The 128,133-nt window shown below is 46.0% G+C and overlaps 1 protein-coding gene and 1 pseudogene across 1 annotated transcript; one reads left to right on the top strand and one right to left on the bottom strand.

Moving 5' to 3' along the window:
* Positions 1 to 51,384: 51,384 nt before the first annotated feature.
* LOC115183983 (programmed cell death protein 10) lies at positions 51,385 to 76,137 on the bottom strand. Its single transcript, XM_029744968.1, has 8 exons — positions 75,954 to 76,137; positions 68,355 to 68,557; positions 67,870 to 67,923; positions 63,974 to 64,091; positions 59,304 to 59,430; positions 55,745 to 55,823; positions 55,488 to 55,570; positions 51,385 to 52,405 (listed from the first exon to the last, which is right to left on the bottom strand). The coding sequence occupies exons 2-8, from the start codon at positions 68,442 to 68,444 to the stop codon at positions 52,324 to 52,326; spliced, it is 633 nt and encodes a 210-aa protein (XP_029600828.1). The 5' UTR covers positions 68,445 to 68,557; positions 75,954 to 76,137; the 3' UTR covers positions 51,385 to 52,323.
* A 273-nt stretch (positions 76,138 to 76,410) lies between these two features.
* On the top strand, positions 76,411 to 117,194 carry LOC115183982 (neuroserpin-like; annotated as a pseudogene).
* Positions 117,195 to 128,133: the final 10,939 nt, after the last annotated feature.

Here is a 128,133-nt window from a genome sequence, read left to right as displayed (position 1 = left end):
CAGACGCTCCTCGTTGCATCGTTCCTCAGAACAGCCCTTAGCCGTGATATATTGGCCATATACCACACCCCCTCAGGCCCGGTAAGTGTGTTCGAGTTAGACCCACCTGGAACCTTCTGCTGACCCTCCTGAGAGTTCTACCCACTCAGTTTGGAGCAGTTATCAGTGGCTACCACCAAGACTTCCTCTACCTGCCTATAGCTGAGGCTGGACCCGAGCTCTTTCAGTTTTGGGAGAGGGAGAGAGCGAGAAAGAGAAAGGGAGAGAATATGGAGGGATGAAGAGAGAGGGAGATAAAGGGGGAAATAAAGAGAGAGGGGGGATGAAGAGAGAAAAACAGAGACAGCTAGGGCTGTCTTCAAATGAAGGACGACATTCTCTCTCTCACCTCTGACACATCTAAACACTTGGCAGCCATCTTCCCCCATCACTTTGTTGGTTTCCTTTTCAACACTTCAATAATCATTGTCACTAAGGATCATAAATGATTTGAGTTTCAGTTAAGGTCATTTAAAGGCGAGGGAAAAAATTGCAAACCTTGACAACCGAAATTCTCATCTCGTTTGGTCGTTGTGGTAACAGGTGCGCTCCAAAGCAGCACCAGCACGAGCTCAAATTATAATCAAACCCTCCCGATTGACTCTGTAATTGCTTTCTGCCCCGTGTGTGGTGTGTGTGTGTGTGTGTGCATGTGGTCTCTGTGTGTGTCCTCAAAGGAAGAAAGTTCCCAACTTTAACGGACATCTTCAATGGTGTGCGATGCGAGAGAGAGAGGAGAGGAGAGAGGGAGAGAGAGGGAGAGGGAGGGAGAGGGAGAGAGAGAGAGAGAGAGAGGAGAGAGGGAGAGAGAGGGAGAGAGAGAGGAGGGGGGGGGGAGAGAGGCGGGGAGGGGGAGGGAGAGAGAGAGAGGAGAGAGGGGGAGAGAGGAGAGAGGAGGGGAGAGAGGGAGAGGAGAGGGGAGGAGAGGAGAAGGGGGGGGAGAGAAGAGAGGGAGAGGTGAGAGGAGAGGAGGAGGGGGGGAGAGGGAGAGGGAGGGAGGGAGAGAGAGGAGAGAGAGAGGGAGAGAGAGAGGGAGGAGGAGAGAGAGAGAGAAGGGAGAGAGAGGGAGAGGGAGAGAGAGGGGGGGAGAGGAGAGAGAGAGGAGAGAGGAGGAGAGAGAGAGGGAGAGAGAGGAGAAGAGGAGAGAGAGAGAGAAAAAAGTTCTTAACTTTAGCCGACATCTTCAATGGTGTGCAATGTGAAAGAGAGAGTTTGTGTGTGTGTGTGTGTGGTGTGGGTGTGTGTGTGTGTGTGTGTGTGTGTGTGTGTGTGTGTGTGTGTGTGTGCGTGCGTGCGTGAAGCTAAGAAGCGGCCCTCATTCCTCCTGCAGTTATTTAAGCACTCGGAGTCGTCGGGGAGATTAGACCAAATGCCCAAACTCATCAATAATTGTCTTCCCTCTGCAGAACACACACACACAAACAAACCACATACACACACAAACAAACACCACACAACTGGCAGCAGTGCTGATAGAACGAATGGAACAGACCTGATGCTCTCATTCTCAGCAGAAACACTGTCCTGATGGAGATAGTCTTTCTCATCACGTCATCACTGCCTGGTTCGCACACACACACACACACACACACCACACACACACACACACAACACACACACCACACACACACACACACACCACACACACACACACACACACACACACACACACAATTGCCTGTGATGGAGTGGGCCATTCCTCGGCCGCTGTCTGCCCACAAGACAGCTGCCAATTGCCTCTTTCTCCCCAAGGCAGTACTGAGGACATTTTTATGTTGAGTACTACAATTAACACACACCACAGACACACTACACACCACACACACACCACAGCCACACACAGACACACTACACACCACACACACACCACAGACACAACCACAGACACACTAACACCACACACATACCACACACACACCACACACCACACACACACACCACACCACCACACACACCCACACACAACACCACTGACTCACCAAGACACACCACAGACACCACTGGACACACCACACACCCTTCATGCGGGCAGGACAAGTACATTACCTCCTGCCCTGTGCCAGTAAGTTCCTGACCCATTAGCAGTGACCATAGTATGCCACCACCAATTAAATAACATAGGTTACGACCTCAGAATAAGCTAAAGAAAACCTGTACCCAGTCTGCACTGCAATGCCATTACTTTCATAGTATTGCCTACTGAGAGAGAATCAATAGAGAGAGCTTTCATTCCCATTAGAAAGAGCCATAGTCCTTATCTGTCTGTACGCATATGTCCCCCAGGGCTAGCTGACTCTGGCCTCAGTGCTGGAACACAACTAGAACAGAGATTGAGCACAGGCCCACTCCCCACAGGTTTCAGCTACCAAGGATCCTGTCAGGTTAGGGGAAGGGTTAAGGTGGGAACCACAGGCCCACTCCACAGGTTTCAGCTACCAAGGATCCTGTCAGGTTAGGGGAAGGGTTAGGTGGAGCACAGGCCCACTCCACAGGTTTCAGCCACAAGGATCCTGTCAGGTTAGGGGAAGTGTTAATGTGGAACACAGACCCACTCCACAGGTTTCAGCTACCAAGGATCCTGTCAGCGGTTAGGGGAAGGATTAAGGTGGAGCACAGACCCACTCTACAGGTTTCAGCTACCAAGGATCCTGTCAGGTTAGGGGAAGGGTTTAAAGTGGAGCACAGGCCCACCTGCACAGGTTTCAGCCACCAAGGATCCTGTCAGGTTAGGGGAAGGGTTAAGGTGGAACACAGGCCCACTCTACAGGTTTCAGCTACCAAGGATCCTGTCAGGTTAGGGGAAGGGGAAGGGTTAAGGTGGAACACAGGCCCACTCTACAGGCTTGCAACCACCAAGGTATTCCTGTCAGGTTAGGGGAAGGATTAAGGTGGAACACAGGCCCACTCTACAGGTTTTCAGCTACCGAGGATCCTGTTAGGTTAGGGGAAGGGTTTAAGGTTAGGGTTCTTTGTTTAGGTTAGCCGTTTAAGATAAGATGGCCTACAAACCTAATAAGAGGCAGTGCCCTCTCCTCCCCCCCTTTCTCTCCTCTCCCCCCCTTTCTCTCCTCTCTCCCCATCCCCCTGTCTCTCCTCTCTCCCCTCCTTCTCCTCTCTCTCCCCCTCTCTCGCCTCTCTCTCTCCCCATCTCTCCCTCTCCCTCCTACCCCCGCTCTCTCTCTCTCTTGCGCTCTCTCTCTCTCTCTCCCCCTCCCTCTCTCCTCTCTCTCCCCCTTCTCTTGCTCTCTCTCTCCCATCTCTCTCTCCCCCTCTCTCTCTATCCCCTCTCTCTATCCCCCCTCTCTCTCTCCCCTCTATCTCTCCCTCCCTCTACTTCTCTCTCTACTCTCTCTCTCTCTGGGTCTCATGGGCAGACCAATAGCTCTGTTTGTCGTAACACCTGCTACCCATCAACTGTCTTGCCAACCCCAGATGGAGCCAGACGAATACACAGAGGAACACACACACACACACACACACACCACACACCACACACACACACCCACACACACACACACACACACACCACACACACACCAACACACACACCACACACACCACACAGACAGAGCGAGAGAGATTAGAGGAAAGAGAGAGAGAGAGAGAGAGAGAGAGAGAGAGAGAGAGAGAGGGAGGGAGACTCATGAAAAAGTACTAGTGAATTACTGCACAAAACCTATTTGTCCAGTAGTGACTATGTAGAGACTTGTAGGGATTGTGTAGTTAATGTGTAGTTTATGCCTTACTCAAGATACACACGTAGAGTTGTGAAGTGTTCAGTAGGAAAAGAGCACTGTTTCCAGTAGTAATCAGTTAGAGATTTTAGTACTTGAAGTTGGCAGTAAATAAGTAGCCACAACACTACAGCCAGTCTACACCGGCTTTTCGCGACCGCATAAGAAGACAAAACAGGAAGCAGTTGGTTGTTGTTACATAGCTACTGTTTTTGTCAATCTCGAATGTAATGATAGTCCATCATTCGTCATTAATGTCTTTCATAGCCCTTATGCCGGCTCCATCTGGAACGTTCCTTTCTGTTTTATGAATATACTTTCATGTCGTTGTTTAGCCGTTTGTATATGTATTTTTTTACCACATCAACAAGACGTGGTAGCCAAAACAGTCTGGTGTTTAATCAAATCAAATCAAATGTATTTATATAGCCCTTCGTACATCAGCTGAAATCTCAAAGTGCTGTACAGAAACCCAGCCTAAAACCCCAAACAGCAAGCAATGCATGTGAAAGAAGCACGGTGGCTAGGAAAAACTCCCTAGGAAAAATTCCCTAGAAAGGCCAAAAACCTAGGAAGAAACCTAGAGAGGAACAAGGCTATGAGGGGTGGCCAGTCCTCTTCTGGCTGTGCCGGGTGGATATTATAACAGAACATGGTCAAGATGTTAAAATGTTCATAAATGACCAGCATGGTCAAATAATAATAATCATTGTAGTTGTCGAGGGTGCAACAAGCACGTCCGATGAACAGGTCAGGGTTCCGTAGCCGCAGGCAGAACAGTTGAAACTGGAGCAGCAGCATGGCCAGGTGGACTGGGGACAGCAAGGAGTCATCATGCCAGGTAGTCCTGAGGCATGGTCCTAGGGCTCAGGTCCTCCGAGAGAAAGAAAGAAAGAGAGAAAGAGAGAATTAGAGAGAGCATACTTAAATTCACACAGGACACCGGATAAGACAAGAGAAATACTCCAGATGTAACAGACTGACCCTAGCCCCCCGACACATAAACTACTGCAGCATAAATACTGGAGGCTGAGACAGGAGGGATCAGAAGACACTGTGGCCCCATCCGATGATACCCCCGGACAGGGCCAAACAGGCAGGATATAACCCGACTCACTTTGCCAAAGCACAGCCCCCACACCACTAGAGGGATTTCTACAACCACCAACTTACCATCCTGAGACAAGGCCGAGTATAGCCCACAAAAATCTCCGCCATGGCACAACCCAAGGGGGGGGGGGCGCCAACCCAGACAGGAAGACCACGTCAGTGACTCAACCCACTCAAGTGACGCACCCCTCCCATGGACGGCATGGAAGAACACCAGTAAGTCAGTGACTCAGCCCCTGTAATAGGGTTAGAGGCAGAGAATCCCAGTGGAAAGAGGGGAACCGGCAAGGCAGAGACAGCAAGGGCGGTTCGTTGCTCCAGCCTTTCTGTTCACCTTCACACTCCTGGGCCAGACTATACTTAATCATAGGACCTACTGAAGATATAAGTCTTCAGTAAAGACTTAAAGGTTGAGATTGAGTCTGCGTCTCTCACATGGGTAGGCAGACCATTCCATAAAAATGGAGCTCTACAGGAGAAAGCCCTACCTCCAGCCGTTTGCTTAGAAATTCTAGGGACAATTAGGAAGCCTGCGTCTTGTGCCCGTAGCGTACGTGTAGGTATGTACGGCAGGACCAAATCGGAAAGATAGGTAGGAGCAAGCCCATGTAATGCTTTGTAGGTTAGCAGTAAAACCTTGAAATCAGCCCTTGCCTTAACAGGAAGCCAGTGTAGGGAGGCTAGCACTGGAGTAATATGATCAAATTTTATGGTTCTAGTCAGGATTCTAGCAGCCGTATTTAGCACTAACTGAAGTTTGTTTAGTGCTTTATCCGGGTAGCCGGAAAGTAGAGCATTGCAGTAGTCCAACCTAGAAGTAACAAAAGCATGGATTAATTTTTCTGCGTCATTTTTGGACAGAAAGTTTCTGATTAGCCTAGCTGTTTGCCAGTCCCATTGAAATGTAGCCTCTGTTTACGTCATGCTAGCTAATAAGTGCGCCGCCTTATGTGTTTTGTATGCAAATGTAAAGTATGTTCATATTGGTATACTTACCCATTTTACATACCTCTTTTGACCTGTTGCTAAGGAGGCCCTCGACATAAAAATACCGGAGGCAAATGTCGGTAAGATTAAGATTGTTTATCAAATGTTTTTCTGTGTTGTTTTTCTGTGACCTCTGTTTACAGATGATTGATAATGGCTTATAATTGGTTGTCTCTTGTGCTTATCTTTATTTTCTAAAAGTTTACATGGTGTAAAAATGTGGCTGCAACAAGGAAGAGGATCTGAAGGTAGCTGTCACGTCCTGACCATAGTAAGTTCTTATTTTCTATGGTAGAGTAGGTCAGGGCGTGACGGGGGTGTTTGTCTGTTTTTGTATTTCTATGTTCAGTTTCTATTTTTGTATTTCTATGTTAGTTTTTGTTTGGCATGACCTCCAATTAGAGGCAGCCGGTTGTCGTTGTCTCTAATTGGAGGTCATATTTAAGTTGATGTTTGTCCCACCTGTTTTTGTGGGTGATTATATTTTGTGAGTAGTGTTTGTTTCTCCTGCGTCACGGTTTGTTGTTTTGTCCTTCAGTTAATTTTTTATTGCATTAAGTTTCACAGTCTAAATAAATATGTGGAAATATGAACACGCTGCGTTTTGGTCCGATCCTTTAAACAGCCGTTAAGTCATTAAGTCAAAGCTGAATGAAGACAAGGCCTCAAAGGGATTCACAATTAACAACTAACAATTAACAAGTGTAAATTATAATTTAATATGTAATTTAATATGTAATTAAATTAATAAAAACGTCCACAATAACGTTTGTATAAGCTTATCATTTCTTGTTTGATTTAAACAGTTAGAAACTTGAAGAAACTTTAAGAAATAACATGTGCACTAGTCTAGCAGTGACAAGAGCAGTGGAACAAGAAGATGTCAGTAGTGATACTGAACAGACAACCAGTAGCTAATGTGTCCGTTTTCAATAGTCATTCAACAGGGGTGAAAAAAGATCAGGAGCAATTCAGTATTGAACACTACTGACACAACACTACACACGTAAACGGCAGCGGTAATTCAATAGAGATTCAGTAGGCTTACAGTACTAATGTGTAGACATTGAGTAGTAATTATATTGTGAACATGTAGGAATTTAGTAGGAAATATGTAGTGTTCACAAGTAGTTAAATGTCCCAATTTATCACTCATTACTACTTGAATCACTACTGGTTTACGGCACGTCTCAATGGCAAGTAATAAAACCAGTAGGTTTGGTGTAGTATTGATGAGTAGTAAAACAGTAGGCTTTGTGTAGTATTGATGAGTAGTAAAACCAGTAGGTTTTGTGTAGTATTGATGAGTAGTAAAACCAGTAGGTTTTGTGTAGTATTGATGAGTAGTAAAACCAGTAGGTTTGGTGTAGTATTGATGAGCAGTAAAACAGTAGGTTTTGTGTAGTATTGATGAGCAGTAAAAGCAGTAGGTTTTGTGTAGTATTGATGAGTAGTAAAACAGTAGGTTTTGTGTAGTATTGATGAGCAGTAAAACCAGTAGGTTTTGTGTAGTATTGATGAGCAGTAAAACCAGTAGGCTTTGTGTAGTATTGATGAGCAGTAAAACAGTAGTAGTTTTTCAGGAGGGGAAGCAGAGAGACATAAACACAAACTGGTTATGTCAAAAGGACATTTATATTACACTCTTGTCATTAGTCACACACAGAAAAATGCTAGACCTATAAAAATGCACCTAATTTAAAAACCTGATTTTCTGGTATGAACTCTAGTTTAACAACATGTAATAAACATGACGTTAGTGACACTGACAGAATAGATCACACACTGTGAACACACATTTTGTCACGCTTGTCGTAAAGATGGGACCAAGGCGCAGCGGGAATGTGTATGCTCATCTTCTTTATTATGAAGAAAAACAAAACAAACACTTAATCAAAAAACAGCGACGAAAAAACAGTCCTGTGAGGCACACAGCTACACACGGAACACCCACAAAAACCCATGAAAAAACACCCCTATTAAATAGGACCTTCAATTAGAGGCAACGAGGAACAGCTGCCCCCAATTGAAGGTCAACACAATAAACTAAGCATAGAAACAGAATAACTAGACACACACATAGAAATGGACTAACATAGAACATTACAACAACAAAAAACAAAACACATAAAACAAACACCCCCTGCCACGTCCTGACCAAACTACAATAACAAACACCCCCTGCCACGTCCTGACCAAACTACAATAACAAACACCCCCTGCCACGTCCTGACCAAACTACAATAACAAACACCCCCTGCCACGTCCTGACCAAACTACAATAACAAAACACCCCCTGCCACGTCCTGACCAAACTACAATAACAAACACCCCCTGCCACGTCCTGACCAAACTACAATAACAAACACCCCCTGCCACGTCCTGACCAAACTACAATAACAAACACCCCCTGCCACGTCCTGACCAAACTACAATAACAAACACCCCCTGCCACGTCCTGACCAAACTACAATAACAAACACCCCCTGCCATGTCCTGACCAAACTACAATAACAAATACCCCCCTGCCACGTCCTGACCAAACTACAATAACAAACACCCCTTTTACTGGTCAGGACGTGACACATTTTAACAGAGTTTTCATGGCTACATGATCTTAAAAATGGCTTGATTGTTCAGAATACATTTTACTCTCATATAAAAGTCATATTAAAGTCATATTAAAATGTCATAAAGTAGATAACAATATAAATGGTGTCTTCACTTCAAGAGAATGTTCCAGCGAATGTTCTAGAGAAACTGCCCTTTGTTTTTCTATAGAGAAAAAAATGACGATTGATGAATTCAAATCTGTCCTGCTGTGTCACATCTCTGCTCTGACACCTGTCAGTCTCTCCCACCTGTCCTTCCTTCCATGCCCCCTGCCGTTTCTCCGGTTCTTCCTGCAGCCCTGGCTCCATGGCTGGGCCTGTATTCCCCATCCAGGAGCTTTTTAAGGAACATAGTTACACAGAGACTAAGTTAAGTAGCTGTATGGTATGGGGCAGAGTGTGCTGTAGACAGCCTCAGGCTAACTGAATTGAGGCAACGCCCTGCAGACAGCCTCAGGCTAACTTAACACCATTTTACAAACACACTTCTAAAGAGAGTTAATCCTCTGATTCATTAACCACACACCTCCCACAAACACAGTCAGAGTGATAATCACTTCCTACCAGAGTGGTCTACCTGAGTGATAATCACTTCCTACCAGAGTAATGTCTACCTGAGTGATAATCACTTCCTGCCAGAGTGATGTCTACCTGAGTGATAATCACTTCCTGCCAGAGTGATGTCTACCTGAGTGATAATCACTTCCTACCAGAGTGTATGTCTACCTGAGTGATAATCACTTCCTACCACAGCGATGTCTACCTGATTGATAATCACTTCCTACCAGAGTGTATGTCTACCTGAGTGATAATCACTTCCTGCCAGAGTGATGTCGACCAGAGTGAAATTCACTTCCTACCAGAGTGTATGCCTACCTGAGTGATAATCGTGATGGAGTAGATCTGTGATATTCCATCATGATGGAGTAGAGCTGTGATATTCCATCCTATCCATCATGATGGAGTAGAGCGGTGATATTCCATCCTATCCATCATGATGGAGTAGAGCTGTGATATTCCTTCCTATCCATCATGATGGAGTAGAGCGGTGATATTCCATCCTATCCATCATGATGGAGTAGAGCGGTGATAGTCCTTCCTATCCATCATGATGGAGTAGAGCGGTGATATTCCATCCTATCCATCATGATGGAGTAGAGCGGTGATATTCCATCCTACCCATCATGATGGAGTAGAGCGGTGATATTCCATCCTATCCATCATGATGGAGTAGAGCGGTGATATTCCATCCTATCCATCATGATGGAGTAGAGCGGTGATATTCCATCCTACCCATCATGATGGAGTAGAGCGGTGATATTCCACCCTATCCATCATGATGGAGTAGAGCGGTGATAGTCCTTCCTATCCATCATGATGGAGTAGAGCGGTGATATTCCATCCAATCCATCAGGATGGAGTAGAGCGGTGATATTCCATCCTATCCATCATGATGGAGTAGAGCGGTGATATTCCATCCTATCCATCATGATGGAGTAGAGCAGTGATATTCCATCCAATCCATCATGATGGAGTAGAGCGGTGATATTCCATCATGATGGAGTAGAGCGGTGATATTCCATCCTATCCATCATGATGGAGTAGAGCGGTGATATTCCATCCAATCCATCATGATGGAGTAAAGCGGTGATATTCCATCCTATCCACCATGATGGAGTACAGCGGTGATATTCCTTCCTATCCATCATGATGGAGTAGAGCAGTGATATTCCATCCAATCCATCATGATGGAGTAGAGCGGTGATATTCCATCCTATCCATCATGATGGAGTAGAGCTGTGATATTCCATCCTATCCATCATGATGGAGTAGAGCGGTGATATTCCATCCTATCCATCACGATGGAGTAGAGCGGTGATATTCCATCCTATCCATCATGATGGAGTAGAGCGGTGATATTCCATCCTATCCATCATGATGGAGTAGAGCGGTGATATTCCTTCCTATCCATCATGATGGAGTAGAGCAGTGATATTCCATCCAATCCATCATGATGGAGTAGAGCGGTGATATTCCATCCTATCCATCATGATGGAGTAGAGCTGTGATATTCCATCATGATGGAGTAGAGCGGTGATATTCCATCCTACCCATCATGATGGAGTAGAGCGGTGATATTCCATCCTATCCATCATGATGGAGTAGAGCGGTGATATTCCATCCAATCCATCATGATGGAGTAGAGCGGTGATATTCCATCCTATCCATCATGATGGAGTAGAGCGGTGATATTCCATCCTATCCATCATGATGGAGTAGAGCGGTGATATTCCATCCTATCCATCATGATGGAGTAGAGCGGTGATATTCCATCCAATCCATCATGATGGAGTAGAGCGGTGATATTCCATCCTATCCATCATGATGGAGTAGAGCGGTGATATTCCATCCAATCCATCATGATGGAGTAGAGCGGTGATATTCCATCCTATCCATCATGATGGAGTAGAGCGGTGATATTCCTTCCTATCCATCATGATGGAGTAGAGCGGTGATATTCCTTCCTATCCATCATGATGGAGTAGAGCGGTGATATTCCATCCTACCCATCATGATGGAGTAGAGCAGTGATATTCCATCCAATCCATCATGATGGAGTAGAGCGGTGATATTCCATCATGATGGAGTAGAGCGGTGATATTCCATCCTATCCATCATGATGGAGTAGAGCATTAATATTCCATCCAATCCATCATCATGGAGTAGAGCGGTGATATTCCACCCTATCCATCATGATGGAGTAGAGCGGTGATATTCCATCCTATCCATCATGATGGAGTAGAGCGGTGATATTCCACCCTATCCATCATGATGGAGTAGAGCGGTGATATTCCATCCTATCCATCATGATGGAGTAGAGCGGTGATATTCCACCCTATCCATCATGATGGAGTAGAGCGGTGATAGTCCTTCCTATCCATCATGATGGAGTAGAGCGGTGATATTCCATCCTATCCATCATGATGGAGTTAGAGCGGTGATATTCCACCCTATCCATCATGATGGAGTAGAGCGGTGATATTCCATCCTATCCATCATGATGGAGTAGAGCGGTGATATTCCTTCCTATCCATCATGATGGAGTAGAGCGGTGATATTCCATCCTACCCATCATGATGGAGTAGAGCGGTGATATTCCATCCAATCCATCATGATGGAGTAGAGCGGTGATATTCCATCCTATCCATCATGATGGAGTAGAGCGGTGATATTCCATCCTATCCATCATGATGGAGTAGAGCTGTGATATTCCTTCCTATCCATCATGATGGAGTAGAGCGGTGATATTCCATCCAATCCATCATGATGGAGTAGAGCGGTGATATTCCATCCTACCCATCATGATGGAGTAGAGCGGTGATATTCCATCCTATCCATCATGATGGAGTAGAGCGGTGATATTCCATCCTATCCATCATGATGGAGTAGAGCGGTGATATTCCTTCCTATCCATCATGATGGAGTAGAGCAGTGATATTCCATCCAATCCATCATGATGGAGTAGAGCGGTGATATTCCATCCTATCCATCATGATGGAGTAGAGCAGTGATATTCCTTCCTATCCATCATGATGGAGTAGAGCGGTGATATTCCATCCTACCCATCATGATGGAGTAGAGCGGTGATATTCCATCCAATCCATCATCATGGAGTAGAGCGGTGATATTCCATCCAATCCATCATGATGGAGTAGAGCGGTGATATTCCATCCAATCCATCATGATGGAGTAGAGCAGTGATATTCCTTCCTATCCATCATGATGGAGTAGAGCGGTGATATTCCTTCCTATCCATCATGATGGAGTAGAGCGGTGATATTCCATCCTACCCATCATGATGGAGTAGAGCTGTGATATTCCATCATGATGGAGTAGAGCGGTGATATTCCATCCTATCCATCATGATGGAGTAGAGCGGTGATATTCCATCCTATCCATCATGATGGAGTAGAGCGGTGATATTCCATCCTATCCATCATGATGGAGTAGTGCGGTGATATTCCATCCAATCCATCATGATGGAGTAGAGCGGTGATATTCCATCCAATCCATCATGATGGAGTAGAGCGGTGATATTCCATCCAATCCATCATGATGGAGTAGAGCGGTGATATTCCATCCTATCCATCATGATGGAGTAGAGCGGTGATATTCCTTCCTATCCATCATGATGGAGTAGAGCGGTGATATTCCATCCTATCCATCATGATGGAGTAGAGCTGTGATATTCCATCCTATCCATCATGATTGAGTAGAGCGGTGATATTCCATCCTATCCATCATGATGGAGTAGTGCGGTGATATTCCATCCAATCCATCATGATGGAGTAGAGCGGTGATATAAATGTGGATGATTGACAGACGGCCTTGTCCGCCTTCATCCATCAGCTGCTTGTGCTCTTAAGGACAGACGAGGGGAATTACACTGGCTGCCATATTTATTACCTGCAACGTCCTGAACAGGTACGGGAAAGCTGCTCTTTATCAACCAGCTCTTTCACAGCGCAACAGCAACCCTCTTCAACTTCAAGAGGCTGAAGAAATTTGGCTTGTCATCCAAAACCCTGACAAACTTTTACAGATGCACAATCGAGAACATCCTGTCGGGCTGTATCACAGCCTGGTAAGGCAACTGCACCACCCTCAACCGCAAGGCTCTCCAGAGGGAAGCGAGGTCTTCACAACACATCACCGGGGGCAAACTACCTGCCCTCCAGGACACCTACACCACTCGATGTCACAGGAAGGCCAAAAATATCATCAAGGACAACAACCACCCGAGCCACTGCCTGTTCACCCCGCTATCATCCAGAAGGCGAGGTCAGTACAGATGAATCAAAGCTGGGATCGAGATACTGAAAAACAGCTTCTATCTCATTGAGACCCAATCACTGGACGCTTTAATAAATGGATCACTAGTCACTTTAAACAATGCCACTTTAAATAATGTTTACATACCTTACATTACTTATATCACATGTATATACTGTATTTTATACCATCTATTGCACCTTGCCTATGCCGCTCGGTCATCGCTCATCCATATACTTACATGTACATATTCTCATTCACCCCTTTAGATTGTGTGTACTAGGTAGTTGTTGGGGAATTGTTAGATTACTTGTTAGATATTACTGCACTGTTGGAGCTAGAAGCACAAGCATTTCACTACACCCGCAATAACATCTGCTAAATGTGTGTATGTGACCAATGACATTTGATTTGATTTGATATGAGAGAGAAGGAGGGAGAGAGAGAAACTGAGCTGCACTTCCTAACCTCCTGCCAAATTTATGCCCATATTAGAGACACGTATCTCCCTCAGATTACACAGATCCACAAAGAATTCGAAAAACAAACCCAATTTTGATAAACTCACATATCTATTGGGTGAAATACCACAGTGTACAATCACAGCAGCAAGATGTGTGACCTGTTGCCACAAGAAAAGGACAACCAGTGAAGAACAAACACCATTGTAAATACAACCCATTTTTAGGTTTATTTATTTTCCCTTTTGTACTTGTTACAACACTGTATCTATACATTTGAAGTCGGAAGTTTACATACACCTTAGCCAAGTACATTGAAACTCAGTTTTCACAATTCCTGACATTTAATCCTAGTAAAAATTCCCTGTCTTAGGTCACTTAGGATCAACACTTTATTTTAAAAATGTGAAATGTCAGAATAATAATAGAGAGAATTATTTATTTCAGCTTTTAGTTCTTTCATCACATTCCCAGTGGGTCAGAAGTTTACATACACTCAATTAGTATTTGGTAGCATTGCCTTTAAATTGGTTAACTTGGGTCAAATGTTTCGGGTAGCCTTCCACAAACTTCCCACAATAAGTTTTGTGGATATAGATACTGTCATGACGTTGGCCTGTGGGTAAGGTTTATGACCCCCCCCCATAAATACCTTTCTCCCTTCCCCTCTCTTACTGACCCTACTGAAGGACTGCTGTCCTGTTAAATATAGAGAGTCTGGGAACATCAAACAAATGGGGAAAGGAACCATCTTTTGATAATAAAACCAGTTGGAAATATGCTTGATAACGTAATGAGTATGTATGTCAGTTCATTGTTATCTGAGACATTATGATTGATGACAGGACGACATAAACTGTACCTGAGAAAGTATACACCCTCTAGTTATCAGAGTCACATGGAATTGTTATGCAATTGAAATGTTTGATATTGAAATTGTTTGTTAGGAGATTAAATGTAATTTTAGCTTCCAAATGAGAGAATTGGGTTTTCATAAGGAAAGTGCCCTGCTCGATCAGTGGCCAACCCTGTGAAGAGACGGGTTATAAACGATGAAACACCTCCTTCCCTCCTCTCCACTATATAAGCCTTTGACGAAAAGACATTCCCATGTTCCAGTACGGGAGGTCTGCAGCCTCTACGTTAGAAGGACACATGACATGAGAACTAAGCCAACCTCGGCGTGAGCTATGGTATGAACTGGTATGAACTTTGAGCTTATTCACTACAGAAGTGATACTTCCTAGCCGTTGAGTTAGCCGCTGCTAACGTGGGCTAGGAAAGGACGGACGACAGATCCAGTCTAACAACCAGACGAAGATACCACCACGTATCCAATTTACCACCATTGACATTCTTCCACTACAGGAAGATCTGTTGGCCAACCCGGCCAGCATCTACGACCAATCTACCGAAGCGCAGCTCAGAGTAAATATTTATTGCATTTTCCTTTTCCAAATGGGCGGTAATTTAGAATGCATAAGATAATGTATTTACGATAGCATAGCTGCTGTTTCTTTGTTCCTAAATCTTCCCGCTCTTTCATTCAAGCCCAACCCACTTTCCTTTGTGTAACCAGCCATGATACAGGCTCCGTTCACCAGGGGTGAATTCTGTATGACATCATTGTATTCTGTGTATTTGTAATTCTGTGTGATTAGTTTAGGTATTTAGTAAATAAATAATTAAACCCAATTTTGTATTGCTGATTCAACTTGTTAGCCAGGGTTCGTGAAGATAACCAAGAATTTACAACTTTCATGATGAGACTGAAAATAAGATAAGGGTTAATATTGACTGCTATCGATGTAAAATATGACTAAGTATTTTAAGAGTTTATTCGGAAGATAACAGCTCTATAAATGTTCTTCTGTGGTGCCCCGACTTTCTAGTTAATTACATTTACATGATTAGCTTAATCAGGTAATATTAATTACAGAGAAATAATTTTATAAGTTAGCATGTCATATCACTTAATCCGGCATAGCCAAAGACACGACAATACTTTTGTACCTGTTTCCTCCAGCATCTTCACAAAGTCCTTTGCTGTTGTTCTGGGATTGATTTGTACTTTTCGCACCAAAGTACGTTCATCTCCTGAGCGGTATGACGGCTGCGTGATCCCATGGTGTTTATACTTGTGTACTATTGTTTGTACAGATGAATGTGGTACCTTCAGGCGTTTGTGAATTGCTCCCAAGGATGAACCAGACTTGTGGAGGTCTACAATTTATTTTCTGAGGTCTTGGCTGATTTCTTTTGATTTTCCCATGATGTCAAGCAAAGAGGCACTGAGTTGGAAGGTAGGCCTTGAAATACATCCACAGGTACACCTCCAATTGACTCAAATGACCCACTGGAATTGTGATACAGTGAATTGTAAGTGAAATAATCTGTCTGTAAACAATTGTTGGAAAAATTATTGTGTCATGCACAAAGTAGATGTCCTAACCGACTTGCCAAAACTATAGTTTGTTAACAAGAAATGTGTGGAGTGTTTGTAAAACAAGTTTTAATGACTCCAACCTAAGTGTATGTAAACTTCTGACTTCAACTGTATATAATATGACATTTGAAATGTCTTTGTTCTTTTGGAACTTCTGTGAGTGTAATGTTTACTGTTCATTTTTATTGTTTATTTCACTTTTGTATATTATCTACTTCACTTGCTTTGGCAATGTTAACATATGTTTCCCATGCCAATAAAGACCATTGCATTGAGAGAAGGAGCAGGAGGAGGAGGGAGAGAGAAGGAGCAGGAGGAGGCGGGAGAGAGAAGGAGCAGGAGGAGGAGGGAGAGAGAAGGAGCAGTAGGGGGAGAGAGAAGGAGCAGAAGGTGGGAGAGAGAAGGAGCAGGAGGAGGAGGGAGAGAGAAGGAGCAGTAGGGGGAGGGAGAGAGAAGGAGCAGGAGGAGGAGGGAGAGAGAAGGAGGATGAGGAGGAGGGAGAGAGAAGGAGCAGGAGGAGGAGGGAGAGAGAAGGAGCAGTAGGGGGAGGGAGAGAGAAGGAGCAGGAGGAGGAGGGAGAGAGAAGGAGCAGGAGGAGGAGGGAGAGAGAAGGAGCAGGAGGAGGAGGGAGAGAGAAGGAGCAGGAGGAGGAGGGAGAGAGAAGGAGCAGTAGGGGGAGGGAGAGAGAAGGAGCAGGAGGAGGAGGGAGAGAGAAGGAGCAGGAGGAGGAGGGAGAGAGAAGGAGCAGTAGGGGGAGGGAGAGAGAAGGAGCAGGAGGAGGAGGGAGAGAGAAGGAGCAGGAGGAGGAGGGAGAGAGAAGGAGCAGTAGGGGGAGGGAGAGAGAAGGAGCAGGAGGAGGAGGGAGAGAGAAGGAGGATGAGGAGTGTGAGAACAGTTGGAGAAGGTTTGTGTGATCCCCATTCAGGGAGCTCATTGCATTATTCATGCTGCCCAGGGGCTATATCCACTAGCTGTTATCACTGCCTCTCTCTCCTCACTACATCTACACAGCAACCATGATAATACTTTTTCTCTCCCCCACTTCTCTCTCTCGGTCTCTCTCCCAGTCTCCTGCAGTGTGCACAGACAGACTCCCAGGAGGCTCACAGCGTGGGAATGGGAAGAAGAGGAGAGAAGTGAAGGAGGGGAGATACAGATACAGAGAGAAAGAGGCTCTGCTTCACAGGCTAGAGAGAGAGAGAGAGAGAGAGAGAGAGAAAGAGAGAGAAAGAAAGAGAGAGAAAGAAAGAGAGAGAGAAAGAAAGAAAGAGAGAGAGAGAGAAAGAGAGAGAGAGAGAGAGAGAGAGAGAGAGAGAGAGAGAGAGAGAGAGAGAGAGAGGAGAGAGAGGGACCAGAGGCTAGAGGAATACCCCATGCAGTCATAATGACATTACTCACCCACACTGTGCTGTGATCTAGCATGTGTCCAGGATACATGACATCACTGTGACCTTATGCCCCATGTCCATCACATTTACAGGCCTACAGCAGAACTAGTCAAACAGACAGAACTAGTCGAACAGCCAAAACTAGTCAAACAGACAGAACTAGTCAAACAGACAGAACTAGTCAAACAGAAAGAACTAGTCAAACAGACAGAACTAGTCAAACAGACAGAACAGGTCAAACATATAGAGAACAAAACACCACTACCTTGTAACACAAAACAACATGGAGGTTTATGCCTTACTTTTCCAGGCTGGTCTTATTATGTAGATTATTATTATTATGTAGAGGGAAACGTTTACGTTTAAGAAGCTTTAATTACCCTGACTTCTTATGTCCCAAACCTCTTTTAGGTAAATGTCTGAGATGATGAGGTGAATAGGGAAGAAAGGATGAAGAAACGAGAGATCCTGCTTGTGGGGTGAAATAAGGGGTGAGAAGTGAAGGAGGAGGGAGAATAACTTGCTGTGCCTGCTGTGTCAGGCCGTGAGTGTCGGAGCGTGAGGAGCGGCCAAGCAAAGCGCTGCACAGAGTTTGAATATTGATGAGGTGAGTACAATCCCCAAACAGCCAAATGTTCTCCTGCATTCTGATTCTCATGCACACATACCCAAAGACCCATACACACACACACACTCATACACAGACATATGCGCATACAAGTGAGCACACGCACAAGAGTACACACACACAAACACACTCCCTACTTCAGGCCTGAGATGAAGACTACTGAGATCCATTTCCCTCTCTGTCACACAGGGAGAGCTAATAAACATAATTGAATTTGGGAATTAGGATAATCCAGGGAGAGAGAGAGGGGGTGTGGAGGGAAGGAGGGGGAGAGGGGGGGGTGGAGGGAAGGAGGGGGAGAGGGGGGGTGGAGGGAAGGAGTGACAGAGAGAGCGAGGGGGTGTGGAGGGAAGGAGGGGGAGAGGGGGGGTGGAGGGAAGGAGGGGGAGAGGGGGGGTGGAGAGAAGGAGGGGGAAAGGGGGGGGGTGGAGGGAAGGAGGGGAGAGGGGGGGTGGAGGGAAGGAGGGGGAGAGGGGGGGTGGAGAGAAGGAGGGGGAAAGGGGGGGGGTGGAGGGAAGGAGTGAGAGAGAGAGCGAGGGGGTGTGGAGGGAAGGAGGGGGAGAGGGGGGGTGGAGGGAAGGAGGGGGAGGGGGGGTGGAGGGAAGGAGTGAGAGAGAGAGCGAGGGGCTGGAGGGAAGGAGGGAGAGAGATGGGGTGGAGAGAAGGAGAGAGAGAGAGAGCGAGGGGGCTGGAGGGAAGGAGGGAGAGAGAGAGGGTGGAGGGAAGGAGTGAGAGAGAGAGAGAGAGAGAGAGAGAGAGGGGGGGTGGAGGGAAGGAGGGAGAGAGAGGGGGTGGTGGGAAGGAGTGAGAGAGAGAGCGAGGGGGGTGGAGGGAAGGAGGGAGAGAGAGGGGGTGGAGGGAAGGAGGGAGAGAGAGAGCGAGGGGGGTGGAGGGAAGGAGGGAGAGAGAGAGCGAGGGGGGTGGAGGCAAGGAGGGAGAGAGTGAGAAAAAGAAAGAAACAGAGCGAAAGAGAGAGGGGGAAGAAGGAGAGTGAGACAAAGAGTACATTTGGAAAAGGGGCATATGTAAAGGGCACGGAGAGAGTGGGGAGAGAGAGCGACAGAGAGAGAAAGGAAGTGGGAAGAAGAGAAATACGTTTTTGAAAGTATCTTGTTCTATCTTTCTTTTCACAAGTTTTCTCATCTAACAGAAACAATATGTTTTCCTTCCATTCCATTTCTCTTTATCTGCCCAAAGTGTTCTGTCATTATTGTCCCCTAAATGTTCCCTCTTCTCGCCCTCTCTCTTCTTTTCCTTCGCCTTGTACTCGTCATGAATCTTTCACAGTGTAGCCATTGTGCAACGATTAGTGTAGTCTGTGCAGTACCTCTAAACGGGAACATTGCCACAGAATCTCAGAACGAAACTGTAGTTTAGCTGAAGACATTTCTATGGAGGAGATATCCATTTCTGTTTCATGGAACAGTCTTTATAATAGATCAACTCTTCCGTCCTCGACACAGGAGAGGCCTCTCTATAAAGACGTGTGTATTCATAACAGTAAAACCATTCTATAGGTCTAAGTAATGGTTTTAGGGCAGAATCCCCCAGATAAGCACCTGCATCTCAAAGTTCCCGGTAAATCCTGAACGGATGTCAATGGAAGATTAGTGAAATAAACGTTAAGATTCAGCTCCTAGTTGTTCTGATGGCTCAGTAAACATTAAGATTCAGCTCCTAGTTGTTCTGATGGCTCAGTAAACATTAAGATTCAGCTCCTAGTTGTTCCGATGGCTCAGTAAACATTAAGATTCAGCTCCTAGTTGTTCCGATGGCTCAGTAAACATTAAGATTCAGCTCCTAGTTGTTCCGATGGCTCAGTAAACATTAAGATTCAGCTCCTAGTTGTTCCGATGGCTCAGTAAACATTAAGATTCAGCTCTTAGTTGTTCCGATGGCTCAGTAAACATTAAGATTCAGCTCCTAGTTGTTCCGATGGCTCAGTAAACATTAAGATTCAGCTCTTAGTTGTTCCGATGGCTCAGTAAACATTAAGATTCAGCTCTTAGTTGTTCCGATGGCTCAGTAAACATTATGTCACGACAGTGACGGATGGTGGCGCCCCTCCTCGGCCGGGCGGGGCTCGGCGGTCGTCGTCGCCGAACTACTAGCTGCCATCGATCCCTTTTTGTTTCACTTTCGTTTGGTTAGGTCTAGGTAGGCACGCACCTGTTTTGGGTTAGTCATTAGAAAGGGGGGGTTATTTAGGTTAGCGTAGGATGTATGGTTTTTGTACGTGATTGTGTTGCTCTGTATTTTGGCTTGTGTTCACGCTGATTGTGTTTATGCTCTAGTGCGTGGTTTTGCGCCGACTGTTTTCTGTCCCCTGTGTTTGGGGCACATTGTTTTGTGTGCGCTCTGGATCGCTGTTGGGGTGGCTTGTGTTTCGCCGTTGTGCTCATTAAAAGCCACTACCCTGTATCGCTGCTTCCTGCACTTGATTCCTCACCCACTACGCCCAAGCTTGACACATTAAGATTCAGCTCTTAGTTGTTCTGATGGCTCAGTAAACATTAAGATTCAGCTCTTAGTTGTTCCGATGGCTCAGTAAAGATTAAGATTCAGCTCCTAGTTGTTCTGATGGCTCAGTAAACATTAAGATTCAGCTCTTAGTTGTTCCGATGGCTCAGTAAAGATTAAGATTCAGCTCCTAGTTGTTCTGATGGCTCAGTAAACATTAAGATTCAGCTCCTAGTTGTTCTGATGGGTCAGTAAACATTAAGATTCAGCTCTTAGTTGTTCTGATGGGTTATTCTCTGTGGGTACACATTAGTGCTTAATCAAAGCCATGATGCGCAGTCAGAGTTGAGTTTGAGTTCAGACTGTGTGCCTGTGGGCTTGACAGGCAGATAACGACCAAACACACATATGCACTCACACACTTGCGCACGCACACACATACAGGCACACGTGCACACACACACACGCGCGCACGCACACACATACATGCACACACACATGCGCACACACACACAGCTCCCTAGCAGAGAGACAGTGGGAGCGCGGTGCCTTTCATAACACCACTCACTTTAATCAGCAGCTAATCGCTCCCAGATATTTTTTACTTTGATGGATTTGTTCTCTATTTCTCTCCTTCCGTTGCTCGAGCAGTTCTTTCATTCTAACACACTCTGAGGCATGGAAGTCCACCCACACAGAGACACATACTGTACTGTACACACACACACACACACACACACACACACACACACACACACACACACACACACACACACCTGTGACGAAGGTCTGACGGGCAGGAATGCGGCACTGAGGATGTCATCGCAGTGCTGAACACTGAATACTGTGAATACTGTTAACATCCAGCAGAAAGAGAGAGAGAGAGAGAGAGAGAGAGAGAGAGAGAGAGAGAGAGAGAACACCAAACACCAAGTTGAGACTGCATGCAGAATTTTGCAAAAATATCCTCTGTGTACAACGTAAAACACCAAATAATGCATGCAGAGCAGAATTAGGCCGATACCCGCTAATTATCAATATCCAGAAAAGAGCCGTTAAATTCGACAACCACCTAAAAGGAAGCGATTCCCTTCCATAACAAAGCCATCACCTACAGAGAGATGAACCTGGAGAAGAGTCCCTTAAGCCAGCTGGTCCTGTGGCTCTGTTCACAAACACAAACAGACCCCACAGAGCCCCAGGACAACAACACAATTAGACCCAACCAAATCATGAGAAAACAAAAAGATAATTAATTGACACATTGGAAAGAATTAACAAAAACATTCAGCAAACCGTAATGCTATTTGGCCCTAAACAGAGAGTACACCGTGGCAGAATACCTGACCACTGTGACTGATCCAAAATTAAGGAAAGCTTTGACTATGTACAGACTCAGTGAGCATACACTTGCTGTTGAGAAAGGTCGCCGTAGGCAGACCTGGCTCTCAAGAGAAGACAGGCTATGTGCACACTGCCCACAAAATGAGATGGCAACTGAGCTGCACTTCCTAACCTCCTGCCAAATGTATGACCATATTAGAGACACATATTTCCCTCAGATTACACAGATCCACAAAGAACTCGAAAACAAATCCAATTTTGATAAACTCCCACATCTACTGGGTGAAATACCACAGTGTGACATCACAGCAGCAGGATGTGTGACCTGTTGCCACAATACAAGGGCGTTACAACACTGTATATATCCATAATATTCCATTTGAAATGTCTCTATTCCTTTGGAAGTTTTGTGAGTGTAATGTTTACTGTTCATATTTTATTGTTTATTTCATGTTTGTTAATTACCTATTTCACTTGCTTTGGCAATGCAAACATATGTTTCCCTTGACAACAAAGCCCTTGAATTGAATTGAGAGAGAGAGACAGAGAGAGAGAGAGAGAGAGAGAGAGAGATGAACATCACTTTCCATGATGGAGATCAAGAGGAGATGTGAGTGGGCTGTTGCTACGCCTATGTTTTGACTACTGAGGTTTCACACATCTAGATGGCTTTGTGCCTGAAGGAGAGAGGGGGAAGAGGTAGATGGGGGAGAGAGGGGGTAGAGGGAGATGGGGGAGAGAGGGGGTAGAGGGAGATGGGGAGAGGGGGTAGAGGGAGATGGGGAGAGGGGGAAGAGGGAGATGGGGAGAGGGGGTAGAGGTAGATGGGGGAGAGAGGGGGTAGAGGGAGATGGGGAGAGGGGGTAGAGGGAGATGGGGAGAGGGGGAAGAGGGAGATGGGGAGAGGGGGAAGAGGGAGATGGGGAGAGGGGGAAGAGGGAGATGGAGGAAGAGGTAGAGGGGGAAGAGGGAGATGGAGAGAGAGGGGGTAGAGGGAGATGGAGAGAGGGGGTAGAGGTAGGTGGGTGGAGAGGGGAAGAGAGGAATGGGGAAAGAGGGGAACAGTGAGATCAAATCAAATTGTATTTGTCACATGCGCCAAATACAGCAGGTGTAGACCTTACCCTGAAATGCTTACTTACAAGCCCTTAACCAATGCAGTTTTAAGAAAATAGATAAAAAGTAACAAAATAAAATAACAATAACAAGGCTTTATACAGGGTCAATGTGCAGGGGTACAAGTTAGTTGAGGTAATGTGTACATGTAGGTAGGGGTAAAGTGACTATGCATAGATAATAAACAGCGAGTAGAAGCCGTGAAAAAAACAAAAGGGGTGGGGGGGGGGGGGGGGGGTCATTGCAAATAGTCCGGGTGGCAATTTTATTAATTGTTCAGAAGTCTTATGGTTTGGGGGTAGAAGCTGTTATGGAGCCTTTTGGACCTAGACTTGGCGCTCTGGTACAGCTTGACGTAGCAGAGAGAACAGTCTATTACTGGAGTGACTGGAGTCTTTGACAATTTTTTGTGCCTTCCTCTGACACCGCCTAGTATATAGGTTCTGGTTGGCAGGAAGCTTGGCCCCAGTGATGTACACGCCACCCTCTGTAACGCCTTACAGTCGGATGCCGAGCAGTTGCCATACCAGGCAATGATGTAACCAATCAGGCTGCTCTCGATGCTGAACCTTTTAAGGATCTCAGGACCCATGCCAAATCTTTATCAGTCTCCTGAGGGGGAAAAGGCATTCTCTTCACGACTGTCTTGGTGTGTTTGGACCATGATAGTTTGTTGGTGATGTGGACACCAAGGAACTTGAAACTGTAAACCCGCTCCACTACAGCCCCATCGATGTGAAATGGGGCGTGTTCTGCCCTCCTTTTCCTGTAGTCAACGATCATCTGTGTTTCCGTTTGTAGTCCATAATAGTTCGCAAGCCCTGCCACATCCGACGAGCATCAGCACCGGTGTAGTAGGATTCAATCTTAGTCCTGTATTGACACTTTGCCTGTTTGATGGTTCGTCTGAGGGCATAGCGGGATTTCTTATAAGCATCTGGATTAGTGTCCCGCTCCTTAAAAGCGGCAGCTCTAGCCTTTAGCTCGGTGCAGATGTTGCCTGTAATCTATGGTTTCTGGTTGGGATATGTGTCATGCCCTGGCCATAGAGAGGGTTTTATTCTCTATTTTGGTTAGGCCAGGGTGTGACTAGGGTGGGCATTCTATGTTCCTTTTTCTATGTTCTTTATTTTTTATGTTTTGGCCGGGTATGGTTCTCAATCAGGGACAGCTGTCTATCGTTGTCTCTGATTGGGAACCATACTTAGGTAGCCCTTTTCCCTGCTTGTGGGGTGGGAAGTTGACTTTGTTTATGGCACTTAGCCTTTAGCTTCACGGTTTGTTGGGTAGTGTTTATTGTTTTGTTCGGCGTCTTTTCTAATAGATTTGCCAAATGGAGGGCGAGGGAGAGCTTTGTTTGCGTCTCTGTGTGTGGAGTAAAGGTGGTCTAGAGTTTTTTTCCTCTGGTTGCTCATGTGACATACTGGTAGAAATGAGATAAAACAGATTTAAGTCTGCCTGTCATATCCTGATCAGTTTCACCTGCCCTCGTTATTGTCTCCACCCCCTCCAGGTGTCGTTTGTTTTCCCCGGTGTATTTATCCCTGTGTTTCCTGTCTTTCTGTGCCAGTTCGTCTTGTATGTTTCCAAGTCAACCAGCGTTTTTCCCTTTCTCCTGCTTTTTGCTTTCTCCTTTTTCTAGTCCTACCGGTTTTGACTCTTGCCTGTTTCTGGACTTTGTACCCGCCTGCCTGACCATTCTGCTTGCCTTGACCACGAGCCTGTCGGCCACTCTGTACCTCCTGGACTCTGATCTGGTTTTGACCTTTTTGCCTGTCTACGACCATTATCTTGCCTACCCTTTTGGATTAATAAACATTGTAAGACTCCAACCATCTGCCTCCTGTGTCTGCATTTGGGTCTTGTCTTGTGCCTTGATATTGCCCGCATTAAAGTTCCCGGCCACTAAGAGCGCCGCTTCTGGATGAGCATTTACTTGTTTGCTTATGGCCTTGTACTGCTTGTTGAGTGCGGGCTTAGTGCCAGCATTGGTTTGTGGTGGTAAAAAGACGGATGAAAACTCTCTTGGTAGATAGTGTGGTTTACAGCTTATCACGAGGTACTGTACCTCAGGCGAGAAATACCTTGAGACTTCTTTAATATTAGACATCACGTACCAGCTGTTATTGACAAATAGACACACACCCCCACCCCTCGTCTTACCAGATGTACAGTGGGGCAAAAAAGTATTTAGTCAGCCACCAATTGTGCAAGTTCTCCCACTTAAAAAGATGAGAGAGGCCTGTAATTTTCATCATAGGTACACGTCAACTATGACAGACAAAATGAGAAAAAAAATCCAGAAAATCACATTGTAGGATTTTTTATGAATTTATTTGCAAATTATGGTGGAAAATAAGTATTTGGTCACCTACAAACAAGCAAGATTTCTGGCTCTCACAGACCTGTAACTTCTTCTTTAAGAGGCTCCTCTGTCCTCCACTCGTTACCTGTATTAATGGCACCTGTTTGAACTTGTTATCAGTATAAAAGACACCTGTCCACAACCTCAAACAGTCACACTCCAAACTCCACTATGGCCAAGACCAAAGAGCTGTCAAAGGTAAGCAGCTTGGTTTGAAGAAATCAACTGTGGGAGCAATTATTAGGAAATGGAAGACATACAAGACCACTGATAATCTCCCTCGATCTGGGGCTCCACGCAAGATCTCACACCGTGGGGTCAAAATGATCACAAGAACAGTGAGCAAAAATCCCAGAACCACATGGGGGGACCTAGTGAATGACCTGCAGAGAGCTGGGACCAAAGTAACAAAGCCTACCATCAGTAACACACTACGCCGCCAGGGACTCAAATCCTGCAGTGCCAGACGTGTCCCCCTGCTTAAGCCAGTACATGTCCAGGCCCATCTGAAGTTTGCTAGAGAGCATTTGGATGATCCAGAAGAGAATTGGGAGAATGTCATATGGTCAGATGAAACCAAAATATAACTTTTTGGTAAAAACTCAACTCGTCGTGTTTGGAGGACAAAGAATGCTGAGTTGAATCCAAAGAACACCATACCTACTGTGAAGCATGGGGGTGGAAACATCATGCTTTGGGGCTGTTTTTCTGCAAAGGGACCAGGACGACTGATCCGTGTAAAGGAAAGAATGAATGGGGCCATGTATCGTGAGATTTTGAGTGAAAACCTCCTTCCATCAGCAAGGGCATTGAAGATGAAACGTGGCTGGGTCTTTCAGCATGACAATGATCCCAAACACACCGCCCGGGCAATGAAGGAGTGGCAAGGTCCTGGAGTGGCCTAGCCAGTCTCCAGATCTCAACCCCATAGAAAATCTTTGGAGGGAGTTGAAAGTCCGTGTTGCCCAGCGACAGCCCCAAAACATCACTGCTCTAGAGTAGATCTGCATGGAGGAATGGGCCAAAATACCAGCAACAGTGTGTGAAAACCTTGTGAAGACTTACAGAAAATGTTTGACCTGTGTCATTGCCAACAAAGGGTATATAACAAAGTATTTAGATAAACTTTTGTTATTGACCAAATACTTATTTTCCACCATAATTTGCAAATACATTCATAAAAAAATCCTACAATGTGATGTTCAGGAATTTTTTTTCTCATTTTGTCTGTCATAGTTGAAGTGTACCTATGATGTCCAGAGTACCCTCTTCCATATGTTTGGGGAGTCTCCCACATGCCTTTTGGCGAACACCAAACATGTTTGCTTATTTTTTTCTGGACAGTCTTCCATAAAGCCCAACTCTGTGGAGTGTATGGCTTAAAGTGGTCATATGGACAGATACCCTAATCTCCGCTGTGGAGCTTTGCAGCTCCTTCAGTGTTATCTTTAGCCTCTGTTGCCTCTCTGATTAATGCCCTCCTTGCCTGGTCCGTGAGTTTTGGTGGGCCGCCCTCTCTTGGCAGGTTTGTTGTGGTGCCATATTCTTTCAATTTTTTAATAATGGATTTAATGGTGCTCCGTGGGATGTTCAAAGATTCTGATATTTTTTTATAACCCAACCCTGATCTGTACTTCTCCACAACTTTGTCCCTGACCTGTTTGGAGAGCTCCTTGGTCTTCATGGTGCCGCTTGCTTGGTGGTGCACCTTGCTTAGTGGTGTTGCAGACTCTGGGGCCTTTCAGAACAGGTGTACATATACTGAGATCATGTGACACTTAAATAAAGTCCACCTGTGTGCAATCTAACTAATTATGTGACTTCTGAAGGTAATTGGTTGCACCAGATCTTATTTAGTGGTTTCATAGCAAAGGGGGTGAATACATATGCATGCACCACTTTTCCGTTTGTTTATTTATTAAAAAAATATATATATATTTCACTTCACCTATTTGGACTATTTTGTGTATGTCCATTACATGAAATCCAAATAAAAATCCATTTAAATTACAGGTTGTAATGCAACAAAATAGGAAAAACGCCAAGGGGGATGAATACTTTTGCAAGGCACTGTACAAGCACAGACAAAGTCAGAGAAACGTTCACAGACAGACAAACACAAGTAAACACAGCCGGCAGCTAACAGACCAGAAAGCTCCTGACACAACAGAAACACTAGCAGAGAAGATTAAACCAGTTTCACAAATAGTCAAATGTCAGATAGCCTCCGATCAACCCTGCTTCTGCTTAAAACTTCCACGTCAGGCCTCCCGAGTGGCGCAGTGGTCTAAGGCACTGCATCACAGTGCTAGCTGTGCCACTAGAGATCCTGGTTAGAGTCCAGGCTCTGTCGCAGCCGGCCGCGACCGGGAGACCCATGGGGCGGCGCACAATTGGCCCAGCGTCAGGGGAGGGTTTGGCTGGCAGATATGTTCTTGTCTCATCGCGCACTAGCTACTCATGTGGTGGGCCACATGACAATGCCCTCCGACACATTGGTGCGGCTGGCTTCCGGGTTAAGCGGGCATTGAGTCAAGAAGCAGTGCGGCTTCACTGGGTCTTGTTTCGGAGGACGCACGGCTCTCGACCTTCGCCTCTCCCGAGTCCGTACAGGAGCTGCACCGATGGGACAAGACTGTAACTACCAGTTGGGGAGAAAAAGGGCCAAAATATATATATATATACATGTAAACTTCCACGTCAGGACTGCTCAATAAACAACTGTTTCAAAACAATTCTATTGGCATCTATTCCAGCTCACCCATTTCTTCCATTTCAATAAAACTTTGGCAACATATTAAGGTCCGTTCTATAGGAGATGATATTATTGAACATGTGTTATATTTATATTTATCTGTGGATGCATTAGATACATCTACATATTATACACAATGAATCTCTACAGAATCCCTTTCAACATTAGAATGGATCAATGTCAATGTCTTAGTGTTTATATATTTCATGCTTATGAGGACTGCCTACATTCATTGATGTTATGAGTGACCACGTCTACTCCGTCTGAGCTACCGGTGAACAGGTGCCTGTATCCTGTCCAACGCCATTGTGGAGATCTCAGCATCACCATGACAACGGTGGAACTGCTGCTTGACCTTCTGACCTGTGTCCACCAGCCAACAGATCACTGAGGAGCCAGAGTCACTGCTGATCACCTGAGAGACAGCGAAGGGGGGAGAGACAGAGAGAGAGAGAAAAGAAAGAGAGAGAGAGAAGAGAAAGGGGGAGAGGGAGGTTGGGGAGAGAGAGGGAGAGAGAGAGGTGGGGAGAGGATAGAGAGAGGAGAGGCAGGGGTGGGAAGAGAGAGAGAAAGAGATGGGGGAGAGTCAGACAGAGAGAGAAAGAGAGATGGGGAGAGGATAGAGAGAGGAGAGGCAGGGGTGGGAAGAGAGAGAGAAAGAGATGGGGGAGAGTCAGACAGAGAGAGAAAGAGAGATGGGGAGAGGATAGAGAGAGGAGAGGCAGGGGTGGGAAGAGAGAGAGAAAGAGATGGGGGAGAGTCAGACAGAGAGAGAAAGAGAGATGGGGAGAGGATAGAGAAAGGAGAGAGAGGCAGGGGTGGGAAGAGAGAGAGAAAGAGATGGGGGAGAGTCAGACAGAGAGAAAGAGAGATGGGGAGAGGATAGAGAAAGGAGAGAGAGGCAGGGGTGGGAAGAGAGAGAGAAAGAGATGGGGGAGAGTCAGACAGAGAGAAAGAGAGATGGGGAGAGGATAGAGAAAGGAGAGAGAGGCAGGGGTGGGAAGAGAGAGAGAAGGAGAGAGTCAGACAGAGAGAGAAAGAGAGATGGGGAGAGAGAAAGCATGTAGGTGTAGATGACTGTGCATGTGTTCCTGTGTGTGTACCTGTCTGAACAGGCTCTTATAGAGGAAGCATGTGACAGGGTTCTCGTGGCTGGTGACTCTCCTGAGGAGGAGCTGTCATGCCCTGATCTGTTTCACCTGTCCTTGTGATTGTCTCCACCCACCTCCAGGTGTCTCCTTTTTTCCCCATTAGTCCCCGGTATATTTATCCCTGTGTTTCCTGTCTCTCTGTGCCAGTTCATCTTGTTTTGCCAAGTCAACCAGCATTTCTCCTAGCTCCTATTTTTCCCAGTCTTTGTTTTTTCCCTAGTCCACCTGGTTTTGACCCTTGCCTGTCCTGACACCGTATGCGCCTGCCTGACCACTCTGCCTGTTCTGACCTCGAGCCTGCCTATTGCCTGGTACTGTTTGGACTCTGACCTGGTTTATGAACTCTCGCCTGTCCCTGACCTGCCTTTTGCCTACCCCTTTTGGTGTAATAAATATCGGTGCTCAACCATCTGCCTCCTGTGTCTGTATTTGGGTCTTGCCTTGTGCCCTTATAGGAGCAGACTGTTGAAGGAGAAGAGGAGGAGCGAGCGCTCCGTATGGAGTAAGATGCCAGCGGTACGCTGAATACACAGCTGACTAGCCACATCCCACAACCTGAGAGAAGAGAGGGAAAGTTATCTTAAAGTCTTCATAAAAATAAGTCTATGCCAAAATCTTTATAATTTATTTTAGATTAAGGCCTGCATATTTAATCTAATGCATATGTCTATGACACATAACAACATTACAATACTACACACAGTCTTCACTCCTCCTCTTCTTCTTCTCTCTCACCTTGTCCTTGGAGAAGCTGATCAGCTGTTTCTTGCCCACTATGAAGCGTAACACTGCTCATGTGACCTCTGATTGGTTTAGAGATCACATAGGGTTTCCACAGCAACAACTTGTTGTCTGGTTGCAGCCACCACATGTATAATCAGAGAGAAGGATATTAGTGCTTGCAGTGGTTACAACACATGAGAAGTAAGGATAGATATTAGAACTTGGGAGGAGTTGTGAGTACCTGTCAGATTCATCCCAGGACGGCGGTGACTCTGAGGAAGGCGGCGCCTCCCTCCAGCCAATCGCCATGCTGCTCTGGGGGGGGGGGGGGGGTGGTGCTGCACGACACCAATGCCTCCAGACAGCCCAGGAAACGCACTGCCGGAAACAGGAAGTAGAGTAGTAGGATGAGGTCACCCCTAGATATTGATCAAACGTCAGTATATAATATAAAGAGGTGAGGAAAGTGAAAAGGAGAGGGAGAGAGAGAGAGAGAGAAAGAGAGAGAGAGAGAGGGAGAGAGAGAGCGAGGGAGAGAGAGAGAGAGAGAGAGAGAGAGAGAGAGAGAGAGAGAGAGAGGAGAGGAGAGGAGAGAGGAGAGGAGAGAGGAGAGAGAGAGAGAGAGGGAGAGGGAGAGCGAGAGAGAGAGAGAGAGAGAGAGAGAGAGGATGACGGTGAGGAGGGAGAGGAGAGGAGAAGAGGAAGATAAGTTAGATGAGACTGCTGGTTATACTCCCTCTCCAGCCTCTAGGTCATCAGACTGCTGGTTATACTCCCTCTCCAGCCTCTAGGTCCTCAGCCTGCTGGTTATACTCTCTCTCTGACCTCTAGGTCCTCAGACTGCTGGTTATACTCTCTCTCTCCAGCCTCTAGGTCATCAGGCTGCTGGTTATACTCTCTCTCCAGCCTCTAGGTCATCAGGCTACTGGTTATACTCTCTCTCCGGCCTCTAGGTCATCAGACTGCTGGTTATCCCCACACACCTGTAACCATCTTCAACGCACCAGCGCCTCATGACACTCACCTGGACTCCATCACCTCCTTGATTATCTTCCCTATATCTGTCCCTCCCCTTGGTTCTTTCCTCAGGTGTTTCAGTTTCCTGTCTGTGCGTTGTTCGTGTTTCTTGTTTTGGTCATTAAATGATGACCTCCATGAACTTGCTTCCTGACTCCCAGCGCACTCGTTACATGTAAATGTATATTAATGTACAGAAACTACAAAAAACTACTTCAGTAGTATTTTAAAGTATTTCTACTTAAGTACTTTGCCCAAATGCCTTCACACCAGTACATTAGCATACTTTATATACCGTTACACATGCACTTATTGTCACGTCCTGGCCAGGATAAGGGTTAATTGTTATTGTAGTTTGGTCAGGACGTGGCAGAGGGTATTTGTTTTATGTGGTTCAGGGTGGTGTGTTAGTTAGGAGGGCGTTTGATTTATTATTTCAGGGTTTTGAGTTGTGGTCTATGTTTATGTATTTCTATGTGTAGTCTAGTGAGTGTGTTTCTATGTTGGGTTAATTGGGGTGGACTTCCAATTGAAGGCAGCTGTTTGGTGTTGCCTTTGATTGGAAGTCCTATATTAGTTGGGTGTGTTTGTCTGTGTATTTGTGGGAGATTGTCCTTGGATTGCTGTGTTGCCGTCAAGGCTGTTATTTTGTCGTTCATCATTTTGTTATTTTTGTATACGTGTTTGTTTTTTTTTTTTTCCTTCTTTTCCCATAAAGAAGATGAGTATACATGTCCCTGCTGCGTTTTGGTCCTCCATTTCCAACGACAAGCGTGACATTTATCACAGTATTCCATAGATAAGTTAAGGCCATGCAACCTGAGTTGAAACCTGATTGAGGTGCACATGTACAGCACATAACCAGATGCATACACCATATATTTATGTGGTGGACACTTGATAATGTTGTGGTATGTCACAAAATCATGTTACGACCACACACATCAATATTCATTTTATACATCAATATTTTGCTAAGTCTTGCTAAGTGAATGGGTCTCTACAGAAGGTGTAAATGGGACAGCCAAATGGTTACTTGCATAGTAGCAATATCAATATAAATAAAATATACAGTATGTACAAAAACAATATCAATAACGATATCAGTGATAGATGAAGTAGTTATATGGATACAATCAGGGGTAAAGTGGCTGAGCAGAAGGATAAACAAAAAATAGTAGCAGCAACGTATGGTGTGTGTGTGTGTTAGGAGAGAGGCATTTGAATAGAGGCACTGCAGATAGTGCTGATGACTGGTCCGTTCGAATCACGCATGAACAAGGGAATCTATATTCGGAGAGCCTGTTTCTGTCCTGCCCTTAACTTTGGTGCAGGGCATGTGATGTCCATAGCCTCTTTGTCGCAAAACTCCCTGATCTTCTCAGAAAGATATGTTTGTCTAGCTGTGTGAAGTCCAGGTGGTGCTTGTACAGGCAGACCATCTATGGGAGGAAGGATGTCAGCGCTACGCAGCAGCTGAAACCTGGTCCCGACTGAGTCTGAACGCTCCTTGGAGACAACTACACCAGGCTCCAGAGCATCGAAGCTGTAAAACAGGGAATAACAACAACACCAGGCTCCAGAGCATCAATGCTGTAAAACAGGGAATAACAACAAAAATGATGAGAAGACATTACAATCTTGCACAACATCAATTCCCCTCCCAAATGTAGATAAGAAGTATAAGAATAACCTCATACAATGAAAATGATATTCATCTGAAGTGCTGGTACTGCATTTACATTTACGTCATTTAGCAGACGCTCTTATCCAGAGCGACTTACAAATTGGTGCATTCACCTTATGATATCCAGTGGAACAATCACTTTACAATAGTACATCTATATCTTTTTTTTTGGGGGGGGTAGGGGGGGGGGGTAGAAGGATTACTTAATCCTATCCCAGGTATTCCTTAAAGAGGTGGGGTTTCAGGTGTCTCCGGAAGGTGGTGATTGACTCCACTGTCCTGGCATCGTGAGGGAGCTTGTTCCACCATTGGGGTGCCAGAGCAGCGAACAGTTTTGACTGGGCTGAGCGGGAACTGTGCTTCCGCAGAGGTAGAGAGGCGAGCAGGCCAGAGGTGGATGAACGCAGTGCCCTTGTTTGGGTGTAGGGACTGATCAGAGTCTGAAGGTACGGAGGTGCCGTTCCCCTCACAGCTCCGTAGGCAAGCACCATGGTCTTGTAGCAGAGCTTGAACTGTGGCAGTGGCAGTGGCCTGAAGTACGGAGTCAGGTGTTGTTGCCAGCCATAGCTTTCCACCAGCACAGTAACATCCTCCAGTCCAATCAGCTGTGGGATGTTGACCCCTGTCACAGTGCTGTCCTTCACAACACCAGCAATCTCAGACAAAGTGTTCACTCTGGTCTTTCTGAAGCGCTGCTTGATAAGGCCGAAGAACAAGTCGGGGGTAAACTTGGTGTGTCCTGTGATCAGGAAGTGAAGGTCCAGACTGTGGTGGAGCTTGTGCATGGTCCGTCAGGCACAATACAAGAGCACAAACTCGTTATTTTTTGGGCCACTACAGTTCAAATCAAATCAAATCAAATGGTATTAGTCACAGGCGCCGAATACAACAGGTGTAGACCTTACAGTGAAATGCTGAATACAACAGGTGTAGACCTTACAGTAAAATGCTTACTTACAAGCCCCTAACCAACAATGCAGTTAAAATGTTTTTTAAAAATATGAATAAGAATATGAAATAAAAGTAACAAGTAATTAAAGAGCAGCAGTAAAATAACAATAGCGAGGCCATATACAGGGGGTACCGGTACAGAGTCAACGTGCGGGGGCACCGGTTAGTCGAGGTAATTGTGGTAATATGTACATGTAGGAAGAGTTATTAAAGTGACTATGCATAGATGATAACAACAGAGAGTAGCAGCAGTGTAAAAGAGGGGGAGAGGGGGGGGCAATGCAAATAATCTTGGTAGCCATTTGATTAGATGATCAAGAGTCTTATGGCTTGGGGGTAGAAGCTGTTGAGAAGCCTCATGGACCTAGACTTGGCGCTCCGGTACCGATTGCCTTGTGGTAGCAGAGAGAACAGTCTATGACTTGGGTGACTGGAGTCTTTGACAATTTTTAGGGCCTTCCTCTGACACCGGCTGGTATAGAGGTCCTGGATGGCAGGAAGCTTTGCCCCAGTGATGTACTGGGCCGATCACACTACCCTCTGTAGTGCCTTGCGGTCGGAGGCCGAGCAGTTGCCATATCAGGCATTGATGCAACCAGTCAGGATGCTCTCGATGGTGCAGCTATAGAACCTTTTCAAGATCTGAGGACCTATGCCAAATCTTTTCAGTCTCCTGAGGCGGAATAGGTTTTGTCGTGCCCTCTTCACGACTGTCTTGGTGTGCTTGAACGATGTTAGTTTGCTTGTGATGTGGACACCAAAAAACTTGAAGCTCTCAACCTGCTCCACTACAGCCCCGTCGATGAGAATGAGGGCGTGCTCGGTCCTCTTTTTCCTGTAGTCCACAATCATCTCCTTTGTCTTGATCACGTTGAGGGATAGGTTGTTGTCCTGGCACCACATGGCCAGGTCTCTGACCTCCTCCCTGTAGGCTGTCTCATCGTTGTTGACGGTGGTGTTTGAGTTGTGCCTGGCTGTGCAGTCATGAGTGAACCGGGAGTACGGGAGGGTACTGAGCACGCACCCCTGAGGGACGCCTGTGTTAAGGATCAGCGTGGCTGATGTGTTGCTACCTACCCTTACCACCTGGGGGCGGCCCATCAGGAAATCCAGGATCCAGTTGCAGAGGGAGGTGTTTAGTCCCAGGGTCCTTAGCTTATTGATGAGCTTTGAGGGCACTATGGTGTTGAACACTGAGCTGTAGTCAATGAATAGTATTCTCACATAGGTGTTCCTTTTGTCCAGGTGGGAAAGGCCAGTATGTAGCGCAATAGAGCATAGAAGTACTTTAGCTCATCTGGTAGGCTTGTGTCACTGGGCAGCTCTCGGCTATACTCCCCTTGTCTGTAATGGTTTGTAAGCCCTGCTACATCCAACGAGCGTCAGAGCCGGTGTAGTACGATTCGATCTTAGTCCTGTATTGACTCTTTGCCTGTTTGATGGTTTGCCAGAGGGCATAGCGGGATTTCTTATATGCTTCTGGGTTAGCTTCTGAAAGCGGCAGCTTTAGCCTTTAGCTCAGTGCGGATGTTGCCTGTAATCCATGGCTTCTGGTTGGGGTATGTACGTACAGTCACTGTGGGGACAACGTCATTGATGCACTTATTGATGAAGCCAGTGACTGATGTGGTGTACTCCTCAATGCCGTCGGAGGAATCCCGGAACATATTCCAGTCTGTGTTTGCAAAACAGTCCTGTAGCTTAGCATCTGCTTCATCTGACCACTTTTTTATTGATCTAGTCACTGGTGTTTCCTGCTTTAATTTTTGCTTGTAAGCAGGAATCAGGAGGATAGAATTATGGTCAGATTTGCCAAATGGAGGACAAGGGAGAGCTTTGTATGCATCTCTGTGTGTGGAGTAAAGGTGGTCCAGAGTTTTTTTTCCTCTCGGGTTGCGCATTTAACATACTGATAGAAATTTGGTAAGATGGATTTGTTTCCCTGCATTAAAGTCCCCGGCCACTTGGATCGCTGCCTCTGGATGAGTTATCCCAACTCAGCTCCACACGGGTTTCCCCAACTCTGTAGTTGGTGCACATAGTTGATGACTGCGCTGCTGCCTTTGCTGGAGGACATTCCTTCATCAATCAAGTAGTTAACTTGTGGTATTCCTTCACAGCAGACACCAAACCAGCCATACTTGTGAGGAGTTAAAAAGTAGATTGAACCTGGCTGCATAGGGTCAGAAGGATAGTGCACCTGCAAACAATAAAAGAAAATTGAGATAAATTACAATTGATTGTCTCACCCGTGTTAATCTGTCTTTACACCGCTCAGTGAAATGTATTTGCCTGCCTCCCATATCAGTATAAAGGAGGAAATGTTGCTTACTTGTTGAGCAAAATCAAAGCTGTAATGCATCCTGATGTCTTTACTTGCTGGTTCAGTAGGGGCCCCCAGAGACAACTGCAGCCTTGACAGGTGGTCTTGCAGTCAGCAACCATCTTCTGGTAGACAGACCGCTCACTCTGAACAAGCAGGAGATGCTGCTCTTGCTTCTTCAGCTTGGCTGACTTAACAGCTTCTGGCAAATTGGCAGATCTGAAGACCTGATAGTTGTTCCTCTGGCACTGCCAGCACAGGTCTGTCCTCGGCTTAGTGCTTGAGATGTGGGGCAGCAAGTTTCTCCACAGATTCCTGAAGGAAGACAGCCTGACTACATGTACCTGGAAAATACAGAAAAAATGTGAGATCAATAAAAGTAGTGCCAATCATGTTGGAGGTCAATTAAATAATCAAAATGTGTTTATGCTTTACATACCAAGTGTTGTCATCGATTCCTTGTAGATGCCACACTGCTTCTTTAGTCACATGGGATGGCAGCAGCTTTCCACCAAAGTGTTTATGTGGCGTCTTGGTAATACTATTGCACTATCCTCTGCGTAGTTTTTTCCACTGACCTTTGTTGATAGCACCTGATAAATTCAGGGCAGCAATGTTATTGAGAGCAGTAGCAACATATTTGCAGTTCTCCATGGCTAACATTATATCTTTAGAAAAAACTGCAGTAGAAAGGATTATCTACGCATTACGAGCAGCTCATTATATTGACACAAGATGCAACACCGCTGACCAATCCCAACTCATCTCTCGACATGTCCAGCCCAGTCATTATCTCAGCCAATCATGGCTAGTGGGAAGGTTGCTGTCTTTCTCTGTGGCTAAACCAACTAGGCTCGTAATTTAATTAGGGCTAGGCCACTTTTTTCTCAATTTCCGCCTGAATCACGTGCCCAAAGTAAACTACCTGTTACTCAGGCCCTGAAGCCAGGACATGCATATAATTGGTACTATTGGAAAGACAACACTTTGAAGTTTGTAGGAGAAAATCCAAAGAAATATCTACTGGAATATTCTTTTTTTTGAGAGACCATCCTCTTAGAATGGCAAGTATAAGGTCATACTGAGAATTAGCTCCCTGGATGCAATTCCTATGGCTTCCAGAGGGTGTCAGTTGTCGATGTTCAAGGTTTCAGGCTTGTAACTTCAAAAACGAATAACAAATATCAGTTTTAGTACAGGGACACAGTCTTGGTAATTCGTGTTTGCGCGCACCATGAAGACCGGACGCACCTGCTAAAATCGGTTTCCTAATGAACATACTTCTTTCCGTAAGAAATTGTATATTTTGATTACATTTTAGGGTATCTGAGGAGTAAATAGAAATTTATTTTGACTTGTTGAAACAAAGTTTAGGGGTAGATTTTCGGATTCCTTTCGCTGCATGTTGAACGAGTGGATTACTCAAATCGATGGCGCCAACTAAACTTACTTTTTGGGATATAAAGAAAGATTTTATCTAACAAAACGACACTACATGTTATAGCTGAGACCCTTTGGATGACAAATCAGAGGAAGATTTTCAAAAAGTAAGTGAATATTTAATCGCTATTTGTGAATTTAGGAAACCTGTGCCAGTGGACAAAAATGTTGATGTGGGGCACCGTCCTCAAACAATCGCATGACATGTTTTCACTGTAATAGCTACTGTAAATTGGACAGTCAGTTAGAATAACAAGAACTTAAGCTTTCAACCAATATAAGACACTTATATATACCTAAATGTTTAATATCCATAATTATTTCAATTGTGGGCCCTCCAGTTTCACAGGAAGATGTCCCGCTAGCGGGATGCCTAGGCTTAAAAACAAGAAGTTGTTAAGAAGTTAACAATATTATTTGTATTTACAGATGACATGCAAGTTTGATATTAAGGCACATGAAAGTTCACATGTTCGAGAAGGCATTTCTGCCAAAAAACGCATTAATATTTTTTATGCTCAAAAGGCTCTCCTGTGAAGTCGAGACTTGCGACATACATCTAGTTTCCTGAATCTGTTGACATATGTGTCTCTAATAAGTCATACATTTGGCAGGAGGTTAGGAAGTGCAGCTGTTTCCACCTCATTTTGTGGGCAGTGTGCACATAGCCTGTCTTCATTTGAGAGCCAGGTCTGCACCCACAGCCTTTCTATATAGCAAGGCTATGCTCACTGAGTCTGTACATAGTCAAAGCTGTCCTTAAGATTGGGTCAGTCACAGTGGTCAGGTATTCTGCCACTGTGTAATCTCTGTTTAGAGTCAAACAATATCGTAGTTTGCTCTGTTCTTTCCAATGTTTCAAGTAATTATCTTTTTGTTTTCTCATGATTTGGTTGGGTCTAATTGTGTTGCTGTCCTGGGGCTCTGTGGGGTCTGTTTTTGTTTATGAACAGAGCCCCAGGACTAGTTTAATTAGGGGACTCTTCTCTCTGTGGGTGATGGCTTTGTTTTCGGAGGTTTGGGAATCGCTTCCTTTTAGATGGTTGTAGAATTTAACGGCTCTTTTCTGGATTTTGAAAACTAGCAGGTATCGGCCTAATTCTGCTCTGCATGCATTATTTGGTGTTCTACGTTGTACACTGAGGATATTTTTGCAGAATTCTGCATGCAGAGTCTCAATTTGGTGTTTGACCCATTTTGTGAATTCTTGGTTGGTGAGCAGACCCCAGACATCACAGCCATAAAGGGCAATGGGTTCTATAATTGATTTAAGTATTTTTAGCCAGATCCTAATTGGTATGTTGAATTTTATGTTCCTTTTTATGGCATAGAAGGACCTTCTTGCCTTGTCTCAGATCGTTCACAGCTTTGTGGAAGTTACCTGTTGCGCTGATGTTTAGGCAAAGGTATGTATAGTTTTTTGTGTGCTCTAGGATAACGGTGTCTTGATGGAATTTGTATTTGTGGTCCTGGCAACTGGACCTTTTTTGGAACACCATTATTTTGGTCTTAGTGAGATTTACTATCAGGGCCCCAAGTCTGACAGAATCTGTGTAGAAGATCTAGGTGCCTCTGTAGGCCCTCAGTGCTTGGGGACAGATGCACCAGATCATCAGCAAGCAGTAGACATTTGACTTCAGAGTCTAGTAGGGTGAGGCCGGGTGCTGCAGATTGTTCTAGTGACCTCACCTAGTCATTGATATATATGTTGAAGAGGGTGGGGCTTTAGCTGCATCCTTGTCTCACCCCACGGCCCTGTGGGAAGAATTTGTGTGTTTTTAACCTCACACTGTTTTTTGTGTACATGGATTTTATAATGTTGTATGTTTTCCCCCAACACCACTTTCCATCAATTTGTATAGCAGACCATAAATCAACAAAGCATGAGTAGACTTTACCTTTGTTTTGGTTGTTTTGTTTGTTTGTCAATTAGGGTGTGCAGGGTGAATATGTGGTCTGTTGTACGGTAATTTGGAAAAAATACAATTTGACATTTGCTCAGTACATTGTTTTCACTGAGGAAATGTACGAGTCCACTGTTAATGATAATACAGAGGATTTTACCATGGTTGCTGTTGACCTATATCCCACAGTAATTATTGGGGTCAAATTTGTCTCCATTTTTGTGGATTGGGGGGGATCAGTCCTTGGTTGCAAATATTGGGGAAGATGCCAGAGCTGAGGATGATGTTGAAGAGTTGAAGTATAGCCAATTGGTAATTTGTGGTCTGTATATTTTATAATGTCATTGAGGATACCATCAACCCCACAGGCCTTTTTAGGTTGGAGGGTTTGTATTTTGTCCTGTAGATCATTCAATGTAATTGGAGAATCCAGCGGGTTCTGGTAGTCTTTAATAGTTTATTCTAAGATTTGTATTTGATCATGTATATGTTTTGTCTTTTTGTTCTTTGTTATAGAGCCAAAAAGATTGGAGAAGTGGTTTATCCATACATCTCCGTTTTGGATAAATAACTCTTCGTGTTGTTTGTTTAGTGTTTTCCAATTTTCCCAGAAGCGTTTAGAGTGTATTGATTCTTCAGTTACATTGAGCTGATTTCTGACGTGCTGTTCCTTCTTTCTCCGTAGTGTATTTCTGTATTGTTTTAGTGATTCACCATAGTGAAGGCGTAGGCTCAGGTTTTCTGGGTCTCTATGTTTTTGCTCTCTCTCGCACATCTGCCTGCAGGTTTGGGGGTATGATAAACCCCCATGTCTAATCATCAACAGTCACTGTTTCTGCAGGGGATGAACTTCAAAAGAACACCACTTTTCACCCCAGAGGTACACACACACACACACACACACACACACACACACACACACACACACACACACACACACACACACACACACACACACACACGCACAGACACACACGCATGCACAGATGCACACAGGCACACACACACATCCTGACTGTAAAATTTCCTTTTTATGTTCCCCTGTCATCTCCTCTGTTCCCATTTGTTGATTTTTTGGGTTTTCATATTTGTTGTGTTTATCTTTTGTTCTTGTTATATCCCCATGTGAGGATGACCCCCTCAGCAGGGCTTCGTGTGGTGTGTTTAACTATACTTGTGGTGACCAGAAACGTGCGCGTGTGTGTGTGTGTTTAAAGGGTAACAGGCTATATCCTGAATCAGCTAATTGGTAATCTGTCTTCAAATCATATGTTATTCATCACGTTTCATAAACAACAGGTGTAGGCTAATAGTGAAATGCTTAGTTACGGGCCCTTCCCAACAATGCAGAGAGAAAAGAAAAAAAAATACACAAAGTATAAATACACAATAAGTAATGATAATTTGGCTATATGCTGATATACATGGGGTATCAATATAACTTGGCTATATTCTGATATACATGGGGTATCAGTATAACTTGGCTATATGCTGATATACATGGGGTATCAGTATAACTTGGCTATATGCTGATATACATGGGGTACCAGTATAACTTGGCTATATTCTGATATACATGGGGTATCAGTATAACTTGGCTATATTCTGATATACATGGGGTACCAGTATAACTTGGCTATATTCTGATATACATGGGGTACCAGTATAACTTGGCTATATTCTGATATACATGGGGTACCAGTATAACTTGGATATATGCTGATATACATGGGGTACCAGTATAACTTGGCTATATGCTGATATACATGGGGTACCAGTATAACTTGGCTATATTCTGATATACATGGGGTATCAGTATAACTTGGCTATATTCTGATATACATGGGGTATCAGTATAACTTGGCTATATTCTGATATACATGGGGTACCAGTATAACTTGGCTATATTCTGATATACATAGGGTACCAGTACCGAGTCGATGTGCAGGGGTACCAGGTAATAACAGGGCTATATACATAGGGTACCAGTACCGAGTCGATGTGCAGGGGTACCAGGTAATAACAGGGCTATATACATAGGGTACCAGTACCGAGTCAATGTGCAGGGGTACCAGGTAATAACAGGGCTATATACATAGGGTACCAGTACCGAGTCGATGTGCAGGGGTATGAGGTAATTAAGGTAGATATGTACATATACAGTGCATTCGAAAAGTATTCAGACCCCTTGACTTTTTCCACATTTTATTATGTAACAGCCTTATTCTAAAATGGATTAAATAAAAACATTTCCTCATCAATCTACATACAATACCCCATGATGACAAAGCGAAAACCGGTTTTTAGAAATGTTTGCAAATTTATAAAAAAATCAAAAACAGAAATACCTTATTTACATAAGTATTCAGACCCTTTGCTATGAGCTTCGAAAGTGATCTCAGGTGCATCCTGTTTCCATTGATCATCCTTTAGATGTTTCTACAACTTGATTGGAGTTCACCTGTGGTAAATTCAATTGATTGGGCATGATTTGGAAAGGCACACATCTGTCTATGTAAGGTCCCACAGTTGACAGTGCATGTCAGAGCAAAAACCAAGCCATGGGGTTGAAGGAATTGTCCGTAGAGCGCCAAGACGATTGGGTCGAGCCACAGATTTGGGTAAGGGTACCAAAACATTTCTGCAGCATTGAAGGTCTCCAAGAACACAGTGGCCTCCATCATTCTTAAATGGATGAAGTTTGAAACCACCAAGACTCTTCCTAGAGCTGGCCGCCCGGCCAAACTGAGCAATCGGGTGAGCAGGGCCTTGGTCAGAGAGGTGACCAAGAACCAGATGGTCACTCTGACAGAGCTCCAGAGTTCCTCTGTGGAGATGGGAGAACCTTCCAGAAGGACAACCATCTCTGCAGCACTCCACCAATCAGGCCTTTACGGCAGAGTGGCCAGATGGAAGCCACTCCTTAGTAAAAGGCATATGACAGCCCGCTTGGAGTTTGCCAAAAGGCACCTAAAGGACTCAGATCATGAGGAGCAAGATTCTCTGGTCTGATGAAACCAAGATTGAACTCTTTGGCCTGAAAGCCAAAGAGTTGAACTCTTTGGCCTGGCAGCATCATACTTTGGGGATTTTTTTCAGCAGCAGGGACTGGGAGACTAGTCAGGATCGAGGGAAAGATGAACAGAGCAAAGTACAGAGAGATCCTTGAAGAAAACCTGCTCCAGAACACTCAGGACCTCAGACTGGGGCAAAAGTTCACCTTCCAACACAACAACGATTCTAAGCACACAGCCAAGTCAATGCAGGAGTGGCTTTGGGAGAAGTTTCTGAATGTCCTTGAGTGTCCCAGCCAGAGCCCGGACTTGAACCCGATCGAACATCGTTGGAGAGAACTGAAAACAGCTATGCTCGAGCAACGCTCCCCATCCAACCTGACAGAGCTTGAGAGGATCTGCAGAGAAGAATGGGAGAAGCTCCCCAAATACAGGTGTGCCAAGCTTGGAGCGTCATACCCAAGAAGACTCGAGGCTGTAATCATTGCCAAACGTGCTTCAACAAAGTACTGAGTAAAGGGTCTGAATGCTTATGTAAATGTCATATTTCAGTTTTTAATTTTTTGTTGTTGTTGTTTGTATACATTTTGAATCCATTTTTTAATAAGGCTGTAAGGTAAAGCTGTTCAGGGTCCTGTTGGTTCCAGACCTGGTGCATCGGTACAGCTTGCCGTGCGGTAGCAGAGAGAACAGTCTATGACTTGGGTGGCTGGAGCCTTCTCCCTCTTCTCTCTGTGAATGTGTAATTGGTGACCAGGAGCATGAGGGGGCCTGTGGAGCACAGACACTGCAGAACCCGTAACCGCGGTGACAGGCTGAGTAAGCACTGAGGACGGCTGACACCCCAGGTGCTAAGGTGAGTGTGTTTGTCAGGGCACGGACCGACGTTCAGGGTGGGAATTAGGTTTAGGCGTTGGGTTCAGGGTTAGGGGTCAGGTTCAGGGTTAGGAGTTAGGGTTAAGGTTAGGATTGGGGGTTAAGGTTAGGGTTAGATTTACATTTAGGGTTAGGGAAAATAGGATTTTGAATGGGAATCAATTGTTGGTCCCAAAAAAGTTCTCAGAAGTATAGTAAGACATTGTGTGTGTGTGTGTGTGTGTGTGTGTATAGGGTAAGAAGCTATATCCTGAATCAGCTAATTGGTGATCTGTCTACTCTGTGTCTGTGTGTGTGTATGTATAATTGGTGACTAGGAGCATGAGGGGGCCCGTGGACGCGTGACATATTGTGTTTCCATGACACTGCAGAACCCGTAACCGCGGTGACAGGCTGTGAAAGAGCTGAGGACGGCTGACACCCCAGGTGCTAAGGTGAGTGTGTTTGTCAGGGCACGGACCGACGTTCAGGGTGACACTGTGTGTGTGTGTGTGTGTGTGCGTGTGCGTGTGTGCGTGTGTGTGTGTGTGTGTGTGTGTGTGTGTGTGTGTGTGAGGGATCAAAACAGGCTCATATCATCCTTCTAGCTAGTTATTCAGACAGAGGTGCTGACATTTTGACTCTAAACTGAGAAGTGGTGAGGCATCACTTTAACTCCTGCAGTAAGCACTTTACCAACCAAGCTCATTTGCATATTAATTGATAGTGGTGTACTTCAAAGAGCCTGGGGTTATGCAAGTCAACAGAAAGCAGTCTGGGAAATGTCAACCAGCAACACCGACATGTTAATCAATGGATCTGTCGGCTAATTCATTAGAGGTGTGCTTGTTTATGTAAGAGTGTGTGTTGGTGTGGACATGTTGTTTGTAAGAGTGTGTGTTGGTGTGGACATGTTGTTTGTAAGAGTGTGTGTTGGTGTGGACATGTTGTTTATGTAAGAGTGTGTGTTGGCGTGGACATGTTGTTTATGTAAGAGTGTGTGTTGGTGTGGACATGTTGTTTGTAAGAGTGTGTGTTGGTGTGGACATGTTGTTTGTAAGAGTGTGTGTTGGTGTGGACCTGTTGTTTATGTAAGAGTGTGTGTTGGTGTGGACATGTTGTTTGTAAGAGTGTGTGTTGGTGTGGACCTGTTGTTTATGTAAGAGTGTGTGTTGGTGTGGACATGTTGTTTGTAAGAGTGTGTGTTGGTGTGGACCTGTTGTTTATGTAAGAGTGTGTGTTGGCGTGGACATGTTGTTTATGTAAGAGTGTGTGTTGGTGTGGACATGTTGTTTATATAAGAGTGTGTGTTGGTGTGGACATGTTGTTTATGTAAGAGTGTGTGTTGGTGTGGACATGTTGTTTGTAAGAGTGTGTGTTGGTGTGGACCTGTTGTTTGGTGGTCATTGATACCCCCCTCAGCATTTAACACCATAGTACCCTCCAAACTCGTCATTAAGCTCGAGACCCTGGGTCTCAACCCCGCCCTGTGCAACTGGGTCCTGGACTTCCTGACGGGCCGCCCCCAGGTGGTGAAGGTAGGAAACAACATCTCCACTCTGCTGATCCTCAACACTGGGGTCCCACAAGGGTGCGTTCTCAGCCCCCTCCTGTACTCCCTGTTCACCCATGACTGCGTGGCCATGCACGCCTCCAACTCAATCATCAACTTTGCAGACGACACTACGGTGGTAGGCTTGATTACCAACAACGATGAGACGGCCTACAGGGAGGAGGTGAGGGCCCTCGGAGTGTGATGTCAGGAAAATAACCTCACACTCAATGTCAACAAAACAAAGGAGATGATCGTGGACTTCAGGAAACAGCAGAGGGAGCAGCCCCCTATCCACATCGACAGGACAGTAGTGGAGAAGGTGGAAATTTTTAAGTTCCTCGACGTACACATCACGGACAAACTGAAATGGTCCACCCACACAGACAGCGTGGTGAAGAAGGTGCAGCAGCGCCTCTTCAACCTCAGGAGGCTGAAGAAATTCGACTTGTCACCAAAAACACTCAGAAACTTTTACAGATGCACAATGGAGAGCATCCTGTTGGGCTGTATCACCGCCTGGTACGGCAGCTGCTCCGCCCATAACCGGAAGGCTCTCCAGAGGGTAGTGAGGTCTGCACAACGCATCACCGGGTGCAAACTACCTGCCCTCCAGGACACCAACACCACCCGATGTCACAGGAAGGCCAAAAAGATCATCAAGGACAACAACCACCCGAGCCACTGCCTGTTCACCCCACTATCATCCAGAAGGCGAGGTCAGTACAGATGCATCAAAGCTGGGATCGAGAGACTGAAAAACGGCTTCTATCTCAAGGCCATCAGACTGTTAAACAGCCATCACTAACATTGAGTGGCTGCTGCCAACATACTGACTCATCTCTAGCCACTTTAATAATGACAAATGAATGTAATAAATGTATCACTAGCCACTTTATATAATGTTTACATACCCTACATTGCTCATCTCATATGTATATACTGTACTCTATACCATCTACTGCATCTTGCCTTTGCCGTTCGGCCATCACTCATTCATATATTTGTATGTACATATTATTCTTATTCATTCCTTTACACTTGTGTGTATAAGCTAGTTGTTGTGAAATTGTTAAGTTAGATATTACTGCATGGTTGGAACTAGAAGCACAAGCATTTCACTACACTCGCATTAACATCTGCTAACCATGTGTATGTGACCAATAAAATCTGCTAACCATGTGTATGTGACCAATAACATTTGATTTGATTATTAACAGAAAAGTATACCAACCAATTAACTGGACCCTAGTGACCCCAATCACTCTTTTTGCCTCCCCCTTCCCTCTCACCTGTCCCCCTCCTCTCCCCATCTCGCACCTGTTCCGTATCTCCCCCTCCCCTCTCACCTGTTCCGTCTTTTCCCCTCCCCTCTCACCTGCCCCCCTCTCACCTGCCCCCCTCCCCTCCCCTCCATCCTGTTCCCCTCCTCTCCTCGTCTCTCCCCTGTCCCCCTGTCTCTCCCCCTCCCATCCCAGCTGTCGCCCATTGCGGGGAAAAAGCCTGGGCAGGGTACACCAGTAGTCCAGACTGGGAGGGGCATATCTCAGAACCTGGAGTTTAGAGACAGACAGAGACAGGCAGAGAGACAGAGAGACAGAGAGCGACAGAGAGAGAGACAGAGACAGACAGACAGAGAGAGAGAGAGACAGAGACAGAGAGCGACAGAGAGAGAGACAGAGACAGACAGACAGAGAGAGAGACAGAGAGACAGAGAGACAGAGAGAAAGAGAGAGAGACAGAGAGAGAGGCTGAGTTGAACAGCACCACCATGTCTGTTACTGAGAGATCTTTGGGACCGTCAGAGCCATTGTGGAAGCGGTGTGTTTGGAAAGGGGTGAGGTTCTCCCCCGACCACACCCCCTGCACCGACCACACCCCCTGCCCCGACCACACCCCCTGCACCGACCACACCCCCTGCACCGACCACACCCCCTGCACCGACCACACCCCCTGCACGGCCCCCTTATTCACCGACAGGTACCGGCCTGAACTATGCAGATACACCACCTGGGTTAACCATAGAGATGTCCATAGGTAGTGAATACACAAGCACCGATGGAGAATACCATAAAAGGCTTATATACAGCTTATAAGCTATTGTTTAATCATTCATTTATTAGCACCATTACAGCATTACAGATGCTTAGTGTTACCTGTTGGACAGGGTCAAGGTGTGGAGGGGTCAGAGTTCGTGGAGGTCTCAAGCGAGGCACGGTAGCCGCTCATTAAGTTTCCTATTTTTAATTTTCCTAAGTTAGCCTCTCCCAGTCCACTTTCCTCTCCCCTCGCTCGTCAGCACTGTCCAATAGCAGGTTACACTGCTCCTGAGTGACGACCACACTGTCCAATAGCAGGCTACGCTGCTCCTGAGGGACGACCACACTGTCCAATAGCAGGCTACGCTGCTCCTGAGTGATGACCACACTGTCCAATAGGAAGCTACGCTGCTCCTGAGTGACGACTACACAGTCCAATAGGAGGCCGTACTCCTCCCTGGAGCCACGTCTCACTGCAGACCAGGCTATAGACTCTGCCCTTGGAGAAGGACACACCTGCTCCACTGTCACCCCACAACAGAGGTCATCGTAGGTTGTGTGTGTGTGTGTGTGTGTGTGTGTGTGTGTGTGTGTGTGAGGCTCTGCAGTTTCTCCTGGTCCTCCGTGCCCAGCAGGCTCTCCCATGGTTTCCAGTCAGACAGGGTCACAGCCAGCTGTCAATCATCTAAAAGTTACAGACAGGGGTGTGTGTTGAAGGAGGGAATGAAAAATAGCTATGTTTGTGTGATTGCTTAGATACAGTGTCAACTACCGTCTAAATAACTCATATCTCTACTTTAGGGTCTACCCGTCAATTCAAGATAGGAACTACATGCTGACTAGACCGTCCGTGTGCTCCATCGCGCGCATGTTTGTCCATCCACACCAGACGCGATCAGAACACGCAGGTTGACATTTCAAAACGAACTCTGAACTATATTAATTTGGGGACAGGTAAAAAAAAAGAAGGTATTAAACATTCATGGCAACTCACCTAGCTAGCTTGCTGTTGCTAGCTAATCTGTCCATAGGTTACATGCTTTTCCTTTCAATGATGATTACATTTTTTGACTGCACTTCGACTAACGTTGGTTGAGCACCCTCCACTTCTTTCCAATATCAATATTTATTTACATACACTGTAGTAAACTACAGTCTAATCTTATTTTAGTTAACTTTGGGCCGGCAGGTAGCCTAGCGGTTAGAGCGTTGGACTAGTAACCGGAAGGTTGAATCCCCGAGCTGACAAGGTATAAATCTGTCTACAGTCTACGGAGTTCAGGTGAATTTTGCTGTATATTAACAATATCAGTGAATGATACAAAGTTCCATCTGGAGATGATGGGTAGACCTACAGTAGCTACAGGACAGCAGCTTAAAGCTACAGTCTGGGATCTGGGAATAATGGTCATTTCAATTATTCAATCATTGATTCTATCTTTGGATAAAATAATATATAAATATACACTAAGGTAATTCTTTGTAATTCTCATGCCTCATCTTAGGATGGGGTCATGGGGTCTCAGCAGGGTCAGGCAGCCAGGGAAGATCAGTCTATGACGGAGCTGAGGTGAATTTTTGCAGGTACAACACTTCATTCTCTCTGTGCAGCAAACACTGGACAAGCCAGATGCTATTTTGACAAACCTCCACAGTTGATTTACAAACTGTAACAAGAGTTGATAGAGACTTTTCCCCCCAATGACACAAAAGATGTCAAACCAAAATGTGAGGAAGACCTGGTAGAAGCTGCTACTGATGATGATGCATGGATACAGATGTGTTTGAATGTCCAGTCATGTTCATGTCATCTCAGACATAAATTACTGCAGGTTAAGACCATCCATAGAACGTTCTATATGCCAGTGAAACTGAATATCATGCACTCAGAAATTTCATTCTGCTAGAGGTGTAAAAACACAAAAGGTGGACATATTTGCATATGTTAATTTTCTATATATTATATGTCCCCCCAAACCAAAGTGGTGCCCCTGCCTTTTACACATACATACATTGCACATACAGTACATACTGATACATGTATACTGAACAAAAATATAAACACAAACATGCAACCATTTCAAAGATTTTACTGAGTTACAATTCATATAAGGAAATCAGTAAATTCTAATAAATTCATTAGGCCCTAATCTATGGATTTCACATGACTGGGAATACAGATATGCATCGGTTGGTCACAGATAATCAATAGGTAGGGGCGTGGATAAGAAAACCAGTCAGTGTCTGGTGTGACCACCATAAGCCTCATGCAGCGCGACACATCTCCTTTGCATAGAGTTGATCAGGCTGTTGATTGTGGACTGTGAAACGTTGTCCCACTCCTCTTCAATGGCTGTGGGAAGTTGCTGGATATTGGCGGGAACTGGAACACGCTTTCGTACACATCGATCCAGAGCACCACAAACATGCTCAATGGGTGACATGTCTGGTGAGTATGCAGGCCATGGAAGAACTGGGACATTTTCATCTTCCAGGAATTGTGTACAGATCCTTGCGACATGGGGCCGTGCATTATCCTGCCGAAACATGAGGTGATGGCGGCGGATGAATGGCACGACAATGGGCCTCAGGATCTCGTCAAGGTCTCTCTGGGCATTCAAATGACCAACGATAAAACGCAGTTGTGTTCGTTGTCCGTAGCTTATTCCTGCTCATAGCATAACCCCACCGCCACCATAGGGCACTCTGTTCACAACGCATTGGCATTGTTTTTTAAAGAGGCCTTTTATTGTCCCCAGCACAAGGTGCATCTGTGTAATGATCATGCTTCTTGATATGCCAAGGTGGATGGATTTATCTTGGCACAAGCAATGCTCACTAACAGGGATGTTAATACATTTGGGCACGAAATAATCTTGTGCTTATGAACAATTTCTGGGATCTCTTATTTCAGCTCACAAAACGCTTTTACGTGTTGCGTTTATATTTTCACTCAGTGTTCCTTCAAACATACCAGCTCACAGTCACATGGTGTTCTGCTGACCCTTTGTGTACAGTATGACTGGGTCTCCTCTCCTTGAGAGGTTGGTCTTCAGAGCTCTTTTCCAACCATTAGGTAAGGCACTCCAAACAAGGCTTCGATGTAGCATTGGTTTGAATTAAGTTTTAATTGATCCCAAGTGTCTAAATGTTGTTTTTTCTCCAGTTTGTGTTCTTCACTTTATAACATTGACAGTATACTTTGCCCCTCACACCACCTTTGTCAAATATAGGATAGGGTTCCCAGTAGCACCCTGCAGCATACCACCCAACAGCATACCACCCTGCATCCCAATGCTGGCTTGCCTCTGAAGCTGAGCTGGGTTGGTCCTGGTCTGTCACTCGATGGGAGACCAGATGCTGCTGGAAGTGGTGTTGGAGGGCCAGTAGGATAAACTCTTTCCTCGGGTGTTCTGACTCTCTATGGTCACTAAAGAGCCCATGGCCCTTATCGTAAGAGTAGGGGCGTTAACACTGATGTCCCGGCTAAATCGGCAATCTGGGCCTCATACCATCATGGCCACCTGATTATCCCCAGCTTCCAATTGGCTCCTTCCTCTCCCCTGTAACTATTCTCCAGGTCGTTGCTGTAAATGTGTTCTCCGTCAACGTACCTGGTAAAATAAGGGTTAAATAAAAGTGCAACCAAAATGAACCCTAGCACTCTTCCAGTACTGTAGCACAAGTCCCAGAGAGTTAACTGCCACCAGTAGCCAAAACGGTGGCAAAGAAACCCCCCCAGTATTATTTCATTATGCCCATCTCTCAAAGCCTGGAGCAAATGTCTCCTGGCAACAACCGAGTGAGGCTTGTGTTTGCGTGTCCAGCAGGCAGTTTCTGTGGTCTATTCACAATTCCCACACAGTAACATGTTCAACATAGCAACACAGTAACTCAATTGCTTTAACAATCACTCCAACACATGCACAGACATCTACGAACACACACACACACACACACACGATGGAGGCGGAGAGAACAGTTTAGGTATGAGTTTCCAAATCCCTTTCTTACGCCCCTACCCCTCCTAATGGTGAATGTGAACACACACACACACACACACACACACACACACACACCCTCAATGTCCAGCTGCTCATATAACAGTTTTGCACCGAACAGTCAAATAAAACACTGAGATATACTATTGGGTATCATTTTACACACACACACACACACACACACACACACACACACACACACACACACACACTAGCGTCTCTGAATTAGCTGATAAGAGCCGTCGCCAACAGCGAGAGGATCGGAAATGAGGTCTCAGTGATTTCAAAAATAAACGTTTAAGAATTAACGCTTTCAGAATGGGATTAACCGACTGATGGAAACAGGTACAGACCAAGAATAGCTCCTTAATTCCACCATGGCAAATCCACTGTTACACATGGAAGAAATAAATACCTATTTTACATGGGAAATGACAAAAAAAATACCCTTTTAAAATCTTTCCAAAATGTTTAAACTATTTATTTTAACATTTTGCAACCAAATAGCTGTTAAATATACAACTTGCACCATCATCATGTCTCATTGTTCAAGTTAGAATGTGAAAAAAGCAGAAGTGCCTATATTAAAGGACAACTCCACCCAAAAAACATCTTTTGGTATTTGTTTCATTAGTCCATTGTTGACATATTCCAAAAATGTTTTGCTTGTCAGCAATCAAGTTTTCAAGATATGTAACTTTCAAAATACAGAAACCATCCCCCGTATGAACCATTTGGCATCCATTAAGGAATGCCTCCGTGGCCACGTTAAGGCCGGGTCTTTTGGCTTCCACATGGACAAAGTGAGAGAGCAAGTGAAAGAAAGAGAAGGTGTGCGAGGAGAGACATAAGATACTCTGTGGAGATAGCATGACATAAGATACTCTGTGGAGATAGCATGACATAAGATACTCTGTGGAGATAGCATGACATAAGATACTCTGTGGAGATAGCATGACATAAGATACTCTGTGGAGATAGCATGACATAAGATACTCTGTGGAGATAGCATGACATAAGATACTCTGTGGAGATAGCATGACATAAGATACTCTGTGGAGATAGCATGACATAAGATACTCTGTGGAGATAGCATGACATAAGATACTCTGTGGAGATAGCATGACATAAGATACTCTGTGGAGATAGCATGACATAAGATACTCTGTGGAGATAGCATGATCCTGGTGGGAAAAAAATACAATAAAAAAGAAAAGAAAATCTCTGGCAATTTAATTATAATCTGGCCGCCTGCAACTCTAAATTATCCCGCTCTTGAAGCAAGATTTATAAATGATACAGTCCCAGAAACAGAATCTTAACATTGTACATATAAATGGTTTCCTATCCTCTGATAAAAGTCTGGGTTAGTGTGGTTAGTGTGGTTCCTATGTCACGGTCTTGAAGGTCTGGAGTATTAGGTTGGTTTGGTGGATGAGCCTGTTCGCGCTGACAAACACGTTTATCGCCCTGGAAACAAGCGGGACACACATGGAAGGCAGTGTCAGTCACAGGAAACCATGGTACGCTGGGATTGATACAGTGCTTTGATCTGTGGAAATGTCAGGCTTCAGAGAATTAACCCTAAATGTGATTTCACAGTGACCACCCTGAAAACAACAAGTATCATTACTGCCACACAGTCACATGTTCTACTAAGCAGTGCACCAGACCACAATAAACAAAGAATGATATTGAATTCTGCTTATATCACGCTATAACACAATAAATAAAGTAAAAAAAACTGAGACAAAAGACCAGAGTGCTTTTGAAGTGACAGGTTGGTGTGAAATCTGTAACCCAGCTCTGCTGTGCTTTATCAGCACCATGGACAGCCCCCTAGACAGTAAAGCAAGGTCTATTTGGCAATGAATATAGGCTACAAGATAGTAGTAGTACAGTGCATTTCAAATGCTCTTTGCTTGACGATGCCTAGAGAACCCTTTGGCTCTACGAATAGCATGCTTCCAGTTAGAATACCGGTGAAGGCCTGCGTTAGCATTGAACTCAATACAGACATGGGAACCAAAATTCCCCATCTGCAGTAACCGATTATTCCAGCCCCTCTCTTCTGTCATGACTCTCCTGTGAGGATCCAAAAGATCAGGTTACAGTGAATCAGCTCTACAGAACTCTCTCTCTCCTGCGGGGGCGGGGGGGGGGGGGGTTATGACAGGAGGCAGGAGGCGATTGGGTGACTGGAATGTCTTTGTGCCTTATGAAGAGTTTACAGCCCAAAACTAGAACATCAAACCACGGACACGGGGACCCCTTATTTCACCCCCTCGAATGCTGGTAGTAATGAGAGGTGGAATATAGAAAATGAATGTTTACTTTGTTAAATGAAGACGTTATGACGAAAATACTAACTAAGTTGTTTTCATGTGTATATGATGTTTACATACTTTATGTTGTGTAAAAAATATCCAGATTAAAATATAGTTTTGTTTGTGACGATGAGACTGTGATTTAGGTTATCTAAACGCGTTCATAGTAAATTGTGATACCTTACTTCATAACTACTAGCTACGCCGCAGGGGACCCAGAGAGCGTGCCAGCAACACGGAAACGCCCCTTTCTACACGAGAGTATAAAACATATGTTAAGAATGAACATACCAGTCTAGGATGTTTATTATCTATGCAGGCACTTCACCCCTACCTACATGTACAAATTACCTCGACTAACCTGTACCCCTGCACACTGACTCGGTACCGGTACCCCCTTGTATATAGCCTCGTAATTGTTATGTTATTGAGAAGGTGAATTTAAACAGGACCATCTGGTTATTCTCTTCAAATAATCGGTTGTCTACACGCCACATCTCCACGCTGGGGTCATCTACACAGCTGATTAGCCGTCCAAAGAAGACCACTCGTCCAGAACGAGTACAAGGATACAGACAACTAAGAGAAAGGACATTGTGACATTTTAATGGACAATCAGAGACTTACACCAGAGAACGAATGAGACGGCCACCCAAAGAACAAGGCCTACGTCGAACCTCTCTCACTAAGTGGAACTCGGCCCACGAAGGCCTGGGCCCCTCAGTGACACCCAATGAAGACCTTCAACATGTAAATACTTGCATTACACTTGTTACCCATAAGAGCGGCAGTTCGGGGCAAGGTATTAGGGCTAAACTAAGCGTAGTTTACAAATGTATCCAAGTGTTGCTTCTCTTTCTCTCTCTTTAAATCTCCATCTTGTGTAACACGTGTCATATTGTGTTGGTCCGCTAGGGACCTGTTGTCATCGTATTAAGTTTGTAATCCATAACCTATACCGTGTGTAATTTATGTTATCATTTAGCTTGTTAGTAAATGATCAAATTAATTTGTGTGGTACGGAATGATCAATGAGACCCGGGTTTGTGCAGATTTACGGAGTCTACGACGTTCAGAATGAGACCAATATAAGGAAATTATTGAATGATGACTGTTATGATAGATCTATTCTTGAGTTAATTTGGGAAACGGTAACTCATTAAACAAACTTTTCCCGTGGTGCCCCAGATTCCTAATGATTTAATTGTTACATGATTCATTTAAAAATGGGGTAATAATTAAATGTTAGGTAATTACTTCATAAATAGCATGTCATCACATTACTGATAGTCACGTCACTTCCCATGAACCAGTTGCTATTAAAATTAAGATTTTTGGGCAGAAAACCTGCGGCTAGGGTAGGATTCTAGGCTAACCTGAGCTAGCTCCTCTGAGCTAGCTCAGGTCTCCTTCGGCAGAATTTCTCTGGGCTTCGGCGGAGGCCTTGGTGGTCTGATATCCATGGTGGCAGATTAGCTGGTTAAAGTTAAATAGGCTAACACTAAAGCCTTTTACAGCTAGCTAAGAAGCCAACTAAACTCTGTAGTGGTAGGGCGTGAGGCAGAGTTGAGCAAAGCAGATTCAACCGTAAACTTGACCCCGTCCTTATAAATCAAAATGAAATATTACAGGCGGAGGCGTATCTCATTATTCATGTAGCCTACAACAGATGAGCAGCATTTCTTCCCACTTTATACGGAAACCCAAAGGAGTCACACCTAACCTCCCAGTGTCCATGGTGCAGACACAGCCGAGATACAGATTTCGCACCAATGTGTCACGCAATCATTTGAACTTTGCTATTTTTATATAGACACATACAACTAAAACTGAGAGGTCTGAGCCCCCTTTAGCATCTTCGTGGAAGACATTTTTGTTATAGCCCCAGACAAGGACACCCGATTTAACTTGTCAACCAATCATCAAGCCCTCGATGAGTTGAATCAGGTGAGTTTGTCTGGGGAAATAAACTGGAGGACTGGAGTTGGGCTGTTGGGGGAACTGGAGGACTGGAGTTGGGCTGTTGGGGGAACTGGAGGACTGGAGTTGGGATGTTGGGGGTACTGGAGGACTGGAGTTGGGGGAACTGGAGGACTGGAGTTGGGCTGTTGGGGGAACTGGAGGACTGGAGTTGGGCTGTAAGCCAGTATGGGTGATATATTGTACGGGCCATGGAAGAGAACAGCAGGGTAGAAACATGAAGGAGGATGTGATAAGGTTCTTACTTTCCATCTTTGAAGTAGGTTTTAAGTGTGTCGCTGAAGCTCTTGGAGTATTTCACAAACTCTTTCTTTTGGTGTTCCAGTGCCTAGGAAAACAACAGAGGCTTTTCACTCTTTCAGAAGATAACAGGAAAAAAACACATCTGAAACTCTGCTGATAGCTGAGGGAGAATGAAAAGAACAGATGTCTTAATTGGATTGTTCGTGGGTGTGTGTGTGTGTGTGTGTGTGTGTGTGTGTGTGTGTGTGTGTGTTCTCACCCGTCGGTTCTGGTACTGGTATTTTCGGAAGACAGTGTTGACTGTGTCCAGGAGTTCCTTTATGGCGCTGGCGATATCTCTGTGGGCAATAAGTCCAACAGCAGTCAGTCATCCTGAACCATCTCACCTCTCTCTCTCTCTCCTTAGTCCAACAGCAGTCAGTCATCCTGAACCATCTCACCTCTCTCTCTCTCTCCTTAGTCCAACAGCAGTCAGTCATCCTGAACCATCTCACCTCTCTCTCTCTCTCCTTAGTCCAACAGCAGTCAGACATCCTGAACCATCTCACCTCTCTCCCTCTCCTTCTTAGTCCAACAGCAGTCAGACATCCTGAACCATCTCACCTCTCTCTCTCTCTCCTTAGTCCAACAGCAGTCAGACATCCTGAACCATCTCACCTCTCTCTCCTTTACCTCCCCCCCCTCCCTCCTTTCTAGAACCTCTTACTCTTTCAGTCCTCTCCCGTTCACTTTTAAATACTGCAGTTTCATAAAGCAAATGGGGGAAACGTTTTCAACTTAGTTCCAAATATACTTGTTTTTAAATCTTCCACTGAGTAAGTTAATTAGAGAGTGACTCAACACAAATTGAATGAGAAAACTAGTAAAGTGAGCCAAGGCAGAAACAACCCCTGAAAGAATAAGTGTGTGGGAGAAGAATTGTGTAGATCTGTGTGTGTGTGTGTGTGTGTGTGTGTGTGTGTGTGTACTAATTTGAGACAGTGTTACATTGGAAAGTACAGCACGTCAAAAGTTTGGACACACCTACACATTCAAGGGTTTTTCTTTATTTTCACTATTTTCTACATTGTAGAATAATAGTTGTCACGATGTAGCCTTCTGGGTGGGTCTCTCCCACTCTCCCCCCTCCCTCTCCCCCTCTCCTCTCTTTAGAAACTCCTAAAGAGAAGAATGAAACAATATTTCTATTTTTGAGAATGTGGGAGTGGTCCATGGACACTTAAGGAAGTCATGACGAGTGTGTTTCATTTGGTGATCTCATGAAGGACAGGAAACCCACATTACTGTGTCTCTGTGTACACATTTCAATTATCAAATGTACATCTAGATGTTGGATAAAATGAATGAGTAAATATGAAACTATTTGTGAAAAGATATAATGTGATGTCAGCCTTCTAAATGAGAGTATGGATTTATAATGTTTAACTAGTCAGTGGCCACGCCCCCGTGAGGCCAGACATTACATCAGGCGTCATGGAAACACCCTTTTTCCCCCCACAGAGTATAAAACCACTTCTTACAAAACGTACATAAAGTCAGAGAACGCTGGGACGAGTCCCCATGTTGGAATAGCTACAATTCTGTAGACCATTAGACTAGAAAACATGCAGCTGACGCTACACGTGAAATGGTTAAGAACTACAACTCTATTAGGCCACGGAGACCATACAGTGGGTAGCGTTGGCTACAAGGTTGGAAATGGTTCAACTCTGAGACTATCGATCACTACAGAATAAGAGCAAATCCTAGACGGAGAATTACTAGTCTGCAGCTGGAAATTACGTAAGTCTAGTACGAGATTACCGACAACCCGCGGAAGCATCTATTCTATGCAACAAACATCTGTACGCCTGACGTATCCATTACAACAGACACCATACAGAGCCACTGAGAAAGCGACAACTACGAAAGACACTGTGACTTCTGGGGAAGTTAACCAGAGACTCTCTGATGAACTGAACTCTCCAGCAGACGGACCGGCGATTCCAAACAGAGAAGACAACAACGACATACGGCCGTAAATATATACACTTTGCAATTATTTTCGAATGAGCGGCCGTTCATGTGCAAAGGATTAGCATTTCAATGAATGTAACTATCAACTGTGTGTAGTGAATACATTGTCTTTCCCGCTCTTTCTGTCCCCACCCCTTTCCATTGTCTACCAAGCTGTCATACCGGTTTAGCCCACTAGGGACTTATCAATGCATTGTGTCAGTAACCAATATCTACTGTTTGTTATGGATTTCTGTAATTATTTAGTTAGTAAATATGGAATCATGTAGTAACCAAAAGTGTTAAATCGAAATATATTTTATATTTGAGATTCTTCAAAGTAGCCACCCTTTGCCTCGATGACAGCTTTGCACACTCTTGGCATTCTCTCAACCAGCTTCATGAGGAATGCTTTTCCAACAGTCTTGAAGGAGTTCACACATATGCTGAGCACTTGTTGGCTGCTTTTCCTTCACTCTGCTGTCCAACTCATCCCAAACCATCTCAATTGGTTGAGGTTGGGTGACTGTAGAGAACAGGTCATCTGATGCAGCACTCCATCACTCTTCTTCTTGGTCAAATAGCCCTTACACAGCCTGGAGGTGTGTTGGGTCATTGACCTGTTGAAAAACAAATGATAGTCCCATTAAGCGCAAACCAGATGGGATGGTGTATCACTGCAGAATGCCTTGAATTCTAAATAAAAATCACTGACAGTGTCACCAGCAAAGCACCCCCCACACCACCTCCTCCATGCTTCATGGTGGGAACCACACATGCAGAGATAATCCGTTCACCTACTCTGTGTCTCAGAAAGACAGTAGTTAGAACAAAAAAATCTCAAATTTGGACTCATCAGACCAAAGAACAGATTTCCACCGGTCTAATGTCCATTTCTCGTGTTTCTTGGCCCAAGCAAGTCTATTCTTGTTATCGGTGTCCTTTAGTAGTGGTTTCTTTGCAGCAATTCGGCAATGAAGGCCTGATTCACGCAGTCTCCTCTGAACAGTCGATGTTGAGATGTGTCTGTTACTTGAACTCTTTGAAGCAATTATTTGGGCTGCAATCTGAGTTGCAGTTAACTCTAATGAACTTATCCCCTGTAGCAGAGGTAACTCTGGGTCTTCCTTTCCTGTGGTGGTCCTCATGAGAGCCAGTTTCATCATAGCGCTTGATGGTTTTTGCAACTGCACTTGAAGAAACGTTCAAAGTTCCACAAATGAACTTTTAACAAGGCACACCTGTTAATTACAATGCATTTCAGGTGAATACCTCATGAAGCTGGGGCGGCAGGTAGCCTAGTGGTTAGAGCGTTGTAACCGAAAGGTTGCTAGATGGAATCCCCAAGCTGACAAGGTAAAAACAAGGTAGTTAACCCACTGGTCCCTGGTAGGTCGTCATTGTAAATAAGAATTTGTTCTTAACTGACTTGCCTAGTTAAATAAAGGTTAAATACAAATCTGGTTGAGAAAATGCCAAGTGTGTGCAAAGCTGTCATCAAGGAAAAGGGTGGCTACTATGAAGAATCTAAAAATATAACACTTTTTTTGGTTACTACATGATTCCATATGTGTTATTTCATAGTTGATGTCTTCACTATTATTCTACAATGTAGAAAATAGTAAAAATAAAGAAAAACCCTTGAATGAGTAGATGTGTCCAAACTTTGGACTGGTACTGTAAATGGAAACAAGAGATTGTGTGCTTGAGAAGTGTGAATCATGTCACTGACAGTGTACTGGGAGGTCTCCGAGCTTGTATGTATGTATGTATGTATGTATGTATGTATGTATGTATGTATGTATGTATGTATGTATACTGACTTGATGGTCTGTAAGAAGCGTACTCTGTCGTTGATTTCATCTGGGATCTTGCTGAGGATGTGTTTGAGTGCCCGGGCCTTGCCATTCAAGTCCTGGAACTCCTGCTCAGGCCTGTCAATCATGAACTCTACACACACACACACACACACACACACACGAAGACAGCCTCAGTCACCATGGAGACAGACAGGTCAACAAGATGGTGGTGGACTGTAGAGAGAGCGTTCCAGAGGAACTAACAGAACAGCCCCACTCAGAGAGCCGTCTGTGTGTGAGCAGAGCACTGTGACTGTGTGTGTGTGTGTGTGTGTGTGTAGAGTACAGTGACTGTGTGTGTGTGAGCAGAGTACAGTGACTGTGTGTGTGTGTGTGTGTGTGTGTGTGTGAGCAGAGTACAGTGACTGTGTGTGTGTGTGAGCAGAGTACAGTGACTGTGTGTGTGTGTGTGTGTGAGCACTGTGACTGTGTGTGTGTGTGAGCAGAGTACAGTGACTGTGTGTGTGTGTGTGTGTGTGTGTGAGCAGAGTACAGTGACTGTGTGTGTGTGTGTGTGTGTGTGTAGAGTACAGTGACTGTGTGTGTGTGTGTGTGTGTGTGTGTGTGTGTGTGTGTGTGTGTGTGTGTGTGTGTGTGTGTGTGTGTGTGTGAGCAGAGTACTGTGACTGTGTGTGTGTGTGTGTGTGTGTGTGTGTGTGTGTGTGTGTGTGTGTGAGAGCAGAGTACTGTGACTGTGTGTGTGTGTGTGTGCGCAGAGTACAGTGACTGTGTGTGTGTGTGTGTGAGCAGAGTACAGTGACTGTGTGTATGTGTGTGTGTGAGCAGAGTACTGTGACTGTGTGTGTGTGTGTGTGTGTGTGTGTGTGTGTGTGTGTGTGAGCAGAGTACTGTGACTGTGTGTGTGTGTGTGTGTGAGCAGAGTACTGTGACTGTGTGTGTGTGTGTGTGTGTGTGTGTGTGTGTGTGTGTGTGAGCAGAGTACTGTGTGTGTGTGTGTGTGTGTGTGTGTGTGTGTGAGCAGAGTACTGTGTGTGTGTGTGTGTGTGTGTGAGAGAGCAGAGTACTGTGTGTGTGTGTGTGTGTGTGTGAGAGCAGAGTACAGTGACTGTGTGGGGAAAGTTAGAAAGAGGTACAACTGTGGTGTAGCTAAAAGCAGGAAGTACAGTGTCTTCAGAAAGCAGGAAGTACAGTGTCTTCAGAAAGCAGGAAGTACAGTGTCTTCAGAAAGCAGGAAGTACAGTGTCTTCAGAAAGCAGGAAGTACAGTGTCTTCAGAAAGCAGGAAGTACAGTGTCTTCAGAAAGCAGGAAGTACAGTGTCTTCAGAAAGCAGGAAGTACAGTGTCTTCAGAAAGCAGGAAGTACAGTGTCTTCAGAAAGTATTCAAACCCTTTTACTTTTTCCACGTTGTTGTTACATACTAAATTTAAAACATTTAGGTGTTGTGTCACTGGCCTGCACACAACACCCCAAACTGTCAAAGTGGAATTATGTTTTATTTATTTTTACTTTTTTTTTACTAATTAATTAAAAATGAAAAGCTGAAATGTCTTGGGTCAATAAGTATTCAACCCCTTTACGGCAAGCCAACATAAGCACATTTTTACTTATGAAGCGTAACAAGTCACATTTGGGGTGGCAGGTAGCCTAGTGGTTAGAGTGTAGAGGAGGCAGGTAGCCTAGTGGTTAGAGTGTAGAGGAGGCAGGTAGCCTAGTGGTTAGAGTGTAGAGGAGGCATGTAGCCTAGTGGTTAGAGTGTAGAGGAGGCAGGTAGCCTAGTGGTTAGAGTGTAGAGGAGGCAGGTAGCCTAGTGGTTAGAGCGTAGAGGAGGCAGGTAGCCTAGTGGTTAGAGTGTAGAGGAGGCAGGTAGCCTAGTGGTTAGAGTGTAGAGGAGGCAGGTAGCCTAGTGGTTAGAACGTTGGGGAGGCAGGTAGCCTAGTGGTTAGTGTAGAGGAGGTAGGTAGCCTAGTGGTTAGAGTGTAGAGGAGGCAGGTAGCCTAGTGGTTAGAGTGTAGAGGAGGCAGGTAGCCTAGTGGTTAGAGTGTGGAGGAGGCAGGTAGCCTAGTGGTTAGAGCGTAGAGGAGGTAGGTAGCCTAGTGGTTAGAGTGTAGAGGAGGTAGGTAGCCTAGTGGTTAGAGTGTAGAGGAGGTAGGTAGCCTAGTGGTTAGAGCGTAGAGGAGGCAGGTAGCCTAGTGGTTAGAGTGTAGAGGAGGTAGGTATCCTAGTGGTTAGAGTGTAGAGGAGGCAGGTAGCCTTGTGGTTAGAGTGTAGAGGAGGTAGGTAGCCTAGTGGTTAGAGTGTAGAGGAGGTAGGTATCCTAGTGGTTAGAGTGTAGAGGAGGTAGGTATCCTAGTGGTTAGAGTGTAGAGGAGGTAGGTATCCTAGTGGTTAGAGCGTAGAGGAGGCAGGTAGCCTAGTGGTTAGAGTGTAGAGGAGGCAGGTAGACTAGTGGTTAGAGTGTAGAGGAGGCAGGTAGCCTAGTGGTTAGAGCGTAGAGGAGGCAGGTAGCCTAGTGGTTAGAGCATAGAGGAGGCAGGTAGCCTAGTGGTTAGAGTGTAGAGGAGGCAGGTAGCCTAGTGGTTAGAGTGTAGAGGAGGCAGGTAGCCTAGTGGTTAGAGTGTAGAGGAGGCAGGTAGCCTAGTGGTTAGAGTGTAGAGGCAGGTAGCCTAGTGGTTAGAGCGTAGAGGAGGCAGGTAGCCTAGTGGTTAGAGTGTAGAGGAGGTAGGTATCCTAGTGGTTAGAGTGTAGAGGAGGCAGGTAGCCTAGTGGTTAGAGCGTAGAGGAGGCAGGTAGCCTAGTGGTTAGAGTGTAGAGGAGGCAGGTAGCGTAGGGTTAGAGTGTAGAGGAGGCAGGTAGCCTAGTGGTTAGAGCGTAGAGGAGGCAGGTAGCCTAGTGGTTAGAGTGTAGAGGAGGCAGGTAGCCTAGTGGTTAGAGCGTAGAGGAGGCAGGTAGCCTAGTGGTTAGAGCGTTGGACTAGTAACTGAAAGGTTGCTAGATCGAATCCCTGAGCAGACAAGGTAAAAATCTGTTGTTCTGTCCCTGAACAGTAGGCCGACGGTAGGCCGTCATTGTAAATAAGAATAAAAGTTTCAATAAAATACAAAATGTAATAAGTGTCATGGACTCATTCTGTCTACAATAAAAGTCTTCAACATTATTTTTGAATGACTACCTCATCTCTGTAGCTCACACATACAGATAATTGTAAGCTCCCTCAGTCAAGCAGAGGATTTCAAACAAAGATTCAACCACAAAGACCAGGGAGGTTTTCCAATGCCTCGCAAAGAAGGGCACCTATTGGTAGATGGGTAAAAAATAAAATAATATCCCTTTGAGCATGGTGAAGTTATTAATTATACTTTGGATGGTGTATCAATACACCCAGTCACTACAAGGATACAGGTGTCCTTCCTAACTCAGTTGCCGGAGAGGAAGGAAACCGCTCAGGGTTTTCACCATGAGGCCAACGGCGACTTTAAAACAGTTACAGAGTTTAATGGCTGTGATAAGAGAAAATTGAGGATGGATCAACAACATAGCAGTTACTCCACAACACTAACCTAATTGAAAATAGGAAAAATAGGGAAGCCTGTACAGAATACAAATATTCCAAAACATGCATCCTGTTTGCAATAACGCACTCGGTAAAACTGCCCCTGAATACAACGTGTTATGTTTGGGGCAAATCCAACAGAACACATCACTGAGCACCCTGCTTCATATTTACAAGCATGGTGGTGGCATCATCATGTTATGGGTATGCTAGTCATCGGCAAGGACTGGGGAGTTTTTAGGGATAAAAAGAAAGGGAATAGAGCTAAGCACAGGCAGAATCCTAAAGGAAAACCTGGTTCAGTCTGCTTTCCAACAGACACTGAGAGATGAATTCACCTTTCAGCAGGACAATAACGTAAAACACAAGGCCAAATATACACTGGAGTTGTTCACCATGACGACCTTGAATGTTCCTGAGTGACCTAGATACAGTTTTAACTTAAATCTACTTGAAAATCTATGGCAAGACTGTCCAGCAATGATCAACTTCACAGAGCTAGAAACATTTTAAAGAATAATCCAGGTGTGGAAAGCTCTTAGACTAACCCGGAAAGACTCACAGCTGTAATGGCTGCCAAAGGTGTTTCTAACATGTACTGACTCAGGGGTGTGAATACATATATAAACTTGAAATGAATTTGCTAAAACATGTTTTGACTTTGTCATTATGGGATATTGTGTGTAGATGGGTGAGAAAAAAAATACATTTAATACATTTTGAATTCAGGCTGTAACAACAAAATATGGAATAAGTCAAGGGGTATGAATACTTTCTGAAGGCACTGTATATTTAGTATTCAAACAGGAGCGAGGGTGCTCTCATCACTATGTGTGTGTGTGTGTGTGTGTGTGTAACTATAGCTGAGCTTTTCAAGCTGTGCACAATAATTAATTACTACCATCAATCAGGCCATGCAGGAGAGGAAATTCTATCCTGGAGGGTGGAAATATCTCACAGGAGGAGAGGCTGTTATATTTGTGGAGAAACAGTGCCACCCTGAGGAGACAGACAGTACTGCACACAGAAGCATAATGCCTAACCATCTTCTTGGACGAGGTTATTCACTGCAGAACAGAGACAGACACACAAGCGGACAGAGGCAAACGCAGAAAGACACACCTTCCACGTCGTCTGCAGCCATGCGCAGTAGTGACTCGATGAAGTTGACCTCCACGTTCTTCTTCTCCAGGATCTTCATGATGATGTCCTGGGTCAGCCCTGGGTTCTCCTTCTCAGCCTGACAACCACAGAGTACACATCGCCAGGCCCTGCTAATCAACCACAGAGTACACGTCGCCAGGCCCTGCTAATCAACCAGAGTACACATCACCAGGCCCTGCTAATCAACCACAGAGTACACATCACCAGGCCCTGCTAATCAACCACAGAGTACACATCGCCAGGTCCTGCTAATCAACCCACAGAGTACACATCGCCAGGCCCTGCTAATCAACCACAGAGTACACATCACCAGGCCCTGCTAATCAACCACAGAGTACACATCGCCAGGCCCTGCTAATCAACCCACAGAGTACACATCGCCAGGCCCTGCTAATCAACCCACAGAGTACACATCACCAGGCCCTGCTAATCAACCACAGAGTACACATCACCAGGCCCTGCTAATCAACCCACAGAGTACACATCGCCAGGCCCTGCTAATCAACCCACAGAGTACACATCACCAGGCCCTGCTAATCAACCACAGAGTACACATCGCCAGGCCCTGCTAATCAACCACAGAGTACACATCACCAGGCCCTGCTAATCAACCCACAGAGTACACATCGCCAGGCCCTGCTAATCAACCACAGAGTACACATCGCCAGGCTCTGCTAATCAACCACAGAGTACACATCGCCAGGCTCTGCTAATCAACCCACAGAGTACACATCGCCAGGCTCTGCTAATCAACCCACAGAGTACACATCATCAGTCTATGACAGGGATCGTCAGCTGGTGGTTTGCAGACCAATTATTATTATTAATAATGTAATATTAATTTACTGTTGAGAGTTAGACTAATAGAAAAATCACAAGGTGCAACATGTGGTTATGCATCAGCAGACAGTCGATTGGCCCATGTCAGCCACATTGTTTTATATTGGTAATTTAGTCCAGCGGCCAGCTATTTAACCTTGTAGTCAGCATGGTCCAATTACCAACCAGGGTGGGGTCCAATGATCATCAGTTATCATATTAAAAACTAACATTTTCTCTGCACCCCATGGCAAAATGGATGTGGGTACGCAGACCCACGAGCCACTGCGACCTCTCATGATAAGTTACATTTTTTTTGTGGCCCCCACCCCCATCAAAGTAGCCCATCACTGGTCTATGACAATGTTTTCCCTCGCATTGTCACGGAGAGCTCATTTCCTGCAATTCTACACATTTTGCAAATGGGGCTGAGTGAATCAAAAATAAACTAAATCAATGGAGGTCATGACATTTTGGGAGTTTTAGATTCACCCTGTCTAGTTATTATTTTGCTGATAGTAAAAGATTATAATCAATTAATAATAAATACATGATAGCTCCATTATCTTTTCTACATACGTTATATCTGTTTAAGTTTACACTGAAAACATTTACCACCCCGAAAAGTATATTTACAGAAACCAGTCAAAAGTCTGGACACACCTACTCATTCAAAGGTTTCACTTTATTTTCTACATTGTAGAATAATAGTGAAGACATCAAAACTATGAAATAACACATATGGAATCATGTAGTAACCAAAAAAAGTGTTATATTTCAGATTCTTCAATGTAGCCACCCTTTGCCTTGACAGCTTTGCATACTCTTGGCATTCTCTCAAGCAGCTTCATGAGGTAGTCACCTGGAATGCATTGTAATTAACAGGTGTGCCTTGTTAAAAGTTCATTTGTGGAATTTCTTTCCTTCTTAACGCGTTTGAGCCAATCAGTTGTGTTGTGACAAGGTAGGGGGGGTATACAGAAGATAGCCCTATTTGGTAAAATACCAAGTCCATATCATGGCAAGAACAGCTCAAATAAGCAAAGATAAACAACAGTCCATCATTACTTTAAGACATGAAGGTCAGTCAATACGGACAATTTCAAGAACTTTTAAAGTTTCTTCAAATACAGTCGCAAAAACCATCAAGCACTATGATGAAACTGGGGACCGCCACAGGAAAGGAAGACCCAGAGTTACCTCTGCTGCAGAGGATAAGTTCATTAGAGTTAACTGCACGTCAGATTGCAGCCCGAATAAATGCTACAGATTTCAAGTAACAGACGCATCTCAACATCGACTGTTCAGAGGAGACTGTGTGAATCAGGCCTTCATTGTGGAATTTCTGCAAATAAACCACTACTAAAGGACACCAATAAGAAAGAGACTTGCTTGGGACAAGAAACACGAGCAATGGACATTAGACCGATGGAAATCTGCCCTTTGGTCTGATGAGTCCAAATGTAATATTTTTGGTTCCAACCGCCGTGTCTTTGTGAGATGCAGAGTGGGTGAACGGATGACCTCTGCATGTGTTGTTCCCACCGTGAAGCATGGAGGAGGAGGTGTGATGTGGGGGTGCTTTGCTCTTGACACTGTCAGCGATTTACTTAGAACACAAGGCACACTTAACCAGCATGGCAACCACAGCATTCTGCAGTGATACGCCATCCCATCTGATTTACACTTAGTGGGACTATCATTTGTTTTTCAACAGGACAATGACCCAATACACCTCCAGGCTGTGTAAGGTCTATTTGACCAAGAAGGAGAGTGATGGAGTGCTGCATCAGATGACCTGGCCTCCACAATCACCCGACCTCAACCCAATTGAGATGGTTTGGGATGAGTTGAACAGCAGAGTGAAGGAAAAGCAGCCAACAAGTGCTCAGCATGTGTGTGAATTCCTTCAAGACTGTTGGAAAAGCATTCCAGGTGAATCTGGTTGAGAAAATGCCAAGAGTGTGGAAAGCTGTCATCAAGGCAAAGGGCAGCTATTTGAAGAATCTAAAATATTTTGATTTGTTTAACACTTTTTTGGTTACTACTTGGCTGTGTCCTTAGGGTCGTTGTCGTGTTGGAAGGTGAACTTTTGCCCCAGTCTGAGGTCCTGAGTGCTCTGGAGCAGGTTTTCATCAAGGATCTCTCTGTACTTTGCTCTGTTCATCTTTCCCTCGATCCTGACTAGTCTCCCAGTCCCTGCTGCTGAAAAAAATCCCCAAAGCATGATGCTGCCACCACCATGCTTCACCATAGGGATGGTGCCAGGTTTCCTCCAGAAGTGACGCTTGGCTTTCAGGCCAAAGAGTTCAATCTTGGTTTCATCAGACAAGAGAATCTTGTTTCTCATGGTCTGAGAGTCCTTTAGGTGCCTTTTGGCAAACTCCAAGCGGGTTGTCATGTGCCTTTTACTGAGTGGCGGCTTCTGTCTGGGCACTCTACCATAAAGGCCTGATTGGTTGAGTGCTGCAGAGATGGTTGTCCTTCTGGAAGGTTCTCCCATCTCCACAGAGGAACTCTGGAGCTCTGTCAGAGTGACAATTGGGTTCTTTGTCACCTCTCTGACCAAGGCCCTTCTCCCTCAATTGCTCAGTTTGACCAGGCGGCCAGCTCTAGGAAGAGTCTTGGTGGTTCCAAACTTCATCCATTTAAGAATGATGGAGGCCACTGTGTTCTTGGGGACCTTCAATACTGCAGAAATGTTTTGCTACCCTTACTCAGATCTGTGCCTCGACATAATCCTGTCTCTACGGACAGTTCCTTCGACCGCATGGCTTGGTTTTTGCTCTGACATGCACTGTCAACTGTGGGACCTTACATATAGTGGTGTGTGCCTTTTCCAAATCATGTCCAATCAATTGAATTTACCACAGGTGGACTCCAATCAAGTTGTAGAAACATCTCATCCTGCTTCCTAAAATACCCCTGAGGACTATTGTGTCTCTCATAAACTCCTGTCCTTTCCCATGAAGAGTGATTTGGTGTATGGGTCCCTACCTTGATAAACCTGCTGCCCTGTCTCTCCACCTCTTTACCTTTATAAACGCTGCCCTCAGGGTCTGTGCTGCCGACAGGTTCACTCTCTCCAACTGTAAACACATTATCAATGCATCAAAACACTTTCTAACAGATATCTTCTCATTAACACAGCATATATACACATCTCACAAACAAAGAAACACAGAGCTATACTAATTAGCACAACATGAAAACACTTCAAACTGCATAGCTAGTAGCTACATACATGGAACTTCATCTCATTAGCTAACACAGCAGAAACCCCCTACAGTACACTGGTACACACAAACACCATTGAATAAGAAGAGTGTGTGTGTGTTTGGGTTGGTTTTACTATCCTTGTGGGTACCAGAAGTCCTCACAATGATAGTACAACAAGGAACTTTGGGGACAAGTGTATCTGGGTATAACTTTACAGACCACAGACACACACACACACACACACACACACACACACACATTGAAGAAACACTACATCCCGTCTTTACCAAATCCTCTTTACCTCGTGGAAGACGGGGTACATCACAGTGTAGAGTGTCATGGAAACCATGGAGGTCATCTCTGCTTCATTCTTCATCTCTTCCATTGTCATCCTGGTCCAGAGGCCAACGTGTCTGTACGTGTGTGTACGTCTGTTTGTGTGTGTGTGGTGTGAAGGCTGCTACAGGGGCCGGGATCGCTTCAGAGAAGGCTGGGGGGCAGGACCTGAGGAGCGAAGAGAGGGAGGAGGTAAAGGACAGAAAACACAATCCAATGTTACATAACCTACTTTTTGACTATAATACTGCATTTAGGCTGCTTTACTGCTTCTGGTTGAGGTCAAAATGTAGGCCTTGTTTTTTCTATGCTAGTAATATCTATGTCAACAAACAACATCTGGGCCTTGGTGGGCGATGACATAGTATAACCAGGTAAACATTCCATCTGGGCCTTGGTGGGCGATGACATTGTATAACCAGGTAAACATTCCATCTGGGCCTTGGTGGGCGATGACATTGTATAACCAGGTAAACATTCCATCTGGGCCTTGGTGGGTGATGACATTGTATAACCAGGTAAACATTCCATCTGGGCCTTGGTGGGCGATGACATTGTATAACCAGGTAAACATTCCATCTGGGCCTTGGTGGGCGATGACATTGTATAACCAGGTAAACATTCCATCTGGGCCTTGGTGGGCGATGACATCATATAACCAGGTAAACATTCCATCTGGGCCTTGGTGGGCGATGACATTGTATAACCAGGTAAACATTCCATCTGGGCCTTGGTGGGCGATGACATCATATAACCAGGTAAACATTCCATCTGGGCCTTGGTGGGCGATGACATCGTATAACCAGGTAAACATTCCATCTGGGCCTTGGTGGGCGATGACATTGTATATGCAGGTAAACATTCCATCTGGGCCTTGGTGGGCGATGACATTGTATAACCAGGGTAAACATTCCATCTGGGCCTCCCGAGTGGCAGTGCTAGAGGCGTCACTGCAGATCCTGGTTCGAGCCCGTGCTGTGTCGCAGCCGGCCACGACCGGATGTTGTAATATCACTTTCCTAAGCATGTCTGTGTCAACCAGGGAAAATAAATCCATAGTGCCTTCGCGTGGTAGGCTAGGCCACGCATCATCAGGTCTTGCTTGACCAATAATATCTGAAATATGCCGCAAACTCATCACATTTATATGTGGAGGAAAGTTCACATAGGTTTGCAGTGGTAGGATTTATCTGGACAGCACTCTCTAATGATTCAGAGTATTAGTGAAATGAGCCAGTCTGGCATTTCTAATTGCCTTGTTAGATATGCCAAGTTGCTCTCTCAGAATATCATAATGGACCTGCAACAGAATTTCTACACTTCCACTCTGCCTTTCAGCAATTTCTCTTTCATTGATTAGTTTCCTCACTCATCCAAGAGCCTCTCGGTTTAGATGGGGCCTTTTCAACTTTACTGCAGCTGCGGCATAAATGGTTTCCCTTAATTTGCCATTAAAAGTGATCAACTAAATCATCACAACAGGAAGGCAGAATAGGTGGATATACACTCAATATAATCCTGTAGCAACTTCAGAGGTAAGATAGTGTTTCTTAATAATGCGTTCAGTATTACCCTGTGTTATGGGCAACAAGGTAATAAAACATCCACAGTGGTGATCAGATAAAACAACATCAACAATAGAGGATGTGTCAATAGAAAGCCCCTTGGTAATAACCAGGTCTAGAGTATGGCTGTGGTTATGGGTGGGCCCAGTAACATGTTGGATAAAGTCCATAGAGCTCAAAAGATTCAGAAAATCAAATGGTCAGTCTCTTTGTCAACATGAATATTAAAATCACCCAACACAATGATTGTATCACAGTTCTCAAGGACAATAGGCAATAGTTCAGAGAAATGAGTAAAGGAAGTGGGGCAGTGTTTTGGTGGCCTATACAGGGTTATAGCCAGTACTGGTGGGCTGACATTTACTGGTGGCTGACATTTAAACAGTATAGCATGATGATCAAAAGACCCATAGTTGCCAAATGAAATGTCCTTACAGCTGAGAGTGTTGGTAAAATAGAGGCTGTCCCTCCACCCTTCTTCCCTTTTCTCAGTATGAAAATCTCTTTCGGGGGGAGGGGGGGTGGCTTCAATAATAGCAACACTGAAAACAGCCATGCTTCAGTGAGAAACATGCAATCAACTCTGCGCTCAGTAATGAAGTCATTCACGAGAATGGTTTTTCTAGCGATTTCTAAGATTTAAAGTGCATGTGGGCCACTCTGCCCCATGAGGCATCTGCCTAGAAGTAACCAATAGAATATCAACCAACTTATTAACATTACAACCACGTTTTGTGACCGTCTCCAAATCTATCAGAACGGTAGGAAAATGACAGTTTGGATAAACTCACTAGAAGGTGGAGTTAAAGGAAGATAAATTAGGTTACTCACAATAACTATAATCATTTCTACAGTAGTTGATATGCTTTCCAAGTCCTCTGTTGGTCAGTCTGACAGGGAGAACTGGAGCACCGCCAGACCCCGTCTGTCAGTCTGACAGGGAGAACTGGAGCGCCGCCAGACCCCTTCTGTCAGTCTGACAGGGAGAACTGGAGCACCGCCAGACCCCGTCTGTCAGTCTGACAGGGAGAACTGGAGCACCGCCAGACCCCGTCTGTCAGTCTGACAGGGAGAACTGGAGCACCGCCAGACCCCGTCTGTCAGTCCAACAGGGAGAACTGGAGCACCGCCAGACCCCGTCTGTCAGTCTCTAAAACATGTTTTATTCCAGCAGCAACCAGATGAGGAGCAGCAGGAGAAATCCTGCTCAAAACAGCCTCTGTATGCTCTGCACGTGTGATAGTTGTGTTGGATAAATAAGATACATAATGACTAACGAAAATACACACAGGCCAATTTAATTCCACTAAATTATGAAAATGAACCTATAAACCAATAAGCATGTAGATAAAATGTATTTCCATCGACAGGTATTTCCATTAATGAATAAAAACATTATTTTCCAATGGGATTTTAGCCCCAGGTCATTTTGGCCAGCAACAGTTTCATTTATGGCATTTCTTATTTTTTGGGCCAAAAGACCGGAATTGCCGGCTAACGGAAATCCTGGTACACCTGTGCTTCCGAGCAGGCAAGCTACGATTCTCTTTCTTCCTACTCTGACTGAAACATTTAGCAGCATTATCTACTGTATGACATCACCCTGGGCCGCTCCCGAGTGGCGCAGCCGGTCTAAGGCACTGCATCTCAGTGCAAGAAGCATCACTACAGTCCCTGGTTTGAATCCAGGCTGTATCACATCCTGCCGTGAGTGGGAGTCCCATAGGTGCTCTACAATTGACCCAGTGTCGTCCGGGTTTGGCCGGGGTAGGCCGTCATTGTAAATGAGAATTTGTTTGTCACTGACTTGCCTAGTTAAAAAAAAAAGTTACATTACCAGACAGCACTTCAATGTGGTAAGTTCTATTTGTGGCTAGGCAGTCAGTGTCTTCAGAGGGCGTTGATAAAACCATAGCCAGAGGCTGCTCTGAGCACTGCTCCCAGGTCAGCTTCATATCCATGTATTCCTTTCAGACCAGGATGAAGGCAGTGCTGAGACTCCTTAGGCCATGTCCCAATAATCTCACCACAAGTTTGACACATTTCCTTCAAGGTCTCTGATTTGAAAGGACTTGATAGCAGCCTAAAGGCACCACACTGAGACTAGAAACATTCCACCCAACAGTGAAGAGTGGGGGACAATAGCAAAGGAAAGGAAAAATGATTGGACATGTTCTTTCTTATCTGATGCTATGCTTCTCTCCGTTGCCTATCATCCGGCCAACTTTACTGTCTGCAACACGCTGATTAGATGGGCTACTGGACCTGCAGAGAATGACATCACTTTCAATGATCTCAGTTGTCTGACTGTTATGATACAAAGACCAAGCTATACATCCACCGAGACGCTATTTCAGGCAGTCGTGCATTATCACATAGTAAAACCAACAGGTTTAATTTACAGGCCGTTAAACCTCATTTAAATGTCACATAAAGCAAGGCTCATGGACAGCTGACTGGTCCGATAAGCCAGCTGCTATGGAGAAATGTACAGCAATTACAAAACAACAACAGATGCCTTCTAGCCGTAATTCCCATCCACCAGTACCACCTTGTGTACTGTAGCTACCCCATACAGCTACCTCCTCCTTGACTTGAGTAACGTTACACACTCTGCCACAAATTAGCTAATTACATTTCCAACTACTCATGACATTTCATTATAATGAGGTCACCGTTTGATGACAACTGCAGTGTTATCATTAGTCCAAACACGAGAGTTTCTAACGGACAAATTCAGGTAACATAAGGTCCCTGCTCGTTTCGTTCGCTTCCGTTTAAAGAAACGTTTTGCAACAGAATCGGCTTAACGCTCTTTTCACACCACTTTGATACCGAATTGACTTTGTAGCAGGTTTGGATAATTAACCTAGAAAGTTCAGGAAATGCTCTCCTAACCTGCTACAACAACAAAAAAACACGTTGTACTGTATAGAAGTGGCGTGAAAATAGTATGTACCGTCTAGCAGTTAGACTGCGACGGTATCGGTAAATTAGCGTTAGAGGTAACGAGGTTAACTGGCCAACTAACTTAGCTAAGTAAACAAGTTTTGTCGATTGTTAGCTAGCTGTCTTAGCAAGTACAGAGGTAAAGTTGGTTTATATTCACACATTTTGGACATTCAGACATTCACCAAAAGCCATATTAAAATGTAAAAAAAATCAATAACTAATTCACCTTTTGTCACAGAAACATCAAACTAGATATGATTTATTCTATAAATGTCTAGCATACTTTTACAATCTTTGTTTTGAGTAAAACTTCAAGTTTTGACTTGATAGAAATACATCAAATCTATCAAATGCCATTTAAAACGGTATAAATCAATAACAATAATAGACTGACAAGTTTCAGAAGAAAATACTTTGTTTCTGGCCATTTTGAGCCTGTAATCGAACCCACAAATGCTGATGCTCCAGATACTCAACTAGTCTAAAGGCCAGTTTTATTGCTTCTTTAATCAGAACAACAGTTTTCAGTTGTGCTAACATAATTGCAAAAGGGTTTTCTAATGATCAATTAGCCTTTTAAAATGATAAACTTGGATTAGCTAAAACTACGTGCCATTGGAACACAGGAGTGATGGTTGCTGATAATGGGCCTCTGTTCGCCTATGTAGATATTCCATTAAAAATCAGACATTTCCAGGCACACTGTATTTCGGATCAATTTGATGTTATTTTAACAGACAAAAATGTGCTTTTCTTTCAAAAACAAGGAAATTCCTAAGTGACCCCAAACTGTTGAACGGTAGTGTATGTATATACATTAGCATGGGTATTGAAAGATACCAGAGGGTGGATAACAAAATAAAACACTAATATAATTAGTGGATGGTACATGTTTTGTTTTTGGGCTGAATGTTTACATTATGATTTGCCTTTGAACTGTATGGGAACCCCTCTGCAATCTACTGGCACTAACCATTAAAAACTAGGACTTCAACCAGGCTGGCCCTGTGCTATTTGCTCTCTTCCTCTCTTAAACTGCTAGCACAAAGCCTATGTGAAAGTGGGTTTTTTGTGTGTTTTTTTACAAAATATCATAAAAAATATATATATATAAACTGGCCCAAATCAGCTCTACATAATTCAGCAGGGAGGTGTGCAACTCCTACACATTATACCAGTGTAGAAACGACATCACCTACATAGGTATTACCATATCCCTTTCAATTCACATTCCTTGCAGAAAGAACTATTTGCAAATCTTTTAAAACGTCCAGAAAGACCGTGGTCTTAGAAGGGTATTTATAATTTAAAAGACATATATTATGTGAATGGATGTGGATGAAAGAATTCTGCCAGTGTTTTAAAGTCCTAGTTTCATATTTTTTCCTTTACCTCCAACTCTATATATCCAAGTGAGCTTATGAGGACCTTGGGGATCAGATTTACCATTAAACCCATTGATCTAACATATAACAGACAGACTGCTCAAAAGCAGTTGTTTGTGATATCGACGCTCAGTTGCCACTTTATTAGGTTCACCACCCTATTCACGAAAATAAATTGCTCCTACATACACCAAGTCCCATGGTCTTGGCTTGCTAGACAAGGTATTAAGTATTAAGGTATTCTGTTACTATTTGTTTGAACTTTAGAATGTGCAAAATGACAGCATAGTCTGTGATGGTCCAAAACTTATACTGACTGTAACAAACTCCAACTGGACTTAAAAACTTGAACAGTCTATCTCCTTTTCTGTGTTCATTACCAGTTCTGAATTCACTGTGCTCCAGATGTATAGGGGGTTGTACCTAATAAAGTGACCACTGAATCTATAGACTTTCCAGAATGTGTTCTGGGAATACCCGGGGTATTAAACATTTGGCTATAAGTGTTAAACAGTTGAATCTATTACCTCAGGAGATGGTACAATTCAGTTTGTCTGGGGATGACAAAAAAGGACTTCAACAAAGCCAAAATAGAAAATGATTGTAAGGGGCCTCTTTGCTGTTAAATTAGAGACCTGTAAATAAATGACTGTGCCTTGTAACTACTTTAAAATGTGGAACTGTTGCACTAAAAATGCAAACATTGATTTGGCATATAATTTAAGATGGTAAACATTGTACAACTACATAATCATTGTAACTTCATATAGAACAAATGTCACTTGGTATTAACATTTCTTTAAAGTTATTGCAAATAAATGCATATTTTCACATTTTTTCTGCGACAATCACTGAATTAGATATTGATTTCTTCATCTTTAAATGCAATATTTTAGAATGTATGTGTTTCTATCAAGTCAAAACTGGAATTTTTCCTCAAAACAAAAGGAAGTGAAAGTATGCTAGACATTTATAGAATAAATTATACTTCGTTTAATGTTTCTGTGACAAACGGTGAATTCATTATTGATTTATACCGCTTTTAATGGCATTTGGCGAATGTCTGTTGAATGTCTGTTGAACGTGTGAATATAAAACCAACTTTATCTCGGTTAGGAAGTTGGGTGTCACCTGCCACTGGCAGGGCATGAAACGTGGATAATTTAAAATTACACAACTAAGATTAGCTAACTAACGTTAGCTTAGTTATGACATATACAGTTACGTTGATTAGGACAATTATGGAAGTGATTAGCTACAATCGACCAACACACAGTTAGCTATGATCACCAGCTAGCTAGACATCCTCTAATAACGACGAGGGGAATTTCTAATTATCAGTTAGCTAGTTACTATACTCACTTTGAATCATCGCCCAAGTAGGTATCTAGGTGCGTGAATACGCTAAAGTACTAGCTAGCTAAACAGGTACTGTAACGTTAACTCTCTTAGCTAGCTAAACAGATACTGTAACGTTAACTCTCTTAGCTAGCTAAACAGGTACTGTAACGTTAACTCTTAGCTAGCTAAACAGGTACTGTAACGTTAACTCTCTTAGCTAGCTAAACAGGTACTGTAACGTTAACTATCTTAGCTAGCTAAATAAAAAACGATTCGCTAACGTTAGTTGGTGAAATAGCAACGCCGCCTTTAGCTACATACCTGTTTACAGTAGACAGAAGTGGTAGATTGCTTATTTATACCGAAGTAGGCTCATTTGCCGTGGCTAGCTAGTCGTGTGTTTTATTTTGTAATTCAAAGTTTTCTGCATGGTCAAACTGGCTAGGCAAGAGGGGACAAGGTTTTCCGAGTAAACACCAATCAGCTGGCCACCAAACTGGTTGACGGTTGTAGTTTTTCTTGACATCCCCCATTATGGCAGTGGCAAAGGCACATTAAATATAAGAACTACAACTCCCAAGTAGTTCAAGCACTCAAGGGGCGTTCTACACCAAGCAGCTAAAACGTGAACAGACTTATTTTGGCAACAACAAAAAAACATATATATATATATATATATATATAAAAACTCCATCTCTCGCAGATAAACTCGATTCCGGACATATAAAATTGTAACAACAACAGCTACTAAAATAAAAAAGTGTGCATTGTGTTTCAGGAAGCGCAGTGAAGGACCAATCAGCGTGTGGAGAGGGCGGGACAAGAGCGGAAGATATTTAGCTCCTCGAGCGACCTGCTGCGGCGGCGGAGAGAACCAGCGAGGCGACGCATGAGACCGGACCGTACCGCTACATTACCTGACACTGTTCGGTAAGGCACATTTACAATATTATCAAATACATATAGAAATATGTTCAATGCATTGTGTGTGTATATCAGTTATACATCAACGGTTTGATGCGGCAATTTTCACGTTTAGATTTGAAGATTGGTGATGTTTATCATAGTTTATGTGATATGTTCATGTTTTCACATTATAGAGGTGCGGTTTTATGCCATGGCAATGATTAAGTTACTAGGCGACCACAGGGAATAATTGATGTCACTTAGTGGTTTATGAGAATGTTGTCTGTACTGAGTCTAACAGTCTAACAAAGATGCTGATCTTTCCACTAAAGGCAGTAGCATCATCGATAGCCAATGAGGGGATTGTTTTTCAGTTGAGGACACACAGACACAATTACAATAGTGTGGGTCTCTAATGTCCTTGAAATGGATTACGCCTAGTATTGAGTTTAAATTCCTTCTCTCAAGTTAATGTTATAATAAAAAGGTTGAATTCCCACCTCGGCACAACACGCCCAGTCCCCGGGGTACAGACCTCAAGGCCGGGAATTTTTTGTTTGTTTTTAAACACAGCTAACTTCCTGCATTTCAACACATTTTTTTTATATATATATATATGTGTGTTAATAATGCTATTCTACATATTTTACCATGATGCTGAGATAAAATGTTGCAGTTTAAAGCCAATTTCCTGCTATTCTACACATTTTGGTTGACATGAATGATAATGCAAATTATCAAGGGGAACCTGTTACTTAAAAAAAAAAATATATATATATATATATATATATATATATATATATATATATATATAATTTAAACCTATACCACCTCCACCAAACCAGTTAGTTCACTAAACCTATACCCCCTCCACCGAACCAGTTAGTTCACTAAACCTATACCACCTCCACCGAACCAGTTAGTTCACTAAACCTATACCCCCTCCACCGAACCAGTTAGTTCACTAAACCTATACCGCCTCCACCGAACCAGTTAGTTCACTAAACCTATACCCCCCCTCCACCGAACCAGTTAGTTCACTAAACCTATACCGCCTCCACCGAACCAGTTAGTTCACTAAACCTATACCGCCTCCACCGAACCAGTTAGTTCACTAAACCTATACCGCCTCCACCGAACCAGTTAGTTCACTAAACCTATACCGCCTCCACCGAACCAGTTAGTTCACTAAACCTATACCCCCTCCACCGAACCAGTTAGTTCACTAAACCTATACCCCCTCCACCGAACCAGTTAGTTCACTAAACCTATACCCCCTCCACCGAACCAGTTAGTTCACTAAACCTATACCCCCTCCACCGAACCAGTTAGTTCACTAAACCTATACCCCCTCCACCGAACCAGTTAGTTCACTAAACCTATACCCCCTCCACCGAACCCAAAGGAAACGTCATTTTATTATTCTCTTCTATGAAACAACAACCCATATGTTGTTATTAATCCCATGATTTATCGTTTGTTAATCTGTGTTGATGAGCCGGGTTATTAAAGGTTACCTGGGTTATTAAAGGTTCAAGCCAAGGGAAATGCATGAAAAAAAGCAAGCATTGCCACGAGAGAGACCAAAACAGAAGGTCACGGCAGGTACAAACATCTGGAACAACATTATGGAACAACAGCATCTCTGAGTCCACTGGTAGGAATACATTATGGATGCAGTTCTATGTTAATGCACTGGAAGGGAGATTGAGGATGTGATTTGGATACATAGGGGCAGATATACTCAGTAGTGGCTGCCATATTGGAATACACACACACACACACACACACACACACACACACACACACACACACACACACACAGAGGGAGTCGAACAGCAGTTTGTCCTTTACAATCCACAAGGGATTTGTTTATCGTCTCAGAGAGAGAAAGGGGGATGAGATATGTGAGCGAGAGAAAGTCCCTTGTAGCTCAGTTGGTAGAGCACAGTGTTTCTAACTCCTAGGCTGCTGGTTCGATTCCCGAGGGGAACCTGTATGAAGAAAATGTATGAAAATGTATGGACTCTACTGTAAATCGCTGTGGATAAGAAGCATCTGCTAAATGAATAAAATGTAGAAAGCAATGATGGGAAGATGAGAGAGAGGGAGAGAGAGAGAGATAGGGCCAAAGATAAGAGAGAGAATAGATGAAAATTGATGGAGTCAATACAGAGGGGAGATGATGGACTGTTGTTGATGTTTAAGACTCCAGCCAGGGATTATACTCCTACATAAAGTACCCCTGGATGTCACACATACAGTAACCATATCATAGATATGCTACAGTAATGATGTGGTAGATTTCACCATACATCCCCAACACACCCCATATGCAATACTGTAACTATAGATATTCTCCCACACACCCTTTACCTAGTCCACAGCCCTGTGTTATGACACTGTCCTCAGCACAGGTAGTGATCTGCTGGTGGATGGCTGGCTCTGCTCTCTGGGGTGGGTGGGCTGCTGATAGAGACAGATTCTCTCTCTCCCTCACACCTACAGTACATACCCAACACACATATTAAATGCAAGGGATGTCAGTGATAGAGACAGCTCTTGTCCATTATGATCAGGACATTGCACATCTGACTTTGTGTGTGAATGTCTCTGTTACTCTCTATCCCTTTCTCTCTCTGCTTCCTGTCCTCTCCTCTTCCTGTCTACTTGTCCTCCTCTTGTCCTCTCCTGTCCTCCTGTCCTCTCCTCCTCCTGTCCTCCTGTCCTCCTGTCCTCTCCTCCTCCTGTCCTCCTGTCCTCTCCTCCTCCTGTCCTCCTGTCCTCCTGTCCTCCTGTCCTCCTGTCCTCCTGTCCTCCTCCTCCTCCTGTCCTCCTGTCCTCCTGTCCTCTCCTCCTCCTCCTGTCCTCCTGTCCTCCTGTCCTCTCCTCCTCCTGTCCTCCTGTCCTCTCCTCCTCTCCCACAGATGGTCATTTTTGTAACCTTTCCTTTCCTCTATCCCCTTTAGTCTCTTTAGTCTCTTTAGTCTGTTTAGTACATTTAGTCTGTTTAGTACATTTAGTCTGTTTAGTCTGTTTAGTCTGTTTAGTACATTTAGTCTGTTTAGTACATTTAGTCTCTTTAGCCTCTTTAGTACATTTTAGTCTGTTTAGTACATTTTAGTACATTTAGTCTGTTTAGTCTTTAGTACATTTTAAAATGGCCTCCAGTCATTAACTTCACTCACGGACCCTAAATAGAAACCAATCCAATTACAGCTTAAATCTCTGAAGTGCGCTCCCTCTGTGCCTGTGCGTGTGCCTGTGCGTGGAAAGGGGTCAGGCGGTGCAGCGGTGCTGTTGTGTGTGTGTAAGGGGTGTGTGGTAACTTTGGCTCCACGTCAGCCCTGCTTTCCCTGTTTGGAAGGTAGCTGTAGTTACCGTGCATCCTGCTGTCTCTCTATCCTCTCCTCTCTCTCGCTCTATCCTCTCTCTCTCGCTCTATCCTCTCCTCTCTCTCTCCTCTCTCTCTCTATCCTCTCCTCTCTCTCTATCCTCTCTCTCTCTATCCTCTCTCTCTCTCTCTATCCTCCTCTCTCTCTATCCTCTCCTCTCTCTCTATCCTCTCCTCTCTCTCTATCTATCCTCTCTCTCTATCCTATCCTCTCTCTCTCTATCCTCTCCTCCCTCTCTCTCTCTCCTCTCCTCTCTCTCTCTCTCGCTCTCCTCTCCTCTCTCTCTCTCTCTCGCTCTCCTCTCCTCTCTCTCTCTCTCGCTATCCTCTCCTCTCTCTCTCTCTCGCTATCCTCTCCTCTCTCTCTCTCTCGCTATCCTCTCCTCTCTCTCTATCCTCTCCTCTCTCTATCCTCTCCTCTCTCTCTATCCTCTCCTCTCTCTCTCTCGCTATCCTCTCCTCTCTCTCTCTCGCTATCCTCTCCTCTCTCTCCCGTCCTCCATCTGAGTACCAACTCTTTCTGAAGACCCACAATATCTCTCCCTCTCTCTCTCCCTCTCTCCTCTCCCTGCAATATCTCTCCCTCTCTCTCTCCCTGCAATATCTCTCCCTCTCTCTCTCCCTGCAATGTCTCTCCCAACCCTCTCTCTTCTCCCTCCCTCTCTATTTCTTGCTCTCTCTGTCTCTCTCTCTGTCTGTCTGTCTCTCTGTCTCTGTCTGTTAACAGGGCTTAATAAGTGGTTGACCTCAGTTGACCCCTGTGGTATGGGCAGAGTGCGCTATGGGATTTATGACACTTGATTCAATTTACAAACAAGCAGGAGAGCCACCTAGGAATGATTCAAGCAGGCTGTAGCAGCAATAGGTTATTACCTGCAATTCATTTCCTGTTTTCCCTACAGCAGTGGTTCCCAAACTGGGAGACCAACTCAGTCCGGTTTTAATCTTGCTCTTGAAAGTTGTAATAGTAGAATGCACAAGGTGCCATTTTGAAATTGGGTAGTGTGTCATCAGTACCTCTTTTCATGTCAGTAATTATGTACCTTAGAGAGATACACTAGCCATGTCAGCTAACGCTTTTTTATCTGGGGTTTTTAGCCAATAGATATTGTTGTCATTTTATTTGTCACTCAAACATCACACAAATACATATTAGACATGGCAAAATGTATAGAATTGCAAGAAAATTTGCTTTAAAACTGCAGCATTTTCTTTGTACCCCATGACATCATGTTCCCCAATGCTGGAAGGGGGGCCCAAGTGAAAACGTTTGGGATCCCCTGCCCTACAGTATACCAGGTAGAGTGTTTTTACATGAAAGGATCGAGTGACTGTTTGTTGTTGGTTGTTCTTTAACACAGGTCTTTCAGAGCTTAGGATGAGCTGAGATCAGGGATTGTCCTGTTGTCAAGTCAGATTTTAGCTTAGAGTCCCTGTCTGCCTGCCTGTCCGTCTGTCTGTGGGTTTGTTTCTGTCTGTGCAAAGGGATAGGAGAGGGAAGGGCAGCACCAGAGGCAGGATTTGGGTGGTTGTTTTAGACTGTTAGGCTGGCCTGAGATTAACTGAGTATGATTTTGGCTGGGGACACGGCATGACAGGGTAGGGAGAGAGAAGGCTGGGGACAGGGTAGGGGGAGAGAAGGCTGGGGACAGGGTAGGGGGAGAGAAGGCTGGGGACAGGGTAGGGGTAGAGAAGGTTGGGGAAACGGCATGACAAGGTAGTGGGAGAGAAGGCTGGGGACAGGGTAGGGATGGGGAAGGCTGGGGACAGGGTAGGGGTGGAGAAGGCTGGGGACAGAAGGCTGGGGACAGGTTAGGGGAAGGACAAGGCTGGGGACAGGGCATGACAGGGTAGGGAGAGAGAAGGCTGGGGACTCGGCATGACAGGGTAGGGTGGAGAAGGCTGGGGACTCGGCATGACAGGGTAGGGTGGAGAAGGCTGGGGACAGGGCATGACAGGGTAGGGGGAGAAGGCTGGGGACACGGCATGACAGGGTAGGGGGAGAGAAGGCTGGGGACAGGGTAGGGAGAGAGAAGGCTGGGGACAGAAGGCTGGGGACAGGGTAGGGAGAGAGAAGGCTGGGGACAGAAGGCTGGGGACACGGCATGACAGGGTAGGGGGAGAGAAGGCTGGGGACAGGGCATGACAGGGTAGGGAGAGAGAAGGCTGGGGACAGGGCATGACAGGGTAGGGAGAGAGAAGGCTGGGGACTCGGCATGACAGGGTAGGGAGGAGAAGGCTGGGGACAGGGCATGACAGGGTAGGGGGGGAGAAGTCTGGGGACTCGGCATGACAGGGTAGGGGAGGAGAAGGCTGGGGACACGGCATGACAGGGTAGGGGGAGAGAAGGCTGGGGACAGGGTAGGGGTGGGGACAGGGTAGGGGAGGGGAAGGCTGGGGACAGGCTGGGGAGAGAGAAGGCTGGGGACAGAAGGCTGGGGACACGGCATGACAGGGTAGGGGAGGAGAAGGCTGGGGACAGGGTAGGGGTAGAGAAGGCTGGGGACAGGGCATGACAGGGTAGGGGATGAGAAGGCTGGGGACAGGGCATGACAGGGTAGGGAGAGAGAAGGCTGGGGACAGGGCATGACAGGGTAGGGAAAGAGAAGGCTGGGGACAGGGCATGACAGGGTAGGGAGAGAGAAGGCTGGGGACAGGGCATGACAGGGTAGGGCGAGAGAAGGCTGGGGACATTACAGGGTAGGGGAGAGAAGGCTGGGGACAGGGTAGGGGGAGAGAAGGCTGGGGACAGGGTAGGGGGAGAGAAGGCTGGGGACAGAAGGCTGGGGACACGGCATGACAGGGTAGGGAGAGAGAAGGCTGGGGACAGGGTAGGGAGAGAGAAGGCTGGGGACAGGGTAGGGAGAGAGAAGGCTGGGGACAGGTTAGGAGAAGGCTGGGGACACGGCATGACAGGGTAGGGGGGGAGAAGGCTGGGGACAGGGTAGGGGTGGGGAAGGCTGGGGACAGGGTAGGGGAGGAGAAGGCTGGGGACAGGGTAGGGGGAGAGAAGGCTGGGGACAGAAGGCTGGGGACAGGTTAGGGGAAGGAGAAGGCTGGGGACTCGGCATGACAGGGTAGGGGGAGAGAAGGCTGGGGACTCGGCATGACAGGGTAGGGGGAGAGAAGGCTGGGGACAGGGTAGGGAGAGAGAAGGCTGGGGACAGAAGGCTGGGGACACGGCATGACAGGGTAGGGGGAGAGAGGGCGCTGGGGACAGGGAATGACAGGGTAGGGAGAGAGGGCGCTGGGGACAGGGCATGACAGGGTATGGAGGAGAAGGCTGGGGACAGGGCATGACAGGGTAGGGGGAGAGACGGCTGGGGACTCGGCATGACAGGGTAGGGTGAGAGAAGGCTGGGGACAGGGCATGACAGGGTAGGGAGAGAGAAGGCTGGGGACTCGGCATGACAGGGTAGGGAGGAGAAGGCTGGGGACAGGGCATGACAGGGTAGGGGAGGAGAAGTCTGGGGACTCGGCATGACAGGGTAGGGGGGGAGAAGGCTGGGGACACGGTAGGGGTGGGGAAAGCTGGGGACAAGGTAGGTGGAGAGATGGCTAGGGAACGGAAGGCTGGGGACAGGTTAGGGGAAGGAGAAGGCTGGGGACTAGGCATGACAGGGTAGGGGGAGAGAAGGCTGGGGACTTGGCATGACAGGGTAGGGGGAGAGAAGGCTGGGGACAGGGTAGGGAGAGAGAAGGCTGGGGACAGAAGGCTGGGGACACGGCATGACAGGGTAGGGGGAGAGAGGGCGCTGGGGACAGGGCATGACAGGATAGGGAGAGAGAAGGCTGGGGACTCGGCATGACAGGGTAGGGGGAGAGAAGGCTGGGGACAGGGCATGACAGGGTAGGGAGAGAGAAGGCTGGGGACTCGGCATGACAGGGTAGGGAGGAGAAGGCTGGGGACAGGGCATGACAGGGTAGGGGAGGAGAAGTCTGGGGACTCGGCATGACAGGGTAGGGGGGGAGAAGGCTGGGGACACGGCATGACAGGGTAGGGGGAGAGAAGGCTGGGGACAGGGTAGGGGTGGGGAAGGCTGGGGACAGGGTAGGGGGAGGGAAGGCTGGGGACAGGCTGGGGAGAGAGAAGGCTGGGGACAGAAGGCTGGGGACACGGCATGACAGGGTAGGGAGAGAGAAGGCTGGGGACAGGGTAGGGGAAGAGAAGGCTGGGGACACGGCATGACAGGGTAGTGGAGGAGAAGGCTGGGGACAGGGTAGGGGTAGAGAAGGCTGGGGACAGGGCATGACAGGGTAGGGAGTGAGAAGGCTGGGGACAGGGCATGACAGGGTAGGGAGAGAGAAGGCTGGGGACAGGGCATGACAGGGTAGGGAGAGAGAAGGCTGGGGACAGGGCATGACAGGGTAGGGAGAGAGAAGGCTGGGGACAGGGTAGGGGTAGAGAAGGCTGGGGACAGGGCATGACAGGGTAGGGAGAGGGAAGGCTGGGGACATGACAGGGTAGGGGGGAGAAGGCTGGGGACAGGGTAGGGGGAGGGAAGGCTGGGGACAGGGTAGGGAGAGAGAAGGCTGGGGACAGAAGGCTGGGGACACGGCATGACAGGGTAGGGAGAGAGAAGGCTGGGGACAGGGTAGGGAGAGAGAAGGCTGGGGACAGGTTAGGGGAAGGAGAAGGCTGGGGACTCGGCATGACAGGGTAGGGACAGAGAAGGCTGGGGTCTCAGCATGACAGGGTAGGGAGAGAGAAGAAAGGGGACTCGGCATGACAGGGTAGGGAGGAGAAGGCTGGGGACAGGGCATGACAGGGTAGGGAGGAGAGGGCTGGGGACACGGCATGACAGGGTAGGGGTAGAGAAGGCTGGGGACAGGGTAGGGAGAGAGAAGGCTGGGGACAGGGTAGGGAGAGAGAAGGCTGGGGACAGGTTAGGGGAAGGAGAAGGCTGGGGACTCGGCATGACAGGGTAGTGGCAGAGAAGGCTGGGGTCTCGGCATGACAGGGTAGGGAGAGAGAAGAAAGGGGACTCGGCATGACAGGGTAGGGAGGAGAAGGCTGGGGACGGCATGACAGGGTAGGGGGGAGAAGGCTGGGGACACGGCAAGACAGGGTAGGGTGAGAGAAGGCTGGGGACAGGGTAGGGATGGGGAAGGCTGGGGACAGGGTAGGGTCTGGGAAGGCTGGGGACACGGCATGACAGGGTAGGGGGAGAGAAGGCTGGGGACAGGGTAGGGAAAGAGAAGGCTGGGGACATGGCATGACAGGGTAGGGAGAGAGAAGAAAGGGGACACGGCATGACAGGGTAGGGTGAGAGAAGGCTGGGGACAGGGTAGGGAGAGAGAAGGCTGGGGACAGGGTAGGGAGAGAGAAGGCTGGGGACAGGTTAGGGGAAGGAGAAGGCTGGGGACTCGGCATGACAGGGTAGGGGCAGAGAAGGCTGGGGTCTCGGCATGACAGGGTAGGGAGAGAGAAGAAAGGGGACTCGGCATGACAGGGTAGGGAGGAGAAGGCTGGGGACAGGGCATGACAGGGTAGGGGGGAGAAGGCTGGGAACACGGCATGACATGGTAGGGGGAGAGAAGGCTGGGGACAGGGTAGGGATGGGGAAGGCTGGGGACAGGGTAGGAGCCGGGAAGGCTGGGGACAGGGTAGGGAGAGAGAAGGCTGGGGACACGGCATGACAGGGTAGGGAGAGAAGGCTGGGGACAGGGTAGGGGGAGGGAAGGCTGGGGACAGGGTAGGGAAAGAGAAGGCTGGGGGCATGGCATGACAGGGTAGGGAGAGAGAAGGCTGGGGACAGGGCATGACAGGGTAGAGGGAGAGAAGGCTGGGGACAGGGTAGGGGGAGGGAAGGCTGGGGACAGGGTAGGGAGAGAGAAGGCTGGGGACAGAAGGCTGGGGACACGGCATGACAGGGTAGGGGGAGAGAAGGCTGGGGACAGGGTAGGGGTAGAGAAGGCTGGGGACAGGGCATGACAGGGTAGGGGGGAGAAGGTTGGGGACAGGGCATGACAGGGTAGGGAGAGAGAAGGCTGGGGACAGGGTAGGGGGAGAGAAGGCTGGGGACAGGGCATGACAGGGTAGGGGGGAGAAGGCTGGGGACAGGGCATAACAGGGTAGGGAGAGAGAAGCCTGGGGACAGGGTAGGGGAAGAGAAGGCTGGGGACACGGCATGACAGTGTAGGGAGAGAGAAGGCTGGGGGCACGACAGGGTAGGGAGGAGAAGGATGTTTTGGTCTTGTTCTGTATCAGTGGGTGAAGCTGTTGTCAGATAGTCTCTTCATCACTTGTTCAATACAGGGGAGTTATGGGTAGTCAGAGGAATGGAGGGAAAGGAGACGATTCTGTTCTTCTATTATAAAGATGAGCTATAGTTTCAGAGATGTCACTGTTCTCTGTAGTGTGTTGTTGAGGGAGGGAGGGAGGGAGGGAGGGAGGGATGAGCTGCATAACAATAGGATCAGTCCCACAGTCCTCTCCCAGGACACAGTGTTGGATCTGAAACAGATAGGCGATAAATTGGTACAAATGAATGTATAAAACCTCTCCCAATCTGAATCCCCTTCTCATCAGAATGAAGAACTGCACCGAGGATGGAGCACAGCGATCTAAGGGGGAGAGAGAGAGAGAGAATGAGAGGTGCAGTTCATTCCTCTGATTGAGAGATGGATGGAGAGATGGGGGAAGGGGAGTGAGAGAGTGGAACAAATCAGCTTTCTGTAGCCAGCAGACTGATTGTTATTCTCATGTCGCATTGACACTGCCAGAGAGAGAGTGAGAGTGTGTGTGTGTGTGTGTGTGTGTGTGTGTGTGTGTGTGTGTAATATGAACGTCATTATGAAGTGGAGACAGCAGGTCTGGAGGACATTATGAAGTGGAGACAGCAGGCCTGGAGGACAGGACATTATGAAGTGGAGACAGCAGGTCTGGAGAACAGGACATTATGAAGTGGAGACAGCAGGCCTGGAGGACAGGACATTATGAAGTGGAGACAGCAGGCCTGGAGGACAGGACATTATGAAGTGGAGACAGCAGGTCTGGAGGACAGGACATTATGAAGTGGAGACAGCAGGTCTGGAGGACATTATGAAGTGGAGACAGCAGGTCTGGAGGACATTATGAAGTGGAGACAGCAGGTCTGGAGGACAGGACATTATGAAGTGGAGACAGCAGGTCTGGAGGACATTATGAAGTGGAGACAGCAGGTCTGGAGGACAGGACATTATGAAGTGGAGACAGCAGGCCTGGAGGACAGGACATTATGAAGTGGAGACAGCAGGCCTGGAGGACATTATGAAGTGGAGACAGCAGGCCTGGAGGACATTATGAAGTGGAGACAGCAGGCCTGGGGGACATTATGAAGTGGAGACAGCAGGCCTGGAGGACATTATGAAGTGGAGACAGCAGGCCTGGAGGACAGGACATTATGAAGTGGAGACAGCAGGTCTGGAGAACAACCAGGTTTCCGTTCAATTGGTGACATATTTTCATGTGAATATTCTAAAATCCCCATAAAGAAGAAACTGCTAATTTCTCCCTCCGGTTGTATTTCCACTAAACAGACTTGTTACAGACTAAAAACCAGTGTGTGACGACGTAGGGCCACAATATTAACTTTTTTTCAACATGACTTTTCAGGTACCAAATAAAAATCTCATGTTCAGTGTGTTTCCGTCGCATTTTCAACTCTACCAATAGTTTTGTCTCAAACTGTTGCGTTAAATAGCAAAACACTGTTCTTGATATGTGTGTTTTTAGCCAGCAGCTGGCAGACACAGGAAGTCTACATGATGACATTATGATGAGAGCGCTGAATATTTGTATTTGTCAAACATCGATCGTAATGTCAGTAATTGTTCTATAGATGTGTGTGGGTGAGAGGGTGAGGCGGGTGTATGTGGGTGTCCATATGAATGGGAGTGTGAAGGAGGGGGTGTATATGAATGGGAGTGTGAAGGAGGGGGTGTATATGAATGGGAGTGTGAAGGAGGGGGTGAATATGGGAAGGAGGGGGTGTATATGAATGGGAGTGTGAAGGAGGGGGTGAATATGGGAAGGAGGGGGTGAATATGGGAAGGAGGGGGTGTATATGAATGGGAGTGTGAAGGAGGGGGTGAATATGGGAAGGAGGGGGTGTATATGAATGGGAGTGTGAAGGAGGGGGTGAATATGGGAAGGAGGGGGTGTATATGAATGGGAGTGTGAAGGAGGGGGTGAATATGGGAAGGAGGGGGTGAATATGAATGGGAGTGTGAAGGAGGGGGTGTATATGAATGGGAGTGTGAAGGAGGGGGTGAATATGGGAAGGAGGGGGTGTATATGAATGGGAGTGTGAAGGAGGGGGTGAATATGGGAAGGAGGGGGTGTATATGAATGGGAGTGTGAAGGAGGGGGTGAATATGGGAAGGAGGGGGTGTATATGAATGGGAGTGTGAAGGAGGGGGTGAATATGGGAAGGAGGGGGTGAATATGAATGGGAGTGTGAAGGAGGGGGTGTATATGGGAAGGAGGGTGGGAGAACATGGGTGTGTAGATACATTGGGTATATGTTGTATATGAATGAAGGAGAATGGATGAGGAAGTACATGTGTTTGAGAATTTATTTTATTTAACTCGGTAAGTCAGTTATTATGAATCACTTTTTGGCCCTGCAGTCTAGGGGGGATGGAAACGAGACCCGTAACATATATCATGCAAATTATAATCGTGACAAGTAACAGTGAGAACCAAAAACCACAGACAACTGAAATCTACCGTCAAACTCTAAAGGTTTATTTTAAACACACGGTAATGGGGTGTGAGAAAAGGGGCTGAGCTGGACCCAAGCAAAGAAACAATAATCAAAAACACCCCTAAGCTAGACTAGCCTATTTCCACAACAGCTAGCTAACTAACCAAAAATACAGTGGGTGGTCCGCCCAGTTCTAACTAGGGTACTTAGACAAAGTATTCCTACGGGTAATGTATGCCCATGGGCGACTTGTCTTAGTACCCCCTTTTCCCACCAAACAAACAGTCAACACTTTAACAAAATAATACTCACAGGTGGGATGGACAAAGTGACATGTAGTTGCAAAACAAAAGAGATCGACACAGAGACGTAGAGCTAGGGACACAGAGAGAGAGCTAGAGAGAGAGAGCTAGAGAGAGAGAGAGCTAGAGAGCAAGAACACACAGAGATTGAGAACAACTGACTGGGGTTTTAAACCAAGGGAAAGGGGCTGTGATAGGTTGAGGGAAAAGGAACAGGTGTCTTCTGATTGGGGAGTGATGATTGTCACCTGTGAGGGGAGAAGGAGAGACAAGAAACACACACACCGGATACATACACAGGATACCTGTATCCGTAACACAGTTAAGAACAAATTCTTATTTACAATGACGGCCTACCCCGGCCAAACACTAACCCGTAGACGCTGGCCAAATTGTGCACCGCCTTATGGGACTCCCAATCACTGTCGGTTGTGATACAACCTGGAATCAAACCAGGGTCTGTAGTGACGCCTTTAGCACTGAGATGAAGTGCCTTAGACCGCTGCGCCACTCGGGAGCCATAAAAGAAGGGAGGGGGGAAAAGATGGGGGGTGGTGATTAACTGGGTCTGATGGGTAAAGGGGGGGGACATGGAGTGGGTGGTGGAAAGGGATGGATTTGGTTTGGAAGAGAGAAGGAAGGACCTAATTATACCATAGTGTAATTGTATTAATCTTTTAATACACCAAACTTTACAGTTGGCACTATGCATTCGGGGAGGTAGCGATCTCCTGGCATCCGCCAAACACAAAGTCACTGAGCTCTTCAGTTAGGCCATTCTGTTGCCAATGTTTGACTATGGAGATTGTATGGCTGTGCGCTCGATTTTATACACCTGTCAGCAAGGAGTGTGGCTGAAATACCCGAATCCACTCATTTGAAGGGGTGTCCACATACTTTAGTATAAGTAGATCAAATCAAATTTATTGGTCACATACACGTGGTTAGCAGATGCTAATGCGAATGTAGCGAACTGCTTGTGCTTCTAGTTCCAACCATGCAGTAATATCTAACAAGTAATCTAACAATTTCACAACTACCTTACACACACAAGTGTAAAGGAATGAATAAGAATATGTACATAAAAATATATAAATGAGTGATGGCCGAACGGCATAGGCAAGATGCAATAGATGGTATAGAGTACAGTATATACATATGAGATGAGCAATGTAGGGTATGAAAACATTGTATGAAGTGGTATCGTTTAAAGTGGCTAGTGATACATTACATCAAGATGCAAGATGCAGTAGATGGTATAGCGTACAGTATATACATATGAGATGAGCAATGTAGGGTAAGTAAACATTTATATAACAAAGTGGCTAGTGATAAATTGAATACATCAATTTTACCATTATTAAAGTGGCTAGAGATGAGTCAGTATGTTGGCAGCAGCCACTCAATGTTAGTGATGGCTGTTTAACAGTCTGATGGCCTTGAGATAGAAGCTGTTTTTCAGTGTCTCGGTCCCAGCTTTGATGCACCTGTACTGACCTCGCCTTCTGGATGATAGCAGGGTGAACAGGCAGTGGCTCGGGTGGTTGTTGTCCTTGATGATCTTTTTGGCCTTCCTGTGACATCGGGTGGTGTAGGTGTCCTGGAGGGCAGGTAGTTTGCACCCGGTGATGCGTTGTGCAGACCTCACTACCCTCTGGAGAGCCTTCCGGTTATGGGCGGAGCAGCTGCCGTACCAGGCGGTGATACAGCCCAACAGGATGCTCTCCATTGTGCATCTGTAAAAGTTTGAGTGTTTTTGGTGACGAGCCGAATTTCTTCAGCCTCCTGAGGTTGAAGAGGCGCTGCTGCGCCTTCTTCACCACGCTGTCTGTGTGGGTGGACCATTTCAGTTTGTCCGTGATGTGTATGCCGAGGAACTTAAAACTCTCCACCCTCTCCACTACTGTCCCGTCGATGTGGACAGGGGGCTTCTCCCTCTGCTGTGTCCTGAAGTCCACGATCATCTCCTTTGTTTTGTTGACATTGAGTGTGAGGTTATTTTCCTGACACCACACTCCGAGGGCCCTCACCTCCTCCCTGTAGGCCGTCTCGTCGTTGTTGGTAATCAAGCCTACCACTGTAGTGTCGTCTGCAAACTTGATGATTGAGTTGGAGGCGTGCATGGCCACGCAGTCATGGGTGAACAGGGAGTACAGGAGGGGGCTGAGAACGCACCCTTGTGGGACCCCAGTGTTGAGGATCAGCGGTGTGGAGATGTTGTGACCTACCCTCACCACCTGGGCGGCGGCCCGTCAGGAAGTAGGGGTTGAGACCCAGGGTCTCGAGCTTAATGACAAGTTTGGAGGGTACTATGGTGTTAAATGCTGAGCTGTAATCGATGAACAGCATTCTTACATAGGTATTCCTCTTGTCCAGATGGGATAGGTCAGTGTGCAGTGTGATGGTGATTGTATCGTCTGTGGACCTATTTTGGTGGTAAGCAAATTGGAGTGGGTCTAGGGTGTCAGGTAGGGTGGAGGTGATATGGTCCTTGACTAGTCTCTCAAAGCACTTCATGATGATGGAAGTGAGTGCTACGGGGCGGTAGTCATTTAGCTCAGTTACCTTTGCTTTCTTGGGAACAGGAACAAGGGTGGCCCTCTTGAAGCATGTGGGGACAGCAGACTGGGATAAGGATTGATTGAATATGTCTGTAAACACACCAGCCAGCTGGTCTGCGCATGCTGGTCTGCGCATGCTCTGAGGACGCGGCCGGGGATGCCGTCTGGGCCGGCAGCCTTGCGAGGGTTAACACGTTTAAATGTTTTACTCACATTGGCTGCAGTGAAGGAGAGCCCGCAGGTTTTGGTAGCGGGCCGTGTCAGGGGAAAAAAGTTGTTTAGTCTGTCTGGGAGTAAGGCATCGTGGTCCGCGACGGGGCTGGTTTTCCTTTTGTAGTCCGTGATTGACTGTAGACCCTGCCACATACCTCTCGTGTCTGAGCCGTTGAATTGCGACTCCACTTTGTCTCTATACTGACGCTGAGCTTGTTTGATTGCCTTGCGGAGGGAATAACTACGCTGTTTGTATTTGGTCATGTTTCCTTCGCTCGTTCAGTTTTGCGCGTATGCTGCCATCAATCCGCGGTTTCTGGTTGAGGAATGTTTTAATAAACGCTTTGGGTACAACATCACCGATGCACTTGTTAATGAACTCGCTCACCGAATCAGCGTATTCGTCAATGTTGTTGTTCGCAACAATGCGGAACATATCCCAGTCCACGTGATCGAAGCGATCTTAAAGCGTGGAATCCGATTGGTCGGACCAGCGTTGAACAGACCTGAGGGCGGGAGCTTCCTGTTTTAGTTTCTGTCTATAGGCTGGAAGCAACAAAATGGAGTCGTGGTCAGATTTTCCAAAGGGAGGGCGGGGGAGGGCCTTATATACGTCGCAGAAGTTAGAATAACAATGATCCAGGGTTTTGCTACTCCTGGTAGCACAATGGATATGCTGATATAATTTGGGGAGCCATGTTTTCAGATAAGCCTTGTTAAAATCCCTGGCTACAATAAATGCAGTCTCAGGATATGTGGTTTCCAGTTTACATAGAGTCCAATGAAGTTCATTCAGGGCCGTCGATGTGTCTGCTTGGGGGGGGATATACACGACTGTGATTATGATCGAAGAGAATTCTCTTGGTAGATAATGCGGTCGGCATTTGATAGTGAGGAATTCTAAGTCAGGTGAACAAAAGCACATAATTAATTTTATGGACACAAAAAGATCACACCATGTCGAGTGAAGGAATTATTTGTTGGCATTTATACCATTGTACCAAACCGTCCTGTTTCCATCACAGCTGTCATGATTGTTTTGATACAGAATGACTTTACTTGCATAAAATCTGTGGATGGTAACGTGGTTTATCTCTCTCTACTCCTCTCTCCATCTCTCTCTCTCTCTACTCCTCTCTCCATATCTCTCTCTTTTCTCTCTTGTTTCTTTCTCCGTATCTCTCTCTCTTGTTTCTCTCTCCATATCTCTCTCTTTTCTCTCTTGTTTCTTTCTCCGTATCTCTCTCTCTTGTTTCTCTCTCCATATCTCTCTCTTTTCTGTCTTGTTTCTCTCTCCGTATCTCTCTCTTGTTTCTCTCTCCGTATCTCTCTCTTGTTTCTCTCTCCGTGTCTTTATTTCCCACACAATGTTTCATGTTGATTATTTCTTTGGGTGGAGCCAGGGGACAATCATCTTGTTGAATTGTGTCGGCTCTTCTCCTTTCATATCAGAACACTACAACAGGAAGGAATCCATAACAACAAACCCACTTTACCTCACTTAATGGCAGCCCTGATGGTGAAATTCTCCTGACTTTGAGGCAAGACTTCAGTCCACTTGATTGACAAAGCCCTTGTGAAAACGATGAGCTGTATTTAAAAGGCAGTGACGGTATACTGACGGAGATAGTTGAAGCGTTGGAGTGGGAAGATGCACACACGAGTTGTGACAGTGATGGTTTTGACATCCTCCTGGTGTCTCACTGAAATCCCTCCCCGGGAGGCCTGTTTCTGAAGGACGTTCTTGAATATCAGATTGTGTCTGCGCGTGTGTGGTGGGAGGAATAAGGGGGCAAATGACTTTAAAGCGACACAGAATGATACCCAGAGAATACCTCTCAGAAAGTATGAGAGCTGTACTTGTTGTTATCACTGAGGCCTAGTATCCATCTCTCTGATCAGCAGCACGTAGCTCACACAGAGACGAGCAGTGGAATGGTCCACAGCTCTGTGTTCTCTCAAACCTAACACAGCTCTCTGTCCTCTGTGTTCTCTCAGCCCTAACACAGCTCTCTGTCCTCTGTGTTCTCTCAGCCCTAACACAGCTCTCTGTCCTCTGTGTTCTCTCAGCCCTAACACAGCTCTCTGTCCTCTGTGTTCTCTCAGCCCTAACACAGCACTGTGTCCTCTGTGTTCTCTCAGCCCTAACACAGCTCTCTGTCCTCTGTGTTCTCTCAACCCTAACACAGCTCTCTGTGTTCTCTCAGCCCTAACACAGCTCTCTGTCATCTGTGTTCTCTCAGCCCTAACACAGCTCTCTGTCCTCTGTGTTCTCTAAACCCTAACACAGCTCTCTGTGTTCTCTCAGCCCTAACACAGCTCTCTGTCCTCTGTGTTCTCTCAGCCCTAACACAGCTCTGTGTCCTCTGTGTTCTCTCAGCCCTAACATAGCTCTCTGTCCTCTGTGTTCTCTCAGCCCTAACACAGCTCTCTGTCCTCTGTGTTCTCTCAGCCCTAACACAGCTCTCTGTCCTCTGTGTTCTCTCAGCCCTAACACAGCTCTCTGTCCTCTGTGTTCTCTCAACCCTAACACAGCTCTCTGTGTTCTCTCAGCCCTAACACAGCTCTCTGTCATCTGTGTTCTCTCAGCCCTAACACAGCTCTCTGTTCTCTAAGCCCTAACACAGCTCTCTGTGTTCTCTCAGCCCTAACACAGCTCTGTGTCCTCTGTGTTCTCTCAGCCCTAACACAGCTCTCTGTCCTCTGTGTTCTCTCAGCCCTAACACAGCTCTCTGTCCTCTGTGATCTCTCAGCCCTAACACAGCTCTCTGTCCTCTGTGTTCTCTCAGCCCTAACACAGCTCTCTGTCCTCTGTTCTCTTATCCCTAACACAGCTCTCTGTCCTCTGTTCTCTTATCCCTAACACAGCTCTCTGTCCTCTGTGTTCTCTCAGCCCTAACACAGCTCTCTGTCCTCTGTGTTCTCTCAGCCCTAACACAGCTCTCTGTCCTCTGTGTTCTCTCAGCCCTAACACAGCTCTCTGTCCTCTGTGTTCTCTCAGCCCTAACACAGCTCTCTGTCCTCTGTGTTGTCTCAGCCCTAACACAGCTCTCTGTCCTCTGTGTTCTCTCAGCCCTAACACAGCTCTCTGTCCTCTGTGTTCTCTCAGCCCTAACACAGCTCTCTGTCCTCTGTGTTCTCTCAGCCCTAACACAGCTCTCTGTCCTCTGTGTTCTCTCAGCCCTAACACAGCTCTCTGTGTTCTCTCAGCCCTAACACAGCTCTCTGTCCTCTGTGTTCTCTCATCCCTAACACAGCACTCTGTCCTCTGTGTTCTCTCATCCCTAACACAGCACTCTGTCCTCTGTGTTCTCTCATCCCTAACACAGCACTCTGTCCTCTGTGTTCTCTCATCCCTAACACAGCTCTCTGTCCTCTGTGTTCTCTCAAACCTAACACAGCTCTCTGTCCTCTGTGTTCTCTCAGCCCTAACACAGCTCTCTGTCCTCTGTGTTCTCTCCTCCTTACCTACATGTTCTGCTCAACGTTCTACTGCCATACTCCACTCTTTCAAAAGTGTGTGATCATAAGGACCTGTTCAGAAAGTTTGTCAAGTAGACATGTACATAGAAATGTAGGAATGTCTTTGAAGTTGCGATGTCAGTTAAAATTCTTGAAGTGTGTTTCAGGTAGCAGTCTGGAATTGTGTTTCGGGTAGCAGTCTGGAAGTGTGTTTCGGGTACAAGTCTGGAAGTGTGTTTCGGGTAGCAGTCTGGAAGTGTGTTTCGGGTAGCAGTCTGGAAGTGTGTTTCGGGTAGCAGTCTGGAAGTGTGTTTCGGGTAGCAGTCTGGAAGTGTGTTTCGGGTACAAGTCTGGAAGTGTGTTTCGGGTACAAGTCTGGAAGTGTGTTTCGGGTACAAGTCTGGAAGTGTGTTTCGGGTAGCAGTCTGGAAGTATGTTTCGGGTAGCAGTCTGGAAGTGTGTTTCGGGTACAAGTCTGGAAGTGTGTTTCGGGTACAAGTCTGGAAGTGTGTTTCGGGTACAAGTCTGGAAGTGTGTTGGGTTTAAAGGGCATTGAGGACTAAAGTGTCTGAGGTGGAGAATGACGTGACGTTCTGAATGTGGAAATGTCAGCTACGGTATATTAGTGGTGATTTAGGATCAGTCGTGTTGTTTTCAAAGGACAACAGGTTTAATTCTATTGATTTTAGAAGCTGTGAAGATTAAACAGAAATTACTTTAAAGTGCCTGGGGTTTGTAATCTGCTGGCATCAGTCTTTCTCCCCAGTCTGTCTACCCTTACCCCCCTCACTCTCCCCACTCTGTCTACCCTTACTCCCCCTCTCCCTCTCTCCCCACTCTGTCTACCATTACCCCCCTCGCTCGCTCTCCCCACTCTGTCTACCCTTACTCCCCCTCTCCCTCACTCCCCACTCTGTCTACCATTACCCCCCTCTCCCTATCTTCCCACTCTGTCTACCCTTACCCCCCTCGCTCTCCCCACTCTGTCTACCCTTACTCCCCCTCTCCCTCACTCCCCACTCTGTCTACCATTACCCCCCCTCTCCCTCTCTCCCCACTCTGTCTACCATTACCCCCCTCTCCCTCTCTCCCCACTCTGTCTACCATTACCCCCCTCTCCCTCTCTCCCCACTCTGTCTACCATTACCCCCCTCTCCCTCTCTCCCCACTCTGTCTACCATTACCCCCCTCTCCCTCTCTCCCCACTCTGTCTACCCTTACCCCCCTCTCCCTCTCTCCCCACTCTGTCTACCCTTACCCCCCCTCTCCCTCTCTCCCCACTCTGTCTACCCTTACCCTCCCTCTCTCCCCACTCTGTCTACCCTTACCCCCCCTCTCCCTCTCTCCCCACTCTGTCTACCCCCTTCTCCCTCTCTCCCCAGTCTGTCTACCCCCCTCCCTCCCTCTCTCCCCAGTCTGTCTACCCCCCCTCCCTCTCTCCCCAGTCTGTCTACCCCCCCTCCCTCTCTCCCCAGTCTGCCTACCCCCCCTCTCTCCCCAGTCTGTCTACCCCCTTCTCCCTCTCTCCCCAGTCTGTCTACCCCCTCCCTCCCTCTCTCCCCAGTCTGTCTACCCCCCTCCCTCCCTCTCTCCCCAGTCTGTCTACCCCCCCTCCCTCTCTCCCCAGTCTGTCTACCCCCCCTCTCTCCCCAGTCTGCCTACCCCCCCTCTCTCCCCAGTCTGTCTACCCCCTTCTCCCTCTCTCCCCAGTCTGTCTACCCCCCTCCCTCCCTCTCTCCCCAGTCTGTCTACCCCCCTCCCTCCCTCTCTCCCCAGTCTGTCTACCCCCTTCCCTCTCTCCCCAGTCTGTCTACCCCCCCTCCCTCTCTACCCAGTCTGTCTACCCCCCCTCCCTCTCTACCCAGTCTGTCTACCCCCCCCTCCCTCTCTCCCCAGTCTGTCTACCCCTCCCTCTCTCCCCAGTCTGTCTACCCCCCCTCCCTGTCTACCCCCCTCTCCCCAGTTTGGCTACCCCCCCCTCTCCCCAGTCTGGCTACCCCCCCCCCCCCTTCTCCCCAGTCTGTCTACCCCCTCCCTCTCTCCCCAGTCTGTCTACCCCCTCCCTCTCTCCCCAGTCTGTCTACCCCCTCCCTCTCTCCCGTCTGTCTACCCCCCCCTCTCTCCCCAGTCTGTCTACCCCCCCTCTCCCCAGTCTGTCTAACCCCCCTCCCTCTCTCCCCAGTCTGTCTACAGACGGCAGGCTGCTTTAAGAGAACAGCTCTGCTCCCACAACTCATAAGGTCACACAGGTGTCAATATTACACAGATAATCCCCCCATCCACCTCCCCCTCACTCCCCTCACAACCTGCCCTCTGTGTTGGGTTTATGGAGGAGCCACAGACAATGCTTACCCAATGAGAGCAGGCGTGGGAGCAGGCGTGGGAGCAGGCGTGGCCATGTGAGAGGTTCTTTACCTTTTGGGAGCCTCACTACTGTTATTATAGCCTCACTACTGTTATTATAGCCTCACTACTGTTATTATAGCCTCACTACTGTTATTATAGCCTCACTACTGTTATTATAGCCTCACTACTGTTATTATAGCCTCACTACTGTTATTATAGCCTCACTACTGTTATTATAGCCTCCCTACTGTAATTATAGCCTCCCTACTGTAATTATAGCCTCACTACTGTTATTATAGCCTCACTACTGTTATTATAGCCTCACTACTGTTATTATAGCCTCACTACTGTTATTATAGCCTCACTACTGTTATTATAGCCTCACTACTGTTATTTTTCACTGTCTTTTTACTGTTGTTTTTATTTACTTATCTACTGTTCACCTAATACCCATTTTTTACTTAAAAATTGCACTCTTGGTTAGGGCCTGTAAGTAAGCATTTCCCTGTGAGGTCTACACCTGTTGTATTCAGCATTTAACTGTAAGGTCTACACCTGTTGTATTCGGCGCACATGACAAATAAACTTTGATTAGATTTGACAACAGAGGACCCGAGTCATTGTCCAACATGTCTCACATTCCAATGGAGAGGATTCTAGAATTATTAACACATTCCAATGGAGAGGATTCTAGAATTATTAACACATTCCAATGGAGAGGACTCTAGATGTATTAACACATTCCAATGGAGAGGATTCTAGAATTATTAACACATTCCAATGGAGAGGATTCTAGAATTATTAACACATTCCAATGGAGAGGATTCTCGAATTATTAACACATTCCAATGGAGAGGATTCTAGAATTATTAACACATTCCAATGGAGAGGACTCTAGAATTATTAACACATTCCAATGGAGAGGATTCTAGATGTATTAACACATTCCAATGGAGAGGACTCTAGAATTATTAACACATTCCAATGGAGAGGATTCTAGATGTATTAACACATTCCATGTTTTGAGATAGTTCCTAGATTGGAATGAAGGGGTCTTGGGGTTATATAATGAAGAGGTCTGGGGTGGCTGGTCTGGGGGTTATATAATGAAGAGGTCTGGGGGTTATATAATGAAGAGGTCTGGGGGTTATATAATGAAGAGGTCTGGGGGGTTATATAATGAAGAGGTCTGGGGTGGCTGGTCTGTGGGGTTATATAATGAAGAGGTCTGGGGGGTTATATAATGAAGAGGTCTGTGGGGTTATATAATGAAGAGGTCTGGGGGGTTATATAATGAAGAGGTCTTAGGGGTTATATAATGAAGAGTTCTGGGGGTTATATAATGAAGAGGTCTGGGGGGTTATATAATGAAGAGGTCTGGGGGGTTATATAATGAAGAGGTCTGGGGGGTTATATAATGAAGAGGTCTGGGGGTTATAATGAAGAGGTCTGGGGGTTATAATGAAGAGGTCTGGGGGTTATATAATGAAGAGGTCTGGGGGTTATATAATGAAGAGGTCTGGGGGTTATATAATGAAGAGGTCTGGGGGGTTATATAATGAAGAGGTCTGGGGGTTATATAATGAAGAGGTCTGGGGGGTTATATAATGAAGAGGTCTGGGGGGTTATATAATGAAGAGGTCTGGGGGGTTATATAATGAAGAGGTCTGGGGGGTTATATAATGAAGAGGTCTGGGGGGTTATATAATGAAGAGGTCTGTGGGGGTTATATAATGAAGAGGTCTGTGGGGTTATATAATGAAGAGGTCTGGGGGGTTATATAATGAAGGGGTCTGGGGGGTTATATAATGAAGAGGTCTGGGGGTTATATAATGAAGGGGTCTGGGGGGTTATATAATGAAGAGGTCTGGGGGTTATATAATGAAGAGGTCTGGGGGTTATATAATGAAGAGGTCTGGGGGGTTATATAATGAAGAGGTCTGGGGGTTGCTGGTCTGGGGGGTTATATAATGAAGAGGTCTGTGGGGTTATATAATGAAGAGGTCTGGGGGTTATATAATGAAGAGGTCTGGGGGGTTATATAATGAAGAGGTCTGTGGGGTTATATAATGAAGAGGTCTGTGGGGTTATATAATGAAGAGGTCTGTGGGTGTATATAATGAAGAGGTCTGGGGGGTTATATAATGAAGAGGTCTGGGGTTTATATAATGAAGAGGTCTGGGGGTTATATAATGAAGAGGTCTGGGGGGTTATATAATGAAGAGGTCTGGGGGGTTATATAATGAAGAGGTCTGGGGGGTTATATAATGAAGAGGTCTGGGGGGGTTATATAATGAAGAGGTCTGTGGGAGTTATATAATGAAGAGGTCTGGGGGTTATATAATGAAGAGGTCTGGTCTGACCCGCTCATGTGGGGGTATCTTTCTCAAGACAGAGCTTAACCTGCTGAGATATCTCTTTGATTATGTGAAAGTCCAGATGAAACTGTTTGGGATTGCCCTGTACCATTACAGTTCCAGACTTGTACAGATTGACAGAGTCCTCGTTGTCTCGTGTCCTGAGTTTCCACCCATCGCAAGCACACCACCTCTTAACAGAGGAGTAGTGTGTTAATATAGCACTGTACCAGGGGATGGTCTGGTTTATATAGCACTGTGCCAGGGGATGGTCTGGTTAATATAGCACTGTGCCATGCCAGGGGATGGTCTGGTTAATATAGCACTGTACCATGCCAGGGGATGGTCTGGTTAATATAGCACTGTGCCATGCCAGGGGATGGTCTGGTTAATATAGCACTGTGCCATGCCAGGGGATGGTCTGGTTAATATAGCACTGTGCCATGCCAGGGGATGGTCTGGTTAATGTAGCACTGTGCCATGCCAGGGGATGGTCTGGTTAATATAGCACTGTGCCATGCCAGGGGATGGTCTGGTTAATATAGCACTGTGCCATGCCAGGGGATGGTCTGGTTAATATAGCACTGTGTCGTGCCAGGGGATGGTCTGGTTAATATAGCACTGTGTCATGCCAGGGGATGGTCTGGTTAATATAGCACTGTGCCAGGGGATGGTCTGGTTAATATAGCACTGTGTCATGCCAGGGCATGGTCTGGTTAATATAGCACTGTGCCAGGGGATGGTCTGGTTAATATAGCACTGTGCCATGCCAGGGGATGGTCTGGTTAATATAGCACTGTGCCATGCCAGGGGATGGTCTGGTTAATATAGCACTGTGCCATGCCAGGGGATGGTCTGGTTAATATAGCACTGTGCCAGGGGATGGTCTGGTTAATATAGCACCATGCCAGGGGATGGTCTGGTTAATATAGCACCATGCCAGGGGATGGTCTGGTTAATATAGCACTGTGCCATGCCAGGGGATGGTCTGGTTAATATAGCACTGTGCCATGCCAGGGGATGGTCTGGTTAATATAGCACTGTGCCATGCCAGGGGATGGTCTGGTTAATATAGCACCATGCCAGGGGATGGTCTGGTTAATATAGCACCATGCCAGGGGATGGTCTGGTTAATATAGCACTGTGCCAGGGGATGGTCTGGTTAATATAGCACTGTGCCAGGGGATGGTCTGGTTAATATAGCACTGTGCCAGGGGATGGTCTGGTTAATATAGCACTGTGCCATGCCAGGGGATGGTCTGGTTAATATAGCACTGTGCCAGGGGATGGTCTGGTTAATATAGCACTGTGCCAGGGGATGGTCTGGTTAATATAGCACTGTGCCAGGGGATGGTCTGGTTAATATAGCACCATGCCAGGGGATGGTCTGGTTAATATAGCACTGTGCCAGGGGATGGTCTGGTTAATATAGCACTGTGCCAGGGGATGGTCTGGTTAATATAGCACTGTGCCAGGGGATGGTCTGGTTAATATAGCACTGTGCCAGGGGATGGTCTGGTTAATATAGCACCATGCCAGGGGATGGTCTGGTTAATATAGCACCGTGCCAGGGGATGGTCTGGTTAATATAGCACTGTGCCAGGGGATGGTCTGGTTAATATAGCACTGTGCCAGGGGATGGTCTGGTTAATATAGCACTGTGCCAGGGGATGGTCTGGTTAATATAGCACCGTGCCAGGGGATGGTCTGGTTAATATAGCACCATGCCAGGGGATGGTCTGGTTAATATAGCACTGTGCCAGGGGATGGTCTGGTTAATATAGCACTGTGCCAGGGGATGGTCTGGTTAATATAGCACCATGCCAGGGGATGGTCTGGTTAATATAGCACTGTGCCATGCCAGGGGATGGTCTGGTTAATATAGCACTGTGCCAGGGGATGGTCTGGTTAATATAGCACCATGCCAGGGGATGGTCTGGTTAATATAGCACTGTGCCAGGGGATGGTCTGGTTAATATAGCACTGTGCCAGGGGATGGTCTGGTTAATATAGCACCATGCCAGGGGATGGTCTGGTTAATATAGCACTGTGCCAGGGGATAGTCTGGTTAATATAGCACTGTGCCAGGGGATGGTCTGGTTAATATAGCACTGTGCCAGGGGATGGTCAGGTTAATATAGCACTGTGCCAGGGGATGGTCTGGTTAATATAGCACCATGCCAGGGGATGGTCTGGTTAATATAGCACTGTGCCAGGGGATGGTCTGGTTAATATAGCACTTTGCCAGGGGATGGTCTGGTTAATATAGCACTGTGCCAGGGGATGGTCTGGTTAATATAGCACCATGCCAGGGGATGGTCTGGTTAATATAGCACTGTGCCAGGGGATGGTCTGGTTAATATAGCACCATGCCAGGGGATGGTCTGGTTAATATAGCACTGTGCCAGGGGATGGTCTGGTTAATATAGCACCATGCCAGGGGATGGTCTGGTTAATATAGCACCGTGCCAGGGGATGGTCTGGTTAATATAGCACTGTGCCAGGGGATGGTCTGGTTAATATAGCACTGTGCCAGGGGATGGTCTGGTTAATATAGCACTGTGCCAGGGGATGGTCTGGTTAATATAGCACCGTGCCAGGGGATGGTCTGGTTAATATAGCACCATGCCAGGGGATGGTCTGGTTAATATAGCACTGTGCCAGGGGATGGTCTGGTTAATATAGCACTGTGCCAGGGGATGGTCTGGTTAATATAGCACCATGCCAGGGGATGGTCTGGTTAATATAGCACTGTGCCATGCCAGGGGATGGTCTGGTTAATATAGCACTGTGCCAGGGGATGGTCTGGTTAATATAGCACCATGCCAGGGGATGGTCTGGTTAATATAGCACCATGCCAGGGGATGGTCTGGTTAATATAGCACTGTGCCAGGGGATGGTCTGGTTAATATAGCACCATGCCAGGGGATGGTCTGGTTAATATAGCACTGTGCCAGGGGATGGTCTGGTTAATATAGCACTGTGCCAGGGGATGGTCTGGTTAATATAGCACTGTGCCAGGGGATGGTCAGGTTAATATAGCACTGTGCCAGGGGATGGTCTGGTTAATATAGCACCATGCCAGGGGATGGTCTGGTTAATATAGCACTGTGCCAGGGGATGGTCTGGTTAATATAGCACTTTGCCAGGGGATGGTCTGGTTAATATAGCACTGTGCCAGGGGATGGTCTGGTTAATATAGCACCATGCCAGGGGATGGTCTGGTTAATATAGCACTGTGCCAGGGGATGGTCTGGTTAATATAGCACCATGCCAGGGGATGGTCTGGTTAATATAGCACTGTGCCAGGGGATGGTCTGGTTAATATAGCACTGTGCCAGGGGATGGTCTGTGCGGAAGAGTAAGTTGGTTACGTTCCATTTTTATAATAGTGTTAACAGATTTTTATAATAGTCAGCAAAAAATGGCTCTTGATTTTCCAGAAGAAGCTACTTTTTTGTGCTCTTTTCGTTCCTTCTCATGTTTTACATCCAGAGGATACTGTATTGTAATGATCTCTGAACAGCGGGAAGGAGCTTCAAAGGCCTCTGCATTTGGGCGGGGGAGGCTGTGAAACTCTCCTGCCGTTGTTGGGCTCAAGGGCTTTGACACCTCTCACTTTACACCTCAGTGCTAATTGAAGTTACAGTCAGATCTGGTCTGTCCTAGCAAGCTTGGTCGCCTTAACTTAGCATTCAGTCCTTATAAAGTAAAATATATCATTGTAATGTATTTTTCTTCTTGGCTTTAAAAGTAGCTTCAGACTAAACATTACTCATTCAGTTCCAGGTTGGATGTTGTTTTAACATTCACATTTACATTTAAGTCATTTAGCAGACGCTCTTATCCAGAGCGACTTACAAATTGGTGCATCATTCACCTTATGATATCCAGTGGAACAACCACTTTACAATAGTGCATCTAAATCTTTTAAGGGGGGGGGTTAGAAGGATTACTTTATCCTATCCCAGGTATTCCTTAAAGAGGTGGGGTTTCAGGTGTCTCCGGAAGGTGGTGATTGACTCTGCTGTCCTGGCGTCATGAGGGAGCTTGTTCCACCATTGGGGTGCCAGAGCAGTGAACAATTTTGACTGGGCTGAGCGGGAACTGTGCTTCCTCAGAGGTAGGGAGGCGAGCAGGCCAGAGGTGGATGAACGCAGTGCCCTTGTTTGGGTGTAGGGCCTGATCAGAGCCTGAAGGTACGGAGGTGCCGTTCCCCTCACAGCTCCGTAGGCAAGCACCATGGACTTGTAGCGGATGCGAGCTTCAACTGGAAGCCAGTGGAGAGAGCGGAGGAGCGGGGTGACGTGAGAGAACTTGGGAAGGTTGAACACCAGACGGGCTGCGGCGTTCTGGATGAGTTGTAGGGGTTTAATGGCACAGGCAGGGAGCCCAGCCAACAGCGAGTTGCAGTAATCCAGACGGGAGATGACAAGTGCCTGGACTAGGACCTGCGCCGCTTCCTGTGTGAGGCAGGGTCGTACTCTGCGAATGTTGTAGAGCATGAACATACAGGATCGGGTCACCGCCTTGATGTTAGTGGAGAACGACAGGGTGTTGTCCAGGGTCACGCCAAGGTTCTTAGCACTCTGGGAGGAGGACACAAGGGAGTTGTCAACCGTGATGGCGAGATCATGGAACGGGCAGTCCTTCCCCGGGAGGAAGAGCAGCTCCGTCTTGCCGAGGTTCAGCTTGAGGTGGTGATCCGTCATCCACACTGATATGTCTGCCAGACATGCAGAGATGCGATTCGCCACCTGGTTATCAGAAGGGGGAAAGGAGAAGATTAATTGTGTGTCGTCTGCATAGCAATGATAGGAGAGACCATGTGAGGATATGACAGAGCCAAGTGACTTGGTGTATAGTGAGAATAGGAGAGGGCCTAGAACAGAGCCCTGGGGGACACCAGTGGTGAGAGCACATGGTGCGGAGACAGATTCTTGCCACGCCACCTGGTAGGAGCGACCTGTCAGGTAGGACGCAATCCAAGTGTTGGCCGCGCCGGAGATGCCCAGCTCGGAGAGGGTGGAGAGGAGGATCTGATGGTTCACAGTATCAAAGGCAGCAGATAGGTCTAGAAGGATGAGAGCAGAAGAGAGAGAGTTAGCTTTAGCAGTGCGGAGAGCCTCCGTGGCACAGAGAAGAGCAGTCTCAGTTGAATGCCCAGTCTTGAAACCTGACTGATTAGGATCAAGAAGGTCATTCTAAGAGAGATAGCAGGAGAGCTGGCCAAGGACGGCATGTTCAAGAGTTTTGGAGAGAAAAGAAAGAAGGGATACTGGTCTGTAGTTGTTGACATCGGAGGGATCGAGTGTAGGTTTTTTCAGAAGGGGTGCAACTCTCGCTCTCTTGAAGACGGAAGGGACGTAGCCAGCGGTCAAGGATGAGTTGATGAGCGAGGTGAGGTAGGGGAGAAGGTCTCCGGAAATGGTCTGGAGAAGAGAGGAGGGGATAGGGTCAAGTGGCAGGTTGTTGGGCGGCCGGCCGTCACAAGACGCGAGATTTCATCTGGAGAGAGAGGGGAGAAAGAGGTCAAAGCACAGGGTAGGGCAGTGTGAGCAGGACCAGCGGTGTCGTTTGACATAGCAAACGAGGATCGGATGTCATCAACCTTCTTTTCAAAATGGTTGACGAAGTCATCCGCAGAGAGGGAGGAGGGGGGGAGGGGGAGGAGGATTCAGGAGGGAGGAGAAGGTAGCAAAGAGCTTCCTAGGGTTAGAGGCAGATGCTTGGAATTTAGAGTGGTAGAAAGTGGCTTTAGCAGCAGAGACAGAAAAGGAAAATGTAGAGAGGAGGGAGTGAAAGGATGCCAGGTCCGCAGGGAGGCAAGTTTTCCTCCATTTCCGCTCGGCTGCCCGGAGCCCTGTTCTGTGAGCTCGCAGTGAGTCGTCGAACCACGGAGCAGGAGGGGAGGACCGAGCCGGCCTGGAGGATAGGGGACAGAGAAAATCAAAGGATGCAGAAAGGGAGGAGAGGAGGGTTGAGGAGGCAGAATCAGGAGATAGGTTGGAGAAGGTTTGAGCAGAGGGAAGAGATGATAGGATGGGAGAGAGAGAGCGAAGGTTGGGACGGCGCAATACCATCCGAGTAGGGGCAGAGTGAGAAGTGTTGGATGAGAGCGAGAGGGAAAAGGATACAAGGTAGTGGTCGGAGACTTGGAGGGGAGTTGCAATGAGATTAGTGGAAGAACAGCATCTAGTAAAGATGAGGTCAAGCGTATTGCCTGCCTTGTGAGTAGGGGGGGAAGGTGAGAGGGTGAGGTCAAAAGAGGAGAGGAGTGGAAAGAAGGAGGCAGAGAGGAATGAGTCAAAGTTAGACGTGGGGAGGTTAAAGTCACCCAGAACTGTGAGAGGTGAGCCATCCTCAGGAAAGGAACTTATCAAGGCGTCAAGCTCATTGATGAACTCTCCAAGGGAACCTGGAGGGCGATAAATGATAAGGATGTTAAGCTTGAAAGGGCTGGTAACTGTGACAGCATGGAATTCAAATGAGGAGATAGACAGATGGGTCAGGGGAGAAAGAGAGAATGTCCACTTGGGAGAGATGAGGATTCCAGTGCCACCACCCCGCTGGCTCGATGCTCTAGGGGTATGCGAGAACACGTGGGCAGACGAGGAGAGAGCAGTAGGAGTAGCAGTGTTATCTGAGGTAATCCATGTTTCCGTCAGCGCCAGGAAGTCTAGGGACTGGAGGGTAGCATAGGCTGAGATGAACTCAGCCTTGTTGGCCGCAGACCGGCAGTTCCAGAGGCTGCCGGACACCTCGAACTCCACGTGGGTCGTGCGCGCTGGGACCACCAGGTTAGAGTGGCAGCGGCCACGCGGTGTGAAGTGTTTGTATGGCCTGCGCAGAGGGGAGAGAACAGGGATAGACAGACACATAGTTGACAAGCTACAGAAGAGGCTACGCTAATGCAAAGGAGATTAGAATGACAAGTGGACTACACGTCTCGAATGTTCAGAAAGTTAAGCTTACGTTGCGAAAATCTTATTGACTAAAATGATGAAAATGATACAGTACTGCTGGCTGGTGGAGTAGGCTAGCTAGCAGTGGCTGCGTTGTTGACTTTGTTTGAACGTGTAGCTGGCTAGGTAACCTCGATAGTTTCAGTACTACACCTTGTCATGATACAAAAGCAACTTTGTAGCTAGCTAACATAACACTAATCAAGACGTTCCTTTGTAATGTATTTAGTTTCTACAATGCTGCTCGTCGGTAATAGTTGGCTAGGTATGGAACAATGGCGTCGCGGGGGACGGAAATAGCTGGCTAGCTAACCTCGATAATTACTAAACTACACAATTATCAAGCTATGACAAAGACAACTATGTAGCTAGCTAGCTAACACTGCACTAGTCAAATCGTTCCGTTGTAATGTATTAGTATCTACAGCGCTGCTAGTCGGTAACGGTTGGCTAGCTAGCAAACCCACTAGCTAGCAGTGGGTTTGATGACTAGGTGTGTTGACTAAGTCTGGAGTCTGGACAAGGCGTCGCGTTGCGGCTGGCTAGCTAACCTCGATAATTACTCTAAACTACACAATTATCTTAGATACAAAGACAGCAAAGACAACTATGTAGCTAGCTAACTAACACTAACACTACACTAATCAAGTCGTTCCGTTGTAATGTAATAGTTTCTACAGTGCTGCTAGTCGGTAGAGGTTGGCTAGCTAGCAGTGTTGACTAGCTAGCTAGCAGTGTTGACTACGTTAGGAGGACGAAAAAAAATAGCTAGCCTCGATAATTACTCTAATTACTCTAAACTACACAATTATCTTTGATAGCTAAGAAAAATTGCTCAGATCAAACAAACCAAACCGTTGTAATGTAATGAAGTGTAATATTACCTGTGGAGCGAAGCGAAGTGCGACTGCTCGCTCCGGACCGGAAGTAATACTCTGTTTCTGTTGTTTGTTTGCCACTGAATTTGCTGTATAGCTTGGAAATAAGAATCTTTGGAAGTAGGAATCCTTCCAGGTAGTTTTGTCCAAAATCAGTTTGTGTTTTTGGAGTTTTGATTTGGAGTGAAGGTTATGCTGTGGAGGGTAGTATCCTGTATATGTCCTGGTGACATAGTGAAGGTTATGTTGTGGAGGGTAGTATCCTGTATATGTCCTGGTGACATAGTGAAGGTTATGCTGTGGAGGGTAGTATCCTGTATATGTCCTGGTGACATAGTGAAGGTTATGCTGTGGAGGGTAGTATTCTGTATATGTCCTGGTGACATAGTGAAGGTTATGTTGTGGAGGGTAGTATCCTGTATATGTCCTGGTGACATAGTGAAGGTTATGCTGTGGAGGGTAGTATCCTGTATATGTCCTGGTGACATAGTGAAGGTTATGTTGTGGAGGGTAGTATCCTGTATATGTCCTGGTGACATAGTGAAGGTTATGCTGTGGAGGGTAGTATTCTGTATATGTCCTGGTGACATAGTGAAGGTTATGTTGTGGAGGGTAGTATCCTGTATATGTCCTGGTGACATAGTGAAGGTTATGCTGTGGAGGGTAGTATTCTGTATATGTCCTGGTGACATAGTGAAGGTTATGTTGTGGAGGGTAGTATTCTGTATATGTCCTGGTGACATAGTGAAGGTTATGTTGTGGAGGGTAGTATCCTGTATATGTCCTGGTGACATAGTGAAGGTTATGTTGTGGAGGGTAGTATCCTGTATATGTCCTGGTGACATAGTGAAGGTTGTGTTGTGGAGGGTAGTATCCTGTATATGTCCTGGTGACATAGTGAAGGTTATGTTGTGGAGGGTAGTATTCTGTATATGTCCTGGTGACATAGTGAAGGTTATGTTGTGGAGGGTAGTATCCTGTATATGTCCTGGTGACATAGTGAAGGTTATGCTGTGGAGGGTAGTATCCTGTATATGTCCTGGTGACATAGTGAAGGTTATGTTGTGGAGGGTAGTATCCTGTATATGTCCTGGTGACATAGTGAAGGTTATGCTGTGGAGGGTAGTATCTTGTATATGTCCTGTTGACATAGTGAAGGTTATGTTGTGGAGGGTAGTATCCTGTATATGTCCCTGCCAAAAAATCCAAGTTTCTCTAACTCTAAATCTATCTTTTTGTAAAAACATGCTGAAGAATTCTCTCTCTCTCTGTCTCTCTGTCTCTCTCTAGCTCTCAACTTTCCCATGTTTATTACCGGCCTCCTGCCCCTCCTCCTGTTGCCGGGCCCTGGTTGCCGTGCGGCTGACATTCCGGAGGACACCACGGCTGAGTTCTCTGTCAGACTGTACCACCAGCTGCAGGCGCGGGGGGGGGGACGACAACATCATCTTCTCTCCCCTCAGTGTGGCTGTGGCCCTGGGCATGGTGGAGCTGGGGGCCCGCGGGGCCTCCCTCACACAGATACGCCAGGCTGTCGGCTTCAGCCACCTACCGACAGGTATACACACTGCAGAACACACACACACACATACAGCCACCTACCGATAGGTATACACACCGCAGAACACACACACACTCACACAGCCACTTACCGACAGGTATACACACTGCAGAACACACACACACACATACAGCCACCTACCGACAGGTATACACACTGCAGAACACACACACACTCACACAGCCACCTACCGACAGGTATACACACCGCAGAACACACACACACACACAGCCACCTACCGACAGGTATACACACTGCAGAACCCACACACACTCACACAGCCACCTACCGACAGGTATACACACTGCAGAACACACACACACTCACACAGCCACCTACCGACAGGTATACACACCGCAGAACACACACACACTCACACAGCCACCTACCGACAGGTATACACACTGCAGAACACACACACACTCACACAGCCACCTACCGACAGGTATACACACTGCAGAACACACACACACTCACACAGCCACCTACCGACAGGTATACACACCGCAGAACACACACACACACACACAGCCACCTACCGACAGGTATACACACTGCAGAACACACACACACTCACACAGCCACCTACCGACAGGTATACACACCGCAGAACACACACACACTCACACAGCCACCTACCGACAGGTATACACACTGAAGAACACACACACATTCACACAGCCACCTCCCAGTGAGTAAGACGTCTGTCTCTCTGTCCGTCTCCCAGATGAGGAGTTCTCTCTGCTTCAGAACCTGACAGGGGCTCTGTCTGAAGACCACGCCCACTACATCATCCGATTGGCCAACTCCCTCTTCCTGCAGAGTGGCGTGACCTTTAACCCGGAGTTCCTTCGGCTGATGAAGAAGTACTTCCGGGCGGAGGTGGAGACGGTGGACTTCAGCGACTCAGCAGCCGTGGCAGAGCAGATCAATGGCTGGGTGGAGAACCACACTGAGAGTGAGTCTGTGTGTGGCATGATGACTCCTTGCTGTCCCCAGTCCACCTGGCCATGCTGCTGCTCCAGTTCCCACTGTTCTGCCTGCGGCTACGGAATCCTGACCTGTTCACCGGACGTGCTTGTTGCACCCTCGACAACTACTATGATTATTATTATTTGACCATGCTGGTCATTTATGAACATTTTAACATCTTGACCATGTTCTGTTATAATATCCACCCGGCACAGCCAGAAGAGGACTGGCCACCCCTCATAGCCTGGTTCCTCTCTAGGTTTCTTCCTAGGTTTTTGGCCTTTCTAGGGAGTTTTTCCTAGGGAGTTTTTCCTAGCCACCGTGCTTCTTTCACATGCATTGCTTGCTGTTTGGGGTTTTAGGCTGGGTTTCTGTACAGCACTTTGAGATTTCAGCTGATATACGAAGGGCTATATAAATAAATTTGATTTGATTTGAATGTCACCTAATGCATGTGGTTATATATACAGGCATGCATATAAGTTAACCGCTGTGTGTGTGTGTGTCTGTCTGTCTGTCTGTCTGTCTGTCTGTCTGTCTGTCTGTCTGTCTGTCTGTCTCCCTCCCTCCCTCCCTCCAGGGAAGATCCGTGACCTGCTGTCAGCTGATGACTTCAGCAGTGTGACCCAGCTGACCCTGGTCAACGCTGTGTACTTCCGGGGCAGCTGGAAGAACCAGTTCAGACCGGAAAACACCAGAACCTTCTCCTTCAGCAAGGATGACGGGAGCGAAGCCCAGACACACATGATGTACCAGCAGGGAGACTTCTACTACGGTAGGGGTGTGTGTGTCTCTGTGTGTGTGTCTTTGTGTGTGTGTCTCTGTCTCTCTCTCTCTCTGTGTGTGTGTGTGTGTGTGTGTGTGTGTGTCTCTGTCTGTCTCTCTCTCTGTGTGTGTGTGTGTGTCTCTGTCTGTCTCTCTCTGTGTGTGTGTGTGTGTGTGTGTGTGTGTGTGTGTGTGTGTGTGTGTGTGTGTGTGTGTGTGTGTGTGTGTGTGTGTGTGTGTGTGTGTGTGTGTGTAAACTCTCATGTACCAGTGGGAATAGAAACAGGTCCCCCAAGAGATGTCTGTATATAAATCATATACTCTATCACAAACATACACACACCCTCACAAACAAACACACTCTCACAGACACATACACACACCCTTTTGCACAAAAAAGCAAATGTTCCAGAAAGTGCTATTCTTATCTTCTCTCTTCTGTCTCTTCTCTCTTCTGTCTCTTCTCTCTTCTGTGTCTCTTCTGTCTCTCAGAGTCTGTTATTGTGTCTCTGACATTGTCTGCCTGTGTGTGTGTGTGTGTGTGTGTGTGTCAGGTGAATTCAGTGATGGTTCATCCGAGGCAGGAGGTGTGTACCAGGTGTTGGAGATGCCCTATGAAGGAGAGGACATGAGCATGCTGGTGGTGTTACCCAGACAGGAAGTCCCCCTGGCAGTGCTGGAGCCAATCATCAGAGCCCCTCTCCTGGAGGAGTGGGCCAACAACGTCAAGAGGCAGAAGGTGGAGGTCTACCTGCCCAGGTAGAGGAGAAAACACACACACACACACAGTCTCTCTCTCACACACACACACACTTGTTCCATTGTATGTGTGTGTATTGTCAGGTTTAAGGTTGAGCAGAAGGTAGATCTGATGGAGACTCTGCAGGATCTGGGCATCAAGAACATCTTCACTAGAGATGCTGACCTCTCTGCCATGACAGGTAGGAGCTCTTCCCAGCCTGCCCACGTCTCTCACACACACACACACACACACACACACACACACAGACCTCCGCCATGACAGGTAGGAGCTCTTCCCAGCCTGCCCACGTCTCACACACACACACACACACACACACACACACACACACACACACACACACACACACACACACACACACACACACACAGACCTCCGCCATGACAGGTAGGAGCTCTTCCCAGCCTTCCCACATCACACACACACACACACACACACACACACACACACACACACACACACACACACACACCTCTCCGCCATGACAGGTAGGAGCCCTTCCCAGCCTGCCCACGTCTCTCTCACACACACACACACACACACACACACACACACACACACACACACACACACACACACCAACGCCATTACAAGTGAGATGACTGTTATTGTTGGTCTTTAATTGGAGTGGGTGTAGGGAAAAGGGTCTGAGGAACAAGCAGCAGTGGGTTTTATACATCTAATGTAATTATACAATATGAGGTGGGGGAACATCAAACAGCATCAGAGAAACTGTCCAACCTCCTGGAGAAAGATTCCAGGTTAATACTCTTGTGTTTACGTGTTCATGTGAATCGTCCGTGTGTCATCCTGGTGACCTTGGTTCCTTGTACTTTCAGGGATGAGCTCTGACATCACTTCCTATCAACAGAGAACAAGTACAAACTTTTCCAAACCAACAGAATAGTTAAACATGACAGTTTTAGAGCCTTTATTCTCTAAATGTTGGTACAGCAGCTGTTCATACAGTTCCCTATGAAATGACCCTCTGTAAACAGAGCAGCCAGAGTGCTTCAGACAGTGTCCTATGAAATCAATCTATAAAATGTATTTATAAAGCCCTTTTTATATCAGCCAATGTCACAAAGTGCTGTACAGAAACGCAGCCTAAAACCCCAAACAGCAAGCAATGCAGATGTAGAAGCACGGTGGCTTGGAAAAGCTCCCTAGAAAGGCCAGAACCTAGGAAGAAACCTAGAGAGGAATCAGGCTCTGAGGGTTGGCCAGTCCTCTTCTGGCTGTGCCAGGAAATTACCCGCTGTAAACAGACAGTGAATTTAACAGACATACACTACCGTTCAAAAGTTTGAGGTCACTTAGAAATGTCCTTGGGTTTTTTTGTCCATTAAAATAACATAAAATTGATCAGAAATATAGTGTAGACATTGTTAATGTTGTAAATGGCTATTGCAGCTGGAAACGGCTGATTTTTTTTAAATGGAATATCTACATAGGCGAACAGAGGCCCATTATCAGCAACCATCACTCCTGTGTTCCAATGGCACGTTGTGTTAGCTAATCCAAGTTTATCATTTTAAAAGGCTAATTGATCATTAGGAAACCCTTTTGCAATTATGTTAGCACACCTGAAAACTGTTGTTCTGATTAAAGAAGCAATAAAACTGGCCTTTAGACTAGTTGAGTATCTGGAGCATCAGCATTTGTGGGTTCGATTACAGGCTCAAAATGGCTAGAAACAAAGACCTTTCATCTGAAACTCGTCAGTCTATTCTTGTTCTGAGAAATGAAGGCTATTCCATGTGAGAAAATGCCAAGAAACTGAAGATCTCATACAATGCTGTGTACTACTCCCTTCACAGAACAGCGCAAACTGGCTCTAACCAGAATAGAAAGAGGAGTGGGAGGCCCCGGTGCAGAGGACAAGTACATTCGTGTCTACTTTGAGAAACAGATGCCTCACAAGTCCTCAGCTGGCAGCTTCATTAAATAATACCCACAAAACCCCAGTCTCAACGTCAACAGTGAAGAGGCGACTCCGGGATGCTGACCTTCTAGGCAGAGTTCCTCTGTCCAGTGTCTGTGTTCTTTTGCCCATCTTAATCTTTTCTTTTTATTGGCCAGTTTGAGATATGGCTTTTTCTTTGCAAATCTGCCTAGAAGGCCAGCATCCTGGAGTCACCTCTTCACTGTTGACGTTGAGACTGGTGTTTTGTGGGTAGTATTTCATGAAGCTGCCAGTTAAGGACTTTCAAAAACAAGGACATTTCTAAGTGACCCCAAACTTTTGAACGGTAGTGTATTTATTGATTAGCATTGGGGATAATGTGTAACCAAGTCTTTACTGTGTTGTGGTGTCAACAAATTGCATGTCTGCTTTCGCTGGACATCATCATAGGTTCAGAAAACTATCAGAAATAAACAGCACAACGCTGAGGTGTACATTATCACTTAGCAACGGCTATGGAGGAGAAAGTGGCGCTCTGAGGAACTTTCAAATAGAAACCAAATTGGCTTAACTCTCTATACATGACTCTGATCAGACGGAAAGACACACCTTAAATCTCTACCAATGTACCTCATGCTGAGTGGGTCAGTCTGAACATCTCTACCAAGGTACCTCATGCTGAGTGGGTCAGTCTGAACATCTCTACCAAGGTACCTCAAGCTGAGTGGATCAGTCTGAAAATCTCTACCAAGGTACCTCAAGTTGAGTGGGTTGATCTGAAAATCTCTACCAAGGTACCTCAAGCTGAGTGGGTTGATCTGAACATCTCTACCAAGGTACCTCAAGCTGAGTGGGTTGATCTGAAAATCTCTACCAAGGTATCTCATGCTGAGTGGGTTGATCTGAACATCTCTACCAAGGTACCTCAAGCTGAGTGGGTTGATCTGAACATCTCTACCAAGGTACCTCAAGCTGAGTGGGTTGATCTGAACATCTCTACCAAGGTATCTCATGCCGAGTGGGCCGGTCAGATTGACAGAATGGCGCCGTGCGTCAGAGGATGGAAATAGTTGGATAGAAATCTTTAACAGTCTCAGCCAGGAGTGTTAGAAACACTTTACATGTTTGTGTGTGTGTGTGTGTGTGTGTGTGTGTGTGTGTGTGTGTGTGTGTGTGTGTGTGTGTGTGTGTGTGTGTGTGTGTGTGTGTGTGTGTGTGTGTATGGTCCAGACGGTAAGGACCTGTTCATTGGGAAGGCGGTGCAGAAGGCCTACCTGGAGGTGACCGAGGAGGGGGCGGAGGGAGCTGCAGGATCAGGTGACCTCATGGTTGCATCATCATCATCTCCTCACCTCCACCACCCCTCATCAGAGGACCGCTTTATATCCTGTCCACTTTCTCTATTACCCTTACTGACCTCATCGTTAACTTCCTGAAATTACATTCTGTCTGCGGGGTCTACCCTTACTGTCTTTCTGCTCTCTCTCTCTCTCGCTGTCCCTCTCTGTCTCTGTCTCTCTCTCTCTCTCTCTCTCTCTCTCTCTCTCTCTCTCTCTCTCTCTGTCTCTTTCTCTCTCTCTCGCTGTCTCTCTGTCTCTCGCTGTCTCTGTCTCTCTCTCTGCATCTCTCGCTCTCTGTGTCTCTCTCTGCATCTCTCGCTCTCTGTGTCTCTCTCTGCATCTCTCTCTCTCTGCATCTCTCTCTCTCTGCATCTCTCTCTCTCGCTCTCTTTTGCTTTTAAATGTTTCCTTCTCTCTATCCACCTGTGCTCTTGCTATTCCTCTCTCTCAATACCTCCCTCTCTCTCTCTATCCCTCTGTTCCTCTCTCTGTTCCTCTCTATCCCTCTCTCTATCCCACTCTCTATCTCTCTCTCTCTCTCTCTCCGTCTATTAGTACCCTGTCTCTTTTCTATTCTTCTTGTCAATCTCTGTCAGAGTCGATCCTGTGTGTTGTCTTCCCACTGCTGTACTGTGTTGTCTTCCCACTGCTGTACTGTGGTGTCTTCCCACTGCAGTACTGTGTTGTCTTCCCACTGCTGTACTGTGTTGTCTTCCCACTGCAGTACTGTGTTGTCTTCCCACTGCAGTACTGTGGTGTCTTCCCACTGCAGTACTGTGTTGTCTTCCCACTGCTGTACTGTGGTGTCTTCCCACTGCAGTACTGTGTTGTCTTCCCACTGCTGTACTGTGTTGTCTTCCCACTGCAGTACTGTGTTGTCTTCCCACTGCAGTACTGTGTTGTCTTCCCACTGCAGTACTGTGTTGTCTTCCCACTGCAGTGCTGCGGTGTCTTCCCACTGCTGTACTGTGTTGTCTTCCCACTGCAGTACTGTGTTGTCTTCCCACTGCAGTACTGTGGTGTCTTCCCACTGCTGTACTGTGGTGTCTTCCCACTGCAGTACTGTGTTGTCTTCCCACTGCAGTACTGTGTTGTCTTCCCACTGCAGTGCTGCGGTGTCTTCCCACTGCAGTACTGTGTTGTCTTCCCACTGCTGTACTGTGGTGTCTTCCCACTGCTGTACTGTGGTGTCTTCCCACTGCAGTAATGTGTTGTCTTCCCACTGCTGTACTGTGGTGTCTTCCCACCGCTGTACTGTGGTGTCTTCCCACTGCTGTACTGTGGTGTCTTCCCACTGCTGTACTGTGGTGTCTTCCATATGGATGATATATAAACAGTGCCCCCTCCTGCTGACTGTTCAGTGTCAGTAAATTTAAATGACACTCAATTGTATACTCCTTGCATCCTCTCTCCTCGCCTCCTTCTTAAAACCCATTGGGCAGAAGGACAGAGGGGAGGGACTCCTGGCTTTCTTATCCAATGGGTTTTGAGAAGGAGGCAAGGAGAGAAAACGTATGCAACTGAGAATCTCCCCGTGTGTTGAATGTTCTCTCCCTCTCTGTAGGAATGATGGCCCTTACCAGGACTCTGGTTCTGAACCCTCAGGTCATGGCTGATCACCCCTTCTTCTTCATCATCAGAAACCGCAGGACAGGTGTGTGTTACGCTGTCGGTCTGTCTGTCGTACGTCAGTCTGTCTCTGTCTCTATGTATCTGACCTTAGTATCTTCCCTGACAGTTTCTTTCTCTCCTCTCCAGGTTCTATCCTGTTCATGGGCAGGGTTATGACACCAGAGGTCATCGACCCCACTGACTTCGACAACGACTCCATGTAACTATGAAGACGGCCAATGGGATTCCAGTGTGCTGCTATCCTGCTATGTGGTCATATGCTCAAAGCCAATCAGATCCAGGCAAAACGACGCCATAAACACAACCTTTCCTCTCCCCATCGTCGGCTGTGTTTTTATACTCTTATCGAGAATATATATGATTCCTATTCTATATATTATATATATTGATATATACATATAATGTGACTGTGTTTTGATACTGTAAGCTTTAACCACAAAAGAGAGATGTAAATACACAACATGAACAAAAGTATGTGGACACCTGCTCATCGAACATCTCATTCCAAAATCATGGGTATTAATATGGAGTTGGTCCCCCCACTTTGCTGCTATAACATCCTCCATTCTTCTGGGAGGTTTTTCCACTAGATGTTGGAACATTGCTGCGGGGACTTGCTTCCATTCAGACACAAGAGCATTAGTGAGGTTGGGCACTGATGTTGGGTGATTAGACCTGGCTGGCAGTCTGCGATCCAATTCATCCCAAAGGTGTTCGATGGGGTTGAGGTCAGGGTTCTGTGCAGGCCAGTCAAGTTCTCCCACACTGATCTCGACAAACCATTTCTGTATGGACCTCGCTTTGTGCACGGGGGTATTGTCATGCTGAAACAGGAAATGGCCTTCACCAAACTGTTGCCACAAAGTTGGAAGCACAGAATTGTCTAGAATGTCATTGTATGCTGTAGCGTAAGATTTCCCTTCACTGGAACTAAAGGGCCCAAACCATGAAAAACAGTCCACAATCATTATTCCTCATCCACCAAACTTTACAGTTGGCACTATGCATTTGGGCAGGTAGCGTTCTCCTGGCATCTGCCAAACCCAGATTCATCCATCGGATTGCCAGATGGTGAAGCGTGATTCATCACTCCAAAGAACGTGTTTCTACTGCTCCAGAGTCCAATGGCGGAGAGCTTTATACCACTCCAGCCGACTCTTAGCATTGCGCATGTTGATCTGATGCTTGTGTGTGGCTGCTCGGCCATGGAAACTAATTTCATAAAGCTCCTGATGAACAGTTATTTTACTGTCGTTGCTTCCAGAGGCAGTTTGGAACTCGGTAGTGACTGTTGAAACCGAGGACAGAATTTGTACACGCTACGCGCTTCAGCACTCTGCGGTCCCGTTCTGTGAGCTTGTGTAGCCTACCACTTTCTTGGCTGAGACGTTGTTACTCCTCGATGTTTCCACTTCACAATAACATAACTTAGTTTACCGGGGCAGCTCTAGCAGGGCAGACATTTCATGAACTGAATTGTTGGAAAGGTGCACGTTGAAAGTCGCTCAGCTCTTCAGTACGGGCCATTCTACTGCCAATGTTTGTCTATGGAGATTGCATGGCTGTGTGCTCGATTTTTATTACACCTGTCAGCAACGGGTGTGGCTGAAATAGCCGAATGCACTCATTTGAAGGGTTGTCCACATACTTTTGAAAATATAAAGAAATATAAAGAAAAGTAATGTTTTCTATTATCTATTGGATCAGTAGAAATAAATTATATATCCATGCACTGCTCCTTAAAATTCACTAGCCTCACACACACACACACACATAAACACACACACACTGTCGTTTTTAAGGTGTGTCTCCCAAATCACCACCATTCTATCCCTGTCCGTTTACTACTGTCTTAGATGCCAGACTAGATATTTATTGCAACAACAACAACAAACTAAAAAAACGTGTGCAGATAATTTATGTATTTAATCTTAGTAAGAATCTTAGTAATTCTATCTTGGTTCCATTTTTTTTTTATTTGATGCTATAAAAGTACTTGGTTACAATCCTGATGAACTAATATGCCTTATAAGTTGTTGATTTTAGTGGAGGCTTTTGCAGGTAGGTGAACAGGTTGCTAAGAGGCATGCAGTTGGAGACTGCGTTTGGATGAAACAGGGAGAAATTATAACACCAGCTGTATTCACTCTTTTACTGAAAATTAAATATCAATGTGTTCCAGTTACAATTGTCTGGTGTCTTTTTGTATGTAATTGCATTTGGTAACACTACTTTACATTAAATTGCTCTTATACCTATGTAGTAGCATTGTAATTACTCTACTTACATTGCACTGTAATAGTAATTACATCATTTCTGATGATGACCCTCTGAGGTAAAAGGCCATATAACAGTATTGTCACGTTAAGACTAGAAATGACCTTGACAAGACCTCTGGATGCATCACTATACCTCACAGCGGCAAGAACAGAGTAGGCCTAGACCAAATCTGAGCAATATTATTTTTGGGGCAAGTATAGGACCATCATTTGGCATGGAGGGGGGAAAGAGAGCTGATCACAGAAGTAGTCAATGGCACACGGGAGGACAGACAAGACTAGGGAATGAGGCTGCATCTCATAGGCTTCCTCTCCTCGTCTCCTCCCTCTCATTCCAGATGATGGAAAGAAAGCTGTAGGCATTATCATATCATTACAGAACACTGTTGGCAGCATTATCATATCGATACAGAACACTGTTGGCAGCATTATCATATCATTACAGAACACTGTTGGCAGCATTATCATATCATTACAGACCCATGTTGGCAGCATTATCATATCAATACAGACCCATGTTGGCAGCATTATCATATCAATACAGACCCATGTTGGCAGCATTATCATATCAATACAGAACACTGTTGGCAGTATTATCATATCATTACAGAACAATGTTGGCAGCATTATCATATCAATACAGAACCATGTTGGCAGCATTATCATACCAATACAGAACAATGTTGGCATACTGGACAACCTGCAGCCTCACCAAAGCAGGAGGGGACAATGAACAATGTAGGCAGTATGATATAATTACAGAACAATGTAGGCAGTATGATATAATTACAGAACAATGTAGGCAGTATGATATAATTACAGAACAATGTAGGCAGTATAATGTAATTACAGAACAATGTAGGCAGTATGATATAATTACAGAACAATGTAGGCAGTATAATGTAATTACAGAACAATGTAGGCAGTATGATATAATTACAGAACAATGTAGGCAGTATAATCATATCATTACAGAACAATGTAGGCAGTATAATGTAATTACAGAACAATGCAGGCAGTATGATATAATTACAGAACAATGTAGGCAGTATAATGTAATTACAGAACAATGTAGGCAGTATGATATAATTACAGAACAATGTAGGCAGTATAATGTAATTACAGAACAATGCAGGCAGTAAAATGTAATTAAAGAACAATGTAGGCAGTATGATATAATTACAGAACAATGTAGGCAGTATAATGTAATTACAGAACAATGTAGGCAGTATAATGTAATTACAGAACAATGCAGGCAGTAAAATGTAATTATAGAACAATGTAGGCAGTATGATATAATTACAGAACAATGTAGGCAGTATGATATCATTACAGAACAATGTAGGCAGTATAATATAATTACAGAACAATGTAGGCAGTATGATATCATTACAGAACAATGTAGGCAGTATGATATAATTACAGAACAATGTTTTTATTTATTTATTTATTTCACCTTTATTTAACCAGGTAGGCAAGTTGAGAACAAGTTCTCATTTACAATTGCGACCTGGCCAAGATAAAGCAAAGCAGTTCGACAACATACAACAACACAGAGTTACACATGGAGTAAACAACATACAGTCAATAATACAGTAGAAAAAAAAATAAGACTATATACAATGTGAGCAAATGATGTGAGATAAGGGAGGTAAAAGCAAAAAAATGCCATGGTGGCAAAGTAAATAAAGTATAGCAAGAAAAACACTGGAATGGTAGATTTGTAGTTTGAAGAAAGTTCAAAGTTCAAATATAAATAATATGGTGCAAAGGAGCAAAATAAATAAAATAAATAAATACAGTAGGGGAAGAGGTAGTAGTTTGGGCTAAATTATAGATGGGCTATGTACAGGTGCAGTGATCTGTGAGCTGCTCTGACAGCTGGTGCTTAAAGCTAGTGAGGGAGATAAGTGTTTCCAATTTCAGAGATTTTTGTAGTTCGTTCCAGTCGTTGGCAGCAGAGAACTGGAAGGAGAGACGACCAAAGGAGGAGTTGGCTTTAGGGGTGACCAGAGAGATATACCTGCTGGAGCGCGTGCTACAGGTGGGTGCTGCTATGGTGACCAGTGAGCGGAGATAAGGGGGGACTTTACCTAGCAGGGTCTTGTAGATGACCTGGAGCCAATGTGTTTGGCGACGATTATGAAGTGAAGGCCAGCCAACGAGAGCATACAGATCGCAGTGGTGGGTTGTATATGGGGCTTTGGTGACAAACGGATGGCACTGTGATAGACTGCATCCAGCTTGTTGAGTAGGGTATTGGAGGCTATTTTGTAAATGACATCGCCGAAGTCGAGGATTGGTAGGATGGTCAGTTTTACGAGGGTATGTTTGGCAGCATGAGTGAAGGATGCTTTGTTGCGAAATAGGAAGCCAATTCTAGATTTCACTTTGGATTGGAGATGATTGATGTGAGTCTGGAAGGAGAGTTTACAGTCTAACCAGACACCTAGGTATTTGTAGTTGTCCACAAATTCTAAGTTAGAACCGTCCAGAGAAGTTATGCTGGATGGGCGGGCAGGTGCAGGCAGCGATCGGTTGAAGAGCATGCATTTAGTTTTACTTGTGTTTAGGAGCAGTTGGAGGCCACGGAAGGAGAGTTGAATGGCATTGAAGCTCGTCTGGAGGGTTGTTAACACAGTGTCCAAAGAAGGGCCAGAAGTATACAGAATGGTGTCGTCTGTGTAGAGGTGGATCAGAGATTCACCAGCAGCAAGAGCGACATCATTTATGTATACAGAGAAAAGAGTTGGCCCAAGAATTGAACCCTGTGGTACCCCCATAGAGACTGCCAGAGGTCCAGACAGTAGGCCCTCCGATTTGACACACTGAACTCTGTCAGAGAAGTAGTTGGTGAACCAGGCGACGCAATCGTTTGAGAAACCAACGCTACTAAGTCTGCCGATGAGGATGTGGTGATTAACAGAGTCAAAAGCTTTGGCCAGGTCAATGAATACGGCAGCACAGTATTGTTTCTTATCGATGGCGGTTACGATGTCGTTTAGGACCTTGAGCGTGGCTGAGGTGCACCCATGACCAGCTCTGAAACCAGATTGCATAGCGGAGAGGGTGCGGTGGGATTCGAAATAGTCGGTAATCTGTTTGTTGACTTGGCTTTCGAAGACCTTAGAAAGGCAGGGTAGGATGGATATAGGTCTGTAGCAATTTGGGTCAAGAGTGTCACCTCCTTTGAAGAGGGGGATGACAGCAGCTGCTTTCCAATCTATGGGAATCTCAGACGACACGAAAGAGAGGTTGAACAGGCTAGTAATAGGGGTTGCAATAATTTCGGCAGATAATTTTAGAAAGAAAGGGTCCAGATTGTCAAGCCCAGCTGATTTGTAGGGGTCCAGATTTTGCAGCTCTTTCAGAACATCAGCTGAATGGATTTGGGAGAAGGAGAAATGGGGGAGGTTTGGGCGAGTAGCTGTGGGGGGTGCAGTGCTGTTGAATGCAGTAGGGGTAGTTAGGTGGAAAGCATGGCCAGCCGTAGAAAAATGCTTATTGAAATTCTCAATTATAGTGGGCTTATCGGTGGTGACAGAGTTTCCTATCCTCAGTGCAGTGGGCAGTTGGGAGGAGGTGTTCTTATTCTCCATGGACTTTACAATGTCCCAGAACTTTTTAGAGTTGGAGTTGCACGAAGCAAATTTTTGTTTGAAAAAGCTAGCCTTGGCGTTTCTAACTGCCTGTGTGTATTGGTTTCTAACTTCCCTAAAAAGTTGCATATCGCGGGGGCAGTTCGATGCTAATGCAGAACGCCACAGGATATTTTTGTGTTGGTTAAGGGCAGTCAGGTCTGGGGAGAACCAAGGGCTATATCTGTTCCTGGTTCTAAATTTCTTGAAAGGGGCATGCTTATTTAAGATGGAGAGGAAGGCATTTTTAAAATATAACCAGGCATCCTCTACTGACGGGATGAGGTCAATATCCTTCAAGGATACCAGGGCCAAGTCGATTAGAAAGGCTTGCTCGTTGAAATGTTTCAGGGAGCGTTTGACAGTGATGAGTGGAGGTCGTTTGACCGCTGACCCATTACGGGTGCAGGCAATGAGGCAGTGATCGCTGAGATCTTGGTTGAAAACAGCAGAGGTGTAATTAGAGGGCACATTGGTTAGGATGATATCTATGAGGGTGCCAGAGTTTGCGGCTTTGGGGTTGTACCTGGTGGGTTCATTAATAATTTGTGTGAGATTGAGGGCATCAATCTTGGATTGTAGAATGGCTGGGGTGTTAAGCATGTCCCAGTTTAGGTCGCCTAGTAGCACGAGCTCTGAAGATAGATGGGGGGCAATCAGTTCACATATGGTGTCCAGAGCACAGCTAGGGGCCGAGGGGGGTCTATAGCAGGCGGCAACGGTGAGAGACTTGTTTTTGGAGAGATGGATTTTTAGAAGTAGAAGTTCAAATTGTTTGGGTACAGACCTGGATAGCAGGACAGAACTCTGCAGGCTATCTCTGCAGTAGATTGCAACACCGCCCCCTTTGGTCGTTCTATCTTGTCTGAAAACGTTGTAGTTAGGGATGATGATTTCACAGTTTTTGGTGGACTTCCTAAGCCAAGATTCAGACACAGCTAGGACATCCGGGTTGGCAGAGTGTGCTAAAGCAGTGAATAAAACAAACTTAGGGAGGAGGCTTCTAATGTTAACATGCATGAAACCAAGGCTATTACGGTTACAGAAGTCATCAAAAGAGAGCGCCTGGGGAGTAGGAGTGGAGCCAGGCACTGCAGGGCCTGGATTCACCTCTACATCCCCAGAGGAGCAGAGAAGAATAAGTATGAGGGTACGGCTAAAAGCTATAAGAATTGGTCGTCTGTGACGTCCAGAATAGAGAGAAAAAGGAGCAGGTTTCTGGGGGCGATAAAATAGCTTCAAGGTATAATGTACAGACAAAGGTATGGTGGGATGTGAGTACAGAGGAGGTAAACCTAGGCATTTAGTGATTATGAGAGAGATATTGTCTCTAGAAACATCATTGAAACCAGAAGATGTCATAGCATGTGTGGGTGGAGGAACTGAGAGGTTGGATAAGGTATAATGAGCAGGGCTAGAGGCTCTACAGTGAAATAAGCCAATAAACACTAACCAGAACAGCAATGGACAAGGCATATTGACATTAAGGAGAGGCATGCTTAGCCGAGTGATCAAAGGGTCCAGTGAGATTCAGACAGCTAGCCAGGCCATAGGTAGCAAGCTGGTGGAAGATGGAGGGAGGTCTGTTTTTAGCCACCTCGTGCGTTTCCGTCTGTGGGTTAGTGGGGTTCCGTGTGGAAGGGGGGACCTGTCCAAGTTGGCAAAATAGTTAGTTATAGTGGCCCAAGAAAAGTGTCCGATAGACCTATTCAGATCGCAGCCGAAAAGACAGCTAACGATTAGCCGGCCGCAGATGGGCGATCAGGTTACGTCGCGACGGAGGGGCCAGTTGGATAACTCCCTCGGGCAGATAACGTCGGTGGTCCAGTCGTGAAGACCCGATGGGGCTCCGCATCGGCAGTAAAACGGGTCAGGATAGGTGAGTTGTAGCTCAGGAGACACTTCAGCTGGCTAGCTCAGGAACAGCCCACGAGTGGCTGACGGAACTCCTCAGCTGGCTAGCTGGCCAGCTCCGCAATAATGTGTGTTAATTCCGTGACCGACGTTGCCAATAGTCACTCAGGTAGCAGCTAGTTAGCTGCAAGATCCAGGTGTAAATGTCCAGAGCCTGCGGTAGAAATCGGGGAAAGGAGAGAGAATAGGTCCGATATGCTCTGGTCTGAGTCGCGCTGTACAAAAACTGGCGATAGCTTTTCGAGCTAATGGACAGCTGAGGACGGCTAACCGTGGCTAGCTGAACTTCAACGTTAGCCAGTGAAAATGGCTAACCTCTGGCTAGCTTCTGTTGTGGAATAATACTTTTTTTTTGTTTGTTTTTTTAAAATTGGTGAGGCGGGTTGCAGGAGAGTGCTTTGAGGTTGAGTATTTGAATAAAAAAATGTAAAAAGATAAGTGAAGAAAAAAATATGTAAATATATATATACACGAGACACGACAGGACGTCTGAACTGCTACGCCATCTTGGATGCGATATTCCTATGTAGGCAGTATGATATAATTACAGAACAATGTAGGCAGTATGATCATATCATTACAGAAGCACCTTCATACTATTTACATGCGCTATTGAGAGGTCAATGTCCAAGACAGACTAGCTACAGTGGGTCCAGTCACAGTGTGAGTGGGATATAGAACAGCAGTGTAAGTGGGATATAGAACAGCAGTGTGAGTGGGATATAGAACAGCAGTGTGAGTGGGATATAGAACAGCAGTGTGAGTGGGATATAGAACAGCAGTGTGAGTGGGATATAGAACAGCAGTGTGAGTGGGATATAGAACAGCAGTGTGAGTGGGATATAGAACAGCAGTGTGAGTGGGATATAGAACAGAATTCTTCCCGTAGATCTATTCATTTGGTATTCAGGTCCGATAGTGTGCACCGCTGTACAGCGCAGCACGTCCGGTCCCAGAACGTGATTGATCAGCGCGCACATGACCCCACAGTTAATTGAATCAAAGGTTGTTGAAGGCCTTACGCCTGAATAAAAGTGGGAAAATCCTTCATTCACTTCACGCACAGACTGCTTTCCTTTGAGCTCAAATTCCACTGTGTTTAAGGGAATGGAGCATTAATCTATATCTCTTATTTAATGTTTATTTTTTCTCAAACCAAGAAAAGCTACAGAGTCGCGTCACTACAGAGCCGGGTTCGATCCCGGGCTGTGTCGCAGCCGACCGCGACCGGGAGACCCATGAGGTGGCGCACAATTGGCCCAGCGTTGTCCGTGTTAGAAAGGGTTTGGCCGGCTGGGATGTCCTTGTCCCATTGCGCTCTAGCGACTCCTTGTGGCAACTGGGCACATGCACGCTGACTTCGGTTGCCAGCTGTACGATGTTTCCTCTGACACATTGGTGCGGCTGGCTTCTGGGTTAAGTGAGCATTTACATTTTTTTACATCTTAGTCATTTAACAGATGCTCTTATCCAGAGCGACTTACAGTAGTGAATGCATACATTTCATACATTTTTTTTTCTGTGCTGGCCCCCTGTGGGAATCGAACCCACAACCCTGGCGTTGCAAACACCATGCTCTACCAACTGAGCCACAGGAAGGCGTGTCAAGCAGTGTGTCAAGAAGCAGTGCCGCTTGGTTAGGGGCGTGTTTCGGAGGACGCATGGCTCTCAACCTTCGCCTCTCCCAAGTCCGTATGGGAGTTGCAGCGATGGGACAAGACTGTAACTACCAATTGGGGAGAAAAAGGGATAAAAAGTACAAAATATGTGATAATCTTTAGGCCTAGACTAGACTTAGACTTGTCACTTTGATTTTGAATTTTTGGAACGCTTTCGTATATAAAAAAAAATATTTCAAAATGATGTGATTAAAATATTGAATTTGGCCTTTACTACATTTACATTTACATTTAAGTCATTTAGCAGACGCTCTTATCCAGAGCGACTTACAAATTGGTGCATTCACCTTATGATATCCAGTGGAACAACCACTTTACAATAGTGCATCTAACTACTATAGCTCATAGAAACGCATTGAATAACACATTCATAAATGGCAACAACAAAAAATACAGTCAACAAATGAATAATAAGGAACAAGGTTTTAAAGTGTCTGTCTACACCTAGGCCCTATTTAACTCCTTTTTTAGGGTAGGCTCAAAACGACCTCCATACTTCCATACATTTAAAAAAAAAACAGGTACTGGTTACCTTCAGAAGAATCCCGTGACACTTGAGGGGGTCTTAGAGCAAAACGGAGAATCTCCCCTTTCCACAGTGGGGGGTCACATTCGTTTGTAGCGCAAACAGTTCGGACGCTACAAACAGAATTTGGAACATCGACGGTATTGACTTCAGACCAGTCCCGTGGGGCTTGTGCGGTCGTAGAGAAAAACGGAGACCACCATCTTGTTCGTGAGAGCCTCATCTTTCCATGGCCTATAAATTCGTTTTTAGTTCGTTAAAATACTGATTTTCGGGATGTCTCATGGTCTGACAAACAGCAGGCTAACTGAGAATGCTTTTAAACCTTACGCATTTGATAATTTCCACCTCTGCTGACCTGACCGAGTGTCTTTGTCTTTATGTACTGGACTCTAAATGACCCCTGTACATTTTCCTCCTGCCTGTGCGACACGGAGATAACTTGGTGACACAATCTGCGAGGGTGACCTGCCCCTGGTGACCTGCCTCTGCCGCTCGGCGAGCGCACACCGACGCAGGTCTCTGTATGCGTCCAGACACTGGAGCAGTCGTTACACAGGGACTAACGGGGCATTTCGCCCCATGGGAAACTACAGCGTTGTACGACTACGCTCCGTTCATAACGCGCTAAAGGCCAAGGAAATTCGGTATAACTTTGGGAGATGTCAGAAAGGTGGGTAAAATGGGCAATTTCTTTTTTATGTTGTCATTTTTTTCTTCCATTGAGCAGTGCTTGAAGATAGATTTTTTTTTAGACTTAACAAGCAAAAGGCGTTGACTGGTTTGCATGGAGACTAAGTATGATTTTTCATTCTGCAGTTTGCCATTAGCCTAGGCTGTATTATTAATGACCATGCTTATTTTACCATGCAACAAGCCTATAGGTTATATAGTATACAGTATACACGAAAATAGAGGATATTAATTATACAAACATTACTATCCAGGTTCCGCCCCTTTTATAAACTAATGACACCTGGTCGGGTGTCCGCTGTTATGGCGACGGCCCCGGTGAGCGAGGCAGAGTTCACTGTAACCGAAAGCGGACAGCAGCGGGCCAGGGTTTCATCAAGGCGCAGGTACTTGAGGAGTGGACTACAGAAACAGTAGAGCCTGAGGTTTTAGGCCTATGATAGACAAACAGGCCTGAAGAGAAGAATATGTTAGATCTACATTTATGATGGCGTTCAAGGCTTGGTTTTACATGATTTATTTTGGGGTTTTTCTTTTGGCTCGGAAGCTGTTGTAATTGATATGCTCTCTCTCTCTCTCTCTCTCTCTCTCTCTCTCTCTCTCTCTCTCTCTCTCCTCCTCTCTCCTCTCTCTCTCTCTCTCTCTCTCTCTCCTCTCTCTCTCTCTCCATCCCGTCTCTCTCTCCGTCCCGTCTCTCTCTCTCTCTCTCCTCTCATCTCTCTCTCTCATCTCTCTCTCTCTCTCTCTCTCTACTCTCTCTCT

The sequence above is a fragment of the Salmo trutta genome, unplaced genomic scaffold (genome assembly GCF_901001165.1).
Source record: "Salmo trutta unplaced genomic scaffold, fSalTru1.1, whole genome shotgun sequence".
Lineage (NCBI taxonomy): Eukaryota > Metazoa > Chordata > Actinopteri > Salmoniformes > Salmonidae > Salmo > Salmo trutta.
Note: the sequence above shows the minus strand (reverse complement) of the source record. Positions and strands in the feature narration are given on the sequence as shown.

Coding starts and splice junctions, on each gene's coding strand:
- LOC115183983 (XM_029744968.1), bottom strand. CDS start 68,444: ATGACAATGGAAGAGATGAAGAATGAAGCAGAGATGACCTCCATGGTT. Junction 59,431..63,973: donor GGCTGCAGACGACGTGGAAG/GTGTGTCTTTCT, acceptor GTGTGTGTGTAG/AGTTCATGATTGACAGGCCT. Junction 55,571..55,744: donor ACCAGTACCAGAACCGACGG/GTGAGAACACAC, acceptor TTGTTTTCCTAG/GCACTGGAACACCAAAAGAA.